Here is a 144,179-nt window from a genome sequence, read left to right on the forward strand (position 1 = left end):
TTACTAATCTTGAAGCATCTGCCAGAGATGTAGGAACCAGTTGGGATGCTTCCTGGGGACAGAGTCACTGGTGGGAGCCATTTATGTGGTCCGATGCTACCTTGCTAATATTGGACCTGGCAGGCATCATTTTGAAATTATCCATATAACCTATTAGCACCAGTGAGTGTGCCCAACCAAGAATGTTGGCTACCTCTGCACCTTGGCCAGGCCTCATAGCTGACCAAGCAATAGCCCTGCCCACCAGTGCCCTGTGACAGCAGCTGGGCCTCACAGCAAGTCTTTGGTCAGCCTCACCATCACCACCCCATGGAAGTCACAGCTTCAGGAAAGCACATGCAGCCCACATAGGGGATACACCTTGAGCACCTTGCTCTGGTGGTCAGGCAGGTTGCGTCTTTGAGCCCCTAAACAAGGTCACTCTTTCAAGGTTGGGAGAGATAGCTGATATACCAAATACATAGAAACAAGCATGGTGATTTAAGTAAAGTGAGAGAGGGGAATATATTCCAATTGAAAGAGCAAGACAAAACCTCAGAAAAAGAACTAAAGGAAATGGAGATAAGCAGTCTACAGATTCAATGCAAACCCTATCAAAATACCAATGGCATATTTCACAGGACTAGAATAAATAATTATAAAATTTATATGGAACTACAAAAGATCTTGAATAGCTAAAACAATCTTCAGAAAGAAGAACAAAACTGGAGGTATCACTCTCCCTGATTTCAAACAGTATGATACTGGCACAAAAGCAGACACAGATATCAATGGAACAGAACCGAAAACCCAGAAATAAATCCAGTCATATATGGACAATTAATTTATGACAAGGGAGCAAAGAACATACAATGATGAAAGAACAGTCTCTTCAATAAATAGTGTTGGGAAAACTGGACAGCCACATGTAAAAGAATGGAACTAGACCACTTTCTTATACCATACACAAAAAATAACTCAAAAAGGATTAAATACTTACATATAAGACCTGAAACCATAAAATTCCTTGAAGAAAACACAAACAATAACTTCACTGACATCAGTCCTAGCAATGTTTTTGAGGATCTGACTCCAAAGACAAGGGAAACAAAGGCAAAAGTAAACAAATGGAACTACATCAAACTAAAAAGCTTCTGTGCAGTGAAAAAAACCATGATCAAAATAAAAAGGCAACCTACTGCATGTGAGAAGGTACTGGCAAGTCAGTATCCCACAAGGGGTTAAAATCCAAAATATATAAAGAACTCATACAACCTGATATCAAAAAAACAAACAATCCAATTAAAAAATGGACAGAGGACCTAAATAGACATTTTTCCAAAGAAGACAAACAGATGGCTGACAGGCACATGAAAAGATGTTCAGCATCACTAATTATTAGGGAAATGAAAATGAAAACCACAGTGAGATGTCACCTCATGCCTGTTAGAATGGCATAACAAATGCTGGAGAGGATGTGGAGAAAAGGAATCCCTTGTACACTGTTGATGAGACTGTAAATTGGTGCAGCCATGATAAAAAGTATGAAGAGTCCTCAGAAAATAAAAATAGAAGTACCATATGTCCTAGCTAATCCTCATCTAGGTATTTATCTGAAGAACATGAAAACACTAATTCAAAAGGTATATGCATAGGTATAGCCTATGTTTGTTACAGCATTATTTACAATAGTCAAGATAGATATAGGAGCAACCTCAGTGTCCATCAATGGATGAATGGATAAAGAAGATGTGGTGTATAAATACATATACACAAAATGGAATACAGCTCAGCCATAAAGAAAGAATGAAATCCTGCCATTTGTGACAGCATGGATGGACCTTGAAGGTATTACGCTAAGTGAAATAAGTCAGACAGAGAAAAATAAATGCCATACGATTTCAATTATAAGTGGAATCAAAAAAAGAAAAGAAAGAAACAAATCAAATGAACAAAATAAAATAAGAACAAACTCATAGAAACAGAGAATAGATTAGTGGTTGCCAGAGGGTTGGAAGATGTGTGAAATGGATGAAGGGGGTCAACTGTATGGTGATGGATGGCAACTAGATTTGTGGTGGTGATCACTTTGTAGTGTATACAGATGTCAAATTATAATGCTGTTCACCTGAAACTTACATAATAATAAAAATAAAATAAAAAATAGTACTTCTTTGCTTGGTTGTTTGCTATCTCTGAATCAAAGTTGGTAATATGTTATAACTTGATCATTAGTAAGATAGGGCCTATAATTTTTTAAATAAGTTGAAATAGCCATTATTTACCTAAACAAATTAATCCAGATTTTAACCAGCAAAACTAATCATAAATCAGCTTTGGAAGAAATGAAATTTTCCTGAGTCTGACACTTTGCTGTGTATAGAAAATGTATCCTGAACAAGTAATATTATTCGTTCTAGGAAAACCTAATTCAAAGATCACTCATGTATTTCACAAATAATGACTGATTACTAAATATGTGTTTCACATTCTATTAGGAACCATGGACAAAAAGGTAAAGTCCCAACCATTGTGTAATTTACAGCACAGGGCAGGAAACTGGTCAAATATATAATTCATTTTCTATGATCAATAAAAATTGAGTTCATGCAGCATAATTAACTTCTATAAGTTAATACACTGTGATATACTTCATTATGATAATGAAAAGGATCTATCAAGATAAGACACAAGAATCTTCCAGTGATCAAGACTTTATCCAGGGCACAACCACTTTCTACCTCATAAACTGCTATCTCATGGCTAACTCTTGCTTTGTGTCTTCCCTGTTGAGTGAGTAGGTACTGGGTGTTAGAGTTAAGAGGTACAACTGCAGCATCATGACGGCATCTTCCATGTCCTTAGACTTGCAATCAATATCATAGTTTCCATGGTGAGAGTTTCTTTGAGTTGAGAAATATTAATGTGCTCAACTCAAGGGGTGATAGAAGTTTTGGGGGGGGTCTGTTGCTTATATAATTATGGGGGTCTTCTTTCAAAAAAATAAAGAATATGCAATTTTGAATACAAAATTAGGTAGAGGGATTTGGAAGATGTTAATGTAAGGGAAGTTCTGAAAGTCAAGCTTCATTAGCTTCACAATAAGTGTTCCCATTAATAAATAAGAACAGAGTTCACAGTGCCTCACATAGACACACCCATATACACACACAATCAAATGTAGGACTCTCTCACCTATAAATAATGAAAATCCTGTGACAAAATTAGCAGATTTAATCCAGCTGTATAGTAAAAATACATTATGAGAAACCACCAAACAATCTCCCAAAGTGACCGTACAATTTTGCATTCCCATCTGCAATGAATGAGAACTCCTGTTGCTCCATATCCTCACCAGCATTTGATAGTATTAGTATTCTGGATTTTAGCCATTCTAATAGTTCTTTTAATTTGCATATACATGACGGTGTATGATGATATATGCACATTTTCATGTGCATATTTGCCTTCTGTATATCTTCTTTGGTGAAGTGTCTGTTAAGGTTTTATGTCCATGTTTTTAAATTGGGTTGTCTTCTTATTATTGAGTTGTAACAGTTCTTTGTATATTTTGGACATGGTTCTTTATCAACTATGTCTTTTGGAAACATTTTCTCCCAGTTCGTGGCTTGTCTTTTCATTCTCTTGACAGTGTCTTTCACAGAGCAGAAATTTTAGGGTTTTTTAAAAATTTTATTTATTTTTGGCTGCATTGAGTCTTCGTTGCTGCACATGGGCTTTCTCTAGTTGCAGCAAGCAGGGGCTACTCTTCATTGCAGTGCGCAGGCTTCTCACTGCGGTGGCTTCTCTTGTTGCAGAGCACAGGCTCTAGGAGCGTGGGCTTCAGTAGTTGTGGCTCGCAGGCTCTAGAGCGCAGGCTCCATAGTTGTGGGGCATGGGTTTAATTGCTCCACGGCATGTGGGATCTTCCCGAACCAGGGCTCTAACCCACGTCCGCTGCATTGCCAGGCAGATTCTTAACACTGCGCCACCAGGGAAGCCCTGACTTGCTTTTAATGAATAAAATAAAGCAAAGGTGATGAGATGTTACTACTGTGATTATTTTACAGTATACACAACTCTTTGCTAGCTGACTTACTCTAGAGGCTCTCCCTCTCTCCACTTCTCCCTCCTCCTTCCCTCTCCCTCTCCTCCTTCATGCTGGCTTTGAAGAAGCTAGCTGCCATTAATCTAATTCTGCCAGAAAACTGAGGGAGCTGAGCTGTACATTCTTTCCCAGCAGTCCAGCCTCTGATGAGACCACAGCCCCAGACAACACCTGGACTGCAGCCTGGTGAGTCTCTGAATCATAGAGCCCAGCATGGCTGTGTGGGACTCCAGATCCACAAAACTGTGAGAAATAAACATGAGTTATTTTAAGTGTGTGGTAATTTGTTATACAGTATAGAAAACTAATATACTTTACTTTTTTACTCTACATATGTATGATTTGTGTTTATACATGGAAAATGTAGATAAATGTAGCAATGGAACTAACAATAAAAACCACAGTGTCCTTATAGAATTATTCTTATCCCCATATTCTGAGAAGATTTGTCATTCCCATATGTGTTAATGAGCGACAGCAGATACATCAGAGACTCAGAGAATTCTGCTACAACTTAGAACAAGTTTCTTGTCTTCATAACAGCAACCTACCACATGGTTTAGGAAAAAATATGAAAAAAACAAAAAAAAACACACTACCTTTTTCAACTCAAAGGGAAAATTTAGAATAGGAAAAAAGAGAACACTTTTTCTTACAGTAGAATAACAGCTAATAAATTTAGAAGGTATGGTGGAATTTGAAATTTACTATTTGGCAATCACAGGAATAACAAATGATTAATCCAAGAAACATCAATAGATGCTAAAATTGTAGGTTAAAACTTAATGAAGAATGGAATATTTACAATCTCAAGTTACTTCCCTCTCCCCCCCACACACAAACATGTAATTACAAAGAAAAAAAGAATAACTTTATAATAAAGTAACTTTAGAGTAATCAAAGTTAACATCACCTGTAAAGGGACAAATTGAGATCAAGTACCTTCTGATAGGGCAATGAGAGAACGAATTACACTTTCTGTGAAATTCTTGCCAAAATTGGAAAAACTGAGTCTAATAATAAAAAAATCAGAAAAAAATTTGGGGGACTAGGGATAAAAACCAAAAATATTTTCTGTAATCTTTAAATGTGCCAAGGTCATGAAAGTCAAGGAAAGACTAGGCTACTCTTCTAGGTTGAAGGGGATTAAAAAGACACAACAAGTAAATGGAATGCATGATCCTTAAATGGTTCCTTCTGCTATACAGGACATTGGGCAAGTGAAGAAACCTGAATGAGATCTGAGGATTTGACAGTAGTCATATATCAGTGTTAATTTCCTGATTTTGATGACTAGGTTGTGGTTATGTAGGACAATTTCTTTGCTGAAATTATATGCTAAAGTATTCATAGGTGATGGACTATCAAACAGTGATTTATGGAAAATGGTTAAGGGTAAAAAAAAAGTCTTTGTTTTATTCTTGCAACATTTCTGAGAGTTTCAAAGTATTTCAAAATAAAAATAAAAATGATTGTTATGATTTTTAACCAAATCAAGGCATTTTCAAAACAGCCATATCTGTGAATGTTTTCATTAAGTTCCATCAATTGGGAATTCTTTCAGTCCAAAACCCAAGGTCATTATTATTAAAAGAGTTCAGTTTTAAAATCTGATTCTCTTTCAAAATGTTTTGCTACTGGTGAAAGTTTCCATCACCATCCATCGTTAATAATTCACTTGAAAAGCAATTAATTGAGTCCATGTATTGTGAAGATCTACATATGAAAGAATTTGGGATTAAGGCAATTGCCTCTTTACTTTGAAATAACTGTATGTTTGAAGTAAAATTATCACTTTAGCTAAAATCATCCAAATAATTGTTTCCACTCCCTTTGTATTTCATCAGTGTATCCAGAAAATCTGTAAATAAAACCATTTCTTTTCAGATTTCAAACACACACTGATGTACACACACAAATACACATATTCATATATATACATTACCCCTACAGTTGTAACAAGACTATTCCTTTCAAAATAATGGCAGCCTTTACTGTAACTCACCAGACATGTAACTCACCAGACGTGTAACTCACCAAACATGTTCATTGCTAATGTGCTTGTGCATGAGTTAGGGATAGAGCATATTTCCAGATCCCTGTGGTTTTTACAGGACAGTGCCATCTGTTTACCATTGAACGTTTCCTAAGGCCTACTTCCCACCACTTTAAGACCCTCCATCAAAGGAAAATCCAACTGCCCTTCTAAAATGTGAATGTTACAAATCATTCCACTTTAGCAAGATATTTTGTTCTCCAAATTCCATGTTTTAAAAGCTGTATAACAAAGGCAGAAACAACAACCAAAAAGGTGTAATTTCTAAGTAGCAAAAGTAACAAGTTTTCATTATTGCTTAAGTTTGTCTATTCAGCATTTTTTTTTCTCTCCTACTTCACAGTAGCTCTAAGCAGCCATTCATCAATAATTGTTAGGATGTTAGCTAATAAAGCTCACTTTAACCTTAAGTACATTTGGATTTTAGTGTGAGATTCTAAATGAATTAAAATCCCTTAAGACTCACAGAAGTAAATATACTTTGGAGAAATTTCAAGCATCCTAATTATTTGGTGAAAGAATATTTGGAGCAGGAACCTTCCCAGAAACCACATTGAAAACATTCCCCTGCTGACTCCATCTCACTAATCTGGGGGCAGAAGGGCCATTGGAGGAAAAGCCTTGTTTTAGCATCAGAATGAACTGGGGTATTGACTACAAGTATGACCAAGGACAAATGATGAAACCTTTCTGATCATCAGTTTAGTTAAATGTATAATGAGGATAAGAATATTTATTTTTTAGGGACATTGTTATAATTGACAATTGTTAAACAGAGTTTTCCTATTTGCATCTTCATGGTAAAAAGTCAAAATGTGATCTGAATTGTCATAATTTGGATTCTCTTAATAACTTTATGACTATGTTACCTACTCCAAGCTCATACTGTTCACCAAGTGACAGGACAATAAACCAAGAGATGAGATGTTAGGGCAAGGAATAGAAACTTTATTTGGAAAGCCAGTGGACTGAGAAGATAGTGGACTGGTATCCCAATGAATCATTTTACCGAAGTTAAAATTCGGACTTCTGCTATACTAAAAGGGGAGAGTTTGTTGCAAACTTCTTGGTGCCGGCCAGATCTTGGAGGGGATGTCAAAATTCTTTGTTCTTGCAGCTGTCCACCTAGGTCTGGTCATGATGTTCTTGTAAACCTCCAACAAAACAAATGTTATCCTCTGTTCTGAAAATTTTTATCTCTATATGAACAATAAGTGTTATTCCTTTAAAGATCAAGTCTGGGAAGCAGAGCCTTGAGAAGGGGCTATCTTGTATATTTCAGGCTATAGGCAACATTCTTTTACAAAAGGAGCAGAGCAAGCATGACTAAGAATAGGCCACAGAGCACAAAGGTTAGAGCTAAAGGAATAAATCCAATATGGAGTCAAGTTTGTTCTTGTCTGTTAAAACTACAGTTTAATAGTCCACTCTTTAGAAAATGAGGTATTCATAAATTTGAAGTGAACTTAACTAGAAACTTGTTGCTATTGTTGCTTCACTGATGTAGAAATTTTTCTCAGTAGTAAAAACATGTTCATTGCTAAGTGCCTTCAATTTCTACTCGGTGGTGGTATTTTGGATAGAAATGGAAAGTTTCATCTGCTACTTGTATTTGAGTAGAGATTATATGAGAATTCTACATGGTTCCAAATTCCAATTTTTTATGTATAATCTGAGAAGAAAGTGAGAGAGGGAATGAACACATATGGGATTTTATGTTGTCAGTAAGTTCAACATCATAAAATTATGCCTCTATTCCATAAAATATCCATGTTCAATACCTTAACAACACTTTATTTGTATAACTAGAAAGTCAAAAACAGGGAGAGGATGGATGGGATAAACAATATTTTTTTGGTTTTAAAATTCTTTGAAAGTACCATTGTCACACCCCAAAATAAATGGTTTAGTATTTTGTGAGGGGAAAAGTTCACAGAAATTTTTCATAAACCACTTATCTATAAACTATGAATATCTGACTATGATATCAGAATATGAACCAAATTTAGATAGTTATTAAGTTACACTTCCAAACTAGGAAGAAACTAGTATTTATTGATATTAAAATTTGTTTTGTTTGGTTTTCCTAGTAAGTCCTATTTTGAAGATTCTGAAATTGTGAAAGTCAGGCTTATATAATTTCTATGAATAGATTTTTTGTGAGTATTCAGCAAGAATAAAATTAGTTACCATTTCAAGTCTTTTTCTGTGTGCCAGATACTGTTCTAAGCACTTCATTTAATCCTTAGAACAATGTGTATAATAAGTATTTCTATTCTAATTTTTTTAAAGATAAAATTGATTATTTTTAGAGATGAAAGAACTTCATTATTTCAACATCACAAGGGTAGATCCAGGACCCAATTAATCTGATTCCAAAGCTTCCATTCTCAATTCCTTTGACAGTCATGAGTGTTTTCCCTGTAGACTCCATTCATTTTCAGATATGCTTTTAGCACTGCTCTCACCCTCTCTGGAAGCTAATGATAGAGTCACCAGCCTCAGTCATGGTCAAAGTGTCAAAAGTTCCTTGACCTTCAAACAACTCTCATAACAGCCTGCCATGGCTTCACATGTGAAAACCACCAGAAAGTTAGGAAACAAGGTAAGGGCATTATCCAAATGGAAAAATAAAGCCACATTTTAAACATCTTTGGTGCACATTCCTTAATCAGATTAACTAGTTGGCATCATGAGGAGAGACTTTTTTTGTTGGCAAAATATTTCCAGCCAGGGAAAAGGTAGCACTAATAAGACTTTTCATCCTGCACCTGAAGGGGCAGACCTAAGAAAGTAAAGTAGGGGGTTAGGTGCTGTGGCAACAGAAACAAAAGATGATACAAGCAAAAGCTGATCTCTTTATGATTTCATTAGGATCATCTCTACTCACAAGTGAAGTCCGGGTGAGCTGAGAGTTTGTGTGAACAATTATGTACATTTATTTTTTAAGAGAGACTTTGGTGAGAGTGTCAGTGCTTAGGAGAAATATGGTGAACATAATGGATGGATGTCGATTTTTTCAATAATTACATATACTTTATTTGCAAAGAATTAATCTCTCCATGTATTACCTCACAGCCATCCTGGAATGCAGATAGAAACAGAATGCCCCCTATGTAACATGACAAATATCAGACATGAATGAATCAATTGACTTACCCAAGATACATTGCCAATTGATAATTTTAATAAAATAGGGTAGAGGTTCTCAAACTCTTAGTGTGAATAAAATAACAGGGCAATCTCTCAAAATTCAGATTTCTAGGTGCAACAGTAGAGATTCCGACTCCTGGGGTAAGGTTCTGGGATCTGCATTTTTAACAATACCTCAACTGCCTTCATGGCAAATGACCCAGAGCCTGTCTTTGAGAAGCACTGGCCCAATGAGTTTCTGGGCCCACAAGTGTTAAATTGATTAAGGACAGACTTGAGAAATCATTGTGGCCTGGAGTTTCCTGGAGTGTTGGTCTCCCTTATGGAAATGTTACTTACAGGATTTAATAAACTGTGTATAATGGCTTAAATCAAGCCATCTGCTAAGGAAATAACTATCCAGTACAAGACAGTGAGCAAAGGAAGGGGCCTCATATACCAGTCCCCAAGGGCATCATAGGGAAGCTCTGTCCACAGAGAGAAAAGTACTAATTGATCACATAGCCAACTACCCTAGACAGACCACCCCACCTGTTTGGGCACTATCAGGTGATGGATGTACCTGGGGCCAATTTCAGGTTTGTGGTCTTCTCCATTCTTCTGTCTTAGGAATTGCTGCCTCTTTAATGAAAACTGTCCTAGGGGAATAATTTTGGTGTTCATAAGAAACACTTGGATGAGAATTAAACCAAAAATCTTTTTTAAAACATTTAACATTTTCTCTCTAAGCCTTTTCCTGATTCTGCCAGCTGAAAGCAATCATCTTTCTCTCATTTCCCATTGCATTGGATGTTCACCTCCAATTGACACTGTGATTACCCTGTGAGGCATGTTTACTTACGTGCCTTTGCTCTCTCTGAGCATGACTGTGGGCTCATTATGGACAAGATCCATTATGGATTCAGTGTTTTATCCCATCCCCCCATTGCATGCAGCACATAACTGACACTACTATGCTATTGTTTTCTGGGGATTTGAATCAGTGAGGTTTTCTTTTACTAGAGAGTAACTTCTTGCAGAACTGCTATTAACAACCCTAAACAGATAATTTGAGAAGCCTGCCAAGCAGGTATTATTCCAGATCCCATCTCTGACCAAAAAAAAGAACAGAGTGAAAATTACACATACTAGATACATTTTTCCTCTGATCTGAGACTTGCAATAGCATAATTTGCAGAAACAGTAAATCCAAAATTAAGTCCTTGGAAAGATATTATTAGGAAGACTACAATTCTAGTGTCTTGATTCCCTTTAGGGGAAGAGTAAACAGAGTTTCCTTGGACAGGAATTTGGCAAGAAGAAATCGGTCAAAGGCCTTGGGTTACCTGCCAAACCTGAACCTGAGCCTGGTTTGAGGGGAAGGCAGTACACAGATCATTGCAAGGCTAAGTGCATCCATTTAGTCTAAAGGTCTGTTGCTGGGCAAAGTTGAAACAGGTCTCTTTTGGATGTTGCCAATAATAAAGTCTTGTGTGTTAGTCTTGGTGGTCAGAACGTGCATATTCCTTTGTGCATTTATTGAAGATTCATGGAGTCTAGTGCTGCTGTTTAGCAACTAGTCAGGCCTCTGGCTTCTGCTTGCGGCCTGGTTGGCCTAAGAATGGCATGGTGGATGTTACAAGTCGTGGTTCAGTCCAGTGGCATCTTGGTCCAAAAGTGTATCTTAGCCCAGTATGATTCATCTTGGACAATTTTGTTAGTCCCTTTAGTATGCTGTTCCAGAGGCAAGAGTTGGTGGTATCTTAGCAGTGTTTGCAACCTAGAAACATTATTCCTTTGTAATTTAGTCTTGATGAAGTTTTTGCTAGCTAGTCAGAGCATGGTGTAAGCTTGTGAGGATCTAAGTGAAACTTGTTCTAGTAGTCCAGATATGATACATTTAGACTATTGACTTGGGCCAATAAGTAGGATTTAGAAAAAAACTCTATAATATGATTTCTTTGTGTGGGAGGGTCGGGGGAACATTAGTATTCTGGTCAGTTTTTACTACAGTTTGTGTCCAATACTCAATTTATGAGCTCTTCTTCCCCATAGGAAATGCCTAGTGGGATCCTAGACCCAGTGGCCAAGTCTAATGGAGCCCCAATTCTACGACCCATACTTTATGAAACCTCAGCTTGGTAATAAGCAGAATGGTGAATTTAGAAGGTCTTCAAGTATATTGATGAAACCCATGGAGTCATAAGAAAGGCACCAATCCCTAGAGACTTCTCAATGTCTACTACTGCCTGCACATGTGGACTTGTGTCTGGAATGGGGGAAGACATGCCAAAGACCATCACCAATTTTAGGGCTTGTGTTCCTTCAGAGACCGTGACAACATATGATTTACCATGGTGACTCCATTGTTCTCTGATCATTAGTGGTAGCTGATGGCAGAGCAATGTGGGTGCTGCATTTGGGGCCTGGTCATGGCATACCTGTGGTTACGCACCCATGTTACTGTGTGGGATGAAGTAATGATAGAGCTTGTAGGTTGGATGGTCTAACATATTCATAGCTCTGGACATAGGAATCATCTTGGTGCAGTAATTGTACAATTTCATGGTGAAGACATAGCATTGGCTTTATCTTATATAGATGGTGAAGTTTTTAGGAGGAAACTGATCATGGGAAGTGATGTTTTTCCAATGAAAATATTTATCTGGGAGCTCAAATTCCAAGATCTCTGTTAAATGACATGCATATTTTGGTCTCTACTAGTTACCTGCCCTTCTCAAATATATTTTTATTACTGAGTGAAATTTATCCACTCTCCAAACTGTTTATAAGTTCTTGTTGCCCTATCCAGATTCCTTTTACTGAGCCACTGTATTCACCCCTCGGAAGCTGTAGTGGTTGGCTGCTAACAGCTCACACCAGCTCCCTTCTCCAGAAGATCACCATTAGAGGATGGAACCTGACTCACCTGGAGATGCTTGGGAGGTTAAACACCTCACACATACACCTGTGGTGTTGCTTCATAGCCAATGACAAATAGAACTGGGGTCTAACAGTCCACCCCCCTTGCCTCTGGGTAGGACAACCTCTGTGATGTGATTCTTGTTCCAGAGTTTCCTATGGGTCAGTCTAGACCTCTCCCAAACACCATGCTTGCCCAGCTTCTCCTTGGTCCATCCTATTTTCCTCATTCCCTTAAAAGTTTTTCCTAAGATTGCTTCATTAATAAATTACTTGCACAGGAATCCAGGAATCCAAGTCTCAGTTCTTTCTCTAAAGGAATACTATTAGGTGATTTAGGACAGTAATGTAGACTGGATATCTTGAAGGAATATTGAGAGAAAAAGAAAAGAACAATAAAGTAGCAGTGACAACAACATAAACCTAAAAGGAAGAGAAGGACATTAACCACTGAAGTTTAATAATTGAGTACAAGATCCTCTATTTTTTTTTCATCATTTTATGTCCAGTGCCTAGAAAAGAGCCTGGATCAAACAAGTATTAAATGAACAAATTAATTAGTGAGCCAGACATCCATCCTCTCTATAGAAAAACTTGACTGCCTAAAGAAGTAGGCAGAGAACCAGCATCACAAATGGGGAAACATATGAAATAAAATAGATTAGAAGATAGACAGACCTGAGACAAAAATGGGAAAATAGAGAATTTATTTTGGAAGAGAAGAATGCAATTATGGTCACGAAGTCTCAACCAGCCAACTTATGATGTGCGTTTATCCTTCTTTGGTTTGTTAAACAACATGGTTCTCCAAGGACTAAGATCTATAGTTAGCAAATATTTTATTTTTTAGCAAAGGAAACTGTTTACTAAATTAAATCTCACTCATACACTTACTAGAATTCATAAACTGATAAAAACAGTATTTATTGTATAAGTTTGTTAAGTTAAACTTTATAGCAGTCAACCAATAAGAAAACGAAGCTGCGTTGAGTCACTGGAAAATGTTTAAGTGTGGATTGTGTTTCCATCTTACATGAACCTCAGTAAGTATTTTATCTCATTATAGTGTTTTTGAGAAAATACAAATTTACACAAATAAGTAGTTGCAATGACACCAGGTTTTAGAGCCTCATCTTGAAATCTCATGACACTAAACCAATTTAAATCCTTGAAAAGAGTCATACTGAGAAATTTCTGCTTCAAAGTTGAATCACTTAAAGTCTAATACTGTCATGCTTTAGCTAAAACAAAAGCTTGGAATCACTCTAAAATTGTCACAGTGAAACTTTGTGAGATTACTTGTTATTTCACAAGTGAAATTAAACTGTGAGCTAACCATCTACTCTGTAGATGCCCTTGATCTTTCCTCTCACCACAAGTATAGAAGGAGTATTTTTTCTAATACTATTTTACTTTAGCAGATATGCATTAGGCTGATTTATTAAAAATTAGTGCAAAACTAAAACTTCTTAATCAATAATACATTAATTATACATTTAAATATGTATAAAGATATTACAGAAAAAGGTTTCTTCTAAGATTGACCTTTCCCTCTCCCATGGAAAACATATGGAGGTTCCTCAAAAAATTAAAAATAGAGCCACCCTAAGGTCCAGTAATTCCACTCCTGAGTATATATCTGAAGAAAAGGAAAACACTGATTCAAAGTTATATGTAACCCAATGTTCATAGCAGCATTATTTCCAATAGACAAGATATGGAAGCATCCTAAGTGTCCATTAACAGATGAATGGATAAAGATGTTGTATATATATATACATATATATATATATATATATATATATATACACACACAATGGAATATTAGCAATAAAACAGAATGAAGTTTTGCCATTTGCAACAACATAGATGGACCTGGAAGGTATTATGCTTGGTGAAATAAGTCAGACAAAAACTGTACATTCTCACTTATATGTGGAATCTAAAAAATAAAGCACATGAATGAATATAACAAAACAGAAACAGACTGATAGATACAGAGAAGAAACTAGTGGTTACCAAAGGGGAGAGGTGTCAGGGAGAGACAAAATAGGTGAACAGGATTAAAAGGTACAAACTACTAGGTATAAAATAAATAAGTTACAAGTATGCACTGTACAGCACAGGGAATATAGTCAATATTTTGTAATAACTTTATGTGGAGTATAATCTATAAAAATATCGAATCACTATGTTGTACACCTGAAACTGATATAATATTGTAAGTCAACTATACTTCAATAAAAATAAATAAGTAAATAAACTGCATGAATGTTTATAATGGGCCAGGATTGGGAAGTACTGGCAAAAGGCTTTGTAGTTTTCAAAGCGTTTTACCTGTGTCATATTTTTACCTCAATAATTAAAAATAAAAGAATGTATAGACTTTGAGTAATACAAATAAATAAATAAAAATAAAGGGGTGAATGACAAGGTAGGTAACTCATTAATAAATCTTAAGAAAAGTTAAATGGCTTTTTTGGGAACCAAACCCAAATTTGCAGTTGAGTGCTGTAACTTTTAATCTCATGCTCTTTCCATCAGAAGAGGTTCTCTTAAGGGTCATGAATGATCAGTGAGTGAGTGATGCCTGCAAGAACTGGACCTGAGGATTGTTGTCCAAAGAAATTTGATACAACCTGGTAGGAAACAATATATTGACATTTTTTGGAGGCTGTATCCTCAAGAAGGATCATCCTTTTCAGACTTATATTCACACTGAGCATTATGTTCCCTTTTCTTGATTAGAAACCTGAGATTACCCTGATATCATACATGTCATTGTCCACAAGCAATAGGAGATGTCAACCAGCAAGACCTGAGAAATGTATCCAAAATAACCGAGTTACATAGATGTTGAAGTTACCTAGAACAATCCAGCTCAGTAAGTTTGGTCAACACTATGTCTCCTTTGTATCTTTGCTAAACAGGGGCTTTGGATGGCCCTTTCCATTTGTTCCAGATAATTTTCTGATTATTCTCCCAAATCTATTTCCTATCCTTTTCACTCTACTTTCTCTTTGGGGAGGCTAATCTGTATGGATTATATTAATGGGCACCATTGCTCACTGCCTTCTGCTGGATTTGGTCAAAAAGGAGAGGAAGGTAAATTTTATATATTTACGTCCAAAGCAGCCTTCTTGTGGGGTTACCTCAGGCTGGTTGCATTACTCAACCAAAGGTCGCTGCTCCTCTCCTCCAGGCGTCCCTCTCTGTAGACTCTTTCTTTCCCAGGTCCTGGAAATGGATCCCACCTTTTTTCTGTCATGCATACCAGATACCACTTAAACAGTGGTAACAACAGTTACCACTGTTATTATCCCAAGTTACTGTGCACTATCCCTTGATTGCCCACACCTTGCCTACTTATTTGCAAACAGTCCCGGAATGATCATCATTCAAATGTGTTTTTCCTGTTGGCTGGATGATGGATAAACAATACCATGCTCACTTTCTATGGAATTTTGAAAGGTAGCTGAAGTTTATCCCTGAATTTAGCTTCTAGGGTTATAATTGTATAATGTCACAGTTAAATGGATTTGATTTTGTTCATTAGAAATTTGAAATATACGCAAGCTAATATTGAGCAGTGATCACTGGATGCCAGTTATTTTCCTAAAATAGGAAATTTTATTTCCTATAAAATTTGTGGAGATTTAAACCTACATTTCTGTCTTTGGGATTAGGACAAATTAACTGAGCTTCATACAAAGCACCGAACACAATTCTGCAAACATTCAGGTAGCAGCATGGAGGCTGGATGAGGGACAGAGAGAGAGGGACACAAGAGGTCATGTTCAAATAGACCTGATGGTGAGAACCATAGCAGCAGTATGGTGATGAGGTAGAGGTAAACTCAAAGGACACACACTTTGGACAGAAGTTAAGTTGAAGGGTGATAGGATAAATTAAGATGAAAGGGAGAAAAAAAAAAGTCAAAATTTAGTACAAGTGCTGGTGACTTTAGAAGTAAGGTTAAAGTACAAGTAAAAATGTTTAGTTTAGATGAAAAAATGAAAGGAAGTTCGGTGAATTTTACTTGAGGACTAGCATTGTGTTTGTTTCTGGAAAAAGTCTCTCTTAAAAGAGTGGAAAAGGCGAATTCCAAAATAAATGGGGCTAGCAATTAAGGACACAATACAGAGAACTTGTTCCCCATTGATTATTCACGTGCTACTTGCATGTGTTACTTGTTAGTTACTTGAAAGGACCTAACTTTTTGTTGAATTAGGCAAAAGGAGAAATGTTCATTTCTATTAAAGGTAATAAGAGAAATGAAAAATACATTTTGCCAACCTTTCAATTTTCTGGCACATCTGAGTTTCAAATTTGGTTCAAAATGTTTAAGTTAAAATACAAAAAGGGAGGGCTTCCCTGGTGGCACAGTGGTTGAGAGTCCACCAGCCGATGCAGGGGACACAGGTTCGTGCCCCGGTCCGGGAGGATCCCACATGCCACGGAGTGGCTGGGCCCGTGAGCCAAGGCCGCTGAGCCTGCGCATCCAGAGCCTGTGCTCCACAACAGGAGAGGTCACAATGGTGAGAGGCCCGCGTACCACAAAAAATAAATAAATAAAAAAATACAAAAGGGGAAACATTTCCGGATTGATCAAGGCACAGGCATGGAAAAGCATACAGATACCACAGATACCGTGAATATAAGATAATTATTAGAAACTATTTTATGAGTTATGTATAAATAAATAAGAAACATATGGACTGCATTTCCCTGGCAATACACTTGGATTTGAAAATTAAAAAGAAAAAAAAAAATAACCACCTTGATAAAAAGCTGACAAGACTTTGCCAAACCCCAACAGTTGGAAAAATAGCTTGAAATATTTGAGGAACCCAAACATGGATGGGTTTGCCCTAGTTAGAAGGCCTTTTATGGTCAGATGAACATGGGTAACAGTGGGGGAGGCAGGGTGGAAAAACACATCAGGAACAACACATGGTTTGGCATGTTTCCAGTCAATTTAACAGAAACTCAGATTAAAATATTCTACAGAATGTACCTGACTCAAATGTTCACTCCAAACAAGATCAAGAATTCCCTGGGTAGTTGACCCAATTTGAAATTAGAAGTTTTCACAGCTTAGTGTATCCACATTGCCTGGCATCCTACACTTTCAAACATAAATTCTAAATTTAGTGACCAGGAATTTTAAAAGTTCAGAAAAAATATATAAGAATGACCACATGAATAGGAACTCTACAAGGGAGGAAATATTAAGAGGGCAGGTGATATATCAGAAGTGAAATTCTAAGTAAGTAATTAAAAATTATGCCCGTGGAGAAAAAAATGCTGATATGCTTAAGGCAATTTATAAATCTGGGCTAAGAACTCTTAGGTACTTGAATATTTGCCAAGAAAAAACATAAAAGAGAGAAGTTACTAGGGATAAATTACAATTGAGAAAACTACTGAAAAAACTAAGCACAAAACTAAGGATTTTGAGAAATGATAAAAACATTTCACTCATTCAACAACTATTTATACTCAGAGTAAGAACCAAAGAGATGAGATACATAATTGATTTGTATAATATAAGAGCTGGGATTCAAAGTGTAGAATAAACTACTGATCTTATACATTATTTTCATTTTCTGTATCAAAGAGGATAATTTTCAAACTCAAGTGAATTCATTTAGTTAAAACTGAAGCCTCAAATTAGTGAAAAAATAGCAAAGGACATTAGCTTTTCAATGTGTTAAAATGTCTAGGCCTGGTGAATTGGTTTGTAGGGACTTGAACAAACGTGCAGAAGACAAACCAAGTTTCCATTGGTAATTTTTGGTAATTTATGAGAAGTAGGAGAACTAAAAGAGAATAATACATTATTTTTATTTTGAAAGTGATTTCGAAGAGTGCAGAGTGGGGATTTCAACTTTGAGGGAGTGGTAAACTTAGGTGGCGTACTTGCAATATTTTAGAATACTAACTTGAGAATAGTTCATATCTTGAGGAATTTAAGGATTTAACTTCAGTTTGATTGATTGGAAGTTTTCTAGGAGAACCTGGAAAATTGTGTGTAGGAAGTGGCAATCACTAGCTAACTTCTCAGATTCATAATTTTGGGAGGGAGTTAAGATGTGGAAAAGATGTGGAATAGTAATTAATAGGAGGAATAGACTAATTTCAAATAAACTGAGATGGGATTATTCAAATAAACACATTTTTGATGAGCAAAAATAAATCTGTTTGAAATTTTCATGGCTTTCTATCTATTAAATATTTGGGACTCACTGTTGCCACTTTCCTATCTTAACTAGATTTTCTATACCAGTGCGCAAGGCATCATGACTGTAAGCCAAGATTAGGAACAAGAGAATTGTGCAATGGGGTTGATCCAAGACTGGGAAATGGCATGGTCATAGAGACTGAAATATGTTGGTGATGACATGAAGAAACTAACCATAGAATCCAAGCTCTACAGAAAGTCATGTAGAGCAGAGGTATAGCTCATAGAGTGAGGCAGCATTCATTTGTTTATTCAGCATAAGTAAAATGAGAGCCTGCTACATGTTAGAAGTTGTCCTAACTCTAGAGTACTGTGATGGTCAGTTTTATGTGTAAACTTGACTAGGCTATAGTCCCAGTTATTCAAATCAAACAATGATCTAGGTGTTACTGTGAAGGTTGTTTTGTAACCTCCTTTAGTAACTGATTATTAAAGTTTATAATCAGTTGACTCTAAGCAAAGGCAATTATCCTTGATAATCTAGGTGGGCCTGATTCAATCAGTTGAAGAAGTAAACAAGAGTAAACAAGAGGCATTCCTGAAGAATAAATTCTGCCTGGGGACTGCAGCTTCAGACTGTGCTTGAGAGTTTCATCCTGCCCTTCCTGAAAGCCTGCCTTATGGATTTTGGATTGACATATCCAGCTCCCATAATTGCATAAAATAGTTCCTTACAGTAAATATCTTACTGCATATATAGCCTGTTATTCTGTTTCTCTGGTGGAAGCTTAACTGATACAGATTTTGGTACCAAGAAGTGTAGTGATGCAGTAACAAATAAAGTAAATATGTGGAAGTGGCTTTGGAGTTGGGTAGTGGATAGGAGGTCGAAAAAGTTTAAGACATGATAGAAAAACCTAGATTGACTTAAACAAATGGCTGGGAGAAATATAGATGTTTAAAGGCACTTCTGGTAAACCTCAGAAGGGAATGAGAAAAATGTTACTGGAGGAAAGGCATTTCTTGTTATATAACAATAGTAAATGTAGCTGAATTATGGCCTATAGTTGTGTGGAAAGCAGAACTTGTAAGCGATGAAATTGGATATTTAGCTGGTGAGATTTCAAGCAAAATGTTGAAGATGCAACTTGTTTTCTTCTTTTTGCTTGTAGTAAAATATGAGTGGAAAGAGGTAAATTGAGAAAATAACTATTAAACAAGAAGGAATCAGTACTTGATAACTGGGAATATTCTCAGCTCAATCAGATTGCAAAAGATGCTAAAATTAGGAGATTCACTGTTAGGTAAGTGTGTTCTGGAAAGAAGGACTAAAGTGTGGCTGGACAACTTTTTGCTCGTGGTGAAGAGATTATGCATGTGACTCATGGATCTCCTTTGCCATCTCAGCAGAAGGTGGAATAGAAATGGGATTACACAGGAAAGGTATTTGGAGAACACTTTTGTCTAATGGAGTGAATCCTCATGACATACACCAGAGAACCACAACAGTTTTAAAGAAAGTTATACCAGCAAAAAACTGTCAGCTTGCATTGACAGTGAAACAGGCAGGACAAAATGAAAGAGGGTTGTCAGACTCCCAAAATCCTAGAAGCAGGAAAGAGGATGATAAAATTACTCAAATGCAAACATGGGTCACCACTCAAGAAAAGGAAATATAACTCCAAAACTAGATCCTTGATTCTAGAGGCCAGAGCCATATGTGTAGAGGCTAGAGCAATGGACACAGAGACTGGAACCATATGCCCAAAGGGTGGAGCCATAGATACAGAAACCAGAGCCTCTAATCCTCAAAGGACTATTCCCAGCCTTTGAAAACTAATCTCATTTGTCCTGCCAGATTTCAAAACTGTGTGAAACCAGTGACCCTTTTCTTCCTTCCATTTTCTCCCTTTTGGGATGGAAATTTCTATAACTATTAGATTATGTCTATCCCACCCTTACATTATGGGAACAGATAACTTGTTTTCTAGTTTCCCAGGTCCAAAGATGGAGAAGGATTTTACCTCAAGATAGATCATACCTAGAGTCTTATATATTCCTGATTTAGATAATTTAGGGGATGAGATTTGAGCTGATGTTATATGGGTTGAGACTTTTGGAAATGTTGGGATGGTGTGAGTGTGTTTTGTGTGTGGGATGGACATGAAACTTTGGGGGTCATAGTAGACTGTAGTGAATTGAATAGTGGTTCCCAAAATCCACTATTTTTTTAAAGTTATTGGCAGGTGTGATTAAGTTAAGAATTTTGAAATGAGGAGATTATCCTGGATTGGACCCTAAGCCCCATCACATGTATCCTTATAAGAGGGAGACAGAGATTTGGCACAAACAGAATAGGAGAAGGCAAGGTGACCAAGAGATTGCAGTGAAGCGGCTACAAGGCAAGAAATATTGACAACCATCAGAGACTGGAAGAGGCAAGAAACATACATATTCTCCCCTTAAGCCTCCAGAGGAAGTGCAGCCCTACTAACTCTTTGATTTTGACCTAGTGATACTAATTTTGGACTTCTGGCCTTCAGAACTGTGAAAAAACAACTTTCTGTTGCTTTAAGCCACCAAGTTTTTGATCATTTGTTAAAGAAGCCACAGGAAACTAACACAGGTACAAGAAGAGTAGGATGTGAATTTTTCCACAGAGATGAGCAGTATCATGGGGGCCAGAGGAATGTCGAGAGTAACTACAACCCCTTGAAATAACTGTGGGTGCACAAAAGAGGAAAGACTGGTTTCTCCTTGAGTCAAGTGCATATCACAAAATTTTGCAGCTGTAATTGCAGGTTAAATGCATCTTATCCAGATAAATAAGAGAAAGACGCTTATTAAACTGGCAGGAACGGGAAGTAAAAAGATGCAGGGGCAATGAAAGAGTAAGGGGTGTTTAAAAAAGAGGGGAATCCTGCTTGACTGCAATATGGGATGAATGAAAGAAAAGCTAGTAGTGAAGTGAAGAGATAATCTGGGGCCTTGTTGTGATGGACTTTTATATGGTACTGAAAATATCAGACTTATTCATGTAAGAAATGGGAAACTCTCAAAATATTTAATGCAATAAGTCAATAGGGATTCATGAACTATGGTTTTTAATATATGCTTTAATGTTTTCACCCTAGAAGCTATGTAGAAAAGAAACTAGGATGGGGTCAGGCAAAGATGAGATCAGTCTCACCCCAACATCCCAGGTGAGGTAATACGACAAAAGTGACAGAAAAGAGGAGATGAATTTAGAGTTATTTTTGAGATCAAATTGCCAGGACTTGCTGACCAAATTAAAGTCAGGAATGAGGATGAATCCTTGTGTTGTGTTGTTATTGTTGTTGTTTTCTGCAACAGATGAATGGATGCCAATGCTATTAACCGAAAACAGAATAATAGGGGGAATTTGTGGGGCTGTTGACACAATTCCTTCATTCACTTAATAAATATTTACTGTCCACCTACTTTGTCCAAGCTCTGGGCTAATGATGTTCAGTTTGGGGTGATTCCAGGACCTTAAGAAGGTCACGCAGTACAAAAAGGGTGAGGAAGGAAACAAGTCACTCTGGGAGTGTTTAATGTTTTATATTTGTTTGTTTTATTTTGTTTGCTTTTTTGTGTGGGTTGACAGTGTGGAAAGGAGAGATAGTAGGTGAAGAGGTTGTAGTTTAGATAGAGGACATAGTAAATGTGCAAGGGAAGTATATGAAAAGTTGTTAAAACGAGGGGTAAATCAACTGTCAAGAAGAAAGTCTATCTCCCGGAGCACAAATGAAACTGGATAACATTTTCATTATTGATTGACGTTGAAGCGTTTTGGCTTTAAATATAAATGGCATACCATATGCAATTCCTCCCCTAGATGTGTTTTTGGGAGACTTTGTCACTGTATAACAACAATACATAATAAATAAATAAATAAACAATGGTTTATTGACATGTGCAGCCCAATACGTTTACAGGATAATGAGGCACACTCGGTATCTGTTGCACTTCATTAAAATTCCAGGCTCAAACTTAACCTTGAAGTTTAACGAAACTGCATTTCTAATTTAGTAATTCTTATACAGGACAAACCTTGATATCTTTATGTACAGTGAGATACTGATTACATTTATATGCTGTCCGAACACATTTTTTAAACAATTTATTTTATTTTATTTACTTTTGGCTGTGTTGGATCTTCGCTGTTGTGCGTGGGTTTTCTCTAGTTGCGAAAAGCGGGAGCTATTCTTCCTTGCGGTGCCCGGGCTTCTTATTGTGGTGGCTTCTTTTGTTGCGGAGCATGGGCTCTAGGGCACGTGGGCTTCAGTAGTTGTGGCTTGCGGGATCTAGAGGGCAGGCTCGGTAGTTGTGGCGCACGGGCTTAGTTGCTCCGCAGCATGTGGGATCTTCCCGGACGAGGGCTCAAACCTGTGTACCCTGCATTGGCAGGCGGATTCTTAACCACTGCACCAGCAGGGAAGCCTCCAAACACATTTTTTAAAAATCAGCTGCATAGCACAGGGAGATCAGCTCAGTGCTTTGTGACCACCTAGAGGGGTGGGATAGGGAGGGTAGGAGGGAGACGCAAGAGGGAGGGGATATGGAGATATATGTATACATAGAGCTGATTCACTTTGTTATACAGCAGAAACTAACACAACAATGTAAAGCAATTATACTCCAATAAAGATGTTTATATATATATATATATATATATATATATATATATAAAATCAGTTTAGGAAATAAGGCAGAATATTTCTCTTTCTATCCCCACCCATGATGCAATTGTACAGGATTACAAAAAGGCAGTATACTATAAACAATGAATATTTTTCTTTTTTTTTTTTCTTTACGCGGGCCTCTCACTGTTGTGGCCTCTCCCGTTGCGGAGCACAGGCTCCGGACGCGCAGGCTCAGCAGCCATGGCTCACGGGCCCAGCCGCTCCGCGGCATGTGGGATCCTCGCGGACCGGGGCACGAACCCATGTCCCCTGCATCGGCAGGCGGACTCTCACCCACTTCGCCACCAGGGAAGCCCAAATATTTTTCTTTTTTGCATGAAAGCCATCATCATTTTTAGTCCATGGGCATGGTGATTCTTTTATATCAATTATCTATAAATGTCCAGTGCATCACAGATCAATGAAAGAAATGACCACAGGCAAGCACCTCATATGTGTGATGTCTTGGTTCAAAAGAAGATAAACTGAAATAATGAATAAGCTTTGTGTAGCAAGAATTATGTACATGGTATTTGGCATCCTTCTTGCTCTGTGAATGGTTTATTTTCATGGATGTAAAAATGGTCGTATCCTGATCCTGAGCAGAGTTTAAATTTCAGCATATCCTCCAGGGGGATACTCCATAGAATGTCTATTCTGTAATTCTGAGGCAGAGCAATTTCTAATTATTAAAGGCCTCCAAAGTACCTGGTACTATATAAAAATGACTTCTACTCCACCCAACATTGCTAAAAGGGAAATGTTATTGTAATAGATATGGAAACTGGTAATTTTCTTATTTTAATAGATGAGAAAAATATTATTTTGGACATTTTAACAGATGAGGAAATTTACCTGGCAGAGTTGAGATTCAAACCAAACACGTGATTCTTCAACCCCAAGGCCAAGCTATTCCTAGCACAGCAAGCTACCTCATAAACAGGCTACTTCAAATCCTTAAATAATCAAAACACTTATATTTTTGGTGGGTTTCACCCAGACCTAGTCCTTTAGGAAAAATATCAATACAATTATTCTATTATAATCAAACTTTAGCATACTTAGTCTGCCTTTAGTCGATTTAAATGATAAGTAAAGGTGAACATGCTTACTTCAACTAGAAATGCCACAACTTTGGAATTCATAATACATTTATTTATTTTTAGCCAAGATATACAATTTACCATAAAATTTAAGCTAAACAAAAATTCATTTTTAGATAAAAATGATTTTTGTTGTTCTTTAAGCATGCAAGATAGGCCACATGTACTTACATTCTATCCTATATCTTCACAAGAACACACTGAAATGAAATGATTAACCAATTTATTCTCCTACTCTCCTAGGCCACCCTGTCTCATATTCTCCATTCTCAGCCTACAACCTTGCTTCCTATGTATTGAGAAAATAGGACTTTCACAAACTACTGAGTTCACCTAAGATTTTGTTTAACTCTGTTGGTTGCATGTAGGGAGAAGAAATGGATGGGAGGGCTATGTAGGAGATCAGTCTCTAGCCACTGTAAGAAGTTATTAGATGATGAGTCAAACCAAGAATATGAAAAAGAATACACACACACACACACACACACACATATATGTATGTATATGTGTAACTGAATCACTTTGAGATACACCTGAAACTAACACAACATTGTAAAGCAACTATACTTCAATTTAAAAATAATTAAGAAGAACATTATTAACATACCACCTAGAAATATGGAAGTAAATATCAAAAGAAACAGGTAAACATTTTGAAATAGTTGCTTCTGGGGAGTAGAACTACTGGGTCTGGGGGCATAAGAATATTATTTTTTAACTCTAAGCTTTTTAGCATTTAAAAAAATCTATATGATAAAAATGCAATTGATAAAATTACAAAATTAAAGGCTGGAATAAAATACACAAAATTATAAACGCCTTATTATTAATATGTTCTGGGTACTAATTTTATCATGTATTTCTCAACATTTTAAAATGTTACATAATTCATATAGTTTACCAATAAATCTTCATGAAGAATAATTGTTTGTATTTTATTCTATTTTAGAAAACTTTTTAAGCGTTCTCCAAAAGAAATAACTTAGTAGTATGGAGAAGGGGGAGTACATACATTTCTATGTTTGTACATATTAAAACTTACTACTGTAGACAGTACAAGAGATGACTCTCTGCTAGGCCTGTTATTAGACTCAACACATGATGAGAGGGATTGAAATGTTTTCCAGGACTAGAGGAGCCGCTGGTTTTATCAGTAAATTTAAAATGCCAAGGAAATTATTATACATCTCAAGGAGGATTGTCAGCATGGAAAAGCGGGTGAGCTAGGGACATGAAAGATGCAGTTTCTTATCTGCAAAGTTAATGATCCAATTTTAGACCATGAAAATTCACCAAGGCTTGTTTTCTCTGAGGCTCTTTTGGTAGACAGCAAGCTGATCTCAGAAAACAGTCTATTCACACCTCTGAATATTAAACCATCAGAATCACCAACAAGAGCTATCCTTGATAAGGACAACCACAAGGTACAAGGAAATGGCTAGATTTCTGAATCTCTGATCTTAGGTTAACTTCACACTATCTATATACAAGAATCAAAAATGAAGATGAAATTTCTCTTTCAAAAACTTTGTCTTCTACTCTGTTTCTTTCCCTAGACCAATATAAGACAGTCCTTTAATTTATAGCTCATCACTTGGACTATAAATTAAATGATTCCATTTAACTGTGGTTTTCCTTCAGATACAATGTTAATAAGGGGATATTTCTTAATCAACAAACTGAGGCTCAATTTTTTTGAAAATTATCCATTTCTCTATTAAAAGTAATTACTGGTCATTAAATCATAAAAGTATGCAGTGAACAGTATAGTATTAACAGTGTATAGAGTCAGTATATGTGAACAATACAGTAACTAGACTCACAAAAATACTTAGTCTCTACTGAGGATATAACTGGTAGAAATATTTTAAGGGTAAAAGTAAACAACTAAGGTCCTCCTGAGGAGGGAAAATATATGTACAATAAGTAAATAAGATTTAGAGTCAGGGAACTTGGATTTGTTCCAGCTCTGCCATGTACCAGCTCTGGTTTTGTCCAAGTTACACATCATTTTCAAACCTTAATACACCTATACGCAAATACAATTTACAGTGTCCTCGTCATAGATTTCTTGATTAATTACACTCATCTAGCCAAAGTGACTACTATAGTGACTGTCCTGTAGTAAGTGCTCAGTAAATATTTGGTATTGGTATCAGTTGATACCAAATGAAGGAACATGTACTCGAAGGTAGAGAGAAAAGTTTTACATACTGGATCCTACATTATTGTCATTGATTACTGACAGTGTTTGAGACCAAGAGCCAAAGAGAACCCAGGCAGAGGGAGCTGTAGAGGCTATCAGGAGGCCATCTGAGGTCAACGACCCAAGCCATAGGATCTTATGTATTGATGCAGGTCAGAAAGCAGACAGTGCCAATGATGTAGCTGTGTTTAGCCTTGCCAGGGCTCTGAGTAACTGGCAGAGCGCTGAGCATGTGACTCATTATAAGTCAAATTGCTGTAAGTGAGAAACCACCTGTAGTTAAGACAAGTGCTTCATTGAAAGTATTAGAGCAAGAGAAAACTTAGGGAAAGAGTGATCTCTTTGATGCAAAATAGCCCTCAGCTCTGTCCTGTAGTACTTTCTAGGAATTCTCTCACCACACCCCTATCTGGTCAAAGCATCTCTTCTAAGCTTCCTCTTTAGAGGAAACTGGATTCTGGGACCTGGGGCTCCCTATGGTGACTCTATACCTAGGCTCTTCTTCTTTACGACATTGTGGATTACTCTAAAAAATTAAAAACGGAGTTATTTCCCCTTAGCTTCATGTATGAACCATACTAGAAATCCCTGTCCTACCTACTTAGTCTGAGTTCTGTCCCATGGATAGGCACTCAAACTTTAATTTGGTTTCCTCAATAAAAACACTATTACCATTCACAAAATCTGTTTATTTTGTCTTTCCATTCAGCTTGGCCAGGGCAATTTTCTCTTTTTAACATTGAAGTTAAATCCTGTTTGGATATTGCCACATATTTCTTGACCATTTTCTGTCTCCTATCGCTTCACTGTTAAAGCTTTATAAGCTCACTAGTTCTACCTGCCCCTCCAATTGAGCCTGAATCAGCCTTCATCTTCTTCTTTTTTTTTTTTCTATATTTACATTTATGTTTCATAAAATGGCTTTCTGGGCTTTTTTACATTCCCCTTTCTTTCTTTTCCTTTCTATGTTCTTAGCAACATTAGTCCCTCCACTTTCTCAATGTGTTTTTCTAATGGTTACACTGAGGTTATAGGTTTTTGGAAGAAACTATAGAGATGAAAGACGAAGTATCATTCTCATCACATCATATCAAGGATACTTACTATCAACATTACTTATCGCTGGGATTATTGACTTGGATCACCTGGCACGGTAGAGTTTGTAGGCATTCTCTCTCCTTTCCATATTCTACTCATTGGATACAAATCACTAAGTGTAACCCATACCCAAGGGGCTGGAGAGCTAAGCTCCATCTACGTAAGGGGCACTATATTGACATATTGTGTGGGAAATTTGTCTCTTTTCTTTTTACTTTTTCAATAGTATATTTGTATCCACATGATTTCATGGGTATTCATTATACACTCTGGGTTATAATCCAATAATACTTCATTTATTTTGTTGCTGAAATTGTCCCATCTTTAGTCACTTGAGAGCTCTTTCAGTTTGGCTCCTTTATTAAAGTTCGTAATAAACTCCACCATTTTTATTATTTTAGATAAATGCTTTAAGAAAAAGCATACAAAATGTGCTGTTTTGCCATTATGTCAAAATTCAGTATATTAATTAACATATTATGTCAATTTTGCATTTATCATTTTATCTTGTATTCTATGCTTCTCCTCTGTGCTGACCTTTCTTCTTGCTAATTTTTATACTTTAACCATTCCTATATAGGGGCCTATTGGATGATGGCAAAGTTTCATAGTCTTGGAAAAAATTTTCTGATCTCTATTTTGCCCTCATTCTTGGAAAATAATATGGCTGGGTATAAAATTCTAGGCTTACAATGTTTTCCCTTCAATCTTTTTAAGATCTTAACCCACTGTTTTCTGTTACCTATTTTTTGCTGACCAAAAGTCTGCTAAATATTTATCTGGGTTTCCCCTCACTCTGGTAACCTTTACTATATAATCCTTTATGTTAGGGAGATTAAGAGTAATAAGTCAAATAGAAATTATTTTTATTAATTCATTTTGATACTCAGAGTAAACTCTTGATCTAATGAATTCTGGAAACATCAAATATTTTCCCTTTATATACTTCTTCTCAACCATACTGTCTGTTCACTTAGTCTGTTGGATCCTTCCTGATTGATACCCACATCTTTTGCCTGCTCTTTTGTCTCTATATGATGTTACTATGGTCTGATTGAATGTGTCCTCCCAAAATTCACATATTGAAGTCTAATGCCCAATGTGATGGCATTAGGAGGTGGGGCCTTTGGAAGTGGTTTAGGTCATTAAGATGAAACCCTAATGAATGGGTTTAGTGCTCTTATAAAAGACCCCACAGAGCTCCCTTGCACCTTGTGTGAATACAATATGAAGTCTGTGGTCCATCTGATCACAGACTGAGCAGCAAAAAGAAAAAAAAGTCAATGAATATTTTCCAATATATCATTAAAATTTAACATTTAGAAAGGTATTTATTTAACAAGCTTCTATCTAGAGCTTAGGAAGGAACAGGGTTTTTTTTAACCTTTTTTTTTAAAGTAAGCCACTTCATATGGTAGAGTATAGCAAAGTGGTTAGAACTACCAAATTGGAATAAAATAAACTCAGTTCAAAAAACTCTGCCACTTTATTAGCTATGTGTGACCTTCAGAATGTTATTTAACGTGACTGAGTCTTTCTTGGGCTCACTTGACCATGTCAGACCCTGATTTTAAACAGCCTCCAGAATTGTGAGAAATGAATGTTTGTTGTTTATAAGCCACTCAGTTTTTGGTAAATGAATGTTGTTTATAAGCCACTCAGTTTTTGGTAAATGAATGTTTGTTGTTTATAAGCCACTCAGTTTTTGGTATTCTATAAAGCCACCTGAACAAACTAAGACAGATGCACCTTGATGAATTCAATACCTTCTTCCAAATTACTATCTTCGACTGTATGCCGAGTTTATGGATGTATTTTGTGTATATATATATATATATATATATATTTCTGTATATTATGATGTTTTGACATCTTAAAAAAAACCTTTCTGGCTGGGGAGAGACTATACCTCCCAGGGCTAGCAGATTCTTAGAGGTAGAAGGTGATTCAGGGATTCAGCTGGGGAGCATACCGTTGATATGCAAACCAACAAGCACAAAGCCACACCTCCTCTATCATGTGGCCCTCATACAACAGAAGATCCTCTATCTGGTCTTTGTACTACAGCTGACAATTCCCTCTGCCTTAATCATCCCAGGGAACTAAAGTCAGGCAACTGAAGCCCACACCTATAGCTCAAAGCCCACTGAAATTATGCAAACTAGATATTCCTAAACTGTTGACCCTGCATTGCCTTGCCTCCTTCCCGCGAAAATCCCGAGAAAGGTCATAGCCTAGGCCCTCCAGGCCCTCCAGAAGCTCCTGCTTCTGCTTCCTGACTAAAACCTGGTGTTCCTCTAGTGGTCCTGTGATGCAAGTTGTGCCTGTCATTTCTAAGGAACTATGAGTAAATTAAACTTTTTCTTTTTCCAATGGCATTGCCCTTCTGTGTTGTCATTCAGTCACATGTATAAACGAAGACCTAGGCCCAGAACAATGAAAGTAATTAAAATAGTTTTATACTTTAAAAATACATTTTTTATTTTCAAGATTTCTAATTTCTAAAAAATATATTACCTATGTTAGCATGTAATAGGTTTATTATTATTACAAATGAATCAACAAATACTTTTTTCAATTCATTTTCTATTATGGTAACTATCAGTAGATATAATCATATACTGAGAACCCCACATAAACCAAAGTTGAGGGGTCATCAATCATTTTTAAAGGGACAAAGGGACCTCAAAATTTTTGAGATTCACTGCTTTCTAGAGGATGGAAATTTTTTTCCCCCTTGTTTCAACAAAAACATGAAGAAAAAGAAAGTATAGACAAAGTATTCTACTCTATAGATATGCCAAGAAAAACATTGAGAAGCCACACATTTTAAAATGCCATCTTAGCACAAAGTACTTGTGGACATTTTTGAAAGAAAAAAATAAAAGAATTTGACCATGCTTTATACAGTTTTTAATGGAACATCAATAAACATTAAGGCAGTTCTTATTCAAGTCCCTTAATGTTGGGAAATGACAGAACAGGAAAACAAGTGAGTCTTAATCCCAAAATATGCTATTCTGCCACAAAAGTAAATGAGTCAGTTTATCCTTGGCCTCCTTAAATCCTTGTGTTTTCCTATCCATCTCATGGATGAATGAATATTTAGGAAGAAATTTTCTTTATTGAACATGCTATTTCTTCACTATGAGTTTCTCCACTTCAAGAGAACACTTCTGGGGCAATGAGTCAAATAATACATTTGTTGATTTCACAAGTGTCAAAAACTAAAATGCTTCGGGAAGTTTCAAACCAACATTTACTCTAGGCATGCTGAGTCCAATTGCCACTGTCTTGCCTTCATCATTTGTAGCTCTGTTTGCGCTTTTGACTTTCTCTTCAACCTTGTTTTAATGGAGACCCACAGTTGTGTGCTTTTTGTACCTAATACATTTTGCCATCTTGCAGCTTTTTCCAAATATTTATCTCACTGGTGAGTAAACTGCATTGCATAAATCACTTGGAGTCACTGTCCCAACAATTTCCTTTTCTTATACCTCTGGGCAACATAAGTGAAATTGTTTTCATGGTAGATCTGAGCCTTGACTGAACTCCTTTCTCAAATCTATCCATTTTATTTTCTGTCTTAAAGTACAACTGCTTTACACTTTGTGTTCTCTTCACTTCTACCACCAATAATACTAGTGACCTCCTTTGAAGAAACGTCTGTTTTAAATAACAGACAATAAATGTCTGTTTTCAGTTTTTTAATTTTTTTTATTTTGGGGTCAAAACATTTGGCTCAGAAATTAATTTTCTCACATCCTGAAGGATAGAAGTGCAAAATTAGTGTCAGCTGGGTCACATGCTGTCTAAAAGCACTAGGGAAGAGTCCTTTCTTGTCTCTTCCTAGCTTCTGGTAGTTGCCCACAATCCTTGGCTTTCCTTGGTTTATAGCTGCTGAATCAGTCCAGTCTCTGCTCAATCTCCTCCATCTTCACATGACCATCTTCCCCCTGTGTGTTTGTTCTTTTTGTATCTGTGTCTTATAAGGACACCAGTCACTGAATTTAGGACCCACCCTAACCCTGTATGACCTCATCTTAACTAAATCTGCAACAGCCCGAATTCCAAATAAGGTCACATTCTGTGGATTTGGATGGCTTCTTTCAAAGAAACAAAAAGTTGTGGTTTTCATTTTTTGTTTAATCTCTTGACCTTAGCTTTTTGTTGTGTGATAAGGACTTTTCAAAACAAAGCAAACAAACAAAACCCAGAGCCAGAAATACCAGGCAACTACCTAGGCTGACCACATTCCAAATTATGAATTGCTGTGTACTATGTACCTAAGTTCTTCCAGGAACCACCAAGAAACTGGAAATGTGAATATTATGTCCACCAACCCTAAGGGTCCCATATATTACATCATGTGATGGGAAAGATAAGTGTCATTGAGTCTTCCCTCAAGTACCAAAAACCTGTACCGTTTTGTCACCATTTATATTCTCTTCTGGACATGGGGTTCTAGAAGTTTCTACTAGACTGAGTTATAGATGGTCATGATTGCTTTCATAAGTTACAATTATTTCTCTTTTCCTTGAACTGAGATCAAGATTATAGAAAAGAAACAGAAACTAAATATTTTGTGCTTTATTTCTCCTCACTTAAACACTGTGGGATTAAAGGAGATTAGTTTAATTGAAATAAATTAAAGCAAATGTTTGTTGAGAGACTATAAGGTCTGATGTGCTAGGATCTGGTGGTATGTGTAGATGGGGGTGATGGTCCCTATACTCTATGATGGCAGTCTAGCATGTGGCAGAGGGACAAAAAACAAGCACACAAATGACTTCAACACCATCAGGGAATATAAACACAAGAAGACATGAATGGAAAAAATAAAGTTCTTTTTTTTAAATTCCTCTTTACCGTTCACTCAGACACCAGAGGTAATAATGACCATTAGAAGATACTTCTCTCTAAACCGTTTTGGAATTTCCACTTTGCATCAGGCTTTTCTCCAAATTTAGCACCTGGAATGTTTTAAATACCTTTATTCTTCACAGCCTTGTGATGTTCTTTCAAAACCTCCTTTCAGGACAGTCAGAGACACATTCTGAGCCAAAATATAAATGGACATGAAAGAGTTAAAACTAAATCTGCAACTGCCACAGTGGGATAATAATAATAATAATAATAGTAATATATTATTTATTTACTGTGCACCAGGCACTTCATACATATTTAAACTTTTAATCTTTATAAGAACCCAGGAAGGTAAGTGTTACAATCTTCACTGTTTGGCACATGAAAAACAGGTGCAACAAAGGGTCTAAGTGACTTCTAAATTACAAAGGATCACAGACAGTGCCTGGGCTGAGATAGAAACTTGGGCATTTTGGCTTCTTGCTGTTGTTTTGGAGGGATGTGCTCAACCATACAGCAAGTTGGCATAAAGTAAATCTTCTGCTACTCTCGTGCCTCATGGTTTGGTAGAAGAAGTTTCTTATGATGTTTGGCTCTGGTGGTTTCCTCTAATTACCAAAGCCCTGCGATGACTATCTTTCCACACTGCGGGGTCAGCACAAAGAGGGGGCAGGGAGCCAAGCATCTCTTCAGAGCACACATCAGAGGGATGTTAGGTGTCCTTACGTTCCAGAATGTCACAGACATTTGCAGTGTTTAATAGGATTAAACAGATTTAGAATCAAAGAAGTACAACTGAAGTCTCAGTTTTAACTAATCATAAATGTGAAAATTTCTGCCATAAGTGAATCAACCCAGATAAAAAGTGTTGAAAATTTTGATACAGATCATCATGAGACATATCAGCGACATGAAACAGAATAACAGGAAATATAATGATAGACTGTGTGATGCATTTATTAGTATAAGTTTGACAGCTAACATCAGACAAATATATTAATATTGAGAGTTCATTCCTATAATCTGTGATTCAAAAAATATTTAGACTGTCTACCATATGCAAAGCATTGTGTTTAGGCCTACATATAGCGTAGCAAGCAAAACAGGGGTGTGTTCATTCAGATTATTTCTATTTTAGGTGACAGAATTTCTAATTAAACTAGCATAAAAAAAAAGATTTTATTGACATTGTGAATTCAAGGTTTCTAATGTTACTGTCTTCTTTTTTTTCTCCCCTTTCTTATTTTCTCCCTCTTGCTCTCTTTCTCACCCCTGCTTGGCTTCATTCTTAATCTTTTTCCATTGGTGGCATCTCTAAGATAAATGGCAATTATCAGAGACTGACTAAATGTTGTTTTCACCCCCTTTCTTCTTGCGTTCACACCTGCCTCCCTCTGCCTTACATCTGGGTCACTCCCTATGGCTAGTTATGCCAAAGGACTGTTAACAGAAATGAAGTATGCCACTGTTGGAAGAGGAAAGTAAGAGAGAATGCCTTATCTACCATCTCTTTCTTCCCTTTCTAAGTCAGCCTCAGAGGCAACAGGTGAAGAATGGGGTAGGATCACAGGATGAAACAAGGTTGAATTCTTGATTGATTGCACGGAGCGGCCTCCCACCTGCCATCAACCCATAAAGAACTGTGATATCGAAGGAGAAAATACGATTACGTAAAAACACTGAGAATTTGAGGGTGTTTATTATACACTTAGAACAAACTTCAATTGTGTGAGAACATTGAGAATTTGTGGGTGTTTTACAGCAGTTAGATTTCTGTTTTTAGTACATGGTCCTTATAGCTTTTGATCATGGAAAGAAAAGTATATTTGCCTAATGACATGGGCAAATGTCCCAAGTGAGAATACAATGGGCAGAGCTCTTTCTGGGACCAATTTCTATGGCCAGGTCTATAGGGAGCTCTGAGCTGCCAGGTTTGGTGTCAAGTGCCCAGACCTGTGGGAAGGGGACAGAAATGGGATCAGCTTTACTCAAACACGTGGATTAGGGCTCCCTGAAAAGTTGTGGTTTTATTATTAGAGAAAGAATGGTTAAGAAAGGTGACAGACAAATATCAAAAAACACATGCACAAATACTTTTAAAAAATAGTTAACATAGATGTTTTGCATAGTTACCATGTATCTATTCATACCTCCCATTTGCAAGTTACCAAGCTAGAAACTGGAGTTACAAGGTGATAAAGATAAGCATAGGTCCTGTTTTCATGGCGCACGCATTCTAGTGGAAAAGACAGACATAAAGAACGGGAGAGGGAGGGAGGGAAAAAGAGAAAGAAGGAAGAGAAAGAGGCCAAGAATAATTTTGATACATGGAGTTATCTTTGGCATGCAAAAAGTTTACTTATGTAGGAGGAACCCAACCATTAAACTTGTCAATGATCAAAGGCAAAAACAAGGTTTATGATAGAGCAGAGGGAGAGAAACAAAAACAAAAACACCTCAGTCTCAAGACATTGTTTTGCATTTTTTTGAGAATAAATTATTTGGCTGATAGCTAGCAGAGAGTCCAGTTGGCATAGTTTACCCTTTAATCCTCTGACTACTAATTTTTTTAAAATTATTTTTAGATTTTCTCAAAATTCTGTAGAATTTAGCTGTGGAACGTATGTGAGAGGCTTTCTTTATGTCATTCTTGATAGTTTCCTGCTGTGAATGCCTCTGCCTTATGTAGTTTCAACCTGCATCATTTTCCTCAACCCACTTTTCTAAAATAAATCGCACGAGGAAGTAGGTGAATAAAATACTGACCGATTTGATTACTGCTGTGGCAGAAATAAATGAAGATCTGAGATGCAGAAAAACAGGCTAGAGATGATATAGTTCATTGTAAATATGTGTTAAGTAATTCACAACCAACTACTGGTAATTAATTCTAAAGTCATGAGTCAAAAGAGCTCTTTCAGGTATAATTCAACAGTCACTTAAAACATTTGGGCCCAAACTGACATGGACCATCAAGGTCTGATAATGACTGTGGACAGATCTGGTAAGGACTCCTTTGAGAAGATGATTTTGAATGTAGGTCTGAGTTTCATGAGTGACAGCACCGCAACCTCATTCTTTCCTACCCAGCTCTGTTCTCAATAGAATGTGATGCCCCAAATGCCTGAAGGAAAAGGGGAATCTTTCTTCATCACGTATATAGACTGGAAAGGGTGTAGATGGCTTGAAAGAGGATCCCGAAATGAGAAAAATGAAGGAGCAAAAGTAAGAGTCTGGCTTTGGGGACAAATACAGAAAAATTTGGGCAAAGATTAGTTCCCTCAACTATAACGCAATCAAATTCTATTTCCTCTTCTCTTCCTGCTGCCTCAAGCCCATCTACTCATATTCTTAAAGATGAGAGATAACGACCTCATTGGGACCCTGGGTCATGTCAGTAGAGGTGAAAGGGGAGTTTCCAACAGGTTCAGGATGGGCTAACTGGAAGAAGAAAAGAGGGAGAGCTGATGGTGATTGTCATGAATGGGCTCCTTCCTGGAACTGAGAATAAAATTTTTATTCAGTAAGTCAATAAGTAAGAGCGGCATTGTTACTTCCTGTTTCCGCCATGATTTGGGGCTTGGGAAGAGGGGTATAGGAAGAGGGACACCTGTGAAGTAAAATAAGGAAACACTGCAAGCTCTTTACCTGCACCCCCATCCTCATGTAGGATCATAACCAGGATAACTGCTCCTTCCACCTGCTAGTACCTGTCTAAGAAAAGTATGCGTTGGACAGGTATGTATTAGTCCATGGATAATCATGAAAAATGATACTCTGTATTTCTTTCTTAAACCGTCTAAGCAACCAGAAGCATGGGTGGAAGGTAAGCTTATTGATTAGGCAGCCACTGTCTTCCTTACTAGCCAGGGGCGAGTGAGGCAGGAACAAATTGATGTTTATCAGCTTTGTTTGGACTAACTTCCGCTTCTTACTTTACTGACCAGAATAAGGCAAATACTTTTAATAAGGAGAGATTCACTGGTTTCCAAGGAGACTGTGATATTGCAGAGGTTGAACAAAGTGTTGCTACCATGTAAACTTTACTTAAAAAAACAAAAAAAAACCCTAGTGGTAGGGCTATGGAACAACAATTCTTACCTGCTACAATTACGATGGCAACAACTACTCATTACGCAATTTGAAATCTTTGCTTAAATTTGTCATCATGAAGGAAAAAATAAAAAACTCAAATGTTTCAAATTACTCTAGGCTGGAAATTCCTGATTTTCCATGTGTTTCCAGTAATGTTTGATTTTGAGATGATTTTTGGAAAATAAAGAAAAAAAAAAAGAACTTGAGTAACTCCTAAAAGAAAGTAATATGTGCATATTTGTGTGAGAAAAGCTAAAACAACGTTTCACAGCTGGTCAGCATAAAAACACTTGTTGGTTTTACTTTACAGATAGCACCTGTATGTCTTAAATAATACCATGTACATTACTCACTTGAAGACTTTTATACTGTATAAAATTTCTGCATATAAAAAAATGAAAATCTAGCTTTGTCCAAAATTTATTCTTTATAAAATTAAATAACACTGATTCTGAAGCATATGTTATCTGTCACAAGAGATAGACCATTCTGTAATATGTCCTAAGCAGAGACCAGAGAAAATGGTTTTGAGTTTTATCAGAAGTGTGGTATATTTCCCTAAAAAAATAAAATCTCTACAATGAAGGTCTCAAGAAAGTTTTCTCTGCAAGGGGAAAGGAAGAGCTGGCATAATACCCTCTCTTATTTTCTCAAGACATTCTATCCCCTTGTCACATCAGTACAGCCTAGATGGGAAACCGAGTTAAGGCGAAGCGTGTGCACAGGTGCACACATGCTGCTGTGTGTTGTGTGTCTAATATGTGCGAGATTGTGCATGTACATTGATGTGTACACCATTGTAGATTATAGGAGGAGATGGAGAGGGAGGTAAAGGGTTAGGAAAAAAGAGAAGGATAGGGCTTCCCTGGTGGTGCAGTGGTGGAGAGTCCCCCTGCCGATGCTAGGGGACACGGGTTCGTGCTCCGGTCCTGGAAGATCCCACATGCAGCAGAGCGGCTGGGCCCATGAGCCATGGCCGCTGAGCCTGCGCATCTGGAGCCTGTGCCCTGCAACAGGAGAGGCCACAACAGTGAGAGGCCCGCATACCGCAAGAGAATCATAGTTTAGGTAGTAGTTTTACCCTCTAAAAATTTAGGATTCATATCAAAGATAGCATACACTCCTTTCCCTATTCCCCAAGTGTAACCTTTGGTTTTCATTTTGTTTTTGTGTTAAGAATATTTAACATGAAATCCACCCTCACTAAATTTTTAAGCATACAGTACAGTATTGTTAACTATAGGCACGATGTTTTACAGCAGATCTCTAGATTTCATTCATCTCGCATAACTGAAACTTTATACTCTTGAAGAGCAACGCTCCATTTCCCCCTCCCCCTAGACCCTGGCAGCCAGCATTCTACACTCTGCTTTTATGAGTTTGACTATTTTACGTGGACAGCATGGATGAACCTGAAGGACATTATGCGAAGTGAAATCGACCGGTCACAGAAGAACAAATCCTGCATGATTACACACTTATATGAGGTATCTAAAATAGCCTTTGGTTTTGAAGCAAGTCTTCTGAGAACTGGAATTTGCAAAGTTGAGTGGCACTTGAGGAAAAGGCTGACCTAGAATCTTTAGAGCATTCATATAGGGCCTCAAGCAGCAGTGGAGCTGCTTCACTCCCAGCATCCAGCATCCTGCCACTCAGGGACCTGATACTCAGGGACTTCAAAATACAGCAAGACCTAGGGTAGGGATCCTGATGTGGGAAAGGAAAACTATTACAGAGTTGACAGGCTGTCATTCTCCTACTTGGGAGGTAAAGAGCAGGTGTTTGACTAGAGGGAAATATTTTATTGTCAGTTATTTCCTCATTTTTAGCATTAAAATCATAGATGGGGGAGGGGAGGAAATGACACATTAGCAAATGGAAATTTGAGAAAATACTACTTACAAGAATATACACATCCTATGAAATGAAGCTGTACTGGAAATACACAGCTCAAAGCACCTGCAGAAGTTGTTCTCTTGCTTTTTTCCCCTCTCTATTTGCATTTTCCAGTTTGCATTCCAAGTGTCTCTTGGTACAGTTGGCTCCATCTCTGAACTGTCAGCATCTTTGAACATTAATCATGACTTATTCATTTTCATATGTCTCCAGAGAACCTCCAGAGCACTTTGCAGTGGGACCTCGACAGATATTTGTTACACTGGGTGGATTTTAAGAGAGGTTGTGGATTGCCCATCAAATCAGGGGGAAGGAATTTAGGTTGCAGGAGAGCTGGCCACTAGTGGATTTTTGACTCCCAGGCAACTCACTTTGTTCTCAACTCTTAGATAATAATCTCTAAAATAATTTCCAGTTTGTAACATTCTGGAGTAGAAAGTCTCTCTTCCTTTGGGGAAATGTAAAATTACACATCAGGTGTGGTCATATACTCTAGAAATGCAGTGGAAACTTCTCATTAAATATGCACAAGTAACACTTCACTTGGAATAATGAAATAACGAAGTAGCAAATTGTCCCCCTAAACATGATTCCTCATACATGTTCTTTTTCTTCTTTAAAAAGAAAATAAAAACACGGGCTACTTTTAGCCAGTGCAAAGTATATTATTGGACTGACAGACATTAATTTTTCTGGAACATTTGTGGAATATTCATCTTAATCCACAAGGGTAATATTTTTAAAGTGTTACCAAATGAACTTCCTAAAGTGCCCAAGTTACTTTCACAGAAAAAGAAAAAGGTTATATCCAATTAGAAATGTTCTGAATATGTAAGAACTTACTCATTAAATTTATAAGCTGTATTAGTTCCTGTCCTTGTGAATATGTGGTAATATTTATATTTAGTACTTGATATTCACGTTTGGAGCTTTATCTGTATCTATCTTGTTCTTCAACATACTTCTAAAATTTTGAATAATCTACCTGAGTACAAATATCATTATGTAATTAAAATTGAAGGCATAAAATTCAGAGGCATGATTCATGTGAGAAATGCAGTGTTTCTGAGAGAGGAGAAAGATGTTCATTCACTAAGAAGAAAATTCATTTGGAATTTCTTTAAATGCTAACTATGAAATCTGTGAATTCAAATAATTATAATTAATTTACACCACTGCCATTTGCTTCTCTATCAAAAGGATCCTTTGAGATTAACAATGATGAAAGGGTTAAAATTAATGAATCCAAGTTGTTTTAGAGATGGTATTTAGTGACGAATATTGGGCTACCTTTTACTGAAATTGGTAATAATAACAATAACAAATCCTATCTAAAGGCACAGGCAATGACCCCTGAAGAGAGAATGGCCAGTACAAACTTGAAGGCTACTGGGGGAACAGGAAGACTTCAGGAACTAGGTTCTCCTTTATTTCCTGATTCTGAATGTCTCTGGTTCCTCAAAATATTCAACTGGTAGTATTGGTCTTAGACAGCTGACCACTGACAGACTGAGGGGTCGTGGAATTAAAAGGCAATGGCCTTCAGCAATAGAACTTCCTCCCAGATCTTGAGGTATTTCAGAATCCACTAGAAGTTATTGGGTGGTCCGGAAACCCCAATGATCAGTTCATTTATAAGTTGAGAACTAACTCTCAAAACACGCTTCACCCCTCCCTCCAGGTGACTCCAGAGGGTGCTCCAGGCACAGGGCAATGGGCATCACTGCTGGGCAGCTCTGGGATTCCCGGGTTCATCGCTGCTACTCGGAGGACCTCAAGTCAGTTCAGGACCCTCCCAATTCCCTGAAATAGTCATCAGATCTCTTAACAAAGATACAAAAACCACCAGCAGCTTGGAGTGCACAGAGGTGCCCCTGCTATCCTTGGCATGCATCTCTGTGAATTAAACAAAGGTAGAAAGACAGAAATGTGCTAACTATATAGCAGATTCATTTTTCACTGATGTAGTCATTAATTCGTCTTGGAATAATGGGGAAGGAAGGTACTCTTGTCCCTACGGTAGACCTTCTAACCATTATCAGTAGTGGTTAGAAAGTCGGATTTTCCTTCTTTTCTACTAGAGTTGATAATTTGAGGAAAGAAAGAGGAGAGAGAAACCAAGTAGCAGTAACAATACCACTCAGATACTAATAAACACCAACCTGCGCCCTTCCTCCCCCCAAAAGTCTTCTTTTTCACCTAAAAGGAATTTCAGAGAATGATAGTCGGTCAGGGCCAAGGGTGGTGGTGGTTGTTTTAGGAGAAATAAATACATATATGGGTATTTATCATTTAAATATCATTTTAGACGAAGGAATAAGAGAAAAGTGTGGCACTTTTTTTTTTTTTTTCCTAATCTTATGGGGAGAAAAAAAAAATGAGCGCAATTCCCTTCAAGAGTTAACTCTCCCCCCCTCCCGCCCTTGCCTTCTTAAAGCAAAGCAAAGGAAGTTCCAGTCATCCGGGATTAAGTGACAGATCGTGGGCGAGGATGAAAGGCGCGCTTGAGGAAGGGGGGAGCCCGCGGCTCGCACACAAAGGCGCGGAGTTCCCAGGCCTCCCGCGGCCCTGTCCCGGGGACACGCAGCCCTCGGGGCGCAGAGACGCGCCAGGAAGCGCCCGCGGCTCTCCGCCTGCGCGGCCACTCTGCTGGTGGCTGGGAAAAGTTAGTCACCCGAAGACCGAACCTAGCGTGCATCCAAGAACGAGAGCGAAGAGTCCGAGGGATGCGGAGGGAGGAAACCGGTACCGGGAGAGCAGGGCGAGGGGGCGCACGGGAAGCTGAAAGCCCTTGGCTGATGGATGCGGTTGCAAGGTCTACGAGTCCAGAGCGCACCGGCGTGCACAGGGCAAAAACGTGCTGCAGGAACTTCCTACCGAGGGAAAGAAAAGCAGGAGAAAAGGGGGCAGAGAGAGACTTGAAACGTCTCAGTAACTTTAAAAACATACCAAAACACCCCGTCAGGAGATGAGGTAAGCCGAGGTTAGCCAACCCCGATTGGTTGTGAAATATCAGACAAACCCCAGCCGCTGTGGCTTTAAATGAGGCCAAAGAAATCTTCTGTTTTTCTTACTCAAATACTTTTCTCCCCCTCGCCCTTGCTCCCTCCCCCACCCTCCTTCCACCTCACCAGGTCCCTTCCTCCTCCGCTGTCGCCCTTTCCTCGATCACCCCCCAGGCCCGCCCTCCCCCATCTGATTAGGCGCGGACCAGGAAGGGTGGGAGTGGTGGGGGAAGCTCTCCCTTTAAGAGGCAGCTTGCAGTGACGAATTGCTGAAATTGCCATTGCAGGATGGCATGCCGCTATAAATTCATTGTTCCACCTCCTCGCATCTTCACAGCGCTCGCGCTGCTCTCCGCGCTCGCAGCGGCCGACTGGGGATGACGGCGGGCAGGAAGACACTGCATCAGAAGGGACACGGACGCGCAGCTTCGCTGGCTCGCCGCAGGCCGCCCCTTGCATTTCTGTTTTAATTTTTATGGCTTTTTTTCTTCTCTTTCTTCCCTTCCTCCCGGTTCCAGTAGAGTCAAGGAAACCCACAAAATAAGAAAGGAAGCGGGCTCCGGAGCTTGGAACCCCTGCTGCCGGCGGGTCCCGAGCAGCAAGGGGGCTGGAGGCAGCACGCACCGGTTGCCCGCCTGGTGCGCGGCACCTTCCTTACTTTTCTCGGTGCTCCAATCCTGGCTGGGGTTGGATTGGGGTTTTTCCCCTTTTCTCCACAACCCGGCTTCTTTTTCTTTTCTTTTCTTTTTTTTTTTTTTCATTTATTCTTTTTTTTATCCTCTTTCGGGAGCACGAATCCAAACATTTTCCAAACCAACAAAGAAAAGTTCGCACGCTGGCATCGCGGCCGGGACAGGCTGGCGCTGCTGCCGGGTCCCCCTCCCTCCGACACTTGACTCAACCTTGCAAGCAAGTGTATGTGTGTCCCCACCTCCCGCCCCGGTAACTTCCAGAGCGAATAACAAACCCCCATAAAGTCCCCGTCGCGCAGCCCCTCCCCGCGGGCAGCGCACTATGCTGCTCGGGTGGGCGTCCCTGCTGCTGTGCGCGCTCCGCCTGCCCCCGGTCGCGGCCGGCCCCGCCGCGGCACCTGCCCAGGATAAAGCCGGGCAGCCTCGGGCTGCTGCGGCGGCCGCCCAGCCCAGCCGGCGGCAGGGGGAGGAGGCGCAGGAGCCGGCCGAGCCTCCCGGCCACCCTCACCCCCTGGCGCCGCAGCGCAGGAGCCGCGGGCTTGTGCAGAACATCGACCAGCTCTACTCGGGCGGCGGCAAGGTGGGCTACCTGATCTACGCGGGCGGCCGGAGGTTCCTCCTGGACCTAGAGCGGGATGGTTCGGTGGGCGCCGCTGGCTTTGTGCCCGCAGGAGGCGGGCCGAACGCGACCCGGCGCCACCGGGGCCACTGCTTCTACCGGGGCACGGTGGACGGCAGCCCCCGCTCTCTGGCTGTCTTTGACCTCTGCGGTGGTCTCGACGGTTTCTTCGCGGTCAAGCACGCGCGCTACACCCTGAAGCCGCTGCTGCGCGCGCCCTGGGCGGAGGCGGAGGCCAGGCGCGTGTACGGGGACGGGTCCGCGCGGATCCTGCACGTCTACACCCGCGAGGGCTTCAGCTTTGAGGCCCTGCCGCCTCGCACCAGCTGCGAGACCCCCACGTCCCCGCCAGGGCCCCGTGAGCGCCCCCCGGCGCACAGCAGCCCGGACCGACGCTGGGCGCTGGCCCCGCAGCTCCCGGACCAGTCAACTCCCTCGTCCGATGGGGGTCAGAGACCACAGACGTGGTGGCGGCGGCGGCGGCGCCGCTCCGTCTCCCGGGCCCGCCAGGTGGAGCTGCTCCTGGTGGCCGACGCGTCCATGGCGCGGATGTATGGCCAGGGCCTGCAGCATTACCTCCTGACCCTGGCCTCCATCGCCAACAAGCTGTACAGTCACGCCAGCATCGAGAACCACATCCGCCTGGTCGTGGTGAAGGTGGTGGTGCTGGGCGACAAAGACAAGAGCCTGGAAGTGAGCAAAAACGCGGCCGCCACGCTCAAGAACTTTTGCAAATGGCAGCACCAGCACAACCAGCTGGGGGCTGACCACGAGGAACACTACGACGCTGCCATCCTGTTTACTCGGGAGGTAGGTCCCGCCTGGGGGAGTGGTTCAAGCCCCGGAGTACGGAGGTAGGTCAACAGGACAGCCTTGTTGACAGCCTTGTTTCTCCCACAAACCGCCTGCCCCCATGGGTTTGCTTCCCTGCTTCTTGCAGGAAACCCAGCCAGCCTCCAGATCTGCTCCCGTATTCAGGATAGAGCCGGAGCAATTCAAGCCTTAAATGACCAAGACCTGCTCACACAATCAGTCCAACAGGCAGGATGTCTCCAGTCTGAGATACGCAGTCATAGATGCGTAAATATGGTAAAATGGAGCTAGAATGCTTGGGGAAATGTGCGTCGTTAAATGAGAAAAGGGGGAAAGCAAGTTTGTCTTTGGAATCAGGGATCATCTACTTTCCAATGAACCCAAAGATATAACTTTGTCTAACCTAATGGCAAGGGCTGATGATTCATTCACTGTAGTCACTTTTACCCACCATCTTCCTTTGTAAACGTCCATACCTTCTTACTTGAACCCCTTTCAAGACATAAGTCAAGGGAAGGCTTTCCAAAGGAAGGACTTGTTTTCCAGTCTGGCTTCCTAATGGAGTTCTTACATACCCAGCTTGGTGGAATCTTGCTTCCTTGGATGGAAGGGATTGGGGATGGCCAGGAGGATATAGAAACCCAATCTTGTGAGGTTCCTTAGCAACTCCTTTGCCTAGTCCTCCAATGCATGGCAAGAACTGTTCCATCCTCCACAGCTGCCAGTCAAGGGTCACATCCAGCTTGCATGTTTGGGTTTTGGATGAATGTTTCTGAAGCCCCAGTGCGGAAAGATCTGGGCAAAGAGTCAAGACATGAAGGAATGTTTTCCCAGGATTTCCCTCTTTTAAGGAAGGGGGTTACAGGAAGGGAAAAAATACTGATCTTTATAGGCCCAGAGGTTCTGGGAGGAACACAATATCTATGTAGACCGCCACAAAAGTGTGACATTCAGATACAGAGTCTGGACTGGTTTTGAGCTTGTTTTGCTCAGAGCTTTGAGCCTCAGTTTTCACAGCTGTACTGATTGGTGGTTTTGAGTCATGCTTTCAGATGCCTGGTAAGAATGGACTTTGAAAGCTCATTCTTTAAGTGTTTGAGATCCATCCAGGATAGAGAGAAGGATTAGAAGCTTTGAAATATTATGCAAAATCATGGTGCAAAGGGAGCAACCAGAACTAGGACAGGAAATTCAATGATGGCTTGCAGGAGGTTTCAGAATCACATAGCTCCACCACCTAATTCTCCTATTTTTACTAAGGCACCTCTGGTATGAAGGAAAAGTGTTGATAAATTTGGAGTGGAGAAACACTTGTGGTTCACAGGGTGGACACAGATGTAAACCACATGTAAATAAAGATGCCGGAGGGCAACAGTTTAGGGAGAAGTGGGCAACGCACAGTGCTTTGCACAATGGAAAACCTTTCTCTTCATGAAGTGATCTCCTGGAAACCATCCTTTAATTTTTCTGCACAACATTAATCTTTAAAACGGAAGAACATTCATTTGTGTAGCCTTCCATATGAAGTGAAGTTCTCCTGTAAAACTATCCCTTTTTTATTTGGTTTCCAAGTCTTTTTTTTTTCTTTCTTTCTTTTTTTGGTTCACAACTTTCCATGTCTGGATTTCTTGCTTTGCTACATCACTAGGGGCTGCCAAGAAGGAGGCTTCAGAGAGTTTATGGAAGGAAGTTCTCTAAAGACTGAAGAAAAAATACTTTTGTAGGCATACTACTGCAAAGTGTTCACTTTGAACATTTTCATGGTTCACTTTCATTTTGGAATAAAAATGCACATTCCATAAACATTAATAGAAGACCCCAATACTCCCTATTTCCTGCCCCATAATTTTCCTAATTGCTTCTTAGAAAAAAAAGGAAAACTAGTCAGTGATTCAAAATGATCTGTCTGTTGCTTCTTCTGGATTTGTTTTTTGTTTGGGTAGTTAACGATTCCTATTTTCCAAGCTTTGAAATATATCAGTTCCTTTAAATAGATAAAGCAAGGGGGAAATAAGTTAACATCTATCTTAATTTTAATAAGTATTATAAGAACATTCATTTTTCAAACTAGTCTACACATGGAAAATATTTTACATGGGCCCTCCCTGGCCTCCTTGCCAAGCAGAAGCATACTTTTAGTAAAGTAAATCTCATTTAGTTTGTGGTTGGCCCTCTGGTATATACATCTAACTTGATGAGAACCAAATATTTGAAGAGCATATTATTATGAATGTATGCACCTAATTTTAAAAGCGCAATTAATTAGGGGGCTGAGGAAAATATTACAAGACTCGTGTAGCATTAATTTGAGAGTACTTTAAAATATAATGTTAATCTCCGCCTAATACTTCAGAATGTGGAAACCAAGAGGGCTAGAGGAGAAATGATCTGAGATCTTCAGTTTCATGGAAATCAGATATCTGGGACCTAAAGAAAAACTTTCATGGCTATTTTTTTTTCAATGAGAAATACCCGGAGTTGGCACCAGGATCTACTTTTACATCTCTGTTTTGAATGTAAGAGGTACGTTGCTTAGCAGCCAGACGCCAAGCCATGAAATCCATGTTTTGATGGGCTCTGAGCACTGTTCAAATTCTGTATCCAGATGTCTTCTCCTAAATTGCTTGTTTTTCAGGCATGAAGCAAATGTGTGAGGATATGTTTTCCACCCATGTTGACTAGCCGAGGGCACCTTGAGCGTTATGTCTAGGAATCAGCAGAATAGTGCTAGTAATTCATTTATCAAACTAACAGGCTTCACTGTCAGGACTGTACCCCAGCACAAGGCGCTGTCCTAATTAGGGAAATATAGCACCGGTCACTTTTTTGCAAGAGGAGCCATTTTCATTCCAGAGTGGCACTTACGCTGGAATTCATACCACTTCTACCATCAAACAGTAGAAATCTGATCTCCCCAGGATTTATGTTTGCTTTCCAGAATCCTTTTCTGGTTCCTGGCTTCCTCTTTTCTTTTAAGATAGTTTCCTTAAAGGCACACTCCTAAATCCATTTTGGAGATGATGCACTCTCCTTTAGAAACAAAACACCTACCTGCTTGAGAAAAAAAGTGGGAAATTGTTTAACATTCCCTGTCTATGACCATACCACCCTGAACATGCCCGACCTCGTCTGTTTAACATTCCCTCACCCCTGCACAACAAAGCTTAATGAAAGCTTTACTTTTTCATGGCTTGAAAGCATTGGATTGAAACTGAACCAGCTACGAGACTATATAATAGAAAAGGTTCATTCATTTTCATTAATCATCAGTGTGCCAGTTAACAGGCAATTGTGTGTCAGCTAACACCTCACTTCTGTATTCTGCCTTTTTTATTTTATTTTATATTGGAGCATAGTTGATTAACAATGTTGTGTTAGTTTCAGGTGTATAGCAAAGTGATTCAGTTATACGTATACATGTATCTATTGCTTTTCAAATTCTTTTCCCACTTAGGCCATTACAGAGTACTGAACAGAGTTCCCTGTGCTGTACAGCAGGTCCCTATTGGTTATGTATTTTAAATATAGCAGTGTGTACATGTCAATCCCAAACTCCTAACCTGCATTCTGCCTTATAATGCTGTGGTGGGGACTCCACCCAGAATTAACAGCTGGCTTCTTGCAAGGTTATGACAATAGGGGGCCCTAGAGGAAGACTGGAAGCTTGGAAGAAGGAAACGGATGTGCTGCTTTTTCTTATTTGCTTGTAGACTGGATCGACTCTTTCAATCACATATTTGAGTTCAAATCCCATTTAAATTCAAAAGCAAGCCCTTATCAAGGAATCATAGCTGATAGGTCAATTCTAACCAATAGAAGGCTAAATGTCTAAGAAATGCGAAGACTGGGAGCAGATTCAGCAGCTCAAGTTGACATTTTAAAAATAAATTGTGGGGCTTCCCTGGTGGCACAGTGGTTGAGGATCCACCTGCCGATGCAGGGGACACAGAATCGTGCCCTGGTCCGGGAAGATCCCACATGCCGCGGAGAGGCTGAGCCCGTGAGCCATGGCCGCTGGGCCTGCGCGTCTGGAGCCTGTGCTCCGCAACGGGAGAGGCCACAGCAGTGAGAGGCCCGTGTACCGCAAAAAAAAATAATAATAATAATAAGAATAAATTGTGAATTGAAAATTGCTGAGAGTAGGTCTTAAAAGTTTGCATCACCAGAAAAAAAATTGTAACTATGTGTGTGATGGATGTTAACTAGACTTACTGTGGTGATCAGGTTGTGATATATACATATATTGAATCATTATGTTTTACACCTGAAACTAATACAATGTTGTAAGTAAATTATATCTAAATTAATTGTGAAGAATATTACGTAAAATCTGAAGTCTATTATATGAGAGACAGTAAACCACAGCACATAGGACATATTGTCTTCCTCACTTTCAGCACCTGCCTCTGGGCATCTCCTAAGTGTGAGACACTCATTTAGGGAGCTGAAAGCAGCAAGATGGAAAATACCTGGTCCCTGCCCAGCCCAGCTTATCACAAGGGGAGAGGAAGCAGATATATGCATAAATCAGCTAATGTTAGGAAAACTCTAATAAATGCTGTAACTAAGCTATAAACAAAGGCTTAGAAAGGAAAAAGGAAGGAAGAATCAATTCTGCCTCTGTATCTTTATACAGGCTTCATTGTAAATGTAGAATTGAATTGGTCCTCGAAGGATGGACAGATTTGATTTGGATTCAACCACCTTTTATTGAGCATTTCATAAGATGCTATCCATAGTCATAAACCATTTTATAATTAATCCTTTCAACAGTCTACAACCATAGTGACATTATCATAAGTTGACAGATAAGGACATTCATACAAAGAGAAACAGAGATAAACTTCTCAGAGTAACAGCTGACAGGTGGCTGAGAGGGAAGTTCGTCCTGTCTAGTGGTCTCTAAAATAAAAAGATTACAGCAAATTTGTTCAAACATTCAATATGTTTCTAATAGGCAAAGAGGGATGAAGAGGTTTGAAAAGTAGCCCCTTTCCGAAGAACCTATTCTAGGAAACAGACAAGGAAATGAATAATTGTTATACAGTGTGATGACTTTTGTAATAAATGTGGTCATTAAATGTCATGGAAGTACATTAGAAGGTAGCCTAACTCATCTGAGTTCAATTTGGAAGAAAGAGGAGAATTAACCAGATCTATAAGGAGGAAACAGGCATTGCAGACACACCAAACTAATAGTGCAGTGGCCCAGAGGCAGCATGGTAATTCTGGGAAATATAGGGGTTTAGGTATGATAGGACAGATGGTATGAGAGTGGAAAGGTGATAGATTAGTCTAGAGAAGATGATAACAACCAGCTTATAGAAGAAATTCTATTCCATGTGTATTAGTCTTCTTGGGCTACCATCGCAAAACTCCATAGACAACAGAAACTTACTTTCTCAATTCTGGAGGCTGGGAAGTTCAAGATCTAGGTTTCAGTCTATTTGCTTTCTGGTGAGAACTTTCTTCCTGGCTTGTAGACTGTTACCATCTCACTTTGTGCTTACATGGTGTGTTTGAGGGGGCAGGGGTAAGAGAGAGTTTTCTGGCATCTCTTCTTAAAAGGACACTGATCCTATTAGATCAGGGCCCCAACCTTATGATTTAATTTTACCTTAATTACCTCCTAATAGACCCAATCTCCAAATATAGTCACGTTGGGGATTAAGGCTTCAATACATGAATTTAGACAGTGGCAGGGAACACGATTCAGTCGGTAGCATAAAGAGTTTAAATTGTAAATTAAATTCAGTGGGAGTCTACGGAAAGAGCATCAGAAGGAAAGCAGCAGTGATCAGAGGGGTGTTCTTGAATGAGCCTTCTGGCCTAAGTAGTTGGGCTAGAGCCTGCGGGAGCCTTTACAGACTATTTCGGTAGTCTTCAAGGAGAGACTCAAGATGGTCTAAACTAAAGCAGTGGCATTAGAAATAGAGAGGCAGGAGTCGAGTCAATAAGTGTTAAAAAGAAGTGGATTTGAGTAAATTAATCCCTTCTAGCAGGAGGAATATTGGGGCTAAAGTTTGGGCCAAAAAGTTGGGGAGATATGCAGGAAATAGTGGACAAAATGGATCATAAAGGTGCAGTTAAAGCTGGCAAGGAAGCCTGGGTTGCATTGTGCAAGGTTTTAAATGCCGGGCTGAGGTTGGCATGCCTTTTAAGTTTTGCAGGAATGGAGGAATCCTATAAGATCTGGGTTCTAAAATGTAATTGACTGCAGCATATAAGTAGGGAAGTCACAGGAGACGAAAGGACCATTTAGAAGCCTTAGGTGATAGTCCAGGCAGGAAGGAACAATGGAAGGAACAAGAAAGAGAGGACATCTACATGAGGCATTTGGTAGATGGAGTCAGTGACTTACAGTGACTGATCTGATGCGGCAGGTGAGAGACAGGCAAGTTAATGATGTCACCAGGTTTCTTACCCATCACTTCCAGTTTCTTGCTTTCTGGAATTCCTTTCTCAGTGCATTTTGTATTTTTCTGTGCCTCTAGATTATTGAGTTCCACCAGATATACCACAGAGAGAAAGACTGTGTTATTTGTTACAACCAAGGAATTTGCTTGACCAAGTAGAGATTATGAATGTGAAAGATAAGAGTAATGTCGGGGGAAACACAGGTGATGATTTAACTGCACCTTGGTGAAGTAAGTTCAGGAATTGGAGTGTTTAGATATAGGTTTGAATTGCAGCTCCACCAGTCTCAAGCTTCTGATTTTGGACACTAATGACCCCTGAGCTTTAATTTCTCCATCTATTAATTGAAGTGTTTTCCCTTAATCTCAACATGTGTGTAGCTGGAACAAACCCATAAACCACCTGGTCCAAGTTCCTAATGCTATTGATGAAGGAAAGTAGCCTCAAAGCGTATAAATAATTCACGCAATGAATCTAATTAATAGAGTTGAATTTAAAGCATCACTATCTCTTATCAGCTTCCATCTCCATTCTCCAGAACGACGACTCTTCTGAGCATCTATTCCCCTCAATCTCCAATGTGCTCCATCTTTCCTTTCTCTTCTTCTTATCTCATATTTACCAGGATAAGTTCCCTATCTTGGAACTCCGGGCCCAGGCTACCTTTCCAGCTTCCCCTGTTCATCCTCCACCAGGTCTATCCTGTACTCCAGCCACAAGAAACATGTTGTCATTTCCAAAACAGACCCTGCCTTTTCCCACCCCTGATATATTCACGAGTCTTTCCTTTTTTGAATACCCTTCCTCTAACACTGTCAGACTCCTTTTCATCCCTCAAGATCCATTGAGCTCCTTTGAAACACCTTTATTGATTCCCCCAAGGAGAGCTTGGCAATTCCTCTTCTGAACTCCCTCAGCAACCTGTTCAATCTGCTTCCTTCTTGACATGTCTTGTTTTGCTCACTAGATCATGATGTTTCTTAAGGGTCAGGATCAGATCTTATTGTATTTATTCACCACACTGTCAGCACTTCACACAGTGTCTGGCAGGTTGTGGACACACAATAATTGTTTTAGGAATAAGTGTACCTGGATCCCTTGGTCCCTAATCCAGCAGAGCTCCATGTTTTTTGTGTTACCTAGTTGTATCCAGAAGCATGGACAGAGACTGCAGAACATGGGTCATTGTCATGGTTGGCCTAACAGACCCTATTAATGTAGTTTCTGCTGAGGTCCAAATCAAGATCTCTGCTATTGGGGGCTGCTGTTTAGGTAGCCCTAAATCCCTCTTCACTAGGAATCTGGTAGACGGATAGGTAGATACCTGAGGCTAGTTAAACCCTCTTCTCTGCCCTTCCCTTGAGCTCTGAGCTTGTCCTTACCAGGGGGTAATATCTGCAGAAATAGAAGATGCTGCTATTTAACTCCAGATTCCCCCATACAAGGTACCCTGCCTTCATTTTGGCTGCCGTTACCACAGCTGTGATGATATCTGCTCTTATCAGCCTTCACGTTTCCTTCCTTCCCTCAGCGCATTTATGCTACCTGAGAGACCAATCTCCCATCAAGACTAGAAATCCTGCGTCTCCTGTTATGCCTTCCACTTTGCACACTCACATCGGCTTAGTTCATTTTCCCCACCCAGTACCGACCACTGGGATTTTCCAAGTTGTATTAGCTTCTGGGCACCTGCTTCTCAAGGTAGCAGACTTTGCTGGCTCCCTCCCCAACCCCACTCCATCCACAAGAATAGGTCTGATGTACTGTGAGTCCTCCTAAACTTCACGATAAGTCACAGATACGGCCATATTCATGATCCTCTAAATGACCACCCTTAGTCACCATGTCAGTGACCACCCTGTCAAGTCTTCGTTGGGCTTGCTGACTATCTCGGCTCTATTTTAGGTACAATGTCCCAGTCCTGGCTTCTGGCCAGGACCACACCACAAACCCACCAGTTAAATCTCTGCATGCTCTTGCAACCCTTACATTTTATTAAATCTTCCATTGCATTGTTGTCTACACGATATCAATATCATGATAAGATATCAATCCTGCATAAAAAGAGCCATCTTTAACATAGCAGAGATATAACTTCTCTTCAGATTTACACTGACTAAGCAGAAGAATTCTTGAGAGCACTTTTATTTTGTTTGCCTCTTATGTGGCTACTGTATATGATTTACATTTCTTTAGTATCCCCTGCTTCCAGATTTGGAAGATAGATGGATGGGTGGACAGACGGAGAGACAGACAGACAGACAGACAGATAGATAAATGCTATTGTCCCAATGGTGTCTTTACTCTTTCTCTGAATTAAAAAAAATTTTTTTCTATAAATTTCAAATAAGGTTTGCACCTGTAAATGTTGTTATAAATCACCATCAGAAAATAGACATGAATGTGATGTGCTGTATTCTTAATAATTTGATGCACAAGTTGAGTTTTAATGCAATGGAGTGAACATTGCCTCCCAAAGAAATACAGGCATTCGTTGTATAATTTGAGGAAGAAACCATAACTGAGCTGCCACGGTTTGAAATTGCATGAGTGAAGTGGAAAGATTGCCAGTTTACATAATTACAGTTACAGAAATATAGTCTGTGGCTATGCAGTCAAGGGTTTAATCAGTGTGATTAAAAAAATAACTGCTTCTGTTCATTATTTTGTCACATGTACAAATTTCCGTGGCAAAGGGCCAAATGCATTTAATGCAATTCAAGGATGACAAGGAGGTTTGATGGGCTCTAATGAGCAATTGATTAGCAGTAAACAGAGAGAGATTAAGAATCCACATTAAACTCTATTCAGAACAAGAGGGCCATTTCCATTAGCTGTGGCTGTTCATCCGAGCTTATTAATGAAGTAAGGAGTAAGAAGGGGAAACAATTCTTTGGTTTTGTTATTTGAACCCCAAATTGTGAAGATAAACATAAAACACGGTTTAAAAAAATATGCATGTGCAGAAATAACCCACAGTGTCCAGTAGTTCACTTAAACCATGACCTGGGCCTTTGGTCTTAAAGCTACTAAAATGACTGGGGGGAAAATGGATTAAAACATGTATTGTACTATATAATTATCTCAAAGACTGATTGTTATGCAAAAGTGTGTTCCAATTTCAATTTTTAAAACTACTAATTTGTTCTCAACAGCTGTAATTTGAGATCCCATGGATGACATATGAGGATGCCCAGGAGACATTGGGAGGCTATTGTTGGTTTGGGGACTGGATTCACCGAGGCTACTTGGCTGAGATTTCTACTGTCTGCAGCTATAATAATATGGCGGCCACAGTGCAATTCATCACAGCTGGGATCTCATAATATACGGAACACAATAAGGACCTGAAAATGTACTAGGGAGATCGTAGGATATACCTTTTAAATATTATTCACCTTAACTGGACTTTTATGCAGCTTTTTATGCAGAGAAAAGTTAGAAGAGTGTTGACATTGACTAGGCGGCATTAGTTATGTAGTAGTAATATCTCGTGCTGGCTTCCTGCAGTCTGTTGAGGTCTTGCTAGCATACAGCATATTAAAGGTATGTGACAATGTTCAGTAAGGCAAAAATCTGTATAGGATAACCATCTCTTCTCTTTGTCCTGGGAGAATAAAAATATTAGCTCCATGTCATCAAAAAAAAAAAGTAAAAAATAAAATTATGTGAGGTCTACATTGCATCTGACTATATGTCAGAATTCACCTCAATTAAGCAAATGTTTGTTGAGTTCCTATTATAAGTCAGGCATTGTGGTAGTTGGAGACACAAAGATAATAACTGCAACAGAGAGAACACTTATTTCAACTAGTAAGTAGTCATTTTTCACAGTAATTAATATTTTTTAAAAATGCTCCTGCAGTTATTCACTTATGGCTTTTGCTTTGGATAGAAATATATATACTGTCAATTAATTTTCATTGAAAACAGGAGTCAAATACAAGAAAGTCTAATGTCCATTAATACTCAAATAGCACTTAATGGAAAGCTTATCATTACAAATCTATCATGTCAAAAAATTTGGCTTATATTTTCTCTATATGCTTCGTAATTTAAAATTGTCTTGTTGATGTCTCTTTCATCTAATTTGATCATATTAACCATTAGTGAGGTGTGATCATGTTCCCCTTTGAGAATCTCTTAAAAGCTATGCAATTTCTCTCCAGGAGAACATGTATGCTCATTTATATAAATACAGTATATTACATATATTTTCTGAGAATTGATCAGGTTGAAAAACACTACATTAAATACTGTGGGAAAGAGTGTATACATTTCTGAAGACACAACCTATGAAATTACAACTCAATTTGGTAATTAAGAGATGATCTTTTGAGGAATTACCCTTATAGATTAAAATTTAGCTTCTTACCCAAATTACTGGGAAATTTATATTCTGCCATAAATAGGTGATTGCAATTTGCCCCTGTGAAGGAAAACAAATTATTAGACTTGGCTTCTGATAAATTTAGCCGGAATTTAGGTCAGAATATTAAGGCTTTCCTAAGCGTGACTGTATGTGAAAGTGATCCATGGCATATGTGCCTGCATATACACAGTACAGCTTTGTTAAGGCTGCGACTGCTATTATAATGGACAAGCCACAATCTTATGACATCTTTTAAAATGTAATTGAGTCCCTTCTGTGCTTCTGGGACCCAGAGAAGTTTAGAAGAGTCAATGCTATTAGTTTGTCTTTGGAAGGTTTCCAGAGCTGAGCAGGTGATACCATAAACATATCCCAGTGTTGACATTTGGAGTGAGCAAGTGGCTCTACAAGGTGGCTCCTTCTGGATGTAAATTGATTTTAATGATTTCTTCCTTTCTCCTGGGCAGGATTTATGTGGGCATCACTCATGTGACACCCTGGGAATGGCAGACGTTGGGACCATATGTTCTCCTGAACGCAGCTGTGCTGTGATTGAAGATGATGGTCTCCATGCAGCCTTCACCGTGGCTCACGAAATTGGTATGCAGTGTCTTTTCTCTTCCCTGGCCAAATCAAACACTTGTAACAGCTGCTACAGGAACCAAAATACTTGGCAATTAATTCCAGATTTCTCCTGGTTCAGATGCAGCGTTGGGGATTACATTTGTTTATATTTGTACTTTTAGGGTTAACTAATAAGAGGGAAGGAAAACAAAGTCAGGCATACACAGAAGATATTTCCTTTCTGTCAGTGCCATTTAAAAGTTTAAGAGAAATTCACTAGTGCTACTGTCTTTTGAAGCATCCATAAAGGACTCAGACAAAATTTGTCACAGTCGACAATGGAATGCAGAGATGGTTGCCTTAGAAGTTACTCTATTGATTCATCCAGGGCTAATCCGTTTACACAGGAATTCATCAGGTTTTATTCCACTGTGAGTGATAACAGTCAGCTCCTGGAGAAGGCAATCAATAGATTATGGACAGCATTCCTGTCTTGTTTTTAATAGCAAAGCAAATGAAGCAAAACCTAACAGTTACCAGGGTTGGTTTTAAAATGTCACTTACCTGGTGACATTAAGAAACTCATCTAAATCCTAAAACTAGAAATTGAGGACTGAGTTAAATATGAAAAATATCCCAGCAATTAGGAATATGTGTTTCCTAATAATTGACCTAGTTACTAGGTATATAAGAAGTTAATTTAGTACTTAGGATTAAATGTTAGAATTATACCCATCTGGGCTCAGTTCTTGCTAAAGTACTTTCTACCTGTGTCATGCTGGTCTGATTATTTAAACTCTCTAAGCTTCAGTTTTCATATCCAAAATATAGGCATAATAATGCCTATTTCATTGAATTATTTCAGGGACCAAGTTGGGTAAGTTACAGATACCAGCTGTTATTTATATCCATATACACTTCTGTTTATCTTTTTAATTAACTAGTTCATTTACTTTTTAATGTGTCACCTTTTAGCATTATCTTTTTGGAGGCAAAGTATGGCTTGATAGTTATTGTACTTTTTTGCTGTATTTTATTAAGCAGATTGTTTTCTTAAGCTAAAACCATAATTTTAAAATAGAAATTAAAACTTTTTTCCCATAATTTTAGTAGGCAAAGAACATTTCACAATGTGTTGATTTTTGGCTGCTATGTTTTCTTTTGGGACTTAAAATAACTTCACATCAAAAGTGTAACTGTATAAGTCAGTATATTGGAGCAGTAAAATAGAAATCAGCACTTAAATTCCAGTTTGTATGTATTAATCATGATCTTAATTCTCTTAACTGACACTCTTCTTACCATCTAAGCAAAAAAACACAAACATAACATCTTAATGTAAATAACTGTCCAATAGCATCACTGATAACAATTCAATTTAATACTTTATTAATTGAGCATCTTTAGCTTCAAGATGGAATCCCAGCTCTGTCTCCATGGTCTCTTTTTATCTCAGGAAAGAGATTCAGACAATGAGTCTCCATTTCTTCCCTAGAAAGTGAACTAATAATGAATGAGGCATGGCTCTCTGGTGGCTGCACTAGAAGACCTGGTATGTCTGAAAGTGTTTTAAAAACACAAATGCCATTTGAGCTTTGGGGCTGGGATTATGTCTTCACCTCTCTCTTATTCATGCCTATTAAACTCACTGATAAAAAATACAGCCTAACATTGATCCTTCATTGATATTTCTTATATATCTCTGTATGTGCATGAATAAGTGGGAGAAACAAAAGAGCCATCCAAGGCAATATTCTGATTTTGCAGCAAAGCTAAGAAGAATTAGTTCAAATACTCAAGAGCATTGTAGTGACACAGAGACAATTGAAAAAGTACACCAGTAATTAATCACCATTATTCAGAGTGAGAGAAGTTCCATAAGAAAAGTTCTAAGCCCTGGGTAGGTAGAGGCTGGTTCATCTCACACTGAGTAGAGGAATGATGAGAAATAAGCAACAGTGCTGCAGTGAACATTGGGGTACATGTGTCCTTTTGAATTATGGTTTTCTCAGGGTATATGCCCAGTAGCGGGATTGCTGGGTCGTATGGTAGTTCTATTTTTAGTTTTTTAAGGAACCTCCATACTGTTCTCCATAGTGGCTGTATCAATTTACATTCCCACCAACGGTACAAAAGGGTTTCCTTTTCTCCACATTCTCTCCAGCATTTGCTGTTTGTAGATTTTCTGGTGATGACCATTCTGACCAGTGTGAGGTGATACCTCATGGTAGTTTTGATTTGCATTCCTCTAATGATTAGCGATGTTGAGCATCTTCTCATGTGCCTCTTGGCCATCTGTATGTCTTCTTTGGGGAAATGTCTACTTAGGTCTTCCACTCATTTTTTATTTGGGTTGTTTGTTTTCTTGATATTGAGCTCCATGAGCTGTTTGTATATTTTGGAGATTAATCCTTTGTCTGTTGATTCATTTGCAAATATTTTCTCCCATTCTGAGGGTTGTCTTTTTGTCTTGTTTATGGTTTCCTTTGCTGTGCAAAAGCTTTTAAGTTTAATTAAGTCCCATTTGTTTATTTTTGTTTTTATTTTCATTACTCTGGGAGGTAGGTCTAAAAGGACACATGTACCCCAATGTTCATTGCAGCATTATTTATAATAGCCAGGACATGGAAACAACCTAAGTGTCCAACGATAGATGAACGCATAAAGAATATGTGGTACATATATACAATGGAATATTACTCAGCCATAAAAAGGAACAAAATTGGGTCATTTGTAGCGATGTGGATGGACCTAGAGTCTGTCATATAGAGTGAAGTAAGCCAGAAAGAGAAAAACAAATATCGTATATTAACGCATATATGTGGAACCTAGAAAAATGATACAGATGAACTTATTTGCAGGGCAGGAATAGAGACGTAGACGTAGAGAACAGATTTGTGGACACAGGTGGGGAAGCGGAAGGTTGGATGAATTGGGAGATTAGGTTTGACATAAATACACTACCACATGTAAAATAGCTAGCTCGTGGGAACCTGCTGTATGGCACAGGGAGTTCAGCTCGGTGCCCTGTGGTGACCTAACATGTGGGGGGTGGGTGGGGCGGGGAATTTGGGAGAAGGGAGGTCCAAGAGGGAGGGGATATAGGTATACATAGAGCTGATTCGTTTCATTGTACAGCAGAAACTAACACAACATTGTAAAGCAATTTTACTCCAATAAAAAAAAAGAAGAAAGAAAGAAGCAACAGAGTGGAATTGTGGCATCGACCGTCCATGAGATCATGAGCCCTAAATCCTGACCTTGTGAAAAAGGGATTACAGATTCCATGAAGGAAGGGCTGTTCCTTCAATCCTCTAGTGATCCATTTGTACACATTGACAGCCTCTGGTTTCTTTGTAAAGAAACCACTGTGGCAGTAAATGCAGCTTCTTTGAGGCTGCATTGATCCCCAAGGCAACTGGACTGGAATGAAGAACCTTCCAGCATCATCTTTCCCAGCCCTCCTGAGTTCCTAAACCAAGAGGTTATGCAGGCAGGCAGCAGTCAGAGAGGTAGGAAGCCAGTTGCTAATGAGAACATTTTATTAAAACTGTATATGTACAATAAGAACTTTTCTTAATAATACAAGAATAGTGGACATAGTTTTATAAGAGAACAACGTGGGAGAAATGTGGGTTTCTTTGCAAAGAGAAATCATACCTAACTCTTTGATGTCTGACTATGCTCTGTGTTCCCTTTAATTTCTTGTTTGGATCATTTCTATTTACTTCTTTAGAATTCTCTGTAATTCATTCTCCAATCAAACAGTGCCTACTTAATTTCCCTTTTTCCATTACATGTGCCCTAATCTGAGAAATTTAAGGTCTGGGAATAGGGGGATATGGATTTAATTTCCCTTTTATAAAGGGATCTGGCTTTCATTCACTTTGCTTCCTAATTGCTTTATTTTTCTTTAATTTCACTTTTCGCCTAAATATTGTGAACATGTGTCATAAAGTATAAGCCTTAAAAATTGTAAAGATAACCTTACAAAATATTTCCTAATCGTCTGTATACAATTACAGAGCTTTGCTTCTGCAGCCAGTGTGATCTTGGGTAGTGCAGCTTGCTATTCTGTTTCTAGCGCTTTATTTTTAGATTGTTGCTTGAAGCCATCAGCTTGAATTAACTATGCTCTGGATTCTAATTCTACTCTGTTCTTCTTATGTAATTTCCTCCCTTCCCTTTTATTAGACATTTACTACTTTCCAAATTTGGAGGTTACATATCCAGGCTACATATGGTGATAAAATGACGTTGTGAAACCTCGGTTTTGCCAGAGTGTTTTGAATTCGCTTCAGTCCATTCCAAAATGAGCAATTTGCTTCATGCATACAGTGTAAATACATTCCTGTGCTCAAAACATAAGCTGTGGAGAAAATTTCCAGGCTGTTCGCATGATCTTTCTACTTTATTTCTTCTATAAGAAGTGAAATTATATATTTGATTAATACTTTTATTAACAGATTTAAATTCCATTTCACATGGAATGTCCCACTCACTGCTTCCTCTTTCTGTGCATGGTGGTTTAAAATACAAAGTCATTATAGTTGAATAAAAAGTTTTTTTGTTCTTTTACTCCCTTCATCAAAAAATGCCCCTACATTGAGAATTATGTAAAATGTCAATAAACAGAGGCAAGCCTAAAGTCCTTATCTTGTACCTTTTCTATCCATGATGTTAAAGTCATAATGAAGTGACTTAAATGAACAGTTCTGAAAAGTGACTCTTCACGTGCCACGTGTAAACGGGAGCACTTCTCTTTTCCTGCTAGTTCTTTCCAAAAAAAGAGCTAGATTCTGGAGATGCATAGTCAACTGATGTCAATACAGGCTTCTGGAAAATAGAGTTTGATGCGTCTAGACTCTGCCTAGACAGTAACAAATTGCCTGCCATCTTGCTATGTTAGGGGCACGTCAACACTGAGTAAACTGTTAGGACGTTTAAGAAAGTTGTTTGAAACTGTCCCCCATCCCTGGACCTTGGGTGGAGGTAAGAATTTTTACAATCCAAATGTGAACTGTAGCAAGTTTCAAGTGAATGTAAGTTTACATTCGGAGTTTATATTTTTAACTTGTCAAACTTTTATTATCAGCTTTCAATAATAAAGATTTCACCTGCTGCACACATGGCTCTCCAACATAATAATGTTACTGATGTTAGGCCAGCTTCTGAGGTGCTAGGGGGAGCAATCTGATTTTATTTAGACTAATGAAATCCATAATTTGCAAACAGGCCGAAGCTTAACCTTAGAGTAGTTAATTACAAAATGTGCTAAGTGAATCTCTCCACCATGAAAGTCTCCAAAATGCTTCCTAAGCTAAAATCAGGCAAAGTGTCAGGGCCAAATATTCAGCTGGAGGCTTAGGAAGTGGTCGAGACACAACAGTATGGCTGCATATGTTTTGCTGCAGTTGGAGTGATTCTCTGCGGTTCTCTGGTTATGTTGATCTGCATGTGACTCTGCTCCCACCGATGATTAGATTAAACGAGCCCATGTTTTGAAAAGCTGCAGAGGCCCTGGAAACACCATACACCAAAGCCAAGTGCACAGAATCAGATGTCAGGACTGACTGTGAGATGTGAGGTAAAAGGAAGCTAGGTTTAAATTTGGTATTTACCCTCAAACCCATAGCTTTAATCAACATGAACTGAGCATTTTTTTCTGTCCAGTTTGGAGCAATGCCACACTGTGTCTTTCTTGGCCCCCAGATGAAAGGTGGGAATAGGTCTTTGCTCCATGTCCGGAGGCAGCATTGAAAGATTTAGCGTTTAGTATCAGTTGGTTTGTTTTTAAATCAAATCCCAATTCGTATTTCTCTAGGGGAGGCCTGTAGATTGTCTGTCATGTGTGTGGAAAGCCAACAAGTTGAAGGTGGCATAAAATAAATATATCACACACTTAATGAGTGATTTTTCCTCTTATGAATAGAAAATTTTGCCTTCTCTCACAAATCAAGAGTGTCTAGTAATATCAAAATTTATCAAAGACTAGAATACCCATAAGTAAAGTTGTAACAAAACCAAGATATTAGTGAGAACAATGAAGTTAACTAACTATCACTGGGTATTTATGTTTGTCAAGCATGTATTCTAAGCACTTTGCATCTTTTATATCCTTTACGCCTCACAAAATCCCATGAGGTACGTACTATTAATGAGTCACCCAAGAGGGGACGCTGATACACAGAGAAGTTTCAAAACCTGTCTAAGGTCAACAACTAGTATACTGCTTGGGGAAAATTTGAACCCAGTTCATCTGGCTATAGAGCCCAAGATTTGGACACTATCCTATAATGGTTTACTAGTGTTCCTTTTGAAGGAGATAATCCTGAATTTGATTCAAAAGGTTATTGACACAGCTATTTATAAGGTGAAAAAATTTGTTTTCTTCCTTCTAAATTACATCATTGATATAACGTTTAGCGTTTATGTTTAATGTTTTGAAATGGAAGTTTTAAGAGTTTTATCACTGCTACGTAAGGATTTGCGTTTGAATAGACACATAGGATCCAATTATTGGAGCTCCTGGTTTCCTTCACCAAGGAGTCTAGATTCTGATCCCATGTGAGCTTTTGACTCTCTTTTCAACCTCTGGCAAGACCTTCCTGCATCTCAATAATCTTAACTGGAAAATTAAGTAAAAATAAAAACATCACGTCATTAAGAGACAGATGCTTCATCTGAGCAGTGCTTTCTTAAGTAAACACATGACAGAGCTTCTTGTGACATTTTTTAAAGATGTGGTGCTGTGTCTCCTTGTCTATTGGTCAGTTTGGGGTCGGGAGACGAGAGCTTGAAATTCTGTTTAATTTACAGACCAAAGTTTAGAGAAACAACCCAATTTCCCTCCTGAGGTTAATGTTATAAGTCATCCCTAGTTGTACGGTAATAACTGATTTGGATAAGAAGCTGAACCAACATTTTCCTTTAAAGTAATGTGTCTTTACCCGGGTGTCCATTATCTCAGATTTTAGAACACCAGATTCACTTGTGAATTTAAGGAGACAAGATGCTTTTTAAATCTACATTGTGAATGTCCAAGATGAAATTTATTTAATGAAATGTCACCCATTTACCAATTTTAAAAGACGATTACTGTCCTAGAAAAATTATCAGGAGACTAATTGTTTGCTATTTCTGAGCTAACACTAAACTCAGACTCCTACCCTACAGACTTTGCTTTAATGTAATTTACCATGAAACTCATTTCCTTAGCATAATTCAAATAAACTCCTTCCTGAGGTTATTTTGTGTGATGGGCACTCAGCAGGACTGTTGTATTTATGACATGATTTAATATCTATTAATATATGTGTATATGTATAGCTGATTCACTTTGTTATAAAGCAGAAACTAACACACCATTGTAAAGCAATTATGCTCCAATAAAGATGTTAAAAAAATTTAAAAAAAAATAATAGGTCAGTATTTTATACAGAAGCCCGTTTAATTTACACCTTGAGTTTTACTAATGATTTCAAACAGCAACACACAATTCTGGAGGCTGCATCACTTGGGAAAATACTGAATTGGACCCCTGCATTACTCTCTAAATTTTACTGTGACTTCTGTAATACTTAAAAAAAAAAATTTAGTGCGTGAATATACAAATGCCATTAACAAACTCACCCACTACATAACTGTGTTTGGTCCTTAACTCTGTCGGGATTTTAGGCGAGAAGTGGCTTCCAATAACAGGAGTCAAGAATTAAAGATTCACTAAGAAAGATATTATTGTAAATAAGATTGCCTAACTTCATTAAGGCCAACAAACCGCTCTTCAATCTTTTGCACGTCTACTGATTACAAATGGTTCCAAATACAAATGCTAATGCTTCCTTGCAGTGAGTCTTTGGGATCTCTGCTTTAAACCCAGACCTTGAATTGTGGTCCTTAATCCATATCAGTCCTGTCCTCTCACTAGGATTTTTCACATCCTATTTTACTAAGGTAGCTTGGTTGAACTTCCTCAGATCTCTTCCTTTACCTTTTCCAAATTGACTTGAATCTTCCTCTTTTCCTATACTTGGACTAGAGAAAGAAGTATCTCCTCTGTCTTTCAAGAGAAAGAATAGCCTTTCTCTGTGGCTTTCTGGAACCCCTTGCCCTGACTCCTCCAAGACCTCACCCCTCAACTAACTCTGGTCTGCATTGCTCTAAAAACTCATCATAAAATACATTTTGATTAAAAAACAATACGTTATTTTAGGAGTTGTCAATATTTTCTCCAACATTGTTTTATTCTCTGTGGCACACGTGTTTAAATCTCAGCTGCACTAATCCTGCCCAAGGCTGCTTGTGGGAGAAATATTTAATCTCTAATCTTTAAACATTTCTGTGGATGATTTAGGAACAGTCTCTCACTGGAAAAGTCACTCCTAGGCAATCAGTGACATCGTGATAAATTCTGATTAAGCTCTTCACAGCATTTCCTTAAAACGTGTTGTTGTCAGCCATGACATTACATTTGAATTGTCCTAGATTCCAGAATTTTCTCTGTTAATAAGCTTTGAATATCATAGTGTGTGATCTCTAATGTAAGTGTCCCTTGAAAATAGCATATGCTTTTATATGTAACTTGTCATTTCAGGGTTCAAAGATATTGGCAGATTTCAGACTGACATTAGGTGTCCTAGCTTAATGATTGGGGGAATCACATTTGAAAATGCCATTTCTTTGGCCGCTCACAGCCTTTAGTATGCCTGTCACGTCTCTCCAGAAGAGCTTCCAGACATCACTCACATTGTTCTTCCATTTCAATTCCTCTTCAGCTCCTGAAGGGAAATCACATGGGTCTCTCTTGCTGTGCCCTTGTTCCAGCTCCTGTGGCACTGGCTGCCTGTTTCTTTGGGTGCCTAAACGTTCTTCACATTGCCCATGACTCTCTTTGTCCTTGGGAGAGCATACCTCTCCCAGCCAGCTGACAAGCTTTCTTCATGGAAAACAGAACTTTCATCCTCCCTCCAAGGAGTCTGTCTCTCTCAACTGACCCTCAGGCAGTCCCTTTCTGACTGACTCTTGGAGATCTTACAAAATTCACATCTCGTCTCAGCTCTTGCTAAAGTGGAACTGAGATGTGTTCATGCCCAGAATGGCAATCTTTTCTGATGGCCGTCTAAGCATTTCTTATATGTATCTTCAGCAACAAGTAAATTACATTGATAAATTAGCAATTTAGGGGCCAGAGAGCATGCCAAAAGATTCATTAAAAGAGACCAAAATATCTTAAAATAAATTGCTTTGCTTACATGATTGATATTTAACATTATAGGCTTCACCATTCTGTATAAAAGAAAAAATGGAGGTACTCTCCCAGGTCCCTCAAAGCAAATTTGGTGTTTACCACCTGGCTTGTATTTAAATTGGAAATCTAAAATTTAGCCTCCAAATGAAGGGAATATCTCTTGATGCAGTAATACAAAGGCATATAAAAAGTGCTATTTATTTAGATACATTTGGAGGAAAAGACTATTACTCCGTTAAATAAGTATAAATATCTTATGAAATCGAGTGCAAAGATCACATTTTTTAAAGTAGAAAACCTGGATTCATATTATAGAGGTCCCCTTAGGCCACTTTCCCTTTCTCTTCTATGCCAGGGGGGAAAAAACTCAAGTATGAAGCTTCCACACTAATGCCACAGTGTTAGCTGATAAACATTCTACATTCTCAACAGTGTTTGATGTACTAAGTAACTTCTAGCAGTTTTGAATAGGACATGAATGAAAGGTTCTATTCTTCTGTGAGTGCGGTGAAAAACTCAACATACCACCCCAAAATTGGACGAGCTGCTTCCAGTCTTCTTTTGCATGTTACTTGGAAGATATTTTACATACTATGATGCGCATTTATGCTCCTGACCAAATAGAAAGTGAGTGGTGGTGAGAGGGTTTCCCACAGAGAACTGACTAGCCTAGTAAATGCTACTGAAGTACATAACTGCATAAATAGCATCAAAATGTGGAGCCTTAGAAGGTCACCGAGCCCTGGCCACTTAACTTCAACCACAACATCAACCAGCTGCTCAGTGGACAATTTTGTTATGAGGTGTTAGTGATTTAACAAGTTGGCCAACAGTAGTTTGGCATAAAAAATTTCATCTCTGTTGGGTTTTACTGTTGCTCACTGGACTTTTTCTTGGCAGAATGGACAAAGTTCCTGCCATTGGCATTCAGGAACCCAAGGAGAATGCAGTAATCACTTTTCTGTGGTATTTTCCACATTCTTTTTTGGTGGTTTGTGTATGATTCTGTAAAGCTTTCAGAAAACACTACTAGGATGACTTGTCTACCTTTTTAGAGTCTCTCCAAACTGTTGTCCTGGACTTTTTTCAACAATATTTTAAATTTATTGGAGAATGCATTATACCTTTAGACTATGTGAAAATTAATGTTATGTAATCAAACAAATTTAGTCAGATTATAAGAATGGGGTATGTACTCTGTGAAATAATACCTAGCTTGATAGAATGGGAACGGCAGTGTGGGATTGCACAGAGCGTGTTTGGTAGACTTAAGCACAAGCACCACCTGAGTAGTTGTGGACAATCACTTACCTTCTCAGTATTTTCTTTCTCTCCAAGCGCTAACACTCTGTAATGGGCATCTTGGTGCTTTAGACATTTCTTAAGTGTAAGTGAGTATATCTTCAAAATATACCATTTACTTGTGGGACTAGTATACCTTCACAACTCACTAAATAACTGAAAGAAATGGGAGTGAAGCAAGCTTACATATGCATGGAAACAGAAATTTACTTGAAATCTTTTCTTTTTCTCCTCTAGTCATCTCTTTTATGGCTACCTATCTACTTGGCCAAGAAAATAGAAGTCACTGACATTCAAATACCATCTATTAAGTGTTTGTAACTTGCAGAACATTGAGTTAAATACAGATTTTTTTCAACAGTGGATGGCGGGGGTAGGCTGGGGGATGCTCTCTGATCTCCTGCGGCTTATAGTTCGTCAGAGAAGATGGAAAATTAGACAGGCATTCAAAATAGTATGTAGTGAGGGCTATGACATAATCCCACAGTTGCCTTGCAAATTCTAGATTCTAAATAAGGCCTATTTCTACATATCCTTGAGCATGTGTGATCCAGATGGATTATAGGAACATCTACTCTAGTGTAATTTTTCAGTTTTCCTCTAAATATTCACCAGAAGTGACCACTCTGACTACATGCAGCTTTAATTTACCTGGGGGTCCAGTCTCTGTGTGAAAAGGCAGTTAAAATAAACTCATATACAATTGGGAGGAAAAAAGTCAAGTGCTAGTATAATTGCCACAGAAAAGTAGAAATACAAAAATCACTCATTATTTGCACTTCATTTGTTCTGTCCCTTAGGACATCTACTTGGCCTCTCCCATGACGATTCCAAATTCTGTGAAGAAAATTTCGGTTCCACAGAAGATAAGCGCTTAATGTCTTCCATCCTAACCAGCATTGATGCATCCAAGCCCTGGTCCAAATGCACCTCAGCCACCATCACTGAATTCCTGGATGATGGCCATGGTATGTATAGTTCCATAGGCTCAGAAACAAAACTTGGAATTATTGCAAGTTGTACTTCATTATGTCCTCGTGATGTTCACCTTAACCTCTAAGACAGTGGTTGCTTAGAAAGTGTCAGAAAAAGGAACAAGGGGACTGTCTGTTGGTGTGTAATGCCAACGTCCTCGGTGGCATTATAGCAATGGTATTTCTGCTTTTGAATTACAAAGTTCAAAGAGAAGCAATGTGGGAGACCACACAGAATGCCTAGCCAGTGCCCTGAAAGCCTGGCTTTTATTCCCTCTTTCACCACTAGCTTACTGTGAGAACATTGGCAGATAATCTTGCTTCCCTGCTATTAATATGACTCTCAGAATTATTTGTTACATCCTTATTATAGGGGTGTGGTTAAAACGTAGGTGACAGTTCTGTCAGATTCTCTTTATGGCGACATAAAACCAAGAATGGAAGCTCTTTAGATTTGCAGTCACTAAAAAGTTTGGTTTCATCCTGACAGCCTGTTTTCCTGAAAGTGGAGTGAAAACTGCAGAACAGGAATAGAAAAATCAATCTGAATGGTGAGAAAACAGTTTAAGAATTTCAAAAGAAAATCCTTGGCTTTATCCCCTAAGTACAGTTCAAGAGCACAGCACATTTTATTAAGTTCTGCAAATCTAGGATTAGTGCTGTAAATTATATAAAAATACTAAGGAAGTCACAGTTTTAGAAATAATAAATTCTGACCCTTAAGTAATCTTTGAAACAAGCTGTTGCTAATTTCCTAGCATTCCTTGTTACCTTAAAATATTAGAAACACAGGAGAAGAGATGAGGTAGAGTTGGAAGAGATCTTCAGAGACCACAGAGTTCAAGTTTCTCATATTACAGAAATGGACATCTTCTCATTCCTTTTTTTTTTCTCTCTTAAAACATGTCTCTTTCTAAAACTGGTGGTTGAAGTGAATGTGACAGAAATTCTTGATCATGATAATTGTTCACAAATTTATCTCATGATGTATGGTTCAAAGTTAGATAAACAGAATCTGCAATAGCTGTTTTTCCTTGTTCCACAAAGTTTATGGCTTGAAATTTTTGTAACTTCATAGTGAGTTGGTCATCTTGAGCTTTGGCTACATAATTACACAACAATTAATAAATTCAGTTCTTTTCAGACAAAAAGAAATTCCACTACACAGTTCTTTGCTATCTTGTAGCCAAAATGTTCATAAACTCATTTTTGCTATGTTAATGGTGAACTGGTAATGCTTTAGTTACTTTCAACTACTTACATTGACTATTCCTGAAAACAATCCACACCCATCTTGCTTTAAAATTTCCCTTAATACAAAATAAATGTTCTTTGTTAGTTGAAATGATGGCCTAATATCTTGATGATTCAGAAACAATATCAAGAACCAATGTATTAGGTTTTTCCTAGACTAATATAAAGTGGTAATTTTTTGTTTAGTTAGCCCAGTTTAAAATGCTGATTAAATGCTGATAGAGTCCTGGAGTGAATGCTTACCTAATTACCTGCCTACCTACATTGATCAAGTCCATATCTAATAACGTTCCTCTTGGGTGGAATCTTAGTTTCCACTCTTAATATTACTTTTACTGTTTTTCTTCAAGTTTCCTAAAAATGGAATAACATTAATATTTCATTTCAAAATCACACATTACTCATTCCAAAAGGTTGAGCTAAACTTTGAATCACTAAATGAACAGATTTAGTTGCTAAGGCAGCAAATACTTATGGCTAAAATTGAACCAACTTTTTCTTTCCCTGTGTAAGTATTAGGTCAGCTAATTACAATGCTGTGCAGAATTTTGTTCCTATTGCCATATTTCTGGAATGATTCATTTATTTCATGTTTGTGGAATTCATGATTTTACTTTCCATGCAGTAAAGACGCTCCCAGTATTGTTTTCATTTTTTAAACATTATTTCTGTATTTAAAAGAATCTACACTCAGATTTTTTTAAATTTTACAACAAATTTTATACATCTTTCTGTGTCAACTCCAAAGGATCTCATGGTAGATAACAGCCAAAACCATACTTTTGCTAGAAATAGGTCTTATTCATTTGCACTGAGGAAATCACATCTGAATTCCCCATTTATATGTTAAATAAATAAATAAATTCAGTTACCAACATTTGTCGGACAGGAAATTCTCATAATATATTCATTCATTCATTCCTTTCATCATGCCTAGACTCTCTCACTTTTGAATGTGTTGGTTAGGCAGTCTTGTGTTTTAACTGCCCCATCCCACCAAAAACTTCAATTTTATCAGTAGCCTATAGTGAGTAAAGAAATTTCAGAATGATGAGGATCTAAGAAAGGCACTGTAGCTGTGACACAGTGGCAAAGTTCAATTACATTCATTTCAAAACAGACGCAGAACTGAAGTTACAATACTCTCTGTAGCACTGTCATTTACACTTGAATTTAAATAATTTAATAACGTTTAGATTGCAGCCAAAAGCTGACTTAAGTCAGTTAAAGCCAAAGTATGACAATAGGAACTAATCAACAGGATTTTCAGATGGTGGCAGTTCTGACATTTCAACTCCAGATCTTAGGAGAGAACCAAGGGGACAGTCAAAGCCCAAGATGATGGAAAAACAAACAAAAAAGCAAACAGAATACATCTTTGTTCGAAGACTAAGCTGATATCATATCATCAAACCTTTTCAATTTACTCGTAGGGAGCTACACACATTTGCAAGCAGAGCCCATTCATTCATATGTAGTAGAAATAGTTCTACTATTTTTCTGTTCTAATTTTCTAGGCCACTAACTATTTGAGCAAAAAAAAAAAAAAAATAGTCATTTGGGTGCATAGGGGATGCCAGACAGGTAAGCTGAGAGAAAGAAGTAAAATCATTTGACAATACGAGAGAAACCAGAAGAGCTGTAAAAAGTAGCCCTGAAACAGTAAAAGCACAGTGGTCTGGCATCACATTCCAGAAGGTCAGAAACCCTCTTACCCCATTATTGTATCCTGCTGAAATCCCTCAAGATTTCAGCAGGATACAATAATTGATACTCAGAAAAGAAGTGATTTTCTGTTATTTAGGAAGGTTAAATTAGGACACTCATATAAAAGGCAGCAAAGCTATTGATGTTTTTAGGTAGATAGTCTCACAAAATTGATACAATTTTTAGGTGGTGCCTAAAGACTACATTACCTAGAGAATCCATTTATGTAATAGCTTATCTGTCTTGTTCCCACCTCCAGCAATGCTGGAGAAATGATGTCTTAGAGTACAATTAAATTTGAATCATTTCATTTGTTTTTAAAATTATTAGCCATAAGTAGCCAGACATGTGTAGCACTCTACCACTGCCAAATTTAAATTTCCTAATATTGAGTGTTTCCCGATTTAGTTCCAACAAGAAATATGCAGCAATTAGGTTATGGTTGAAAAGTCAGTGTGCACATTCTAAAATAACTGGGCCTGCAGACTTGTGATTCAGAAAGGAAGAAGCCATGTCTTATGGAGACTACCTCCTCCAACTCAGCCTGGCCAAGATACTTGCAGACTTCCTGCAGTGTTTATACAAGTTAGCTCTAGGCAAGCTGGCTAGGAGTATGATTCTCAAAAATAAAGGTAAGCACTGGCAGAGAAACTGTTCAGCAAAAACAGTTATTCAATTTCTTTTCTCAAATGTTTAATAACCATGAAGCCAAAAACAATAGCCCTGTCTGCTGGATCCCTCAGTTCACAGTGCCAGGTGATAAGAAGGACCACTGCCTAAGCAGACACAGCTCAAGAACACCCAAGACACAGGCTGCTAAGGAAAATCTAAAGACAGCTTTGAAAAATTCATATTTAAAGAGCTAAGTTTACAGCCACTTACTGAACACAGAACTTTGGAGAGAAAGCGGTATTAGAAAACCAATTCTCTGAATCCTTTGTTAAGTGTAGACAGTGAAGCTAGCAATAAGATCTTAACATTCAGTTTTTAAGGCCCTACTCATAAAATTCAAGGCCCATGATGGTATTCTCTTTATTTTCACAATAAATATGTTCTTTAACATGGTCTGTGAGTAAAATATGTTCTTTAAGTCCACAGTGACCCATATGTTTAAAAAGCTATGCTTCATCCTTTAACACAGAGAATTTTTAATCGAATTTCCTTGGCATCACATCTGCTAAACAGTGTACCACAAACAGATCCCTTGAATTACTTTGGTCAGCAACCACTGTCTGTGCCTTTGTCATTGCCCAAGTTAGTTTATTCGTCACTGAACCCATAATGCATCAGTGACTCTTTTAAATATGCAAATAAAGACCTTAGAAAAGAGTTGCAAGACCAGGGAGATGATGATAAAAGAAGAAACTTTGCAATGTTGTGAGCCTTCTTTGAATGAGTTTCATTAGGTATATTCATTGATTTTTCCTAGGCCAAGGATATTTGGACCAATTGGTTTTCTGTTTTTTTGCCACACCATGCAGCTTGCGGGATCTTAGTTCCCTAACCAGGGATCGAACCCGGCCCCCGGCAGTGGAATCACAGAATCCTAACAACTGGACCACCAGGGGATTCCCTGTTTGGGCCAATTCTTATTTTCAGTGTGTGTGTATTAAAAAGGAAGAGAAGACAGAAATAACTACAGTGCTAGAAACGGGGCGGGGCGGGGGAATGAGAAGAATAAAGAACAACCAACCTTCATCTGATGTTTCATTTATCATTAATATGAAAGACAAACAGTGCTAGAAGTCAGATATAAAAAAACAAAGATTTTTCTGCTCCATTTCCTGGAGGCATGGCATACCTTCCACCACCCCAAGTGTACTTTGTGGCCATGGAGAGACTACCACTTTCTTTCCTTTATTTATCCATCTCAGATCACTGGCTCTTACTTTTTAAATTTTCTACTTTACTTATACCCTAACAGTTAACTTAGCATTTAACTTAACATGGATGGTGAAACCAAATATGTGATGTGCACACATTTTCATTGTCTTTCTTTTAGAAACAATCCATCTATATACGCAGAATGTTAAAACAAAAGGAAGGAAGGAAGGAAAGGAGGGAGGGAGAGAAAAAGGAGGAGAGAAAAGGAAAAAGAACTTGGCAATTTTGTGGAACAGAATAAACAGACAAAATGTCAGCAGCAAAGCCCAGACAGGATTTCAGGCTAAGATAAATTTTAAAATATGTGAAGATATGGTTGAGAATAAAAGTAAAACAGATTAAGAAAAGTCAACAATAGATTGGACACTTTTAGAGGTCAATATAAAAGATTCTAAAAGACTGATCAATTTCCTCTCTCAGCCCTCCCCCAAACTGTACATATTTTTTAGATGAAAAGTGTATATCCGACCCACTATTACTTAAATCTTAAGTATTTCATATCGTGAGATTCGAAATCAGGCTTTATATTGATTTTTTTATGGTTGTCCCTTGGCCCAAGTCTTCCCTTTGGTAGCACTGTCTGTACCTATTTTATTGCCAAAGGACATAATTCAACATATAGATGGAATGGATAGACTGTAGATTTCACTGTTAACAGAAACTAATGCAGCAACAAATCCTAATGTTGAGAGCATTAAAGTAATAAATGAATAGCAAATCTGAATAAATCATTTTATTTTAAGCAAGAAAAGTTAATCTCCAAATGACCTCTAAGGGAAAACCATAGAGCTAAGATATCTCTTTTTTAATAGCCAAGTAAATATGTTATACATTTTTAAAACTTATACTTTGGTATTGAGCTTCATAAAGAGAGGCCGCATCTTGGAGCCTCCTTTGTCATAAGCCGATTCCAAATTGCATTGTACGTTTCTTTTCACACATCATACATCATCAGGGAGGTAGAGGAGGTATCAGTGACCGCATATCCATGGAGAGGTGCTGAGTTATTTCAGCTTGGGAGAAACGAGGTCGACCCATGCCATGTGCACCCACACATGTTAAAGACTTCCCAGCTAATATTTAGTTACCCAGTCTTACAGTCTGTGCTTTTCAGTAAAATTTTAAAAAAAAGAAAAGTTTCTTCAAACAGCACTTTTGGAGAACTGGAAAGCATTCTTGCTGCCTCAGAGATCTGTTGACAGTCTTCTACCATCAGCAATCTGCTATGCATTCCCTGGTTTACACAGGCTCTTTTTTATGTAGCAAGGAAGATAATGCTTTTCCCGGAGTTCCAAAGGGCCTCATCTCACTTTATCTTCTAAACAAAGCTTAGTGAGGTTTTACTATCATTCCTTCCTATTGACTTGCTGTTGATGTTTTTCTTTTAACTTAATGTTTTTCTCCCCAAGTTCTCTTTGGCTGGATACTGATTTTTAATGCTTTTTCTGGCTTGCCTTAAGAAGCTTTACCTCTTCAAACGTTCTGGCTCAGAAGTTAAGTAGGAACTTTGCTCTTTATTCATTTTCATATAATGCCTCCAACACAGATTGACAAATTTCAATTCGCTTTGAAGAAACTTGAGTGTAGTTGTAAAAACATTTGCAGTATACTTAAAATGTGCTGAATATTCCATTTCTCAGTGGAAAGTAGGATTTAAACATGGTTTTCTTTTGTTGAATAAAAAGAATGACTTGAATACATCTGAAATGTTGTTAAATATGTTGGGCATAGTACCAATATGATTGTTTTCTATTTTTCTGGTCCCCCCTTATAGCTCTGTGAGCTAATTTTACCCTTCCAGTGTCACAGTGAGGAGAGAAACATTTCACAGATCTTAAAAATAAATTAGGGAGCAGTTAACTAATTTGGCCAAGAACACTCAGCCATTTAGTGTTTTGCCAGAATTAAACTTTAGACCAACTGTTTCTTCCATTAGCTACCATTTAAAGGATCCCTACACATGCCTGCCCTTTAGCAATAAAATAAGCAATCTATCCACATGCTCAGCAGAGGCAGGATGGGCCTCTGAGCATAAAACCCTAACAGCTATGGGACCTTGGGTAACTGATCCATCTTTATATTCCTCAGTTTCCTTATCTGCAAAATAAAACAATGAAAGAATCTGCTTCATAGTGTTCTCGTAAAGATTGAATAAGCTAATACATTTAAAGAACCCGTGTCCCCTGCATCGGCAGGCAAACTCTAAACCACTGCGCCACCAGGGAAGCCCCAATTATATTTAGTATTGTTAATAATCAGTGTGTAAATCTTAAAATCAAGTAGACAGAAAAACACCAGAACTGATGGGCAATATGTAAGCTCCTGTATGAAGAGAAGAAGTTGAAGGTGTTAACTCACTGGGAAGAGATTTCTTAGGGAAGCTTTTTGGGGAAGGTGAGGCACATTTCAGCTTCTGAATTTGCACTGTCTATGTCAGCTTCTACTGACCTCCCCCGCCCCATCCCTTTATAATCCCCACATCACTACGTACTGAGAGCACCAACTTGTTTGTGACAGACACACTCCAAAGACCCAACAAATACCAACTGCATTCAATAACTGATACAAAGGGGAGAAAAAGGATGCAAAGAGTAAAAAAATGGGCCTAGTCCCAAGTTATCAAAGATGTTTTCTTTTCTCCTCCCACTGCTCCTGATATGTGATGCTTGAAAGCTCTTTATTAAAATTCTTTCAGTCTAAGAGAAAGACTTTATTTCCTTCAGTTTATTGGGAGACCTTTAGGGGCAGATCTGGGTCATTTTTCTGTATCTCTAATATCTAGTATGTTTGCTAGAACATTGTAGGTGCTAAGCAGATGCTGGTTGAGTGCAGGAATGAATGAGGCATCCACTTGTTTATTACTTATGGAATTAATGGAAAGGTGACATGGATGGGGGATGGGGGATGGGTCCCCCCCGATGCAGGGGACACGAGTTCGTGCCCCAGTCCGGGAGGATCCCACATGCCGCGGAGTGGCTGGGCCCGTGAGCCATGGCCGCTGAGCCTGCGCGTCCGGAGCCTGTGCTCCACAGCAGGAGAGGGCACAACAGTGAGAGGCCCACGTACCGCAAAAAAAAAGAATGGGGTAGTTGGAAGTGGAGAAAGGGATATAGAAAGGGTGCAAGGACAAACTCTGTTTCTCAAAGTTGTAAACACCTATTTATTATTATTGTTGTTGTTATTGTTATTATACCCACTATCTTATTTCCTCTAGGTCCAACCCAGTTTCTATTAGTCCCTCAGCACAATGACTATTTTCACAGCTAATTATTATGAAATAATTTTATTTAATCAAACCACTGCACATCATTATGTATACCCCAGAGCACATCATCCATGGGAAATCCTAGTGGGTGCTGGTGAGCTCACAGAGGCACTCAGCCTCGTCCACAGGGAGTCCCCTCCCCCGGGCATCACACTGCAGATCTGTAGATGCATCGTGTTTCAGCACCAGCTGGAGTCTTGCATTTTCAGATCCATAATTTTCAAGGTTTGAAACAGAAACACAGAACAGTGGTCAATCTTGGTTATTCTTTTAGGTAACTGTTTGCTAGACCTGCCACGCAAGCAGATCCTGGGCCCCGAGGAACTCCCGGGACAGACCTACGATGCCAGCCAGCAGTGCAACCTGACCTTCGGGCCCGAGTACTCGGTGTGTCCCGGGATGGACGTGTGCGCCCGCCTCTGGTGCGCCGTGGTGCGCCAGGGCCAGATGGTGTGTCTGACCAAGAAGCTGCCAGCCGTGGAAGGGACACCATGTGGAAAAGGGAGGATCTGCCTGCAGGGCAAGTGTGTGGACAAGACCAAGAAAAAATATTATTCAGTAAGTGATTTTCTTGTCACGCAGGGCCTGGAGACCTAAGGTCTGATGTACCTTCCTGTGACACCTGTGGGGACTGGCCACAGAAGGCTCTATTTCCTAGTTAAAATATTTTTCCTTGAGGGATCTATTTACAGCTCCCTCCTTTACCTGCAAGAGCCATCCCCAGCTGTCAATTACTGGAGAAAATGCAGATCTCAGGTTATATCCTGTAGCAAATAAGTAGACAGCCCAGATTCTGTCTAATTGAGACCCCACGTAGGGCCCCAAATTACCACTTGGGAGTTTACTTTCAAACTGCTCGTAAAGTTATTGGAATACATTTATTTAAATTCGGTAAGGAAATAACAGCAAAGCTGACACATGGTCCTCATGCATACTTGGTGAACTCCAAAATGGTCACGCTTTCCCCCTCATGGCAAGTTAATCTAACTTCAGGAACTATAATAGCCACACCTGCTCCAGGGAGACACCTCCTCCCTCCCTGTGCACCTGGTCCAGCTTCATGTCAGCAACTGACACCTTCACTGTCAAGGTCCAAGCAAAGCATTTGTTCCCTCTCACTCATAACATTTTCAAAGTCCCTAGAAGAGTGTTGCCATAGGCGTGTTGCCTGTGCCTTTCAAGACTAACACACAAGCAAGCATCCTCAGATACCCTGACACAGATACCCTGACACATACAACCAGAGGAAGTTCTTCAGGAATTCCCTCGGCAAAGGCGTTTCTAGTATCTTCCTTTTGGAGTCTCTCAGCTTCCTGCTGCCTGCCGTGTTTCTATAGCAATAAACCTGGGATGTCATAACAGGACTCTTCATTCCCTGTGATGTGGGTGCATGTGATTGGGTGCTCTTCAGTATCTGTCCCATTTCCTCTTTACAGGGTGTAATGAAGCCAAGCCCAGGTCAGATACATTTATGCATGTGACAGAGGGTCTGTCACAGGTGGGACGTGTGATGTCAACAAAGGGACTGCAGAACTTCAGTGCTAAAGAGGGAGAAAAGATGGAAGCATAATCAACCTGGAATCATACAGAATCTTTAGCATCACACAGTTCTTTAAAGATGCAAGATCAGGGTGAACACAAAGTAAACCGTGGTTCGGTGGTTATTAACAGAAATGTGCAGTATCAGAAGATCCAAAGAAGCCACGAGCAACCCTTGCAGTGTGCTCAGTACTTAGGGTGAAGTGTTCAGACCCTCTAGTGCTGAGGGGTGGGGGACAGAAAAGGTGGATTGCCAAGATTTGGAATCACATTGTAATTCCAGAGTGTTCAATACCTGTGACCATGTTAAATTCAGTGAAAATTTAACTGTGATGAAGTGTCCACCGAGCGACTGAATTCAAGTGATTTCCAAATGTACATTCCACTGAGTCATTGAATGCATGTGATTTCCAAATGTACATTTTGAATGTTTTCCTCCCTTCTCAGTTAAAATATCTTCTATTTTCTGTTTTAGACATCGAGCCATGGCAGCTGGGGATCCTGGGGTTCCTGGGGCCAGTGTTCTCGCTCATGTGGGGGAGGAGTACAGTTTGCCTATCGCCACTGCAATAACCCCGCGCCCAGAAACAATGGCCGTTACTGCACAGGGAAGAGGGCCATCTACCGCTCCTGCAGTGTCTTACCCTGCCCAGCCAATGGTACGCTGCTCCCAAGTGTCAGCAACCATCACGTGTCGGGTGTAATTTGTACTCTAGCAGTAATAAATAGAGGAGGCTGGAGAAATAGCCTATTACTCTTGTATTGCACAGTTCCACCAGTATGCAAATCAATAACAAATACATGAGTGATTTTTAAATTATTATTATAAACAACTGAGTGTTCAGGGAGTAGGAAGAAAATAATTGCTGTTTTCAACTCTGTGTTGAAGATAAAAATCCTTCAACACTGGTGTAGAGAGACTCTGGAAAAAAAATATATCATCTATCATCTCCTTAAGTGTATTTAAATGAGCAAGAATATATCTAAGTTTCAGAACAGAGAGAGTAATAATGTGACATGTTTGATTCTTAGGTAAATCTTTTCGTCATGAGCAGTGTGAGGCCAAAAATGGATATCAGTCTGATGCAAAAGGAGTCAAAACATTTGTGGAATGGGTTCCCAAATATGCAGGCATCCTGCCAGGAGATGTGTGCAAACTGACCTGCAGAGCTAAGGGCACTGGCTACTACGTAGTGTTTTCTCCAAAGGTAACTGCATGCAGACGGTCCAGAAACAGTAGGCGTCCATGGTGGAAATTATTTGGTAGAATGGAGCCTGCACATACCAAATGTAAACGTCATTATTTGGGGGGTGGCTAGGTTTTGGAAGGTTTCATTTTCACCTCTGTAATTTCTATATTTTCAAACTTGCTACAATGAATCAAAAGGATTTTGTAAACAGAACAAGTAAATGTTTTAAAAGCTATTTTTGAAAAAGTGTAACTCTCTGTCAAGAAGGTGAATTGCAAACTTAACTTCAAAATAGTATTCCCTAGGTACATTTGTAAAGGGGACTATAAAACAAGAAAGTTTTCTATTTTTCTGTCATCTTTTACTGAAGAATTTCTTTGGTGATTCATGAAGATAGATTCAAGATCATCATCCCTGACCTAGACTTTAAAATGTCTTGCACATTTAAAATGAATCAGTGTCCTTTTAGTTATACACATTTATAATATATGCATGTGAAATTATCCCTTGTTTTTCACAGAAGAGCATTTTCTAACTTATTGAAGTTTCATTTCTCACAAGCAACATTATGCGGCAGTTAAAACAGTTTATCTAATTTGCAAATAGGTACTATATTTAAAACCATCTCTGTAACTGGTCTTCAGATATTTATGACATATTATTGAAAAATAAGTTAATGTCCAAGTTATATAACATTTAAAATGTTTTATCTTTTTATTGAAAAATAATACATTTTCATTTAAAAATATTATAGAGAGATAAAAGCAAAAATATTACCTGGAAATATAATCATTTAGAGAGCTGTTAACCTGTTGAAGAATACCCTACCTCACTTTATACACATATACACCCTCATATACACACACTTATATGAAAGAGTTTTGTATATACACAAATACAAAATATGTATGTTTACACATATGACTATATATGTTACTTATACATACTTATATGCACAAACCACTGAGTCCATATACATGGTATTTTGTAACTAGTTTATTAAATATATGCTAATTCTTTTTTTTCAAAAATATTCAGTCTCTTCCAGTAAGTACTTTTCTCTGACCTTCCCAGACTTCTTTTTTACACAAAATTGTCTCTACTTCAGTGTCTCACAGTTCAACACAATAGGGAATGCTTTCCAACCGTTACAAGGTTGTGACTGTCCAGTGTAGATTTTCAATTTTGTTACAGTAATAACAATTACGCACAAGACAGAAATAGAGTCACAGATATAGAAAACAAACTACCAAGAGGGGAGGGAGGAAGGGATAAATTGGGATTGGGATTGACACATACACACTACTATATATAAAACAGATAACTAACAAGAATTTACAGTATAGCACAGGGAACTATACTCAATATTCTGTAATGACCTATATAGGAAAAGAATCTAAAAAAGAGTGGATATAATGCATATGTATAACTGATTCACTTAACTGCACAGCAGAAACTAGCACAACATTGTAAATCAACTATAAAATTAATTAACAAAATCAATTGTGTAAACAAAAAGGATGTCTGCATTCGTGAGCCTGCTCTTATTCTGCTCTCCACACAAGTGACAGACAGTCCCACACTAAGTGAAAGATTGTTTCTAGCAATAAAAAAGCAAGACTATACCATGGGAACGTGTTACCCACACAGAAATGGAGACTAGGATCTCGAGTCTCCTAACACATTCGGAATTAAGCTCAAGAGATAAAGAAGAGAGAAAGGGCATAACCCCAATCTATCCCAGTTCTTCTTTCTGCCAATATGTCAAGAATTTTTCAGTTGGATACTCCTGGAAACTATGGGTTTTTTTTTTTTTGATTCGTTGTTTAGTTTCCAAAGTACTAGCCATTCCAATCAAACTTAAAACTCCCAAATTAGAACTTGCAATTTTATCAAAGAACCCACCTACGCAGGCCCAAGTATTTCCCACTGCTAACGTGTTTCTCATTATTCAGGTGACCGATGGAACGGAATGCAGGCCATACAGCAATTCCGTCTGCGTCCGGGGAAAGTGCGTGAGGACGGGCTGTGACGGCATCATTGGCTCGAAGCTGCAGTATGACAAGTGCGGAGTGTGTGGAGGAGACAACTCCAGCTGCACAAAGGTGATTGGAACCTTCAATAAAAAAAGGTAACGTGAGAGAACGATTGCCCTTATCTGATCTGAACGAAGCTTTAGACTCTTGCAAAATTGATAAAGGAGAACTCGTGTTACATCATAAGCTATCTGTGGGAGGACATCTAGCCAGGACCTAGTTACACATGATGAATATGAGAAGTGAAGGGAAGGAGAGGACATGAAATGAGCTCTGCATGCCGACTGGAAACCCATGGCACCTCTGCGAGCAGATTAACTGCAGTAGCCATGGGTCCAGGTTTTACAGAGTGTGAAAAAGGCAAAGAAAAAGTCTGTGACATTCCACTTTAGCCATATCTTGCAGATCTGTTATTTCTGAAACACCATTTAGGAAGAGATGGCTGGTTTCCAACGTAACTACTGTTTTGTTTTGTTTTTTTACAAATACATTCTCATTAGGCTGTAGTTTTATTGAGAAAACATTTCTCAATGCAAAATGTAAGTTATCTGCAGTAGTGTAGATGGCAAGCCTGTTTTTGAGACAGCTATCCTGGTTTATATCTACTCTGTAAAGAATAATGTCAGTTTTCTGCTTCCTCTTATGGTCCTGATTACACTCTTGCTTTACCACTTTCTGGCGTGAAATATTATACTATCAGCTAGGATGGCTGAGTCAGCTAAAGAGTCTGCTGGAATGCAGGATTGTTTTTCCTCTTCACCAGACCACTCTTATGCTGAGTGGTCTTGGTCAGGTTCACCTGTATTCCTGATATATGTGCTGTGTTGTCTTTAACTGGAGAGGAATATACAAACCAAGTCAACAATAAGAATTCCTTAAAACAATCGCATGCCATGGTAATGTAAAAAACTAGAAATGACCTTTGATATGATAAAAAAAAGTATGGCTGGAGAATTTATTCTGTATTAAAATATGCATTACTAATCCTATTTGCTAGTGATATAATAATTATTCATCTAATTGTGTTGGGCCATCTAGGTCAAAACCCCTGCAAGTCCAATTATATCCTGCGTTTTAATATATTTCAAAGGTTCAAGGCTCCTTAGAAATGATCCAGTCTAACGTTTTGCTTTACAAATGAGGGAATTGGGACTCTGAAAGTTTAAGACTTACCCAGTTTTACTTGGCTGATAAATGCCAAAGTAGAGGCTATAGCTTAGGTCATAAAAATAGCATGCACAGGCCATTTGTAAAAAAGAAAAAAAGAAACCAAAAAAGAAAGAAGGGTAAAAATTCAGGAACCAAATGAGAAATAAAATTATTTTTTTAAAAATAATACCTTACCTCATGTACTGTATGCTGTGTATCCTTCCTACATCAACTTATAAACCTCTTTTTATAATGCTAAATTTAGCATTAAGCTTTTTTATTTACAACAAATATCCGCATATTTGATGTCACCTGAAAAGGGGAAGGAAGACATTCATGATAGCAACAAGCAGGATCCCACATAACTGCTTGCAAATTGATTTGACCAAGATTATAGTATGTGGTACAAATGACCTGTTTGAGTATCCTATATAAATTATCTTGGCCTAGTGTGATCGATAAAAGAGAACATTGATCTTGGAGCTGGAATATTTGCAATCACGCTCTGGCTCAGTAATTCACCAGCTATGTGATCTTTGAAGAGTCACTCAACTTCTTTACAATTAGCATCCTTGAGAGTAGAATGGAAATAATAGTAATTATCTTGCAAATGAATGTTGCTGTGAGGACCAAATGAGATAATGCATATTAAACTACTGCACTAAGTTCAAACCTCTTCACAAATATGATCCTAATTTTAATTCACTCCTCCCTCAATTTTCTTCGTGTCAGTAAAGGGAAACTCAATCCTTCTACTGCCTAGTACCAAAACTTTGGCGTCATCTTTCACACCTCATTTTCTCTCACACCCCACATCCATCCATCTGCACATCCTCTCAGTCCTACTTCCAACATATGTCCAGAATCTGGTTGCCCCTTACCGCACAAGCAGAAGCACTGCCATATGGTAGTCATTGTCTCTTGCCTGGACCAATCCAGCAGTCTTCCCACGGGTCTCCTGGCCCCTGGCCCCTCACAGACTCTTTTTCACAAAGCAGAGAGAGCCATCACTTTATCACCTAAGTCAGATGGTGGCATTCCTGGGCTCAACCCTCCATTGGCTACCTTCTCACTTAGAGTCAGTGTCCAAGATCTCTTCATAACCTGTGAGATGCTAAAACATTTGGTCCCTGCCCTGCTCTGAGTCCCTTCTACACTGGCCACTTCCCTTGCTCTGCGCTAACATACTGGGCTTCCCAACACTCCTCAAACACGGCAAGTGGCAGCATGTGCACTATTTCCTCTGCCTGGAACAATTTTTAACACTTAATAAGCAGTGCTTCCTCTAGAATTCCTTTAGATGTCTGTTAAATGTCACCACTACCCACCCCCCAAAAAGGTGGTGGCTTCCATAAGTGAATAGGAGCATCTCTCCCCCATCCTCGTCGTTCCTCTATCTTCTTACTCTGTTTCTTCACAGCTCTTAATCAACAGATATTGTCACATATTTTGTTTGGGGGTCTAAGCCCCACCCCACTAGAATGTCCCTTCCACGGCAGCATGCTTAGTATGTAAGAATGCATGTATTCCTTCATGGCAGGTACTGTTCTTGTACTGGGGAGATAGCCCTGAAGAAAAGAATATTCCCCTGCCTTGCCAGCCACACTTCATACTTCATAGTTATATGAAAACATCTGCATTCATTCATGGTAGCCAAGGAAGCTGGTTAATGTCTAAAGTGTAAATGATACCAAGAAGGGTACAAAGAAAATGAATAAAGAGTACAAAGGGAAACCTATTTTACTAAAATATCAAGAAATCAGAGCATGACTATTTACAATAGCCAGGACATGGAAGCAACCTAAGTGTCCATCAACACATGAATGGATAAAGAAGATGTGACTCGTATGTACAACAGAATATTACTCAGCCATAAAAAGAAACAATAACTTGAGTTATTTGTAGTGAGGTGGATGGACCTAGAATCTGTCATACAGAGTGAAGTAAGTCAGAAAGAGAAAAACAAATACCTTATGCTAACACATATATGTGGAATCTAAGAAAAAAAAAATGGTTCTGATGAACCTAGGGGCAAAACAGGAATGAAGACGCAGATGCAGACGTAAAGAATGGACTTGAGGACATGGGGAGGGGGAAGGGTAAGCTGGGACGAAGTTTAGAGAGTGGACATATACACACTACCAAATGTAAAATAAATAGCTAGTGGGAAGCAGCCACATAGCACAGGGAGAGAAGCTCGGTGCTTTGTGACCACCTAGAGGGGTGGGATAGGGAGGGTGGGAGGGAGACGCAAGAGGGAGGAGATATGGGAATATATGAATATGTATAGCCTATTCACTTTGTTATACAGCAGAAAATAACAGAACATTGTAAAGCGATTTTACTCCAATAAAGATGTTTAAAAAAAAAAGAAAAGAAATCAGGGCATGAATCCTCATACTTCCCAGTGGCTCGGGAAGCTCAGTTTGAGGCCTGCGCAGTGCTGAGAGTTCCCAGCGATTCTCGTGAACATGAGTCAGACTCTAAGAACAGGATTAAAAAAAAGGCTCTCCCGTCTAATTCCCTTACCCTATATTCTTCGCTTTCTTGACACTCTGTTTGGTATCATTTAAACTCTGAACGTCACCAGAACTTATTTTAACTGTTATGACGTACAGTTGTTGGAGGGAAGGGATTCATGCAATGGGGACGTGGTAAAAGGAGCATAAAGTGTGAGTCGAGAGGCCTAGAACTGCCACTCATTAGCTCTGGAGTGAACTTGTGCAAATACTTTAATACATCTCCACATTATAGACTTTTTAGGTAAGATGGAATGTTTTCTCCTGGCTTTGTTTGAAGCCATTGTAGAAACATCTCATCTCTTAATATTAGATACTTCAAAAAAAAAATCCTGTGACAGAATCTAGTCCAAATGTATTAGAAAAATTAAGATAATGAATCAAATTAGGGAATTCCCTGGCAGTCCAGTGGTTAGGACTCCGGGCTTTCACTGCTGAGGGCCCATGTTCAATCCCTGGTCGGCAAACTAAGATCCTGCAAGCTAAGTGGTGCGAGCAAAAAAAAAAAAAGCTAATGAATCAAATTGAATAGATAAGCAACATCATCAGCATTGCATCTTCTCTCTTCAACACAGTAGGAAGCTCTGACACCTGTCTGGCCATCATGGTAGGTCAGATGCCCAATAGAAAGGGGCCTTCCCTGGGGATAAGCCTCCTCTCCAATTCAGAGGAAATGTTTGAGTGGGTAACACATTTGGATTTTACATATATGAATCCGTTATCCCGTATCCTCTAAACTTTAGTAAGAATTCAGAAGTGAATAATTAAATTTCACACACATCCGTTAAACTGCACAAGTAAAGTATTTGTTTCCATTTAAATAACTAGGAAAGTAAAACATATGAGGACCTTAATGTGAAATTACTTAGGCAAAGATTTGGGCAAAAGATGACTCCTCCCCACTGGTCTAGTCCCTTGGTGCTTAATTAACCTTTCTGTCCTTGCGTTTTCTGCAACCTTATGGGTATCAGAGATATTTATGCCTTTGCCCATTTTCCTGAGCAGATGATGGGTTATTAGAGATCTATCTCATATGTCACTCACCATAAAGCATCGCTCAATTGACCATAACACTTTGCAGACCCTAAGCTTTCAGGGAAATTTGCTAAGGCATTAAGGATTCTTTTGTCCTTTGATGATTCTGGTAAGCTACGGTTACGCAGTTAAAGAATTTTATGTTCTATTTTCTGTCTTGCCCCAGGAAATCCAGAGTTTTAGTAGAAATGGAGTCAGAGCCTCTAACCTGTCTATAGCCCAACAAATAATTAAATCCGTGGTTTCCCAACTAGTCTGCACCTTGGAACAGTGTGGGGAACTCTAAAAGTATTGCTGCCTATGACCCATCCTGAAAGATGGGGATTTAACTGTTCTGGCATCTGGGGATTTAAATTTGTAGGCTTTGGAATTTTTAAAAGATCCTCACATGATCTTAATATGCAAACAAGCTTGAGGAACGTTCATTGAAAGACTTCTATGAGATTAATTGAGGGTAGATTTTTGCTGGTTTTTGTTTACGGGCATTTTGTGCCAGAAAAAACCTAAAGTAGCTTTGTAAAGATGATAAGATTTGATAATGATGTGTGATTTTTGTGTAAATCTTTAACTAAAGGAAGTATAAATTTTTAAAACCAAGGCAGGTTGCTAACATCATCCTAATTTTGAACATCATAATACAAATGTATACAATGTGATAGTCTGACTGCAATTTTATTTTGTTCTAAGAAAATTAATTTTTGAAGGCAATTTAAAATGAAGCTTTTTAATACATTAAAACTTTATATTAAGGTAAGGTGAGACTTTTAGAGAATTTCTATTTGTTTATCCATTTGTTAAGCATTTACTTACTTTTCTTTCCTCCCCTTTCTTTTTCTCTCTCTCCCCTGTGGACATTCCTGCTTCCAGCAAGGGTTACACTGATGTTGTGAGGATCCCGGAAGGCGCGACTCACATAAAAGTCCGACAGTTCAAAGCCAAAGACCAGACTAGATTCACTGCCTACTTAGCCCTGAAGAAGAAAAACGGTGAGTACCTTATCAATGGAAAGTACATGATCTCAACTTCGGAAACCATCATTGACATCAATGGAACAGTCATGAACTATAGTGGTTGGAGCCACAGGGATGACTTCTTACATGGGATGGGCTACTCAGCCACGAAGGAAATTCTAATCGTACAGATTCTTGCAACAGACCCAACTAAAGCCTTAGATGTCCGTTACAGTTTTTTTGTTCCCAAGAAGTCCACTCCAAAAGTAAACTCTGTCACTAGCGACAGCAGCAATAAAGTGGGATCGCCTACTCCACAGCTGCAGTGGGTGACGGGCCCGTGGCTCGCCTGTTCTAGAACCTGTGACACGGGCTGGCACACCAGGACGGTGCAGTGTCAGGATGGAAACCGGAAGTTAGCAAAGGGATGTCTTCTCTCTCAGAGGCCTTCTGCATTTAAGCAATGTTTGCTAAAGAAATGTTAGCCTGTGGTTATGATCTTCTGCAGAGACAACTGGATGATTCATCACTGACACAGTTGTGGTGAACACAAGGTCAACCGAAAGCACGGAAAGTCACACTTCAGGGTCATTGTCAACAGGAGTCCGATTATGGGCAGAATCTGCTCTCAGCGACCAAATAAAGATGCGCACTGCTTCATGGGACAGTGGTGACCTTGGAATATAGAAAAACTTGGGAGTTATTGAACATCCCCTGGGCCTACAAGAATACAAAAACACTGATGAATGTAGAATCAGGGGACATTTGAAGATGGCAGAGCAGTCTCCCCCTTGTCACCTACCTCTTACAGAATGTCTACAAAGGCATCGTAATCATTTTCGTGCATATTATTTACACAGTAGCTTATTTTTACTGTTTGTAAATACATTCTTCCTTGGTATGTCACTTTATATCACTTGGTTCTATTAAAAATATATATATATATATATATATATATATATTTCTATAAAAAAGTGTTTGACCAAAGTAGGTCTGCAGCTGTTTCCACTCCTTCCAGTTTCTAGAAAGAGCTGTGGATGTTTTACTGGAAATTAAGAACTTGCTGCTGTTTTAAGAAAGATTTAGTATATGTTCAGACTACAGGAGATAAAATTTTCGTCAAAAACCGTTTTGACAGCAAGAATCTTCTGAGAAATTCTGAAAAGAAAAAAGAAGCTCAATATATCTAGTCATTTAAATACATACAGGGGTCCATTTATTTAAGCCTTTGACTGCCTGTATTTTTTCAGGCAGCCAGCCAAACTAATGCATAATTAGGAAGTAGAAGAAATGTTTGTGTGTGTGTGTATGTTATCGAGTCTAAAAATTAGTTTCCTCCTGTTAGAATTTAAAAAGAAAACAAATACATGCTTCACCATATTTTCAAGTTATATTTTCACAACTGCCTTCCCTTTCTATGGTTCCCATCTGATATCTCACAATGTGTAATATACATTCAGAACACACAGCAAAGAGTTTTCTATCACCTTCAACACTGGTATACCTCTTACCAGTGAGCCTTTAAAATGCATTTTGTTTTTGCTTGTTTGTTTTGTTCAAGGGTTCTGTAGGACCTACAATGTTTTGTACTTCTTGTTGACTTGGTAGTTAGCCATATCTAGAAGTGGTTATCATTAATGTGGCTCGTGAAAAAAAATAGTTAATATTAATAATACTGTTTCCACACCACAGGCAATAATTCCTTGCATTGTTTTTTTTCTTAATCCAAGTAGACTTATACTGTACTTAAGACTTTTCCCAATTAGAAAGCATTTGGTTGTACCAGTAAGTGTTTGAGTGATGAAATGTGATGGTCTTTGCAAAGTCTGCTCTTATTTCCATAGCCTGTCTAGGTAGGTGGTGAGTTAGAATAGTTAGACTTGGAAAACTTTTACAGTCATCTGCATAAAAATCTCATAGACAGTAAACTGCATCCCTCTACCCCATAGCTCAGAAAACCTAAGATATTTCATTTCATTTGGTTTTTCTTTTTCTTTGTGAAATATCACAAAGCTACTTGTTTTTATAAAATTTTATAATAATCATACCAAATGTGCCTATTTTTAAAGATTTGCATATAAGGATATTAGGGAACTATTTCTTGAGTTTCCTTACGCTCATGAGAGTTTATTTTTATTATAAGATATTTTTAATATAAGAGAATTATGTATTTGATCTTGCTATATAGCACATTCATTTCAGGGGAATGGATGTCTCACTGTTTTAAGTATTTTCATAAGAAATCATTAAGAAGTCAAAACTGTTAATCATCCTTTGGGTTTTCATAGACTGACTTTGCTTTAGATGTGGTCCTTTTTTCTTAATAAATTACCAGTTAGAAAAAGGAGGCCTATACAAGACTGGTAACCTCCATTTGATAAAGGTACCAGATATCAAGGACAGGGAGCAAAGCTGTTCATAGCAGTCAGAAAAAAAAATAAAAAATAAAAATCACACCGACCATTGACTATGCAGAGAGAATTAAGAGAAGGACCAACTTTACTTTTTCCAGTATTCAGAATAACTTGAATCAAGTACTTAAACTATGACAATTTTTTTTTAATCTTTTGTGGTTATATTGACAGCAACATTAAAAAATAATTGAAGAGCAAACATGATTGTGTCCTACTCTGCTTCTCCATACTGTATTCATAGATTTTTAAATATGATTTACCAATGATTCATTTTTTCCCCAAATATTAAAGTTTTACACTTCTCATGGGAGCAACCCTAGAGAGCTTAGAGCAAATAAACCACTATTCCATGCTTTTAAGGAGTTTCCTTTAGGGTTTTTTGTTTGGTTTGGTTTGGTTTGGTATGGGTATCAATAGACTGACTAAGGAATGTACGTCTAAACTCCTGAGAAAATTTATAGACTGGAAACTGAAATTCAGAGAAATGGAGTGTTTGGTAGACATAGAGTATGATGAGCAAAGGGAAAATCCTCTATAATGAAGATAATTCAGTTCAGTTTCACATTGGGTTATGCCTTTTACCTTTCCATAGTTACATCTTGAATAGAGCGTAGGATTCGGGATGCTAGGGGCTACTTCCTAAAAAGAAAAAAAGAAAAAAAAGAGCTTGTCTAAAAATGCTCAGGTTGGTAAGAATCTAATCTCACTCACAAAACTAAATACTCCAGGTTGTTTCATTAAATACTAAGGGAGCCCAGAAGAAAATAGCATTTATTTCTTCGGGAACAGAAAAAAGTCAAACGAAGCCCTCCCTTATTGTTTAGAGCTTTAAGGACATTGTTTTAATTTATTCAGCAAATTCAACTTCCTCTGCCTTCCTGTGGAAACAGTTTTAGCACATTAAGAATGAAGGGATTAATCACAAACAAAAAAAGTTGCAGCACTGAAAAGAAAGTAATTTATTGTTTTTGCAACTGGTATGTGAATTTGTGTGATAAAATTATTTATTCTTATTTAACAAAAATATGTGCAAATTCTTCTATATTTAAGATGTTTTGCTGTTGTCCTACTTTTTAATTTATGCTTCATGTTTGTGTATAAAGTACACTTTGTGAGTTTACATAATATACGGCACTGGTTGCTTTTGTATTTTTTTTTTACAGAAAGCTTTCTGTGTGAAACAGGTGTATATGTATATATTCCTCATGTATTCTTATTCTGATACTATCCCTTTTCTTCCTAAGTAAGTTTTAAATTTAATCTTCCATGGCTAGTAGTGTTCATCACTTGTAGTTATTTTAATAGGTCTTTTGGATTCCATTTAATACTAATTTTTCCAAGCTTCAGATAAGAAAAGCATTTATTCAAGCAACTAAGGTCTAAGTTTTAAACTAGGATATATAGGTAGCCTAGAAGCTTCCCATAGAAGCTAAGACACAATTCAAAATCAGGTCCATGAGCTTCACTGATGAACTTTGGACAAGGAGCTGTTGATACATCACAGCCTCCAAGTGATATCAATGATAATAAAACCAAATAATGTCTTTTGCTGCCCTAGAAACCCTCCTTAAAATTAGTATCATTCAGTCTCTAGTATCTTTAAGATTCTATAGATGAGAGTAAACAAAGTGGATTTAAATGATTCAAATGTTTGTAGTCATAACTGTTTCACCAAGTTTGGGATCTCCATTGATACAATATGACTTTTTACTACTACAAGTTAATCTCTTGGAGGGATAATAGGACTTGGGACAAGCAGGGACACCTCTGAGCACACCAGCTTGCTCCTGACTATGATTTCACAGTCTGGTCATGGCAATAAGGCAAAGCACCTTTGGATACACAATTGACTAGATCAATCTCTGGTTCTGATGTTTCTCCCCTTTACTCCTTCCTCATTGGACAAGGTCATTGTAATTGTTTAGGTGAGGGCAGCAGCCAGAGTCAAAGAAGTTCAGGACTTGTGCTATAACTTAGAGTTCACTGTTTGTGAAATAAGATTGAATTTAATAATGACTGGATTTTGCTAATAGTTTATAGCTAAGTATGAAATCTCATTGGTATGATTGGTGACTATTAGTAATCTATTAGTAGTTAAACCTGAAGCCATAAAAACACCTTATTTTTTTTTAACATTTCAAAGGTACAAAGTAAATGAATGACCTTGAAGACAGAAATGGCCATCCAAAGCTATAATAGAACCAAGTACAGGGTCAAGGTGATCTATCTTATAGACACACAGAAAAGGAATTTACATGTTTTCTCTATTATTTTTCTCATTTGTCAACAACATGTAGTTTTAGGTTGTCAAACAGGTAGATCAACTTAGCTCAACAGCCCACTGAAACATACAATCTTTCTAATAGCTCCCTGTTATCATGAACTACAGAAATGACTGCTCAAGTTATAACACATGAAACACATCAGTCTATACCACATAATTTTGTGTTCTATTCAATTAATGTATGAGAACATACTGAAACACCAACCCACGCATTAGTGAGCCAGAAAATGAGAATATACATAGTGTTTAGATCAGAAAAGCTTTCAACCTGGCAATTATCTTTCCGGTGCCATTATATCATAATTTTTAATGCAGATTTTGTAGAAAAGATAAAGGAATCTGTTGTTAGAAAACGCTGGTTTTAAAATGGAGTAGGACTGAAACATACACATTCATTAACCCTGTTAGTTGCACCCTCTTAATATTCTAGCACTAAGAGTAAGTTTGCTGTCTGTGGTCCTTATCTCATAGCTCCACTGACTGATCCATGTGTACTGCCATAGGTCAAATGAAAAAAAAATAAACAATGGCCCATTATCCTATAAGGCACTGCCACATCAGAGTGACCCAAGTCTAACACTGTGAGGAAAACTGTGATTTATAAATAAAACAGGGCATTTTTTCTTTTACTTTTCCTTTGGCACATCCAATGAAGAATTGTAATCTTTATCAAGGTGCTAACACTTTCAGTGACCAACTGCCAAATGTGGTATTTCTGAGTTACTATTTTATTCTACATGATTTTTCAATTTGCAAGAAAGAACTCTAAACAGTTTGTCAAGCTTGGGCACAACTTGATACTCAAAGTTTGGGAAATTGTATTTAATGGTCATTCAGATTGGCAGTGTTTAGTGACATAAGCTATATGTACATTGAGGATGCTTAATGTGACGTCCAAACTTGAAGAGCATCAGGTTGGTGTAGCCCACTTTTAGATGTCATGTTCCATCACATACTAAGCCATCAGCATTCCTTTCAAAGAAACTTGTCTGTTTCTTATACACAAAGGAACTTCTGTGTATATTTAGCTGGACTTTAAGCTTTGCAATATTTTATGTTCACACATACACTTGGCTACTATATCTCCATCTTTTCTGTAACAATTCACAACGTATGAAAAACACTCACCCCATGCTGAGTATATCTAGGATAGAATATAATACTGTGTGTGACTTTGTGAAACTAGACTTTGGATTAAGAAAGTCTCTGGATGGTATTTTTGCATCACACACTCCAGCATGACATAAATGTAGGAGTCAACAAATACTGCTTACATTTTAGTGTGATACATTGATCAGAGCAAATCATGCCCTTGCTTTGTAAATAGACTGCAGATAACTAAACAGATTGCGGGAATATGTTCGATTTGATGTAGGCACTGGCACGAATATTTGGTTTCTATATTAGAGTCTGTGAATCAAGTCAGGTAATAAAAATAGGTAGAACTGAGATTCTTAAATCTTGAAAGATGCTTTCAAGGTAGAGTAAAATATTGAAGATTTACATGCTGTATACAAGCAGTAAAATGTAAGCTGCTTTTTACACTCAATTTTCCAGAAGTGTTGGCATTTTTCAGTAAATATAATGCTGTTGGAAAACCAAAAACAATCTTGGAAAACTAAGACGGGTCTTATTTCAAATGTCTCTTCAGCTTTGGCAAATTTCAAATCTGAAACGACTATTGAAAGCATTACTGTGTCTTGTAGCCTGCATTCCACAACAACTCTGTTATTCACGTAAACCACTTGAACTGAGACTTTTGGGACCTATACTGTAATATTTTTCATTAAGGAACAGTATCTTATTTTGTAAAGCATTTCCCCTATGTGTGACTTTAAACTGTAAAATTAAACATTGGCTTTCTGGTTTCACTGGGCATAATAAATGTAAATTGTAAACTAGGTTAAAGTATGTACTGCATATAATATGTTTTAGAGGTGGAAACTACTGTCCATTTATTTTTAATTTTCTCATAACAGCAATAGGACCAAGCCAGGTCTTAATGAAGCCCTAGGTTCTCTATAATTTCTCCCATTCCTCATTCACATTGGTACAGACAATTAATACTTTCTCTCTCTTAAAATACAATGAACTATATTGCTTCAAGTTCTTCTTACCAACTACCACCTGCTAAGTCTGTCTAGTGTCAAACTTCTGGTGTTAACTTAGAAGCAGCAAGCAATATAATCTACCTGCTTCATCCTTTCTTTTTTAAAAATGAACATATTCTAGATATAAAACTAAAGAACCAAAATAATAATGCACGCATGGAAATTAAAAAAGAATTGATATCCACTAGCAAAAGCCTATTTATTAATATTTGGTATCAAATTTATAGTATTAGGATTCCGAAGGACATGAATTCCTTCTAAACCTGAAATCATTACTATTAGTGTATATTGCAAACATTGAATTTCTCTCTCTTATCAAATAGTATTTCAGAATTGTACATTAAATTTTATTCTTGGTAGGATGTATACTTTTGAAAGAAATAATTTAAAATGCTTAAACATTTAAAAGCATGGTATATAATAATTAGGTTAAGATTGGCTGAACATCTCTTTGGGTCAGGCCCTGGGTGAACACGTCACAAGCTTTCTCCCAGGTGTTTCTCTCCATGACCCCTACGGCATTGGTCTTAAGATCCCAATATTGCAGACGGCTCTCACATCATCGCAACTGTCAATGGTCATCTAGGTGTCACCAAGTGCCAGGCACTGTTATAATCACTTTAGATATTTATTATCAATTATTGGCTTTTCAAAGCACTAGGAGTCTTAAATCCATATGGACCAAGAGTCTGAGGGAGGGATTGCAGGGTGGATGGAAGAATGTATGAGATTGGGGAAATGAGGGGAAGTATTTAGATGTCCTAATGTGTGGGCCCTTGAGTAAAAGCAAGAGTGGTCCTAAAATTCCTATTAAAATGGCATGGAAACTGGAGAATCGGGCAAGCAGTGAGAGTAGAGACAAGAGCTTAGAGTGTACAAAGAACTATTGTTTAAGGAGAGAGAATTTGATGTAGAAAACTAGTAAAATGGCTGGAATGGGGAAAAAAAAAACTTTGGTATTTAATCTTACAAACTCCTTCACAGCTAATAATGAGCTGGTTCAGGCAAGGTCGAAGGTGTAAAAATGGTCCTGGGGGTAGTTTTTAGATTAGGAGTAAAATGAACAAAGAAGATGGTTCAAAATGGAGCAACAGACGTTTGAAAAGCCCAAACCATATTTAATTCCTAGATTCTGTGGGGTTTTTCTTGATATATTATTGTTGTATCTGTTCAATTAAACTTCTGTTTTCCCACGGAATGAAAGATATATATGTTTTAATGTAGACACAAGCAAAGGAGCATAGCTCTGTTTTTCCTCCATATCCATCTCATAGGTAAAGAGATTCGAATTCCAGGATGATTCACCAACTGGGGCAGTTCCCAGGGATGGAGAAAGATAGTAAGCAGTCCCAGAACCTCACTCTGACTTGAATTTCATTAACTTTGCCATAATATTGATTTCTGTTTTTATTTCTATATGCCCATAGCACTTTGCCTCCCTATTTCTGCTTTCATTGGAGTTTGCCTTGAAGTTTCAGACCTTTTGTTGTTGTTATTTATTATTAAAAGCATCTAGATCTTGGAAAGCAGGAAAGTATATTCTTAATCATTTGTAGTAGACTCATCCCCAAAACAGTAACTGAACTAGTTTCAGGTGTAAAGAATTTTTCATCTATAAAAGTGCTGGGGACCACTAACCTATTCATCTTCCAAATAAGTCTGGTACCTACTAGACGTTGTAAAGAATTTATCCAGAGGGTTCCTTTAGTCTTGAGCCTTTTTACTATCTCTTTCCTATTCAAAGATGTTTTTTCTTGTTCCTTGGATTTTTTTTTTTTTTTTTTTGGTACACCTATGTTCATAGCAGCATTATTCATAAGAGCCAAAAGGTGGAAGCAACCCAAAAGTCCATTGACAGGTAAATGGATAAACAAAATATGATACATACATACAATGGAGTATTATTCAGCCTTTTAAAAAAAGGGAAATTCTGACACATGCTACAACGTAGATGAACATTGAGGACATTATGTTAAGCAAAATAAGCCAATCACAGAAGGACAAATACTGTATCATTCCACTTATGTGAGATAGTAATTGAATTAATGATGGTTACCAGGGGCTGGTGGGAGGGAGGAATGGGGAGTTGTTGAATGGGTACAGTTTCAGTTTTGCAATGAAGATAATGGTGGTGATGATTACGCAACAATGAAACTACTTAATGCTACTGAACTGCACACTTAAAAATCGTTAAGATGGAGCCTCCCTGGTGGCGCAGTGGTTGAGAGTCCGCCTGCCGATGCAGGGGACACGGGTTGGTGCCCCGGTCTGGGAAGATCCCACATGCTGCGGAGCGGCGAGGCCCGTGAGCCATGGCCGCTGAGCCTGCGCGTCCGGAGCCTGTGCTCCACAACGGGAGGAGCCGCAACAGTGAGAGGCCCGCGTACCGCAAAAAAAAAAAAACACGTTAAGATGGTAATTTTATGTTTATTTTTACCAAAGTTTAAAAAAAAAAGCCTCACAGCCTAGTCTGGGGTGGGCACACATGAAGGAGCCCACATTTTCACCAAAAGTGGGTTATCAGAGTAATGGCCTGCAAGAGCCCTGAAAGGACGAGGGAGGCCCTGAGGAACTTACATGTATTTTGCACCTATATTTGGGGGGAGGGGACAGACTGGAAATGGGACAAGGGGCTTCATCCATTCCTTGGTTTTCTTCCCAATTCAGATAGAAAATGTCTCAAAGACTCACTGGGGTACCTGTGGGAACACTGGTAGTGTATTTGATGAGAACCTAGAAAGGGGAGATTTTTTTTTAATTTAACTGTTATAAGCCAGCAAATAGGTAGGACGTTGACACATGAAGGGGCAGGGCAGGGGGGACATCTAGGAGCAGTGGCTGGTACAGCACCTCGGGATTTGCAAGAACACACAGCTTCCATGAGGTTTGGGAATCCCACCAATCACAATCCATTCTACTTTGATTAAAAAACGATCATGCAGCTTGATGTAGCCTCTCCATCAGATTTGACTTGGACTTACTGTGGCTCTTTCCAAAAATCAACTTTGCCCTCAGATCAGAACTTTTACAATACTGAGAATATTCCAAAGAATAACGGCGCCACCCCTGGAAGCTTTAAAACAGAGAGCCACTGAAGTGTAATCCCATAGCGGAGCAAGGGGAGATCCCTGGTCCACCAAGACGTGCAAGCCTGGAATGTCAGGGGTATCCCGGAAAGAAACACGCATAAAATGGAGCTTCACGGGAGGGGCGCAACCCTTTGTGCCCGTCCTGGGCTCCTTGGATCTTAGTCGTGTTGTTTTAGGCAGTTTGAATATGGGAGCTCACTTAGAGCTGGATGTTATCAGACAGAAGATACAAAAGACACAAGAGCCTATTAGGTGGAACCCTGAAGAAGTGGCCAGAGCTGTGACCACTGTGGGTATGTCAGACAGAATATTAGTGCACAGGAACAAGCAATAGATATCCCTTCCCTCTAGATGATGCTAATAGCCGCTTCTGAGCTCCTCCACTGCGACCACCTAAGTCCAAACCACCAGCATTTTCCACCCTGAATAACAAATGCTTCCTGATGGTGTTTCCTGCTTCCTTCAGCAGCCAGACTGATCATGCAAAACCGTAAGTCAGATCATTTAACTCCTTGGATGAATATTCGCCAATACCTTCCTACCTTACTCAAAGTAAAAACCAGTGTCCTTTTCATGGCTTTTAAAGCCCCCCAAAATGTGGTTCCTGCCTCCCCTCTGACTTCCTTTCCTATTTTCCTCACCCTGGTCCAGCTGCTTTACCTCCCATCTGATTCGCTCAGTACTGAGCAGAACTCTTTGCATAGAACATGTTTGCCCTTATATACACTTACTTCTAATCTTCCCTCAAGTCACTACTTAAATGTTGTCTCTCAGAGAAGCCATCCCTGACTACCCTAAATCAAAGAGAACCATCCCTCCTTCATTTTTCCTCATGGCACTTATAATCATTTGAAATTTTATTATATACTCATTTGTATATGTCTGATTATCTATCTCTCTATCTATACAAATGCACATACTTTAAGGGCATAGTCTTTGTTTTTTCCACTACCATATCACCAGCTTCTCAGAAGGTACCTGGCATATAATAAGTACTCAATAAGAACTTGTCAAATGAAGGAAGGAAGGAAGGAATGGATAGCAATCCAGGCAGATAATCATCCTTAAGGGGATTCAGAAAATGGTCAAAGTTATCTTAGCAAGTGGGGAAAAAACATGGTAATGAAAATATTTTAAACAGGTAACACTGACATTTTAGACAAAAGGCAAGCCAGGGTTAGGCCAGGGAAGTAGGGGAGCCAGGGTAGATGGGTGGTAGCAAGAACTCAGCTCCTTGGTTCCAAGATAGATCTTTAGTTCCTAGGATGGAATATTGAAAAGACAGAATTCTAAAGATTTCCCTCCATAATTCCCATCCCTTGATTATTCAGTCAAACACTAATCCAGGTACTGCTCTAAAACTATTTTGCAGATGGAATTAATGTTACTAACCCCCCTAACTTAAAATAGGAAGATTATCCTGGGTTAACTGGGGGTCTTCAAGTAATCACATAAACTCTTAAAAGGAGAAAAGAAAGGCAGAAGAGGAAGCCAGCGAAATTCCAAGCACAAGAACGATTCCATGCACCATGGCTGACTCTGAAGATGGAGAAAGGGAGCCAGAAGCCAAGGAATGTAGACAGTGTCTAGAAGCTGAGACTGACCCCTGGCTGACAGCCAGCAAGGAAACAGGGACCTCAGCTCTACAACGGCAAGACACTGGATTCTGTACAATATGAAGGAGGCTGGAATTAGAGTCATCCTCAGAGCCTCCAGAAAGGGATGCAGCTCTGTTGACACCTTGATTCCAATCTGGTTATACCCAAAGCAGAGACCCAACAGAGCCATGCTGAGCCTAGACATCTAGAGAACTGTAAGATAATAAATTAGTGTTATTTTAAGCTGCCAAATGTCTGGCAATTTGATATGGCACTTACAGAAAATGAAAACAAGGAAAGATCCCAATCTAGAGTGGAGTATTAGAAAGTCTACCAGTTTAGACCCTTAATCAGAATGAACAAGGTTAAGAACCAGTTCTTGGGACTACATTATGAGAAAGGGGAACACAAGAAAAACACAGAATCCAACCTGCTAGAACAGGCACAAAGGCTTGAGGTCAGACCCTCATCTAAACTAACTTTGATATGGAGTCGCTTGGGCTGCTGGACAGTGATCCATATATACACCCTGACTCAAGGACAAGATTAGCTAAAAGCTTGTTGGGAAATAAGAACTTGTAGCCACAGTGAAAAGAACAAGCAAAAACAGGTTAAAAACAGGGGCAAAAGGGATGGGAGTTCATGGAATAAAGAAATCTATTGCCTGGAAAAATGTTTTCCAAAATGCAGCTAAGAAATCTTTTGTTGGCAATAAATAAATAAAGGTTTTGATCAAATAAGTTAAAATTTTAATAAGGATGTTCTGATTTTGTATTGCTATTAACAGACCATGCCCAAATTTTGTGGTTTAAGACAACAGTTTTTTGAACCTCATGATCTTGTGACTCAGGGCTCAGTTGGGAGATACACCTCAACTGGGTCATGTGATGAGATTCATCTGGTAGCTGGACTGGACTGGAGGGTCCAAGATAGGTTCACTCACATGCCTGGTATCTTGGCAAGGACAATGAGAAGGTCAGGCTCAGCTGGGACCCTCCCTTTTTTGTAGTCTCAGGCTTTTCCCCACGGTCTTTTCAGCAGGTTGTGGTCAGTCTTCTAATGAGGTGGCTCAGGGGTCCAAGAGTAGGTGTTTACAGAGAAGCAGGTGGAATCTACAAGGTTTCTTAAGGCAAAGACTTTGAAGTCCCAGAACATTCTTTTTTAACACAACTAATTAAAAATTTCACAATGCGTGATTCAACAACATTCATGGATCCTTCCTTGATTCATCCAAAGTTGAAAGATTATACGATATGCTGTTCTTTGTACTTATCAACATTTTAAAGTTAATTCTTCTGTGCAAACATGTCATTTATACACACAAATATATGGAAGTTTTCATTTCAGAAACAGCAATGTTTAGAATTACAAAGGCATAATAGTTAACAATTAAGTGGAAATCATTACCCTTTATATTCATTTGAGTACAAAATCAGTGACTTACAGACAATAAGTCACACAGTCTTGAAATTAACTTGGTGTACCAGCCCTAACTCTGGGGAATCTTTCTGGTTGGTTGGGGAAGATGAATTGATTTTTATTGTTTTGTTTTGTTTTGTTCTGCTTTGTTTTTGTTATTGCTGTTTTCCCCCTCTGCTTGCTCTTCCCTGAGAAAACATTTCAATGTGTCTAAAAAGTTGTCATTCTATGGACCACGAGTGTCTGACTTAAGGACGTCTCAAATTTAATATTTCAAAGAAAGTTTTGAATATCAGCTGTACATGTGGAATTGAATAAATAAATCTTTAGTTTCTAAAATATATTAAGCCAGATGTATACAATAGAATAATAAATTGTTCAATCATCTGCAGGTCATTTCATAAGGAAGTAAAGTCCTTCTAATTAGGAGGATGAACACTTAGGAAATGTGCTGTTTAGGAAGTGTGTATAACACCTTAATTTGGCTCTATTTAATGCAGCCACCATCAAGTTCTAGCTCCTTTAAAGTGATAGACCTCACTCCTAATCCTATCAGTTCCTCTGCCATTGGTCCTACAGAATGCTAGTCAGAGACTATGGATGAATCAATATGAACCAATCAACACAGACTTTAAAAGGCATCTACTGCTGAAAAGGGGTCAGGAGTTTATAGAAATCACAGCTTGTATGTTGCATCTTTCTCCTAATGAAAGAACAAAACTGTTTCAATATTGGTGGAATATTTCTGGAGCCCACTATTTTTATTCTTATAATCCAGAAGAGATAGAGTCCTAAACCTTCTTTGGATTTTGACATAGACAAGACTCCAGTATGTGAGCCCGGAGACAGAGTTTGACATGAAATCTATGACTACCATTGCAGATGCAATTTTTTTTTTACTTTGGGGTTACAGGAAGACAGAGATCTCTCCAAAATAGGCCCTTTCTAGTTGTTCTATTTTCCTGAAAATAATTCTTCTCTCAGAGTAATTTTCTTTTGATCTTCCATTTATCTTTTTTTTCTAACCTATATTGTATAAGAAGTTTAAATTTCTTGAGACAAATACCACTTTAAGACCCTGATTAAAATTATGGTTTGTGCACACAAAATATTATGTACAATTTCTAGAGAATTCATGGACCTTTGAAGCTAAACAAGAAATCCAATGCAACAGAAAGAAAAATAAATATGTCATAAATAGAAATGTTCTAATAAACAACTTCTTGCGAGTGAAAATTTTGCTGTTAAGATTAAAATATATTTGGTATACACTGATAAGTTTTAAAAAATATTTACTGATCACTTAAATAATATAGCTTGTAATGATATCAGGGTGCAATAGTAAATAATTCACAATTCCTCAAGGACCTAAAGCCAAGGTGCATATAGGTGACAAAGAAATTGTATTGCAGTGTCACAGTTTCTCTGATACAGTTAAATACAGTGTCAATCGTGTAATATAGTTGCGGAAGAGCAATTAAGACTGTTGAAGTGTGTTAATACAGTTACATACAATGATTATCCTCCTATTCTGCATGTTGCAGACACTGTTAATGTTAACGTATGCCACCCTCCCTCCTTGCTCTATGTTAACAATTGTAGGGCAGACAAGACTAGGTCATTGAGAAGCTGAACCAAAGCCAGCAATCAACCATCTTTGGAATACTTGTTTTGTGAGAACATTTTTTTGAAGGTTTAAGTCCTTACTGAATTTTCTGTTTGTTGAGACAAAAGCATTTCTCATTGACTCAAGTTCCCATTTCAATCCTGGGAATACCAATTTAAAAATAATATAAACAGACTGAAGCTCCTTTAGGAGAAAGAAGTTGGAAAACTGAAGGAACTTAAAACTATGTCCTAGGGCTTCCCTGGTGGCACAGTGGTTGAGAATCTGCCTGCCAATGCAGGGGACACGGGTTCGAGCCCTGGTCTGGGAAGATCCCACATGCCGCGGAGCAACTGGGCCCGTGAGCCACAACGACTGAGCCTGCGCATCTGGAGCCTATGCTCCACAACAAGAGAAGCCGCCATAGTGAGAGGCCCGCACACCGCGATGAAGAGTGGCCCCCGCTCGCCGCAACTAGAGAAAGCCCTCTCACAGAAACGAAGACCCAACACAGCCAAAAATAAATAAATTTATTTTTAAAAAAAACAAAAAACTATGTCCTATTTTGTATAGTTAGAAAAAAAGTTGGAAAGGGACTTTAGAACAAAATAGTATATGTTTTCAAATAGTTGATGGGCTATCATGGGGAAGAAAAATTACAATTATTTTACATAACAAGAAGAATAGAATTAAAACCAATGAATTGGCCAAAGTAAAGACCAATGTAGGCAAAAGTTTCTACCAATCTCACACTCTAATTTTTCTTCCAAACACAGGTGCTCTAGAAGTACCATAACTGTAGAGGTTTATTTTTACCATTACCCTCCCCCAATGACTTTTTCCAGAACTGTCGGTGTATGCTTTGGGGATAAATAAATATGTATATGTATTATACATATATATATATATATGTAACTTGTAAGTATGTTCAATAAATATTATCTTATTATTCCCTTTCATCCTATAGACTACTGTATACTTCATGACACAATGTTGGCCAGTTATAAAAGCCTAGTTTTACTTTTCCCTAGTACAGTAGTTCTTATTAAGGGGAAATCCACCCCTTCCTCCAGGGGGATATTTGACAATGCTTGGGGATATTGTTGATTGTCACAGTGCAGGGGCCAAGATGCTACTGGCATCTAATGGGTAGAATCAAGAGATGCTTCAAAGTACAGACCAACCCCCCCATAACAAGGAATTATCCCATCCAAAATGTCGATGGTGTTGAGGTTGAGAGATACCGCCATAGTAGATGACTCCCACCCTGCTTTGCCTGTGGGATATTCTCAAGAAACTACTTCTTACTTTCTAACTAGATGTGAGTCAGCATGTCTGTGACTCTTTTCTCCCTAGTGCTATGAAAGCTGGAGCAGCAGCAGCTGGGAGCCAGTGCTTCATTTTGGAACATTGGCATTTTGTGTGTGTTTCTTCATAAAAGAACCAAATAACCTTAGGTAGGTTATGAGCTCTGGGCATTTGCGGGACAATTGGTGGATTATGCAGGTAAGCATGGCATAGACTGATGACAGGCAATTAGTATAAATCACCCTTAGTCTGACTTCCAGCCACATGCAACCGATTGTAAGAAATGTGAGGAAACTAGCCCTGGTCCATCCATTTCAGAAAATGAGTATTGTGCCCAAAGCCAGGTTTGCACATTTTCTGAATGAGCTAAGTGGAATGTTTCCCATATAGCCAAGTGAAAAGAATTGAGAAGAATGAAAGTTTTGTTCCTTCAAGGGCATTTTTAAACAATGTTTTATTTTAGGTGCAAATAACATATATATTTAAACAATAACTGCTATAAATGAGCATGTTTTAGTTTCTAGGGAATTTTAGAAATACAAAAACTCTAGGAAATGCAAAAACATGGTAGTACAACAGACAATCCGAATTCAGTTTCCCATGAGTCACTAGCTATAGATATTGGTTTTTTGTTTAAGAATAAGAGTTAGATAAAGGCTTATATATGAAGATTCATGCCAAAATACACATTCTCAAACATGGGCATTCAAAATAGCCCAAATGATATTCTAATTGACCATAGAGGGAAAAAAAGTGTTGTTTTTTTTTTTAAATCATACTAAGTGAACTAAGTTGGACAGAGAAAGACAAATATCATATGATACCACTTATCTGTGGAATCTAAAAAAAAGATGCAAATCAACTTATTTAAAAAACAGAAACAGACTCACAGACTTCAAAAACAAACTTATGGTTACCAAAGGGGATAGGTGAGGGGGGAAGTATCCATTAGGAGTTTGGAATTAACATATACACACTACTATATATAAAATAGATAATCAACAAGGACCTTCTGTATAGCACAGGGAACTCTACTCAATATTCTGTAATAACCTGTATGGGAATAGAATCTGAAAAAATGGATATATGTATACGTATAACTGAATCACTTTGCTGTACACCTGAAACTAACACAATATTGTAAATCAACTCTACTCCAATATAAAATAAAAATTAAATTTAAAAAAGTTCTTTTAAAAAATTTTATTTCTTTTTTTCAACCACAATTTCCTAACTTAGAAAGGAAATCACCAATATCACAATAGCTAGAAATATGGTCAAAACCAAAAATGAGCCACAATGCACAATATCTGAGAGATTAGGAAGAATGAGAGAGAGAGAGGGAAGTTCACAAACATTGTTGTTAAGAGCAGGTAAGATTAGGGGAGGACACACTATGAAATTCTTACATTTTCATGAAGTTATTATTCATTTTTAGATATATACAGTGTACTTGCCACTGGGTCCCATCCTGCCAAACCAGAAGGATTCCTGAGGTTCTTGTTTATTTCTGTTGTTCCAAGTCATTACCTTCCACCTCCTAAAAGACTCAACACCACAGCTTTCAAGTCAAGGCCAAAGACACTCCATCTTTAGAAGCAAGTGTACAATTTTAAAAATGATTGCACTTTGATGTGCTTTGTTTTTCTCACATAGAAATGATTTTCAATCATAAGAGTCAGTCATGGCTCAAGGCAAAATGTGATACGCTATGACTGGTATGTTAACACACACAAGCCATCAAAACTGAGGACCATCTCTGAAGTAAGTCAGAAAGAGAGAAACAAATATCATATATTAATGCATATATGTGGAATCTAGAAAAATGGTACAGATGAACCGGTTTGCAAGGCAGGAATAGAGACACAGATGTAGAGAACAAACGTATTGACACCAAGAGGAGAAGTGGGTGGGGGGGTGGGATGAATTGGGAGATTGGGATTGACATATATACACTAATATGTATAAAATAGATAATTAATAAGAACCTGCTGTATAAAAAATAAATTAAATTAAATTTTAAAAAAATTTAAAAATTAAAAAAATAAAAATGTGTTACCTTGGTTCTGACTCCCTGTGCACGTGACAGAGATCGGAGAGTGAATAATTCCTTTTTGTCGGTTCAAAGCTAAATTCTGGAGGCAGCATGTTTTTCCTGGATGTCTAACTAAATCTTCTTGGCTAAATTTACTAGGTCAGAGCTACAAACCTCCAAAACACTGTTGCATTTAGTAACACAGTGGGTTCTCATTTGTGGGGATTCCGCACTTTGAAGCGTATTTACAGCTCAGTTCTTCACCCTAGAGAGCCTGACTCTGGAATCCAGCAGATGATGGCTCCTCACAGCATTCCAAATCCAACCAACTTTTCCAGCCACATGTCCAACTATCATATCTGATCATACACACTTATAATTCTGGCACAAAACCTGCCTTTTTTCTTGAGTTTTCTTTGTGTGCCCAAGTCTCTGTCCTTTTGCCACGTTGTTCTTTCAGCCTGGTTGCTTTTCCATCATGCCTCCCAACAAAACCCTTTGCAGTTAAAAGTCGTATTTTTCATGAAGACTGTACAGATCTACTACTACTACTACACACGCACACACACACACACACAAACGTGCACACACACACATACTCCCAGTCAAAATCAGTTACCATGTCTTCTAAATGCCCACATTATAGGTCCCTATATTATTATACTCTTCTATTTTTGCTTCTTTCCCTACCTCACTGATTTTACAACCCCACATTGAATTATAAGTCCTTTGAAGGCAAAACCCATGTTTTCAAATCCTTATATTTGCAATCACTGCCAGCTTATTGTCTGAATGATTGCATGAGTGTATATTTGAATATTAGTTTGGATAAACACTATAGACATTCATTTATAATACTAAATCTAAATTTTTAAATGCAATGGCTTTATATAGATTGTCAATGCTTTGTTCTCATGGGTTTTTTGCATTCATTCTGATTTTTTTAATGTAATACTAGATATTCTTTTTCTTGATTATTGAATCTTTTATGACACCCCACCCCCTCCTTAAGTTTGGGGTTGCTGACAAATTCTTCACTCACCTCATCAGAGACCTGGTTCTGAGATGGAATCTCCATGACATCTAAAATAACTGCTAAAAAGTTAGTAAAATATGTTTTTTGTTTTATTTATTGTTCTCAATGCTAATGAAATCCTGATATCGAATAATAGGAATAATAATATAATGTACAGTTTAGAGGATTAAGGGAACTTTAAATCATATCATCCACCCTCTTCATCATATAGATGAAGCACCTGAGGGCTAGGGAGTTTAGGAGAAAGTGGTCCAGGCTTACACTCTGACTTCTCTTTTTGGTGGTAATGCCAGGTCTTCAGGTAGCTGTTTGGATCTGTGGATATAAGCAAAGTCCAATAGGATTCCCTGTACACTGGACCCAGTTCAAAGTCCTTGTCCTTATTAGTAATGCTTTGTATCAGTCTGAACTCAACCAATCTTGGAATGACAATACATTCTAAAGTAAAAAAGACACAAAGAAATAATCGTCAATTAGAAGCAATTTTTTTTTATCTCGTTTGCTGTTTGGCTGTCACAAGGATATGTATTTCCTTGGAGGATTTTACAATATAAACATTACAGGAAAGTAACAGCATTTCCAAGAAGGAAGGAGAAACACAATGATTCATTGCCTTATTGAAGATTTCTCTTCTACCAGATAAGGAGACCAAGACTAAGTGAAAGGAAATTATTTGTGGAGAGATGTTCTTGCTCTAACTTGGTGGTTCTCAATCTCAGCTTCTACAGTCACCTGGAAGCACTTTTTAAAATACCAAATGCTCAGGCCTAGCTCCACACCAATTAAATCAGAAGCTCTGGGACTGAGGTCCAGGTATTGGTGTTTTTTTTTAAATCTCCTCAGGAGATTTATCATGCATCCAGGGAAGCAAAGTATTTCTGCACATCTTTGTGGCAGTGTTCTCAGTCCTAATTCTGTATCTTCTTATCATAGGCTGCATGATTTGGTTAGTTTTGTTTTTAGATACTCATGTTTGACGACTATCCATACATGATTTCGGCAATGAAGAGGACGACCAGCACCAGCCCTTTCCATAAACCATTTGAATTTCGGGAGTTTGTCTCTCTGAACCTAAAAGCCAAGAAAAGGGACAACATGCCTTGTTTATCTTGTGGCATATGGCAGGGATTTATCTGGTGGGCACCTGGTGAGTTTGCATCTTCTTCAGCACTAAGAGTAGGTTGCTATGACAATGTGAGAATCAGATGCAGTTCACAACCCTTCTCCAATCTTCAGGGTGCTCCACTTCTCATCTCTGCCTGCCTCTAGCTTCCTCTACTTCCTGGCCTCTTGTGTTCTGAGACTAGTAATCTCTGAATGAATGTCAAGAGAGAAACAGATGCATATAGAAGAAGTGAGAAAAGAACTGGGCTCTGGATTTAATTAGTTTGGATCTGAGTACACTTAACAATTCAGAAGTTAATGCACCTACCTGCTCTGGTGGCTTCTTTCTTGCCCGAGTTCAGAGATTGGAACCTAGCATACATAGCCTAAGACCAAGCTTTTCAAATCCACTTCACCAGAGATGCAATTAGAGAAAATTCTGCCCTTGTTCTCTTCTTGTGTTTAATTTATAGTGCTACTGCCACTCTGGGTATCATTATGGGCATTTTCATGGGAAGTTAAGATGAGGTATATTATTAAGCATGTCTAGAGTGCTAACCCTAAAATCCTATTAACTTTGATAATCAGAAAAAAATAGAATACAACTAGAATTCTTGTGTCTGCCTTCCATTCTGTACCATTAGATTTAATGTACGATATCTACTTAGTTTCAGGCTAGAGGCTCCCAACTAGTATCCCTGCCCCCTTCTCTATGCCTTATGCCAGATCACAGGATCTGAAGCATCTCTTGCATCTTGTCACTGATGAACCTTAGGCTCTGTTCTTTCAACAACATTGGTTCCAAATGCTCAACCTACAGATCTCAGTAAGTTTCCAACATCCCTGAGCCCTAGTTTCCCTTTTTTGCATAATGGAAAACTTGACATTCCTATATAATATATAGCACAGAGGAATAGCTTCGTAAACTTTTGGTCTTTCTTCATTTCTCCTTTCTAGCTTACCCACTTTCTCTTCATGGAGCCATATACTTAAAACTGTCCATATCTACTAAGTGCCAATTATCCAAATAAAACTTAGTCCTGGCATTCCAGGCCATGTATAAGACTAATTATCACACTTTTTTCTCCCCCTTTGCCTTTGTCCTGCACCAAAAGGCCACCTCACTCATCTAAAATGATTTGGACCTCTACCCATATCCTTGCATTCAAAGATACCATCCCCTCTGTCTGGAAAGACTCTACCCCATCCTTTTGTTATTGAAATTGTGCCCTTTCCCTAAGGGCCAAGTTAATTGCCACTTCCTCCAGGAAACTGGAAGGACCTCACTCCAAAGACATTCTTCCAAATTTAGAGACTGAAATTTATCCCTTGCCTTTTAAAATCAAAAGTCAAATAAACCAAGAACACACCAAAAACTTATTTAAATTCACAGTGGAGTCAACCAATGGAAGCAAATAAATCTGTCCCCCCAAAAGAAAACATTCTAAAATATGTTTTTAATAAAAAATCTGATTCTCCATTCATACATTTTTTTCCTTTTAATTGTAAAACGTCAGATAAGCTAAATGCCATTTGTTTCATTTTAGCTTAACTTTTTCTCACTCTAAAAGAAAGGCATGTGTTTACATTAATTCTCTATGTAGACGAAATTCTTAGATTCTTGAGGGGTCTGGTATACATCCTGTTTGCAAACTAAGATTTCTTTATGAATGAAGAATAAAATGTGCGTACACAGGCCTGAAACAGAAACCTCACTTTGGGGCACTGCTATTAGTTCCAATCTTTATAATCGGCATCTCTGAAATGCTCCACTTTACAAAGTACAAAGCCTGTTTTCATAGTTCTCTCATAAGCTGTTTTCCCAATGCACGCCAATCAGTTTGATGCCAGTGAGTTTCTGTTGTGTTTATTATATTTTGTCTTCTTTCCACCCAGGCTCCCACCCCCAAATCCCACATTGTGAGCAAGCCTTTGAGTAACAAGAAGCTTATTAGCAAATTTTCCAGCAAATAGAATTTTTTGGAACTTTTTCCACCTTTCATTGATGGGCTTACACTGAAATAAACCAGTCATGTTTGTGTTAAACTTCTAATGAAACTTCACTTCCAGTCACATTTCATGAACGGCAAACTGAATATACCAACAAAATCAACTCGTGAGTAAAACTAAAGAGAGACAGAGGCACACTGAGTAAAACAGAAAGAATATGAGAAGGAAAAGTTGGGAAAGAATGATTGCTTAACTCTTGTGACCTCCGGTGACAAAACTTTGAAAATATTGTTTTCCCTAAATTGAATGTGAATATGTGTGTATCTGAGAGAATTAAAGACTTTAGAAATTAAAACCAAATTTACGTCCATGTAAATCATTCCATAAAATTGGTGTCCACAAATGACACCAACACATTGATAAATCTATTGTTAATGTAAGTGTTAAAAGTCACAAAACGAAAATGAGATTAAAATGAACTGAATTCGAGTACTAACTAGACTTATCCAGACGAATTAAGAAGTACACAATGATAAAGCTTTACTCAAAACATCAAACAAAATGGGGTCTAGACTTCCTTTCTTCCACAAAGTCCCCAGGCCCCAATTGTGCTCACCTTTTCAGTTTTTGTTCCCACACCATGCCCTTTCATTTCTTTTTTTAAATTTAATGTCTCTGTATCTTTCTTATTACCTTTGCAAAAAGTAGGAAAGTACTGTCAACTACAAATTGGCACTTGCCATCTATCTCTACAAGGATTAAATCATGTGCTTCTGCAGCTGCTGACCTTCAACACCCCCTGAAAGGAGTTCAGGTGGAGAGCAGAAATGAGGCCCTCTGCGCTCTGGGAGAAACTGGCAGAACAGGTCTTCAGATAGATATTTTCAGGAGAAGATTTTATGAGCCCAATTCTTGCATCTCCTCATACTTAGAAAAGCACTAACATCCTTCATGGTGATGTCCACTCCTCTTAACTAGCAGTAACCTTCCCGAGACTAGCAGAAACCTTCCACAAAAAAATGTGCTCAATTACATATACTCCCCCTTCACCAAAATCACATAGATACTGACCTTCCCCCCTACCTCTTTGGAGCAGTTTCTCAGAGCTAACTGAGATGCTGTCTCCTGGGCTAGAGTCCTCATTTGGCCCCAAATAAAACTTAATTCACAACTCTCACGTTGTGCATTTTTTATCAGTTGACAGCATTACTCAGAACTAAGGTAAGTAATTTAGTAGCAATAGGAAAATTAGAAGGAAAAAAAAGCAGCCAGACAGAAAAATAATGACTTCCAAGGAAAAATGCTTTGAAAATGGTCACATCTCCATTCTTTAAACAACAATTTTACATCTTGGCTCAACCTATAATCATTTATTGTTAACTTCCCTGAATGTTGATCAAAGATGTAAGAAGACTTGAGAAGATGATCAGAATATTACATCCTGATCCTAGATAATGTTAATGCCTACCATGTTCTAAGTACCTCAAGATACTTCTAAAACCTCAAGTTGCTAGATAAATGATAATTTTTTTAGTAAATTGATAAATGATAGTAAAATGATAAATGATAATTCTTTACACATAAAATTCTTTACACATAAAATAGTACCGTGTATATTTTGTAAATGCTTTCAAATACTGCATCATCTTTTGTCCTACTGATCCAAGATGAGTGTTGATTCAATGCTTGCTTAATTGAATAAAAATATATTGAAATCACACAAGAATCTATGATGTGTACTATGGACCTAGGAAATGAGAAGTCAAACTAAATATTATGTTGGAGACAGTGGTTGGATTGCATGCAGTCAAATCAGAGCTAAGAACCAAGCTTGTTGGAAGAGTTGACACACCAGAACAGCTGGAGTTAGCTTATTTACCTGTGGAAGAAAACACATACACAGAGAGGTGGCCAGAAGCTGATGATGCCAAAACTACTTAGAAAATTTGTGGTCACCTGTCCTGTTGCATTTTTATAGGAAGAGATCAATAATTCATGACTAGAAGTAAAATGACCTGCCAGTGCTGTTAACAACATCCTTTCACCTATTGATTCAAAGGGATCAGGTCCTTATTCATGTCCTCACAACACTTCACATTTCCATGTCACTTCAGCATGCTCTTCCATGGCAAGCATGGTACCATTGTCCAACCTCACTATTGGCTTCCTCTCCACCACAGACATTGACCAAAATTAACACTGCTTTGAGTTTCAGGGACTCGCCAAGTACATAGGACTTCGGGTCCTCACTAGGAAACCTAGTGAGGTTTTCCCAGCCACAAAGCCCTGTGCTGTCTTTGTGATGTGCTGGTCTGATTTGGAGCAAGAACAGATAGGACATAAGGAGTGAAAGCAGATAAAGAAATCAAAATGAGACTGTGACAAATGTTAGAAGCATTGATTAGACATCACTTTGAACCACAAGGGAACTCTTTAAGGTTTTGTTCGGGGACAGAACACTATTTAAAGCTTCCAAAGTGTAACACTGAAACTCATCTTTACACATTATATGCCAGGAGACTCATCTTTATACATTATATGCCAGGAGGCACTAATGTTTAGTTGTTCCTTTTGTGTTATTTACCTGCATGGCAAAATATTCATGAACAGAGGAAAGAAGTTTAGATGCAATACAGGATTATTTTGCTGATGTTCTCATTTTTTCTTGCCTTTTTATTTGTGTTGGAATCTGATGCGAGAATATTATTCTAGTATATAAAATAAGATAGAGGCATGAAAAACTTCCAGCGGTACTAACTCATTCTAGAGAACATGAATTTTACTCTTAAAACTATAAATGAAAAACTGAAACAAACAGAACACATTTAGCTGTTTTGAGGCTGCTTTTGGAAATTTGTTTGCTAAAAGGTTTTATTCTCCTTTATTTATCCTCAAATTTGAGGCCATACTGTGATTCTGACAGTCAGAGCTATCTAATGATTCCCTAAATAAAAGCTTCTGTTACTAATTCCACTTAAGACCAGCATATATGAGGAGCCTGTGGATTTTGGAAATAAACTACCCCAAATTATTGTTTCAACACAGGTTTAAATTTCAAAATAGAGATTAAAATTTGAACAAAGGACTGCCACTTCTGCCTGTGACACAGTCACAGGAGCTGGACTTGCCTTCTCATTATAAACAATGATAAAAACTGACAAAATACGCAAAACTACTGTTTTTAGACATTGGACAACTGGCAGTCCAGGACTGTGTTACCTGAGAGAAAAGAAAAAATGAGGTGAGCTATATGATCACTGCAACTTTCTTCCTGAAAGCATTTTTTAAATTTCAAAGCAAGGAAAAGGAGTCCAAGCAAAGCATGGCAGTCCTGCCGAATTGTTGGGGCAGAGACTAAAGTTCGAAGAGGCTGAGAAAGCTGGATATGCAGGGCAGAGTACAAAAGATGAGAAAGCTCCCAAAGAAATAGCTCCAGGAATCTGCATGGTCCTCTTGATATTTTGGCTGAATACTAAGCAATACGTGAAGGGTAAAACTAAGAAATGCATAAGGTAAAATGCCTATGAAACTGGGCGAAAATAATAAACTACAAGGGAGCTGTAAACTGAATAAATCAAAAGCTCACTCAGGGCTGAGGGACTATTTTGTATCAACTACCCAAATGGAAGAAACCTTGTTGAACCCCTGAGGCATTCAATAGAGACCCCAGAAGAAGTCTTCATTGCAGGGCTACTCTGTGTCACTCTAAGAAAAGCTAAAAGGTAAGTTCAAAATAATCCATAAGCAACTAAATTTCCTGCTAAAATATACTTCAATATTCTTTAAATGAAGACAGAAAATTCCATATACATATCAGCATAATATTTACAATGTCTATAATCATATAAAAAGTTACTGAACATGTAAAGAAGCAGGGAAACGTAGCTCATAGTCAGGAGGACTATTGCTTATTAATTAACTGAGAAATGACAGAGATGATGCAGCTAGCAGACAAATACATTAAAACAAGGTTATAAATATTCTTAAGGATTTAAATGAAAACAAGAACCTAATGAGAAGAGAAATGACAGATTAAAAAAAAATGTAGTTTATAGGGCTCACAAACATAATATCTGAGAGGAAAATTTAACAGGAAGGACTTAATAGCAGATTAGAGACAAAGCAAAAAGGATTAATAAACTTGAAGACATAACAATAGAAATGGAAACTGAAGTACTGAGGGGAAAAACTGTTTGAGAATTAAATAAGCAGAACCTCAGTTACCTGCAGAACAATTGGACTTCCAGAAAAAGAGGAGGAAAAGGAAGATTAAAAGAAAAAAAAAGAATGGCCAAAATTTCTTCAAAATGTCTTTAAAACCACTTTATAGAGGTAAGATTGACCAACAATATTTAATGTATACAACCTGATGAGTTTGGAGATAAGTATATACCCATGAAATTGTCACCACAATCTATGTCATAAACATACCTATCACCCCCAAAAGATTCCTCTTTATTTATTCTTATTATTTTTGTGATAAGAACACAAAATAAGATTTACCATCTTAGCTAATTTTTAAATATACAATACTGTATTATTAACTTCAGGCACTATACTGTACAGCAGATTTCTAGGACTTACCTTGCGTAACTGAAACTTTGCACTCTTTGGCTAATACCTCTATAAATCCACAGATCTAGGAAATTCAAAACATTGGATAAAGACAAAGAAAACCAAAAGAAGGCATGTCTTAATCACATTATTGAAAACCAGTGAAAAAGAGAAGCATCAAAAAAAAAAAATTGTTTGGCTCAAACGTCTTCACTGGTGAATTCTACTGAACATTGAAGGAAGAAAATAATAATCTTACATAAACCCAGAAATGACAAGAGGAGAGGACAATTCCCAACTTATTTATGGCGCCAGTTTTGCTCAGATTCCAAAAACAGAGATATTATAAAAAAACTACCAATGTTCTTTATAAATATAAACACAAAAATCCATGCCAAAGATTAGCAAATCTAATAAAACAATTAAAAATTAACACAGAATGACCAATTGGGATTTATCACAAGAATGCAAGTTTGGTTAATAATTCAGTAGACACAGATTAGAGAACAAACATATGGACACCAAGGGGGGAACCTGGTGCAGGGAGGTGCTGGTGTGATAAATTGGGAGATTGGGATTGACATCTATACACTAATATGTATAAAATGGATAACTAATAAGAACCTGCTGTATAAAAAATTAAATAAAATTCAAAAAAAGAATAATTGAGATATTAGTAATCTTCATCCTCAATTTAAAAGAACTAAATTACCCTGTAGAAAGACAGTTTGTCAGACTCAATATAAAACAAAACCCAGATACATACCTATATAAGAGATATACATAAAATATAAGCACAGAAAGTAAAGGGAAAGAAAAAGATACACTTTTATATCAACCAAAAGAATGCTGATATAACTACATCAATATCAGGCGAAGCAGACGTTATGGTAAACAAAGCATTGGCAAGGATGTGGAGAAAAGGGATCTCTTGTGCACTGTTGCTGGGAATGTAAATTGGTGCAGCCACTACGGAAACAATTCCTCAAAAAATTAAAATAGATCTCCATATGATCCAGCAATTCCACTTCTGGGTATTTATCCAAAGAGAAAAACATAAATGAGAAGATATATGCACACACACACACCCAAAAAAATAATAATTCAGTAGCAATCAAGGTTATTCAGCATACTAACAGAAAAAGGGGGAAAACAATATATTATCTCAATAAGCAAGCAAAAAAAGCATTTGACAATATTCAACACCTATTCATGATAAATGCTCTTAGCAAACAGAATAAAAGGAAACTGTCTTTACTTGAAGACAACATGATAGCACACATTAAAAAAGAACAATCTACCAAAAAAATCTACCTAGAACATCCTGATAAGTTTACAATAATGTAAGGTGACAGGGTACAGTATTAAAGGTCAGTATTTAAAAACTAATATTATAAAATCAATTATAATTCTATATACTAGTGACAAACAATGGAATAATAAAATGTTTAAGTACCATTTCCAGTAGCATAAAAACATAAAATACTTAGGTATGGGTATAAATATAGGCATGTAAGATTTCTATAGTGAAAATTATAAAACATTATTGAAAGAAATTAAGAAAAATAAATGGAGAGATATACCATGCTCATGGATTAGAAGACAAATTAAAATATCAGTTCTCCCAAATCAATCTATTGATAATTCCAATCAAAATTTCAACAGGGATCTTTTTTAAATAAAAATTAACAAATTGATTCAAAATCTAGTTGAAATTTCAAAGGATCATAATAGCCAACAAAAATTATTTGAAAAGAACAAAGCTGGAGAAATTGTACTGAGTTCAAGACTTATTACAAAGCTTCGGTAATCAGACAGGGTGGTGTTTTCAAGTGTATAAACATGTTGCTCAATGAAATATAATAGAAATCTTAAAAATATATCCACATGTATACAGTCATTTGATTTTCAATATGTGCTAAGGAAATACAATGTGGAAAGGAATTTTTCAACTAATGATGGTGGAAAAACTGAATATATATATATGTGAAAAAAATGAACTTCAACACTTATTTTATTATTTTTTTTCCAAAAATGTTAATAGTTTTATTTCTAGGTAGTTGGATTATGAATGACTTTAGTTTTCATGATTCTGTCTTTCTCGGTATTCCAAATTCTTTTCAATTAACATGTTTTATTTAATCAGAAATAAATAATGTATTTTATACTTTTGATGTTTTGTTTTGTTTTGTTTTGTTTTGTTTGCAGTATGCAGGCCTCTCACTGTTGTGGCCTCGCCCGTTGCAGAGCACAGGCTCTGGACACGCAGGCTCAGTGGCCATGGCTCACGGGCCTAGCTGCTCCGCAGCATGTGGGATCTTCCTGGACTGGGGCACGGACCCGCATCGCCTGCATCGGCAGGCGGACTCTCAACCACTGCGCCACCAGGGAAGCCCGATGATTTTTAAATTAATTTTCATTGGAGGATAAAAACCCACTTATTTCATACCATATAGACAATTTTCTCAAAATGGACCATAAACCTAAAAGCTAATGCTATAAAGCTTCCAAAAGAAAACACGGGAAAAAAAATCTTTGAGAACTTGATGAAGACAAGGATATTTTAAAATATAAACAAATTGTTCATACTAGTACAATGGAATACTACTCAGCAATAGAAAGGAAGGACCTGCATGATACACCCAATAACATGGTTGAATGCCCAAAATACTCCTAAGGTTCAGAAGGCACATACCGTACTGGTGGCTGGTGCATGACCCACGGGCACATGACCAAAGCTTGTCCAATCAGAAGAATCCACCACTCTTCAACTTTGGGGCTTGTGAGATGCAGAAACAGAGATGACAGGAAATCTGCTCCAATGCCAGCTGCAGCTACATCCATTTTCCAGGGCACCAGTAGCAGTGGTGCCTACAGTGGCATCCAGGAATCAGAGCTAGAAGTGGAGGCTGTATAATCTGAGAAACCAAACTGTACAGTGGTGATGGTAGCAGTGTCCTCTCTGGACAGGATCTGTGGCTTTATCGTTGTTTGTGCAGTTCTGGCTAGCTTCCGGATTCCTTTGTTCATGACAATTTCCTGAGCCTCATTCTCAGCCGCTCTGGCAATTCTGTGAGTTACCCAACATCCATTCAATATTCTTTTCTTGAAATGGTTTCTTCGAGTTTTTGCTGTTTGCTACTAAGAACTCTGATTAATATAAATTATATCAATCATGTGTATAGCAATGATTTGAAAATTTATATCTCTAGCTTTGACCTCATCTACAGTCACATAAACCTCTCCTTGAAATCTTCCTTGGATAAAACTAAGCATCTATAAAATAGAATTCTTGATCTCTTCCTCCCCCATGAAGTGATAATTGGCCAACCAAGGCTTAGTATTTTCTCTCTCCAGTACATCAATTAGCAGCAACTAAACAGCTCCATCTTTCTTTGTTTCCGTTTTAATATTTTTTTGCTGAAGTATAGTTGATTTACAATGTTGTGTTAATTTCTGCTGTACAGTAAAGTGATTCAGTTTTATATATATATATACATTCTTTTTAAAGTATTCCTTTCCATTATGGTTTATCATAGGATATTGAATATAGTTCTCTGTGCTATACAGTAGGACATTGCTTTTTATTCATCCATATTTCTTATAACTATCATAACTATCCAGTTCTTTAGATATTGTATAATTCAGTGAATCCCCTTTCACTTGCATCCCTTCCCAATTCACAGCAGGTAAAAGTATCAACAAATGTAATGCCACAGCAGGCCAGAGGTTATCACCCCTTCACTTACCACAAACAACAGGATGTCTGTTGCCATCTGGCCATTGAGTGATCTAATTCCAGAATCTCATCCTGAGAGTCAGCTTCCTAGAACCAGTTCTAGTAAGATTACTGACATAGGGTTGGATTCCCCAGAATCAAATAAGGAGATGAGGAATTTTCAGAAAGCAATATTTTTGACATATTTCTAGGACACAAGTGACGATGTGGATCCAGAAAAAGAAGGAGGGGAAGAAAGTGTGTGGTAGCAACAAAAGCTCCACAGAGTGTAACTTAAATTCAATAACTCAAAGGCACTTTGTGTTCCATGAAGTCTCACGGAAGAGTTGTCCTGATTAAGGGATGGAGTATTTATATTCACCCACATATCAGTCACTGGCTAAGAGCTGTTCTCAGGGAGAACTAAATTCTCAGGCATTTCCCCTCTCTGTGCTTGCAGGCAAGGCAGGTTCCAGCAGCCTGGAAAAAGCACAAGTGTTTATTTTGTGCCTCTCCCACTAGCCTGTGGGTCACATGAGATCAGAAGCCCTGTCATCCTCTACAGTGCTATGTGCAGTACCTGGAAGGGTGTAAGATGGCAACAGTGCTTTTGCATCCAGTCTGATCTATCCTGGATCCCAAGAATTCGGGTGTGAAATTGGGAAGACATTGCTTAAGAAGCAGTATTTTGAGGAAACCATGGGAAGTAATTTAAATCAGGATCAACAAAAGGATCTGGGATGTGACAAGGAGAGAGCAGAGGTTTAAGGCCAAGTTCAGAAATCTAGAGGAGCTAATACACTAGCTGGATGGAAGCAGATTAAATTAAGAGATCTTGGAGGCATTATTTAATTGAAAATATAAGCAAAAAAAAAAATTCTGATAACATGCTTACAATTGTTGGCATGTGTTAGGCTGGAGAATTAAAGACAGCCAAGGAAGAAAGAAACTGGGGAACATTTGGTGACTGACTATTTGATAATAGTGAACTTGTTCTCAGAAAAAAAAAAACAAGATATTCTCCAAGAAACTGGGAAATTACATGGAAGAATCAAAGTCATTTCTTCTTGAATGAGCTATAAATCAATGAATGAAAAACAGATATATAATCATCACTCTATGTGAGAGAAAATGAGGAGAGATTGTGCATCTAGGTAACTTAGACATCTTTGAGCCACTAACAAGTACAAAGTAGAACTGGGCTGTCCAATAGAAATATAATGCAAGCCACATATGTAGTTTAAAATATTTTGGTAGTCACATCGACAAAAAATATAAAGCAACAGGTGAAATCTTTAATAATATGCTTTATTTAAACCAATACATTCAAGATATTACCATCTTCACATATCATTAATATTAAAATACTCATGAGATATTTGATGTTCAATTTGTAAATTTAAAGGAATTAAAATTAAATTAAATTGAACATTCAGTTTCTCTGTCTCAGTAGCTATATTTCAGTTGTTCAATGGGCACACGTGGCTAATGATTATTATATAGAACAATGTAGTGCTAGAAGCAAAGAATGACAATGTGAGACTATCTGAAAAGCACTCTGAATTAAGTGAATAGATGTATCTAATGCTTACTGTTAATAAAATTCTTCATCCTCTTTCCAAAGGGCACATTTTAAAAAATTTACTTGTTGAAAGCTTCTTAATGGCAGATCATCAATGAGGCCACTGCAGAAGCCAAAACCATCATCCCTTACTGAAGAGCATTCTGAGTTTAAGCTGCTTTTATTTAGAATGTTGGCCTCTCTGGAATGTTCCATGACTTCAACCTGATCTTGCCACTCAGTTTCCAGATGTGTTGCCCTATAGTAATTATGTTTTCACTTTTGCATGAATAGATGATAAACCCATGAGAAAAATTTAGAGAGTTCTAAGTAGTTTTGATATGTATATCAGAGTGAAAAATCGGTAGAAACTTCTCCGATTCCAAAAAAGTGCCATTGGTATTATCCAGCCCAAATCAAGATGCAGTAACACAAGAAATGTGAATTCTAAAAATAAGGCAATATTTTAAAACTTTCTTATGGTGACTTATTTTACTTATTTTAATTCCTTCTCCACTCCTACTACCCTTGGGGGAAAAAAAAAGAACTAGAGAGAGAATTATACAAAGTCCACTTATTGCATATTGGAATAAAACTGTGACTGACAAATTTTTTGTAGTTGGGAATCTATTCTTCTATTACAAGATCAGGGACACCTACTATCCATGAAAAATTATCAGGAAATATAATTGAGTAAAGTAAAATTTTGTAGGCTTTTCTCAGGGCATAAAACTTTTGATTTTGGTAGAGAGCTCAAAATGGCTTCGGGTCCAGTAACTTCCATTTCAAACCTCTCCTGAAATAATCCCCCAATGCACAAAGAGTCACACAATTTTATTGCCAATGGTAGTCTGAATTAATTTAGTTCAAGGAATTTGTCCAAGTTATCACATGTGTTTCATCATCTTCAATGAATGACAGCCTGAAAGGAGGGTAGACATGACTAAGAAAATGCTAAAGTAAATCCGTGTAAAAATTTGACCACGAAGAAACACCAAGTTTTCATCACCAGCATAACATTCTACATCCCACATCAGAAGCGATCTTGATTGCCATTTATGGGGCAATATCTCAATATTCACCTCAATCACACCCTCTTTCCCAGACTGTAATAAGGACTCACAAGACAAATGAGGGTCTATCTTGGATGCCATTTGATCTCCACCCACCTGCTCATATCATCCATATTATAAAGTAGTGGACTATGTTATACAAAAAAGCTAGCACAAAGTGGTTTCTGCTGTAACTGTATTCCCCATGAAATGGATTGGAATAGCAGCATTATAAAAATCAACCAAAGTTTTCCTCTTAGATAGCCTGGTAGTATCAAGACATACACAAATACTTCTAACTCTCTCCAGAACCATCGAATGAAAAGCCAACCGATAAAGTGAAATTTCAAGATTTTTCTGCATCAACTAGTATATATGGTTATAGCTCTACAGAAAACCACTTGTTTGCAACTTGTGGGTGGTAGCTGATTCTATGGTTGAGAGCTGATATTCAAATCCAGGCCATCTTGGGAGTTTGAGATTGACATGTACACACTGTTATATTTAAAATAGATAACCAACTAGGACCTACTGTATAGCACAGAGAACTCTATTCAATACCCTGTAATAACCTAAATGGGAAAAAAAAATTGAAAAAGAGTAGATACATGTATATGTATAACTGAATCACTTTGTTGTACATCTGAAACTAACACAACATTGTTAATCAACTATATGCCAATATAAAATAAAATTTTTTTAAACTTAAAACAAAGTAAAACAAACAGAAAAATAATTAAGGGCTTCCCTGGTGGTGCAGTGGTTGAGAGTCCTCCTGCTGATGCAGGGGACGCGGGTTCGTGCCCCTGTCTGGGAGGATCCCACATGCTGTGGAGCGGCTGGGCCCACGAGCAATGGCCGCTGAGCCTGTGCGTCCGGAGCCTGTGCTCTGCAACGGGAGAGGCCACAACAGTGAGAGGCCCGTGTACCGCAAAAAAAAAAAAAAGAAAGAAAAATAATTAAAAACAAACAAACAAAAAAAACAAGTCCAGGCAGTCTGGCTCACATCCTTGACCACAACCTTGACAACAACAGTAACATAGATACAGTCGGCCCTCAGTATCCCCAGATTCAGAACCATGTATATGGTGAGCTGACTGTAGTACACCATTTTATAAAAAGGATCCAAGCATCCTCGGACATTTGTATCCACGAGGATCCTGGAACCAATCCCACACAGGCACCTAGGAACAACTGTATTCATTTTTGGAATGAGTTTAAGAAATTGTCTAGTCCAACTCACAAATTGATATTTAATGTGCTCAATAGTACCCCTGTCAGTGTATTAATTCTCCTAGCAGTAAGGATAGAAAAACATTTCAGAAACAGAGGAATATGTCAGGTCTTTTTTCTGTGTGACAAATTAAAATAGTTTAAATTTACTCCTTAGGCAGCTCTGCTATATGATTTCCAAATTTTGAAGAATTACTCCTTCTCATCTGCACTTCCATAATCATCTTTTCTACCAAGAGATTGAAAAAAAATCACACCCACAAGAAGTAAAATAATAAAAGTAAATAAATGAACTATAATTCATTACTTTCTAGGACATCTTGCTAGCTTGGAAAAAGAAAAGAAAAACTGAAACGTTCTAGAGAAAATTATAATATCAATTGTACAGATTTATTAAGCCAGATATAACATGTCTAATATAATAACCACATTTCTCACAGAAAATGCTAGTTGGATTTTCAAAAAGTATTTTTTACCCATCATGTCTAATGTTTCATCTTTATTTCACCCTACAAAGGAATATGGGTTATCTCAAAATTGAGCTTATCTTTGCAGAAAAAGAGAAATTATTATAATCTTTAAAAAAAAGTTATTCGAAATGAAAGAAAATAGAAACATCATCAAAATTGTGATTTCAAATATACATCAACTTAAAACTCTTACAGAGTTTTCAGAATCAGTCATAAAACCAGCCCCTTTAACTTATTTTCTCAAAAAGGACAGTGTAGGGAATCATCACAGTGATCTCTAAGCAAAACTTCTTCCCACATTTACATAAACATCCTTCAGGGTGATTTGCCTTTGCAGCACCAGGACTGTCTGGCATACCAAACAAAGCCATAGTTGGCACAGTTATCTCCCTAGCTCTGGAGTAAGATGAGAGATGAAAGAAATATCAACATCTACCAAGGCCAGTGGAAATAAATTTAAACTCTCTTCTACCACCAAACAAACAACCACAGCCACATCTTAAAAGCCACCATCAGGATGACTGATTCCACAGCCTGAAGTGGCTTCTTCCATACCTCAGTCCTGTAGTTAGTGGCGGGTGTTTCCTCCGGACACTCAAGAGTTAGAGATTTGGTTTGAAGAAATTTGGTTGCTCTGAAGTTTATCCAAATACGTTTATCCAAATAAGACTGAATTTTTTTTTCTGTGTGTGTTCCTCGCTTTTCTCACATGTTTTTCTTTCCCACTCCGCCCCCTACCTATTCAAATTTCTCCTGCAAGACCTATATAAAATTTCCCTCCAATTCTAGAATTTCCTATTGTGTCTCATTAGTTTAGTGCTTATGTCCTACTATTTTTAAAATATCTGTTTCACTTTCTAGAAGCTAAATAATAGAGTAAATCCTTTGTCAAAGAGAGTAGCTAAATTGAAAAAGATCTGAGTTCCTTTTAGCCAGAAAATGAATTTCTCATGCCCATACTTCACAAAACTTCATTTTTGTTTTTAAGAATTTTTCTAAACAGAAAATATAAAAGCTCAAACCAGCTTGATTTGGACATTTGTAATTATTTACATTTGTAATTTACATTTAATTTACATTTGTAATTATTTACATTTTACATTTGTAATTTATTTACAAAGGCTGGTGAGCAGCCTTTTTTTCTTCCTAAGAACACCGTGATTTCTAAATGTTTGGGGAATTACCCCTTCCCTTATTGTGGGACTGTAATTAGGGGCCCAACCTTCCCCTAGCTAAGCAGTGGAGATGTTACTCAAGATTGCTGATAATTTAGCACTCTCTGGAATCTGAATATGAAGCAGACAAAGGGACTGAAACTTGTGGTTTATCCCATGGTTCTTGTTCAGTTCTCTGCATCTGTTTTTCTACCTGCTGATTTCCAAGCCTGTTTCTCCAGACTTTATGTCAAGCTGAGAACTTCCAGTAATTCACCACAATCATCTTTGGTTCATGTTAGTCAAATTCACTTTCTATTGCATGCAACCAAAAATCCCAACTGATAGTCAGTTGAGACCTGTCAGTCATTCTTTGATGAACAGCACCATATGCTGGATTCATTAAATTGTAATCAATTAAATGAAGGAAACTGATCAGTCATAATTGTGTGATCAATCCTATTGTTGGTGCTGGAAAATTATAAGAAAAAGAAAGAAAGACACTGGCTTACTCTTATTGTGTTTATTCTATAGTTAAGATTAATCCATACGCAAAAATTACAATTCCCAGGAACACAAAGAACTCAGAAGGAATGCATTCACTACCCAAGCAATGACTTTTCTTGTCACCCATTAAGTTTCCGAAGCCTGAACCTGTCATTTATGCTCAACTTCTCCCTCTTCCTCACCACACATATCTAATTAGTCACACTTCATTCACTGAGAAAATATTTACTAGCACACCATGTTGATTGTGTTTACTTTATATCTCTTCTTCCCATCACCAAAGCCTCTCCCTTAATTCAGCCCCTCACACTGCAGCAACTTACTAACTGGCCCCTCTGCCTCTGACTTTGTTTTTGTGGTTCATTCTCCGGTAAGAAGACAATTATTTCCTAAAGTGCAAATGTGATCATATTGCTCCCCTTCTGAAACTTGCCATCATGTTTGGGAGAGGTCCAAGGTCTCAGCATGGTATTCACAGCCCTTCAAGGCACTTGAAAACTTTTCTGGAAAAAAGTGAGCTGTAACTAAACAAACAATTGAAAAGGCGAGGCCTATCATGATCTGGCTCTTGCTTATCTCTCCAGATTCATCTCTCACCACCCTGTGCTACAAGCATATTGGGCTCCTTACAGGTCCTTCCAGCACTATCATCTCATCTCCTGGCCCTGACATCAGCTACTTCTCTGCCTGAAATGCCCTTCCTGTTCCCTGCCCTCATTTTACCTGACAAACTCCTACATTCCCACCCTCCCTGCCAAGGGGAGCTGATCCTATTTTGTATTAGCACAGTAGTCACTCTGTGCATCCCTCCTGCACAAAATCTATCACTCTGTAATGTCATTTTCTATTCCTCTGTATGCCACCCCTTCTAGAAGGCAGGTTATGTTCCTTGAGTTTGAAACTCTATCTGATTCATCTTTGTCTTCTCTGTGATTACGAGAACACCAAGCACGTGAAAACATTCAATAAATGTTTTATTGACTGACTGAATACACATAAAATATTTTCAGAAATAATGCATACAGCATCTGTTACACAGACCCAAATAACAGAGAAGATTTAGATGGAATATATTTTAAGGCATTCTATTTGTAAACACGGGAACCTTCTTTCTACCAAGACGTTGTAGAGTTTCAGGACTCTCTAAAGATGCCAGGCCTGAATTATAACAAATGTATTTCAATGACAAACAGATAAAACTTTCCAGATTTATGTAAAGTTTCTCTTGATTCAATCAATTTGTAAAGTCTCATAGAAACAATGAAAAAACAACAGATGTCCACAAAGCTCTGGATTTTGTGGGACAACACTTCATATATTAATACATCAAGCACACTTGGAGTATAAGCCAGTCCAATAGAATTGGCTTTATAGAAGAAGAGGATGAAGATTAAGAGAGTCAAAGAAGAAATATAAAACATTTTTGACAATATTCTCTGAGTAAATGAATTTAGACAAAAATAATGGGAAGTTGTACAAGAAATGGGAGGATGATAGGGCTATTATGGCAGATATTCTCCTAGAATGGAATCAAATGGAATAAAAGTTGCAAACACTTACACATGGTTTCATAGGTATCTGTAACGAAAAAAGGCAACATGCATATGGTAAAGCACAAGATATGCTGGTCACAAAAGACACAATACAATCCTTTAAGAACTTGTCTTCCTTCTTCTACCATGAACAGTCCTCAGTCATCAACCCTTTGCCTATTCGTCTCTACATAGTGACCCTCAGTAAGATGATTTTCTCTTTCTATAATTACAATCTTAGGGCATTAATCACCACCACTCAGCATTAATCCCAAATCTGTAACTCCTGTTCTCACTTCTAATTATATTTTAGTGTTTTTTTTTAATATATACTACTGTCCACTGTGCTTGCCATGATCTCAAACAAAATTTATTCAGAGTGAATCACTCATCTTCAACCTAACATTAGTTCCTCTTTTCATCATCTCTTTCTGCAAAGACGAATGCTGATCTTCCAATATCATGTCATTAGCTTTTTTTAATACTTTATATCTGGTCCTTCTCTCTCTCTCTCTCTCTCTCTCTCTCTCTCTCCTATCACTGAATGTTCCAGAAAATCAATTAGTGTAGCTATAAAGTACCCATCAAAATACAAATTTTTTTTCTGACACTAGCTAATTAGGTGCAGTATCATCTTATTGAGATGTTGTATCATTGCCAACGTCATTTTCCTGACCTATTGCCTACTGCTTTCAACTTTCCACTTCCACTCCCCATCTTCCTCAAAGACATCACGTAGATTCTCAGATTGTTTTCTGACTCTAGATCCATCATACCTATAAATTCATCTTGTATAAATATAACTGGAACTTCTTGTTACACCCAAGCCAGTTTTGCCATACCACACTTTTTCTGAGAGTCCCCAGCTCAATATGACTTCACAAATTTCTCAACTTATCCCAAAGTCTACCTGCCTTCTAAAAACTTTCTATCACCTCACATTTATGAAGATTTACACAATTTCACCATTAAAGAAAGGATTCCATTGAATCCTTTCTGCTAAAATAATATCTCCAGTGGGCTCCCCTGGTGGTGCAGTGCCTAAGAATCTGCCTGCCAATGCAGGGGACACGGGTTTCAGCCCTGGTCCGGGAACATCCTACATGCCGCGGAGCAACTCAGCCCATGAGCCCTGTCTGCTTCCACTCTAGACCTCGGTTTCCCCTTCCTTCCCTCACTCAGGGCACTAATAACACGGAGCTACCCTTGCCCACTCCCACCCTTCTGCTCCTCCCCACCTCCCAAGATTCTGGTTCCATCTTTCCTCTGTCTACAAACTATCTCTGGACAGTTGTGTTGTTTTTTGTTCAAAGTTTCATTCTTAGACATCCGTCATTTCTGCTGCTAGCAGTGCCAAATATTCATCCTCATGGCCTCCCCCAAGATGCTCTTAGGGGAAGGGGACTGGGGCAGAGCAGGCTGGGTTACTGACTACCCCAGTCCCAGGGAAGGTGGAGACCTGCCCCTAGGATGCTGCAGCAGAGTAAGGAGGGGGGCCTGTGTTGACCGTCCGGTGTAGGGGCCACATTTTCCCCTGTTCTGTCAGGGAGGAGGTAGCCATTATTTGTCCCAGCCTGCCCGCCCCCCCTTTGGTTTCCTATTTGCAGTTACTTGAGTAAAAAAATATCCTTTTCTGGGAAAAAGAAAAAAACAAAACTACTGAGCCCGCGCTCTAGGGCCCACAAGCCACAACTACTGAGCCTGCGTGCCACAACTACTGAAGCCTGCACATCTAGAGTCTGTGCTCCGCAACAAGAGAAGCCACCGCAATGAGAAGCCCGTGCACCGCAATGAAGACTAGCCCCCGCTTGCCTCAACTAGAGAAAAGCCCGTGTGCAGCAACAGAGACCCAAAGCAGCCAAAAATAAAATAAAATAAATTTTAAAAAATAAAATAAAATCATAGTACCTCCAGTGAAACTTATAAACTAACTTGGATTGTTTTTATATTTAAGGCTCTTGATAATTATTGATCAAAATTGGCTAATTCAAGCTGTATTAATAAACAATCCCTGAATTTCAGAGACTTAACAGAAGTTTATTTCTCACTCCCATGTGGGTCATCTGGCAGCTCTACTGAACAAACTCTCAGTTATCCCAGCAAACAGGAGCCCTAATATTTGGTACTGCATTATCCTCAGTTGCTATGGCAGGCAAAGAGAGAAACTAGAAAATTGTGCAGAGGATTTTCATTGCCTCTGATTATAAGTGACTCAACTCATTTCAGCTCCTATGGTTTTAACCTAACTGCAAGTAGGCCATAAAATGTAGAGGAGCAGCACAATACTTAGTGAGCTTTACTGTTTCTATCACAATAAATTTGTAATAATCATCTCAGCTTCACTGGTATAGAAAGAGAAATTCTCAACCCAAACATTGCAGTGTTTCACATTGAAACATTACTACCTATAGGAAAAAATTGAGACCTGTGACTATCTCTCTGAGTAGACCCACTTATATCTCCTGCTGTCAAAGACCAGATGGAAGATAGCAAAGATAGAAATATGATCTTGAAATCTTAGGGCCAAGAGCCCAGGGCCACTAGGAGCTCCCTACTCAGCATGGATGAAAGGCTACCACTTACTGATGTAGAGCTAAGCTGACCAATAAAGATGACCTAGAATGTATCTGATGTATTACAGCCAAATTACCTTGAGCCTCCAGAAGAACACAAAATGGGAGCTAGCAGTTGTCTTGTTTTGCTATTTCATTGATTCAAGTATCCATGTGTTCTCCTTAATTAGGGAGAATTCTGTGAGAACAGACATTACGCAAGATAAATTTCCCCATTACTCCAGGACCTTATTATCAGGAAATACTCAAGACTATTTCATAGTGGACAAGAACCTTTATTAGAAAGACCATTTGTAGATGGATGGGAAATACTTCTTTACTCCCTGTGCTTCCTTCTAGGTGGAGAGTGATTCAGCTTTATCATACTCCCAGCTTCCCTCACCTCTCACTCGCTCCCACACAGCTTATCTAACTGGGAGCAGCCGATCTAACTGGTAAGTTTGGAATGAGGACCTGGGCAAGTGGAACCAGCATCTTCCTTCTCTTTTTCCCTTGAGAAACAGCTGCCCACATGCTCTGTTTTACTTCTCTGTGGGCCAGCTCTGTTCTCATATAGAGAAACTGCGCCATCAAGCACTCCTGAGACAAGTTAAGTACGTTTGTATACATTTGGGGCTCAGTGTTCAGAAGCCCACATTCTCCCGCACACAAAACACATTCTCTAATTTCAGTTTTAGTTGTAATAAGAGTGATTTTTTGTTCTCCATATGTTGACTCCTTTATTGTATTTCTTAACTGATAAAGAATCTGAGTCGGTAGGTGCGGTACAATTTATTGCATCCCCCAAATAACCACAAAAGTAGCATATTGTTTTATGTTATTTATTTAAATATACTTGTCATCAATATTTATAACAGGCTCTTTTTACTGTTATTGTACTACAACTACTACTTTCGTATGCAGTGATACTAATACATTTTTGTCAGTTATTAGAATGTGTAACTACTGCAATTTTTTCATAGAAAATTTTATTAGCAATTTGAAATGTGTGTCAACATACATGCATTATATTCTTAATCTTCTTGTACTATGACTTGGTTGTTTGCACACAGGCAAAAACAACAACAAAAAGCAAAAAATAAAAATCAGCTTGAAGATAACATTTTCTACTAGCATTTTCTATAACTCATAGACATGCAGTAATATATAAATCGGGATTCAGATAAGAGCATCTCTCCATTTGGAGTTTACAGTAGAAGCATGACTCCAAAGAAAATCAAATTAGCCTACAAATGCCAATGTCTTCTGATGACAAAAAAAAGCACTAGTCAAAAGCTGAAAGCTATTGAATTAAACATATACAGCTACAATATAAATCAATTTTAAATGTTTTATGTTGGACTGAAAATAGAAGCCATTCCTCAGCACCTCCACTGTTTATTATCTATAAATTGCTAAGAAGATGACTCATGCATTTAAACAGAAGACAAAACTGAAGTTTATCTACCATCTCTTTTGTCTTTTTTCTCATTAAATTACGTTTACTTGAAGGTCATATAATGACTATCTGCTTTTTAGTGCCACCTTTTGGGTGGTCTTGTTATTACATAACATCAAAATCAAAAAACTGGAAATTCAGTGTGTGTGTGTGTTTGTGTGCGTGTGTGTGTGTGTGTTAATCTGTAGCACATTAACATATTAAGTGTATGCCCTTAGATTTTCACCCTAACTGCACAGATTATTAAATGGAAACATTATTCACTATGTTCTGTAATAAAATAGGCGTTGTAATGTTTCCTTATTAGAGTTTATGGAATCATGAAATTCAACCCCTGTCCATCCCATCCATTATATCCTTGTCTCCCAACACAAATCCTAGTACTCACATTCATATAAAGTTTGATCTAAATTATGTCTATTCTTTCCCTTTTAGGAAAGATGTTTACAGGAGCTGCACCATTCACTGACACAGCCAGAGACAGCTGCTTTTCTGATGCTTCATGATTTGCAAGTATAACTGGAACTAAAATCAAACCCAGGTCTAATTCTAATTCTATGGATTACATTTACCCACTTCAAAGAAAATACTGGCTCTAACAAACATCTTCTGCTACTCCTATCTTGACAGAGTGAGTTTAACTCCAGTGAGATGAGAAATCTGCTCTCAAAATCTCAAAACAAAATAACAGAATTGCTCACTCACATCTTGTTACTTCTAAAATTACAGTTCAGAATTTGACCAATATCAAGGATCTCTCTGATTTAGGTTATAACTGGAAAACAACATTTACTGTGACCCAGGACCTGCCATTTACTCATATAAGTCATTCATTAAAGAGTCTATTTAGCATGTCACCCACCCATTCATCTAGGTTCCCAAAGTCCTGTTTCTATGACTAATTAGATCATTGAAAAATAAGAGACCTAAAAGATATTAATTTAGTTGACATAGAAAATATTTAACAAATTTATAACATAATTTTCAGCCTTCAGGCCGGTAAAAACATCATCTCTTTAAGCATGTTTTAGAGATTTTTGTAAAATCATAGTAGTTCACCACTGAAACTTAATGTTCCTTATACAAACACCTATTTTACATTTGATTTCTAAGAAAAAACCCACCACAAGTGAATTTGTAGCATTTAAATTATTATGACTATATAAACAAAGCTAGCTTAAATCTCTTTGCTTCCAGGCAAATTAAACTCTGCACCCAATTATAATAATCAGATCATCTCAGGGACTTTGTCACAGTTACTCTTTCTGCTCTTCGTTGTTGACCTCTGTTCTGTTCCTATTCCAAATTGTTCTTCCTTATGTTATGTTTTCTTTTACAAATTGTCTTAAATCTTGTTGGATAAAGTTCAAGTGCCAAATGTAAGGAGTTAATTCAGGAATTCCAGCAAGGAGGCTGTGGTTGTTGGACCTAGTACCAGACAGGAGCAGCGTGGAAGAGCCAACTGCTCATGAGCCTTCCAAGACTTCACAGGTCTTAGCTGAGGCCATTGATAATCGTTGCCAGAGGAGAGGTAAAGCAAATGATGGCAAATGCAAGTAAGTAGAGGAAAGATATGTATCAAACATGCTTATATACTATTCACAATAACTAAGACATGGAAGCAACCTAAGTGTCCATCAACAGACGAATGGATAAAGAAGATGTGGCACACATGTACAATGGAATATTACTCAGCCTAAAAAGAATGGAATATTGCCATTTGCAGCAACATGGATGGACCTAGAGATTATCATACTAAGTGAAGTGAGTCAGAGAGAGACAAATTTCATGATATCCCTTACATGTGCAACCTAAAAAAAAATGATATAAATGAACTTATTTACAAAACAGAAACAGACTCACAAACACAGAAAACAAACATATGGTTACCTAAGGGGAAAGGCAGGGGAGGGAATGATAAATTAGGAGTTTGAAATTAGCAAATATGTACCACTATATATAAAACAGATAAACAACAAGGATTTACTGTCTAGCACAGGGACCTATATTTAATATCTCGTAATAACCAATAATGGAAAAGAATTTGCAAAAGAATTATATATGTATAACAATCACTTCACTGTACACCTGGAACAAACACAATGTTGTAAATCAACTATAGTTCAATAAAAAATTAAAAATTAATTTTTTAAATGCTGATATGATAGGCAGGCAGACTGGCAATGAGATATGATCAGAGTTAAAGTTTCTTAAGAGAAGGCTTAGGAAGCTTCCTGGGTCTGACTGAAAAGTTGGGTTATCAGGTGTTTACCAAGGCGAAGTCGAGGTGTCTTATCGGGAGTGGTCACATACTGAGGAGTTCATTGCAGTGAACTACAGACTTGGTCAACCAGAGGTGGAAGTAGCATTTAAGAAGGGACCCAGTGCTTCCCTCCTGATTGGATAGACATTCTGAGAAACACTGTGAGAAAGGAGTAACCGGAGTAAAGGAACAGTACAAATCTCTAATCAGTTATATAAAGGAATACATTCCATACAAGAGAACATCATGTTCACTGAGCTTCTCTCACCTTTAGGATTATTTTACTTGTGCCACAGGGTGTGATGAACACAAATTTATTTCAAAGGCTTTGTCCTCTGGAAGTGTAGGTTGTTCACTTTGGGATTTGTACATTGACAAAAATTAAAGCCAATCCGTGATGTGCTACACATTTCACGCCCTAGAGTAGAAAACAGCTCTGCTTGTGAATCAACATAAATGTCCATAAACATAGGAAAAACTTCACTTCACAACTTTTCAGAGTCTATTTGCTTTAAATTCAGTGTAGTATTAATTTTAAAAATAAACACACATTGAAACCATGCAAATCTAATTGCCCTCTCTTTATTTTTTTAGTATTATTATTACTACCAGTAGTAGAATAAAAACACAGCATTTGTGATAAAATATTAGTTCTCTTTTCTATTTGCAAATCGGTTAGTTTATTGTTTATACTTAAATAGAATCTTCATGCAGTGATTAAACACCCTCTTGGACTTATCTTCATAGCATATCAGAGAATTCCAATATATTTGGTTGATCTTTTTTCACAAATAGAGAAATGCAGGCTCAGAAATTACTTGATTTTTCCCAAGTTCATTTAAATGACTTGCTTATTAAGCTTTAGGAAATCACACTAAAATTATATGCTGTTTTTACATTTTACATATCTATTTGTTAAAATCCTAAAGAACATCAACATTTATCTGTACCACTCATTTGGCCCCAAAGAGAGGATCTAGTTGATACTTAGGGAACTTTATCCTGAATATATAACTGGACTCACCTAAAATGTTTTCCATCAAAAGTAGATTTAGGTCTTCCATAGTCAATTATATGTTCTATATTGCTGAAATAAGAAACATTTATATTATATGACTTCTAATTACAAAAGTACATTACCTGTCAACCAATTTTCAGAAAATACAGTTTTTAAGCATTATTTCAAAACTAAAAATGCCTACTCATTATCTTATACTATGTAGGATCAGTTTATACAATAGAAAAAACTCTAGATGAAGGTTTCCATTAAGCTATAATATTAAATAATTCACCTAGAACCTGAATTTCTAGAAACATACTCAATTTCTCCTTTTAAGTAAAAAAAAAGTAAAAGTTAATATATATATCAATTACGTGGAATAAAGATTTTATTCTAGAATAACATAACATTATTTTCAAACAAACTTTTCATTTGAAATAGTTCCAGATTTTTAGAAGATTTGCAGAAGAGTTGCAAAGAAAATACAGATACTCTTCACTCAGATTTCCCTAATGTTAACCTTACACAACCGTGGTTCAGTTGTTAAAACTGATGAATTAACATTGAGACATTGATTTGTTAAACTAAAAACTTCATTCAGATTTCACTAGTTTCTCCAATAATCTTTTTCTATCTCAGGACCCAATCCAGGATGCTTCATTACCTTTCATTATATTATTTTTTTTTAATTTTTATTGGAGTATAGTTGCTTTACAATGTCATGTTCATTTCTACTGCACAGCAAAGTGAATCAGTTATATGTATACATATATCCCCTCTTTTTCAGATTTCCTTCCCATTTAGGTCACCACACAGCACTGAGTAGAGTTCCCTGTGCTATACAGTAGGTTCTCATTAGTTATCTATTTTATACATAGTATCAATAGTATATATGTGTCAATCCCAATCTCCCAATTCATCCCACCCCCACCCTTTCCCCCTTGGTATCCATACGTTTGTTCTCTTCGTCTGTGTCTCTATTTCTGCTTTGTAAATAAGATCGTCTATACCAATTTTTTATTACATTATTTTGAATAAAAGCATGTTTACATTTATTTTGGATAAAGAAGATAAATATCAGCAATATAATAAACACTCTTTGAATTATTATCAAAATATATAGTATAAGTAGGAATCTAATACACTTATTTGCCAGGAGATTTTATAAAACTTAGAGAAAAATTTTAAATGTGTCTCTGATTTTAGTAACTTTAGTACCTCTAGTGTAATTATTATTTTCATCTTGCTCTCAGTATCTATTAATTTACTTTTAGTTTATTGTATAAGCATAAAATTATATGAAAATATTGAAATAATGAATTCTTACATGCTCTAAAAAAGTAGAATTTATATTTCTATATATTTATTATAGTATTATTTGCACATTTTATAGAAAGATGTTTCCATGACTACAAACTATCTGAATTGGAAAAAAAGGGCCGTCTACATAGATAGAGATGATACTCTGAAATATTTGAGAAAATGGAGAGAGAGAGAGAGTGAGAGATTTCAACTGTACAAGGCTTGGGTATATCTGAGCAGTTGTGGAATAGAGAGCTACCTTATTAAAAACTTTTTTGGATATTGAATTTGGAATCATTATATATGGGTTGCAAACTGATATCATAGAGGGTATAGCACACAGGAATTAAGAGTTCACCAACACTGTATACTCATATACTCGAGTAGTCAATTTCACAGCATTCTACAGAACAAGGTTTTCAAGCCAAATCATAAGGAAAACTCAGAGAAGACCAGAGGAGTAATGCAAATATGGTTAAATGATTAGAGAACATGATCTTTAAGACATGGGATTATTAATCTTTTACTCTAGAGAAAGAAAGCTGAAATGAATATTCAATTTTAAGCTTGGCTACTACTCAGAGGATGTACTCACTAGAGCTACTGAACCCAAACAGATGGAATTAATTGTAACAGTGGAAAGATGTACGTGAGATAAAGAAAGTCTTCCTGATTATGGAAGCTATTAAGCAGTTGAAAGATCAATGATTTTTTTTTTTTTTTAGCGAATTAAATTAGCATGCAAAATGGCATGTTATCATGTCTTGGATTTTCTTTAGATAATCACCACATATACTTGCATCCTTTAGCAATATGTTCACTTCTGAATGTTTCTAAACTTCTTATAAATAGAATGATATTGCATATATTCTGCAATATACTTTTGTTTGCTCAAAATTATATTTATATAATTAATCCATGTCAGTATATTTTAAAGACCTATCTTATTTTCTGGTACCACAAAATGTTTTAAGTACATCTCAAATTTTCCCTGCCCAATCAACTACTTCATCAAGGAGGCTTGGTTCCTTTTATTGCAGAATGGTATTTAGAAATCAAGATCTGGGCTCCAAGTGTACTTATTGCTACTGGGTTTTCATTACTTTTAGATCCTCTCAGTGTAGTATGTATTGTGAAGATATGTGTAGGTATACTAACCCATGCATACACACACATTACATTTACTTCTGTATCTATTTATCTGTGTGCATATATATAGAAAACATAAGTAAATATACTGTACAAAATGAGAGCTAAATATATATATGTATACAAGTTCATACAGATATCTCCAACTCCAATGCAATACCACAGGGTTCACTTTTTTTCATAAATTTATTTATTTTATTTATTTTTGGCTGCGTTGGGTCTTCGTTGCTGCACGCGGGCTTTTCTCTAGTTACGGCAAGTGGGGGCTACTCTTTGTTGCGGTGGGTGGGCGTCTCACTGCGGTGGCTTCTCTTGTTGCAGAGCACGGACTCGAGGTGCGCGGGGCTTCAGTAGTTGTGGCTCACGGGCTCTAGAGCGCAGGCTCAGTAGTTGTGGCGCACAGGCTTAGTTGCCCCGCGGCATGTGGGATCTTCCCAGACCAGGGCTCGAACCCGTGTTACCTGCATTGACAGGCGGATTCTTAACCACTGCACCACCAGGGAAGCCTGGGTTCACTTTTCTGTAAACTTTTTCTCAATAAGAAAGAACAGCTCTCATTTTCTACAAAATATTTACTTATTTTTTCAATCATAGACACAGAAAATAGTTTCAGAATTACTAACCCACACCTCTACGAGAAACAAATTTACTAATTACAGTGCAGTATTCTGTATAATGCTGTTTTGTAGTTGGCTTTTAATTATCCGCTCACTCTTTGTGGCATACAGTTCAAAGGCTTTTGAAAAACGCAGTCATGAAGCCACCATTACAGCTGTGATACAAAACAGTTTTGTCACCCCCCCAAACTCTTCCATGCTGCCCCTTTGTTGTCAACATCTCCCCTCATTCCTTAACCCTGGCAACTACAGATCTGTTTTCCGTCCCTATAACTTTGTTTTTCAATAACACCATATAAATGAGATCAAGCAATATGTAGTATTTTGAGTTTGGTTTCTTCTTTTTAGCAAAATGTATTTAATATTTATCTATATTGTATAAATCAATAGTTTTTTTCCTTTATATTGCTAAATACATATTTCATTGTGTGGCTGTACTACAGTCTCTTTATCCATTCACTGGTTAAAGGACATCTGAGTTGTTTCTAGTTTTGGATAATTATGAATAAAGTTGCTATAAACATTCATGGAAAGACTTTTATATTAATACAGTTTTCCATTTATCTTGTGAAGAAACTGAAAAATAGGATTGCTAGGTCATATGGTAAGTATATACTTAACTTTATAAGAATAGAATAGTGCTTTCAGAAATAGATTCACATACAAATGTTCACGTAAATTATCATAACTGTGCTAATGCAATTCAATGGGAAAAGAATGATCTTTACAATATCACTCTGTGGTGGATAAAAGATGGCCACAAATTTATTGGCACTCCTTCCATCAAGATGTGATCCCTTCCCCCGAATCTGAGCTTTCCTGTAACCACTTTCATCAGTAGAGTAGGAAGGAAGTGAATTATGACAATTTCTAGACCTATGTTAAGGAACCTGAGCATCAGACACATGAGTGAAGAAGCCATTTTGGAAGTAGATCCTTCAGGCTCTGGGGCCCTCGCTGATAACATAGACCAGAAATGAACCATCTTGCCAAACCCTTCCGGATCCTTGACCCAAACAATCATGATGGGAAAGAATAAAATGTAGTCCCTAATACACTTCACATCTCCAAACTTTCATTAGAAATGGATTATGACTCTAACTGTAAAAGGTAAAATTAGGGCTTCCCTGGTGGCGCAGTGGTTGAGAGTCCGCCTAACGATGCAGGAAATACGGGTTCGTACCCCGGTCCGGGAGGATCCCGCATGCCGCAGAGCAGCTGGACCCGTGAGCCATGGCCGCTGAGCCTGCGCGTCCGGAGCCTGTGCTCCGTGGCGGGAGAGGCCACAACAGTGAGAGGCCCGCGTACTGCAAAAAAAAAAAAAAAAAAAGTTTTGCATCAGTGTCATGACTAAGATGGCCTGAGATCTTCTTCCTCATTCACTCTTTTTGAGAGATTTTGGTATCAAACTTACGCTATTCTCATATAAGCAACTGGAATGTTGTTTCTTTTTTATATACTCTGGAATCATTGATGTTAATATTGAAATTATTAATCGATTCCCCAGAAAAAAACTTCCATCCGAGATGATGTTTCTTCTTCCTAAACTAGACATTTGAGGTTTTCCTTCCTGGTGTCTATTGTAGGCAAACTATTCCAGGTTTTCTTTATCTTAAAAGCTCATTCTATTGCTCCCATTCCTGTCATTTTTCTAGCATACAATTCTTCACTGACAGATATTTTCTCTCAGTATGTATATTAAATATATCATTTCCCTTTCTTCAAGCTTTTATTGTTAATGTGGAGAAATAATCTTTCAGAATAATTGTCATATCTCTAAATGTAACTATCTGTACTGCTTGCTGGGGTTTAAATTTTCTATTTATCTTTGGTCATCTGAATTTTTACTATTATATTTAGGTATGAATTTCTTATTTTTAAGCTTTCTCCATCTTCCATTTTTCTTAACCTATTTTCTCTATTTTCCATCCAATGGACTCTGTTACATTCTTGGAAATTTCTCCACTATCTCTCTCCAGTTGACAAATTTGCTTTTCATCTTTGTCTAATCTACTAATAAACCCATTTTATTCAGATTTTATGCTTGGTTATTTTTATAGACTCTCACTTTTGAAATTTATTTTCAAACCATTATTTTAGATTTTGTGTCTAATTCCAATATCTAGTATTTTTGCAGGTTTGATTCTGGGTTTGTTTTTTTCTGCCGGCTCTCACTCAACATGCTTGCTTATTTTGTTTTGTTTTGTTTTACTTTGTTTTTGTTTTACTGTGAGCTCATATTACTGTAGATATTGAGCCCTGAGCTGCGGTGATTTTTATGAGAGGGCTTTTGTCTGGTCCTGCCAGGTCCCTAGGGCACTACTAACCAAGGACCACTTTACACTGAATACTTGTATGTTGAATATTGAGACCACCCAGGAAGTATGAATTCAGTCAGTAAAACTGAAATCAGATGGCTTGTGGTTATGAAGTCTAAAAGAAAGCTTTTCATTCCCTCCATACAGTATCAAATTCAAGAGAGACTATTTTTCTTGTCCTTTCTTGAGAGGTGAATGTATGGGATGTGGAGAGATGATTCCCCATGAGCATCCCATCTTGTATAGACCTGAGGCTTTTCTAGGTTCCACACTTCCAGACAATCTCTGAAAACAAACTTTTCCACACAGAAAATTCTTTCAAGGGGAACTGATTTTTGAGTTGTGTTTCCCTCTTGATGCCTTGGCTTCCAATTCCTTACTTTCTTGTCTGTTCATAGATGCTTTCATAAAAAATTTATTTTTAATATTTCCTCCAGTTTTTTAATTGTTTTCAACAGGAGGGGTCTTAAGGCAATCTATTCATAGTACTGCCTGAAACAGAAATAAAAGCCTACTCATTTTTAAGTCCTTTTTATAAATTAAATACCAGCTCTCAGTTATCAGTCATATTAGAGTTCTCATCTATAAAAATTAAATCATGACTTAATAATTGTTTTAAATTTTGAACCATGACGGAAAGCATTTTTTTTAAAAAAGTCTGCCTCCAAATAATTTCTTCATCACAACAAATTCATTTAAAGGATTATACTCTCATTTGAATCCCATCATGGGCAAGCATCATTCTCACATTAGTCTTAATAATTTTCAGTTCAATTGATTTGAAGTAAATATTTGGCTCTCTCTCTAGAATTTTATTTTTTAAGTTGCAGGTAGAGATAAGACCATCCCTACACTAGAGAAGTTTACAATCCAGTGGGAAAACTATATAAGCAACCAAACAATTACTGCTGTTTGATAGATATAAAAGGTAATAAAAAGCACTATGGATACAGCAACAAAAATAGAAGAAAGGCACTTGTTATTGCTTCAGCCTGTCTCTTTGTATGTGGGGAAGGAGCTGGCATCGTCTGGCATTTTTTCACTATGGAGTCGTCATAGGAGCAGAGTACTGAAAAGTTCCTCAGTCACACAAGAAAGTAATGAATGTTCTGGAATTCAGGAAGGGCAAAGTAGAATAGGTGAAGATACAGAGATATAAAGCAGCTTTGTGTGTGCAGGAAACAACAAATAGTCTGGTACGATGAGGATTTAAATGGCAAGATGGGCTTGTGAGATTTGAGACTGCACGCATTGTCATGGGCCATAGGAAAGGAGGTGGAATTCTATCTCTAGATGACTCAGAAACATTGGTTTAAGCGGAAAAGGGACAAAACAGATTTGTACAACAGGAATATCGTTTTCCAAAGTTTTGGTTCTGTAGACTGCCTTACCTCTGGATGTTTTGTCCCTGGCTCTTTGGGGGACATTTTAATTTTTTGTTGAACAATGGCAGTTGTGTGGAGAAGAAGAGTAGAAACTGTGGTAACTAGGAATTGTTCTCAGAAATGGGTACACCTCTTCTTTCGTCCATTCCATTTTATGGGGGATTGAGTCAAGCTGGGTTAGCTTTTGTTACCTTCAGAGCACCACACACCTTGTACTCAGTGTGATGCCTGGAGTGCCAAAGGGTTTTCTCAGATCCCTGATCTATCTTTGAAGTTCAGCAGTCTCTGCATGCCTCCACCACAGAGTGGTGTCTCTCTCCATCCTCTATTCCTCTCCAAGCAGTGTTCTGCCATATTGCTCGTTATTCACCATATGCATTCTGTTGGATGTTTCTGTTGTCTTGGTTCAGCCTTTAGGTCTTGAGCAATCCCTGTTAGCCTGGGTCTTGGAGATGGTGTTTCATCAGGGTTCTTATCCCTCCCTTCCATGGCAGCAGAATTCTGACTCACATGTGTGGGCAGTAGCTGGGAGAGAGTTTCCTGGGCCTCTTCTACTAGTAGCAGACTTTTTCATTGTCTGAGTGCAGAATCTTGGGTTTGAGTCAGTTTCCTGCTCTTTCCCTACACATTTTTTACTTCTACTCTATCCTCAGTGGCAATCTACCTTTGCCTGGGACCAGGGGTGGGATGTCTTCTTTCCTTTCCTTCTTTATTTCCCTGCCCCAGAATTAGTAGTTCTTCTGTCCCTTTGGTTTCATATGAGAGATGAGTCTAGGAGATGGCTGGGGTTTTGTCCCTGTGAGTCTCTGAGGACGAGGGCTACTAGCTGGTGAGTGAGCGCAGAGTCCCCTAGTGCTTGGGATCGCTGACATGCTGATCGTCACTTTTCCTTTAAGAATTTATAAAAATTTTATCTGTCTTCTCCTAATTCACTTTTACAGTAGCTCTTTTCTCAGTGTTCTATCAATAGTGAAAAATAAATTGTGTCCTTTCTCTCTTCTATACCTAGTCTTTTGTGACTACTGCTCTTTGAACAGTTCGAAAAAAGTTATGATTTTGTTGATTATCCAGATTTTTCTGAGAGTGATATTCTCTTGCGGTTTTATACATTTTCAGCAAAAGTCAAACTCCTGAGCAAAAGTTTAGCACTCCTTTGATTTAGTTTTGCCTGTTTTTCTATACAAATTTTAAAATAATTTTTCTAGGTTCCCTTTGGAAAAAATTTCTATCAGTTTTTTACTGTGATATATTCAATGTATAAGTTGTGGGGAAATGTTATTTTTATGATTCTGAGGCTTCCATGGACAAATGATAAGACATGACATCATGTGATCAAATAATTTTGCATACATCAAAAGTTGTTTTAACTTTATCATTTTTTAACAAAGCCTGATTTTTTTTTCATGTTCCTTTCCAGGATTTTAATATTTTTTATGATTTAATATTTTCTATAAAAGGGGCTTTTTTATACTATATTTTTTAACTTGTATTTTATATATGTGAATATTATGACCATGCTAAATTATCTTATGCTGTATAATAGTTTTTACTTGATTTTCTTAGTTTTAGTAAAACTATTAATTATTGACTGTGAAATACATTACTTTACATTCTCAATTTTTTGTGTGTTTTATTACTCATCCCTAATATCATTGGTTAGTACTTCCAGAAAAGTGTTAGTTAATATTAGTAGTGATAGTGGAATTCCTGCACTTTTATTTCTATTATTTTCTCATTTAAAAAGATATTAACATTTGGTAGGAATGCTACATAATATTTTTAAAGTATCCATCTTTTCTGTTTTATTAAGAGCCTTTATTACTAATGGACATTATAGTTTATCAAATGCTTTACCTGTGTCTAAACAATTTGGAACATATTTTTTTTCCTTTAGATCTATTAATAATAAACTATGTTAATAACTCATAATAATGAATTGCCCTTGGTTTTCTGGATTAAAACATACTTGGTTATGATCTTGTTCATAGACTAAGTAAAACTGGTCTAAATATTATTACTTTCTTTGTGAAAACTTTGTGAAGATTATTAACTTTATGTTGTTTTTGCAAAAAGAATTTAGTTCCTTTCTTTCTGTTTGAATGGTTTGGAAAGCTTAACGTTGGGATTGTCTGTTTTTTAAGAGTTTGGTATTTTGTGGTGGAGGGGTCCTCTTTAGTCACATTCTTTCCTTCGTTTCTTTTGTGGTAACTTATGTTAGATTTTTCCATTTCCTCTCGGGTCATTTTAGGTAAATTATATTTTCCATTTCACTCATATTTTCAAATATTTTTGCATAAACTTGAGAAAATATATAACTTAATTATCTTCTAATTTTGTTTGTACCTGTGGTTTTTTCCCCACTCTTAGTATTTGTTATTTCATGTGTGCTTCTTCTCCTTAAGTTAGTTAATGGTATATTGATTTTTTTTTTTTACATGAGCCAGATTTTGAGTTTACTTATTAGTTCTAATGTTTCCTTTTTTCCCAATATGCTCAAAATTATTCTCTGTTATAAATGCATTCTTCCTTCTTAGAGTTTTGGGTTATTTTTTTCTTTTTTTTTTTTTTTTTTAAATTCAAGTGTAGGCTTCCTAGCAGACTTTTACTTGTTCTTATAAGATCTGCTACATGGTCTTTTCTTCATTAATATTTTATAGATATCCTATAATTTTACTTTGTATAATCTCTGTGACCCAAGAGTTGTTTAAATTCCCTTTCTCATTTTCATTTCCATATGTTGAAGGAATTACGTTATATGCCACCCTTGGAATTTTATTGGAATTGTATGTAGAATGTAAATTAGTTTGGAAAGTACTTTTAAGATTACAATATGAAATTATTCTATCCTAGATTATTGCTTTTTAACCTATTATTAAAGTTTTATTTTGTGTCCCTGAATAAAGGCTTGTAGGTTTTATTTATGTAGTCCAGCACAGCTTTTATATATTTTAAGTTGTTTATATTGTTTTTGCTATTAAGAATAAAATTTTTCCATTATATTTTATGTTTTGGGGGATATATAAAAATTCTGTTTTGTAATCATTTTGTTACCTTAAGTCTAACTTCATAAAACTACTTGATGATCATTATATTTTTCATTTTGTTCTCCTGGGTTTTCCAAGTAGTAGGGCATCATATTACATTGTGACTATCACAGTGGAACAGGGATATATTTCACAGAAAATTGTGCACACTACCGGCATAGGATACAATTTACTATAACATAAGAAACTTCATGATTTGTTGCACACAGACAGGCAAGCCTAACTGGCCTTTACATCTCTACAACGTGGCCAGCAGCTGCTGCTGATGATCCAGCACGGTCTGGCACAGGTCCTTTGAAAAGCTCCTTTGACCATTCTCATCAGCATAATCCATGGATGCTAGGATGCCAAGTGTACCCTCCTGCCTCCTCTCAACTGTCAGAGACTGGCTATGTCATGTGTATGCCTGCCTACCACCTGCAACTTCTGTTAAAAGCCCCAGAACATTCTTACGGAGATGCTAGAGAAGTTAAAGATTAAGTTTTCCAGAGTAAATGATCCAGACACACTATGTATATGGAAAACCCAGACTTAAGTTTGTATGAAATCTTTTCCTGAACGTATAAATAAACTATAGCTTTTTCTCCTCCTCTCTTCCACATTCTTCTTTCTAATATTCTCTTCGTAAGGCATTTGATAGAATTCCCAGAAAAATGTTGAATGACAATGCTAATAAGTATTTTTGCCTTTATTTTGATGGGAATAACTCTAGTGCTTTTCAAAGGAATTTGATATATACTGTGTATTTAGTTATTCCTTATCACATTAAGAGAGTTTTAGTTTGTTTCTAGATGATAAGCAGATATAATTTTTTTTAATTCAAGAATAGATGATCAAATATTTTAAAATTCATTTTTAGCATCTATAAAGATTATTTGATTTTTAAAATTTTTATTTATAGATAGGTTTAATTATATTAATAGATATCTGTATAATAAACCATTCTTGAGCTCCTGGAATAAAGATAGCTCTTATTCCCTTAATATGTTTCCCAAATTTTAAGATATAAAGTCAGGAATCAGCTTGGCGTGGTACATTGTATTAAAAAAGGATCATAAAAGAGAGATGGTTAATAATTCAAATACAGCTTTCCAGAGTAATAATTTGCTGTTTTATTGTTGTCACCAATTCCAAGGTCACCTTGGTTCTACTACTTTACCTGTCAAGATGATTTAGGTTATATGGCTGTATAATGCCAAATTCCAGGTGCTGAAAACAAGGTGTTATTCCTTATTTATACTATATGCCCTTATTCTTGGTTGCCCCATTGTCATTACCACCCAGGCTGATAGAGCAGCCAGTTAATTCAACATAACCATTGTCATTACAGAGGAAAAGAAAGAGAATATGGCAAATCACACTGGCTCTGAGAATTTCCAACTGGAGGTAACACTCTGCTCTCATGTCATTGGCTAGAACAAGTCACTCTGCTCGCAGTGTATTAAAGGAAGTCACACAGACACACCTAATTTTGAGTGGTTAGGAAAGTGCAATGTTAATATGTTCTTAGAAAGAGAACCAGAAATATTGGGTTGACCAAAAAGTTCACTTGGGTTTTTCCATAAGATGTTTTGGTCAACCCAATATTTGATTGACAGCACTACATAAACTCTCTCTTTACTATGAGACCTTGGACAGGTCAATTAACCTTTCTAAGCTTCTGATAATAATAGAATACACTTCACAGGGCTACTTTGAGGATAAATAATCTAATACATGGAAAGTCTTCAGTGTAGTGCTTGGCAATCAAAATGCTGTGAATAGATGTGAGTTATCATCATCACCATCACCACCACCATCACCATCATCACATATCCAAATCAATTTTATTCAAGTATTTAAAAATATTTTATATATGTTTGTCTTGGATTATCAAATATTTTGAGATATTTATGTCTTTGACTATCAGAAAAACCTACATTTGACTATAATTATTTTTTCAATTCTTTTTGACTACTTCAGTACCTTTTTGGGCCTGTACATTGATGTCTACTTCAGTATCTACCAGAGTGTGAATGAGAGAAAATAAGTCAGGTTGAATAAGTGTTTCATTTAAATGGGACTTTTCAATACTTCAAATGAACAATTACACATTAAAAACATAGAATATTACTCAAAGTGCCAATTCAGACAATATGCTCAAAATTACCACAATTTGTTAAAAATGTGATTGAAGGCATATGTTGAGTTCTCTAATGTGTGTATAATATCCTACCAGAAATTATAAGACAAAAATTAAATTTTTTTCACCTGTCATTTTTACTTCTCAATATAAGCATTTTCCTCTAATTTGAGAGCAGAATGCAAAAGGATCTATTTTTCTTAGGAAGATAAGATTCTTCTTATAGCTTCACTATTTTGTACCACCATTAACAAGAAAAAGTAAGATAACACGTATGAAGCCCTAAAACCTATTCCTATTACTTATAGCCATTCCTTTAAAAAGAAAAAAATAATCATATATTAAAAAGAAAATATTAAGTATTTTAATATTAAGTTGAAAGCTTCAAGCTTAAGGTTTTCTGTTTTGTTTTTACAATGCCTCAGAGTCATTCTTTACACTAAATAATAACATTTTAGTGCTTTAGTTTTATAGGCATCCCTAATTTTTCTTTTTTTCAAAAAACAAAGAAACATTGATAAAATTCTTAAATGATGTTAAAGAAAGTTTCCATAGAAATGCAGAAGGAAGTAAACAGTAAAAGCTATTCACTAGACTTTTAATATTAGATTTTAGCATTTTTTTCCTCATTTCCTAAATGAGGAATTTAGGAATTCCTCATTTTCTAAATTTTTTTCTCATTTCCTAAAACTGTTGAATGGATCTGAACTGTATTTCTCAGTAACTAAGTCCTTTCATCTGTGAATATCTATGAGTTATCATATAGGCCCTATGTTGCTTCTACACAGAATAATGATAATTTAGTAGACTGTACAAACTGAACTGTACAGAATAAGCCAAATGACAAAAATTAAACTGAAAAATATTTTCTGAAGCATATGACCATTTTCAGAAAAGAGAATTTTTCCATATTCTTACCTTCTTAGAAAAGGAACAGAAATGGCAATACTAATCACATACAAGGTGTATTATGAAGTTTCAAAATAATGAAAAGAAGAAAATCAGATCAAATAACTCCTCTTTTTTTGAAACCTTCACCACTGCCCCGCACCTCTTGCCCTTGGACAGGTCAATGGCTCCGTCTTTTCCATCCCATCCTCTTTGTCCATATTCCACATATAGCCCTAAATACACTCAGGAGCAACTACTTAAATACATCTGTAGAAGATGCTCAGGAGCAAGTATTTAAACAATCATTGCCAAGACTGAAATTTCAAGGTGCAGGGTATATATCATTAGTGCCCAGTATAGCACCTGACACAGTACATACTTAATAAACATTAAAAATATAAAAGGAGGAACAAAGGAATGAAAGACAGGAAGTAAGGAGGGAGGAAGAAGATCTACAAAAAACCCCAGAGGAAAAACTTGATACAATTTTTAAAAAGTCATTTCAATTGGTAACAATGTTTCTTCTCCTCTCATTTTTTTAAACAGATTTTATGTTTATGGAGAATTACTTGAGGCTTTCGACAGCCATTTGCAGTAAATAATATCCCTGCAAAAGAGCAAGACTGCTGTGCTTGTTTTACCTAATAGTGTCAAATGGAAAAAAGGAAAGAAAAAAATCACATAAGAAAATCCTAAACTTGAAGAAAGAAATGGCTGAAGAATCATATTGTCATCTTAAGGGAGGCTTTTCTTATGTGCACTCATTTTCTATGTTTGAATTAAGTTAACAGAGATGTGTGATTTAACAAGAGCTGATGGGCAAAACCCTAATTTTTTTCTGTGTTTTTGGTTCTCATGACATGAGTTTTCCATTGTCCTTAAAATCATCAAATCTGTTCTTAAAGAGTTACTTTTCACCATGGCACCTGGGCTTAAGACAGGGAATGGGTGACTCACAGTCTCAATTTTCTCTCAAAAGCCATATCCTGAATCCCAGCCACTCAGAAATGACATCTGAATTAGAAACTAATTCATTAAAATTCTTTTCTGTTCTCTTAAAAAAATTATTATAAGGATTTGCTTTATACTTTCAGCTTATTACCTACAATGTCACTAATTTCCTTTTGTTTTAGTTCCTAAATTTGCACAATTTTTTTTTTTAATGCTTTACTTGAGCCTTCTCTCTCACTATAGTATTTCTCATCCTTATACCCCATGTGTTCTCTAGAAGCTTCAGTTGCTGCATAGGTGTTCAGAGCAGAGCTCTTGTATTTAACATGCACATTTCTGCAGATCTCTTGTAATGTTCCTTTGGCTTCTCTTGCTTCCTTTTATTTCATCTCTAATTTCTAATGAGAAATATATATAGCTTGTGCAGTTGCCTTGAGTTTGAATGAATGTCAGCTGCTCAGCAAGTTTGACAAGCATCACATTCTTCTTTAAGGTAGAAAAGTCAAT

At 37.6% G+C, this 144,179-nt stretch overlaps 1 protein-coding gene and 1 pseudogene across 1 annotated transcript; one reads left to right on the forward strand and one right to left on the reverse strand.

The window, feature by feature from the left end:
• The first annotated feature begins 40,455 nt into the window (after window positions 1-40,455).
• ADAMTS5 (ADAM metallopeptidase with thrombospondin type 1 motif 5) lies at window positions 40,456-87,756 on the forward strand. The gene is made up of 8 exons (XM_089910359.1): window positions 40,456-43,477; window positions 54,737-54,869; window positions 66,183-66,350; window positions 74,741-75,024; window positions 76,481-76,664; window positions 77,038-77,213; window positions 79,151-79,326; window positions 84,802-87,756. The coding sequence occupies exons 1-8, from the start codon at window positions 42,371-42,373 to the stop codon at window positions 85,367-85,369; spliced, it is 2,796 nt and encodes a 931-aa protein (XP_089766485.1). The 5' UTR covers window positions 40,456-42,370; the 3' UTR covers window positions 85,370-87,756.
• On the reverse strand, window positions 41,106-42,332 carry LOC149749284 (uncharacterized; annotated as a pseudogene).
• Window positions 87,757-144,179: the final 56,423 nt, after the last annotated feature.

Source organism: Delphinapterus leucas, chromosome 4 (assembly GCF_059928025.1).
Source record: "Delphinapterus leucas isolate spDelLeu-1000000601 "Yukka" chromosome 4, BTC_Dleu_Yukka2, whole genome shotgun sequence".
Taxonomy (NCBI): Eukaryota; Metazoa; Chordata; class Mammalia; order Artiodactyla; family Monodontidae; genus Delphinapterus; species Delphinapterus leucas.

What these genes read in the sequence shown, in the direction of transcription:
- ADAMTS5 (XM_089910359.1), top strand. Translation starts at nt 42,371, where the DNA reads ATGCTGCTCGGGTGGGCGTCCCTGCTGCTGTGCGCGCTCCGCCTGCCC. An exon ending in CCATCCTGTTTACTCGGGAG is followed by an intron (nt 43,478 to 54,736) that starts GTAGGTCCCGCC and finishes TCTCCTGGGCAG; the next exon opens with GATTTATGTGGGCATCACTC. An exon ending in CCAAGAAAAAATATTATTCA is followed by an intron (nt 75,025 to 76,480) that starts GTAAGTGATTTT and finishes TTTCTGTTTTAG; the next exon opens with ACATCGAGCCATGGCAGCTG.